The sequence below is a fragment of the Oryzias latipes genome, chromosome 5, assembly GCF_053564925.1.
Source record: "Oryzias latipes strain Hd-rR chromosome 5, Olatipes_Hd-rR_3.1".
Taxonomy (NCBI): domain Eukaryota; kingdom Metazoa; phylum Chordata; class Actinopteri; order Beloniformes; family Adrianichthyidae; genus Oryzias; species Oryzias latipes.
The window spans coordinates 22,789,328-22,931,339 of NC_136241.1; the positions used below are offsets into that span (position 1 = coordinate 22,789,328).

The 142,012-nt window shown below is 40.8% G+C and overlaps 8 protein-coding genes and 2 long non-coding RNA genes across 18 annotated transcripts; 6 read left to right on the forward strand and 4 right to left on the reverse strand.

The window, feature by feature from the left end:
- Positions 1 to 1,614: 1,614 nt before the first annotated feature.
- Positions 1,615 to 40,682, forward strand: plekha6 (pleckstrin homology domain containing, family A member 6). 6 transcript variants are annotated; one of them, XM_020703365.3, is made up of 27 exons: positions 1,621 to 1,888; positions 6,200 to 6,286; positions 7,280 to 7,388; positions 8,086 to 8,130; positions 9,531 to 9,635; positions 14,868 to 14,940; positions 16,026 to 16,126; positions 25,244 to 25,428; positions 26,552 to 27,055; positions 27,403 to 27,862; positions 28,166 to 28,252; positions 28,381 to 28,434; positions 28,611 to 28,682; positions 29,043 to 29,123; positions 30,057 to 30,206; positions 30,675 to 30,770; positions 30,907 to 31,018; positions 31,119 to 31,258; positions 32,448 to 32,615; positions 33,731 to 33,803; positions 33,992 to 34,074; positions 34,244 to 34,402; positions 34,492 to 34,632; positions 34,774 to 34,907; positions 36,187 to 36,335; positions 36,678 to 36,783; positions 37,725 to 40,682. In XM_020703365.3, exons 1-26 carry the CDS (start codon positions 1,713 to 1,715, stop codon positions 36,764 to 36,766), a joined length of 3,633 nt encoding a protein of 1,210 aa, XP_020559024.1. In that variant the 5' UTR covers positions 1,621 to 1,712; the 3' UTR covers positions 36,767 to 36,783; positions 37,725 to 40,682. The 6 variants fall into 6 exon arrangements, with proteins under 6 accessions (XP_020559025.2, XP_020559024.1, XP_020559026.1 ...); XM_020703367.3 differs by having other exon boundaries at positions 25,313 to 25,428; XM_020703366.3 differs by lacking the exon at positions 36,678 to 36,783 and having other exon boundaries at positions 1,615 to 1,888; positions 37,725 to 39,411.
- Positions 40,683 to 42,667: 1,985 nt separating this feature from the next.
- On the forward strand, positions 42,668 to 45,853 carry golt1a (golgi transport 1A). The gene is made up of 5 exons (XM_004068922.4): positions 42,668 to 42,803; positions 43,782 to 43,873; positions 44,949 to 45,127; positions 45,233 to 45,296; positions 45,370 to 45,853. The coding sequence occupies exons 1-5, from the start codon at positions 42,779 to 42,781 to the stop codon at positions 45,397 to 45,399; spliced, it is 390 nt and encodes a 129-aa protein (XP_004068970.1). The 5' UTR covers positions 42,668 to 42,778; the 3' UTR covers positions 45,400 to 45,853.
- A 264-nt stretch (positions 45,854 to 46,117) lies between these two features.
- Positions 46,118 to 53,983, reverse strand: kiss1 (KiSS-1 metastasis suppressor). 2 transcript variants are annotated; one of them, XM_078946697.1, is made up of 3 exons: positions 47,196 to 47,433; positions 46,873 to 46,975; positions 46,118 to 46,389 (listed from the first exon to the last, which is right to left on the reverse strand). In XM_078946697.1, the coding sequence occupies exons 1-3, from the start codon at positions 47,292 to 47,294 to the stop codon at positions 46,184 to 46,186; spliced, it is 408 nt and encodes a 135-aa protein (XP_078802823.1). In that variant the 5' UTR covers positions 47,295 to 47,433; the 3' UTR covers positions 46,118 to 46,183.
- A 1,218-nt stretch (positions 53,984 to 55,201) lies between these two features.
- On the reverse strand, positions 55,202 to 118,610 carry LOC101160313 (dihydropyridine-sensitive L-type skeletal muscle calcium channel subunit alpha-1-like). 2 transcript variants are annotated; one of them, XM_011475232.3, is made up of 42 exons: positions 118,250 to 118,610; positions 117,993 to 118,098; positions 84,515 to 84,654; positions 83,364 to 83,506; positions 81,380 to 81,532; positions 80,116 to 80,321; positions 79,458 to 79,561; positions 79,032 to 79,177; positions 78,040 to 78,121; positions 77,652 to 77,812; positions 76,454 to 76,679; positions 76,027 to 76,234; positions 75,689 to 75,809; positions 75,480 to 75,594; positions 75,128 to 75,230; positions 74,988 to 75,057; positions 74,778 to 74,910; positions 74,464 to 74,593; positions 74,319 to 74,378; positions 73,735 to 73,841; positions 72,746 to 72,833; positions 72,568 to 72,675; positions 72,445 to 72,497; positions 71,802 to 71,948; positions 71,480 to 71,681; positions 70,912 to 71,070; positions 70,709 to 70,819; positions 69,797 to 69,880; positions 69,608 to 69,655; positions 69,162 to 69,188; positions 68,926 to 69,051; positions 68,023 to 68,088; positions 67,155 to 67,246; positions 66,179 to 66,338; positions 65,874 to 66,001; positions 62,028 to 62,124; positions 61,070 to 61,172; positions 60,775 to 60,876; positions 60,271 to 60,401; positions 58,595 to 58,705; positions 57,542 to 57,666; positions 55,202 to 56,980 (listed from the first exon to the last, which is right to left on the reverse strand). In XM_011475232.3, exons 1-42 carry the CDS (start codon positions 118,435 to 118,437, stop codon positions 56,971 to 56,973), a joined length of 4,980 nt encoding a protein of 1,659 aa, XP_011473534.2. In that variant the 5' UTR covers positions 118,438 to 118,610; the 3' UTR covers positions 55,202 to 56,970. The 2 variants fall into 2 exon arrangements, with proteins under 2 accessions (XP_011473534.2, XP_078803639.1); XM_078947513.1 differs by lacking the exons at positions 80,116 to 80,321; positions 81,380 to 81,532; positions 83,364 to 83,506; ... (1 more) ...; positions 117,993 to 118,098; positions 118,250 to 118,610 and having other exon boundaries at positions 79,505 to 79,535.
- Positions 89,385 to 93,536, forward strand: LOC105354121 (uncharacterized). Its single transcript, XM_011475285.4, has one exon. It carries the CDS (start codon positions 90,219 to 90,221, stop codon positions 92,481 to 92,483), a length of 2,265 nt encoding a protein of 754 aa, XP_011473587.2. The 5' UTR covers positions 89,385 to 90,218; the 3' UTR covers positions 92,484 to 93,536.
- LOC144992190 (uncharacterized) lies at positions 97,903 to 98,678 on the reverse strand. The gene is made up of 3 exons (XR_013656062.1): positions 98,543 to 98,678; positions 98,330 to 98,463; positions 97,903 to 98,154 (listed from the first exon to the last, which is right to left on the reverse strand). It is a non-coding gene; the product is annotated as an uncharacterized LOC144992190 (long non-coding RNA).
- LOC110015144 (uncharacterized) lies at positions 101,403 to 104,876 on the forward strand. Its single transcript, XM_020703373.3, has one exon. The coding sequence runs from the start codon at positions 101,552 to 101,554 to the stop codon at positions 103,814 to 103,816; it is 2,265 nt and encodes a 754-aa protein (XP_020559032.2). The 5' UTR covers positions 101,403 to 101,551; the 3' UTR covers positions 103,817 to 104,876.
- Positions 108,807 to 110,021, reverse strand: LOC144992189 (uncharacterized). Its single transcript, XR_013656061.1, has 3 exons — positions 109,886 to 110,021; positions 109,673 to 109,806; positions 108,807 to 109,497 (listed from the first exon to the last, which is right to left on the reverse strand). It is a non-coding gene; the product is annotated as an uncharacterized LOC144992189 (long non-coding RNA).
- LOC111947454 (uncharacterized) lies at positions 112,503 to 116,057 on the forward strand. Its single transcript, XM_023955089.2, has one exon. It carries the CDS (start codon positions 112,917 to 112,919, stop codon positions 115,158 to 115,160), a length of 2,244 nt encoding a protein of 747 aa, XP_023810857.1. The 5' UTR covers positions 112,503 to 112,916; the 3' UTR covers positions 115,161 to 116,057.
- Positions 118,611 to 121,818: 3,208 nt separating the features above from the next.
- apobec2a (apolipoprotein B mRNA editing enzyme, catalytic polypeptide-like 2a) lies at positions 121,819 to 126,327 on the forward strand. Of its 2 annotated transcripts, XR_908816.4 has the most exons (5): positions 121,819 to 122,269; positions 123,236 to 123,460; positions 123,917 to 124,225; positions 124,298 to 124,460; positions 125,794 to 126,327. XR_908816.4 is itself a non-coding variant. In XM_004068924.5 (4 exons), exons 1-3 carry the CDS (start codon positions 122,085 to 122,087, stop codon positions 124,218 to 124,220), a joined length of 714 nt encoding a protein of 237 aa, XP_004068972.1. In that variant the 5' UTR covers positions 121,819 to 122,084; the 3' UTR covers positions 124,221 to 124,225; positions 125,794 to 126,327. The 2 variants fall into 2 exon arrangements, 1 of the variants encoding a protein (XP_004068972.1); XM_004068924.5 differs by lacking the exon at positions 124,298 to 124,460.
- Positions 126,328 to 142,012: the final 15,685 nt, after the last annotated feature.

The window sequence follows — 142,012 nt, forward strand, 5'->3', positions numbered from 1 at the left end:
AGTACTGGATAGATTTACTGAAAGGATTTTTTTTTGACATTGCTTGATACTTAGCACTGTTTTCACTAACATAAGCTGGCTTTATTATCAATTGCTTTAAATTATCACCCAGGCAACAAAGCTCAGAATTTTCAATACAAACGTAAAATCTGTGCTGTTATACGCATGCGAAACATGGCGCACGACCAAATCCGCAATCCATAGACTCCAAACCTTCGTCAATAGATGTCTCAGGACCATCACTAGAATCAGATGGCAAGACAGAGTCACGAACGAATGCCTTTGGAAGTTAACCAAACAGGAGCCAGTGGAGAATCAAATCAAAAGAAGAAAGTGGGGATGGCTCGGACACACGCTCCGAAAACCACAAAACAGTATCACTCGCCAAGCGCTAAAGTGGAACCCACAAGGCAAAAGAAATCCAGGACGGCCCAAAACAACATGGCAGAGAACAACGGCGGCGGAAGCCAAAGCTCTTGGATTATCATGGGGACAGATAGAAACCGCAGCCCAGGACAGGAGAGGCTGGAGAGACCTAGTAGACGCCCTATGCCCCGACAGGGGTGAAGAGGATTAATGTAATGCTTTAAATTATGACATGAGCAACCAAAAACACAAAAGTTATTTGGGTAAAAGAGTAATTGTATCTCTACTTACTTCTCTTACTAATGGAAATGTATTTTATTATTTAAACCGACTTATGAGTTGCTTTAATAACAGGAAATATTTTGGTTTAATCAAAGCACTTTTTGAACTAGTGAGAATTTGGACATTGTTTTTAATGCTAAGCATAACAAAATTGTGTTTTATCTCCCAAAACTGACGACAAAACACCAAAACCTGATTTTCAACACACATTTGGTCCAAATATTCAGATAATGTTCAGAAAATAGACTTTCTTAAAAATATCCAGCACATACACAATCTTCAAGAACTCAACAGGGTTTAAAAGATTGCACTTGCAGGAATTTTATTATTATATTCATTATTATTTTATTTTAGGTTTGTGCTTTAATCCAAACACTTTGCTGTATAGCTGACGAATGGATGATGGTGAATGGGGGTTGGCCTACTCCACACCAGCAGACCTGCCCACAACTCAGAGGTTAATTTTTTTTAATAAACTCTTGCTGTTCTGCACAGACTATGATCTAGAAAACGTCACAGGTTTTTGGATTTTGGCCAAGACTGCACAATCTTAATTAAAAGACCACTGGGAACATTTTTAAATTGATCAAAAGATGATTGGAGAAGTCCTAATTTTAATCCTGGCTGGGTGGTTCGGTTTGGTCCAATGTTTTGTCCTGCAGGCTCAGGTGAATTATGTTGTATCTTTCTACTGTGGTTCTAAATGAGAGAACTGTATCAAATCAAGCACATTTCTAGATGTTTGTGTTGATAATGCAGCTTCTTTTTCACCTCCTTTCATGTCTCCGGTTTCTCTGCTGTTTGTGAAAAGGGTTGTGATAAAGATTGATGAGCTCCTCTTGTCTTTCCTCTCCAGGGAGGGAAGTCTCTGGCTTTCCCTGGTCCGCAGCAGCAGAAAGCTTCAAACTCATTGGTTCAGCATGCTGTCAGTCGTCGCTGTAACGTCACTCTCCTCCTCCTCCTCTGTGATGGCCTTTCCCTGCCTCCTCATCTCCTTGGTTCCATCTCTGAGCTCTCCCACCGCGACAGGCGGTGGAGGGGCGGGGGGGTCATGTGACGTGTTAATGCCCAGAGATTTTCTGCCAGGCTACGTCTGCTCCCTCCCACCTCCCTCCCTGCTGTTGTGCTCTCTGCTTCCTCAGGATCTATTGTTAGTGGGTTGTGCTGAGAGCGGACTGTTGAGGGGTTTGTTTTGGTGGGGGGGGGGCTCTGTCAGCAGACATGGCTGCATCTCTGCCTGGTGAGTGGACTCTGTATCTGCACGTTTTTATCTGTCTGTGGGGATGGAGAATGAACAGAGCGTGTGCGCGTGTGTGAAGAAGGGATTGATGAACTGGCTTCACCTGCTGCCTGGCTGTCAGCTCGCTGCAGCTGCTCTGCCGTCGTCGTTGTGTTCCTGTTGTGGTGGTCTGTCTTGTTTTGTTCAGCAGAACCTCAAGGCAGACAGGTGTTTGTCTGACACAGGTGACCTGACCTCTCCCTCCTTCTCTGAGTTGGTTTGTCTGCCTGTTTTCTTTTTGTCTGATTTTTTTCAGGTAATATTTCAAAAATTTCCCCTCTTGTAACAAACCAGCTAAAAAGGAGATAGATGCATGTGAAACCACAGTAATGGCCTCTGTTCTAAGTCCCCCCCCACACACAAACGTTGGACAGGTATGTAGAGGGGGGTTATCTTTATTTTTGACGTTAAAATAAAACTATCAGTCATGCACACCCCGACTTGTACCACAATAACTTGAGGAAAAAGGTAAATTACATAGTGATGAGGAGTTTCCATGGAAACGGTGCTGAAGCGGCTTGACCCTCTTTCCCCCTTGCTACAAAAATATAAAACCCAGGTCCAAATTACTCCCCCCCCCAAAAAACTATGCCTTTAGATCTAAACCGACACCAATCCACAGATCAAATGGGGGTGGGGGTTCTTATCCTGCTCAGGTTGCTTGGTTGAATTCTTCTTATATTCATTTCTCAAGCAGGGTGAACTGCGCACTTGCGTAAGATACCCTAGCGGAGCAGCAAGACTCTAATCTAGCAGCACACATTGATGAAGTTGAAGGGAGCTGCACCGCCCCCAAACAGGTAGGGGGTTTCTCGGCAAACCCTCCCTGGCACCATAAGTTTGTCAGCAATATTTTGAATCATGTGAATTTTGCTTCAAACTGAGATTTTTCTTTTTTTTTTGTCCTGCTTGATTTACCACAGCCAGGTAAATCCTTCTGATTGCACCCCACCCCCCCTTCCCTCAGGTGAGTCTGCATGGTCAGACTTGCAGCTAAAGGCCACGTGGCTGCAGCTGAGATAATCCCTGTCAGTTTCCCTGCAATCCTCCTAGCAGAGCTCATCAGTGCAAAGTGGGATGAGGAGCCTCAACCACAGCCCTAAGTGTGATCTGCAACACATGACTCCCTTCTTCCCCACCACACACACACACACACACACACAGCTCAGCATTGGAGAAACTGTATGCAAACTGAACAAAAACACTGTTGTCACTATTACCAGCAGTTTACTTGCAACAGTCAAAGGAAGAGCTGAATGAAAAAATTGAAGGAAGAGTATAATAAAAGAGCAAAAAAATAATAAAATCCCCTCAAAAACTGAAGTATGATTTCCTAATCAGCACCATGCTATGACCTAATCATGTCTTTGTGACACCGGCGGAAGACCAGCCAGACCAAACTAGAGCGGAAAGTCAAGTAAACTGGACTGAGATTGAAAGCCGGATTAAATCACTCCAACTGGGACTGAGGAAACATGATAAGAGCTTCAGCCCCTGCTCTGCAAGTGCACAACCGTGCATGCACGCGTGTGCCCGTGCATGAGTGTGTCCATGTGAGGAAAGGGGGAGGGGCAAGGAAAGAGAGAAAGGAGAAGAGATGAGGGAGGGCTTCCCGCAGCTGCCTCCTCCTCTCCCTCTGTCCAACTTGTCATCCATCTCTCTTCCCTCCATCCAGCCACCTTCTCTTCGTCCTTCAGTGTCTCCTCCTCCAATGCTGCTTCATGAGCGGTCTGGAGGAGGATGCTAAAGTTCCGGGTGGACAGAAGAGTCAGGTAGGTGATGGAGGATGGACGCTGAGTGGTAGTTATCGAGAGGCAAGAGGGGAAGAGTACAGACTTATGGCCAGGAGCTTGGAGGTCATCGATGACTGCATTGCAGAGGCAGCAGGAGGCCAGGAGCCCTGCTGCAGGCGGAGGAGTGGGGCAGCTGCGTGTGTGCAGTCAGGCTGGGGTAGATGTTTGTGTTGCTACAGGAAGTTCATGCGATCTGACATGCTGTCCTTCTGAGTGATGGGTGTGTGTGTGTGGGTGAGTGTGTGTAACTGTATTAAACTTAGCATTGCTGTGTTGATTTGTTTTCATAGTAGCAGGTCTACGTATCTGGTCAAGCCATGTCACAGTGTGCTCCAAATAACTCTAAATAATCATAATTTCCTATTTTTCTAAATGGTCTATGTTGTTTGAAGTCAGTGTGTTTTAGGTCATCTACCATCAAAACCTAATTCAATTTTCATTGAACAAACTGTACATATTTCTACAAAAATTCCTTAAAATTGAATCAGATTGAAAACAACAAAAAATGGTCTTTTATTGACATTAGCAGATCGTGTTTACCAAAGTCAACACCGAGTTCATTTACAAACATCTTAACAGGTCAGGTTACATAGTAACACGGCTTCCCTTCCTCTAAACACTACCAGCAACATGCTTGACCACATTGAAAATCTTTACTAATGTATTGCTACATTCACACCAAGCATGTGACGCACATTCAAGAACATGCTAAACACACGCGTTTAACCAGTGGTGCTCACACTAGACCGTCTCTACTCGATACTGGTGCGTGTTTGCCATCAAACTTCAATTATAAATTTTTCCTTTTTTGTGATCAGTTTTCAAACGTCTGACACTTCTGGGAATTAAAAGAGACGACATCCATACGTCACTACCAAAAACGAGTCCCAGATTGGTCAAAGTTTGACAACATTTGACATTCAACATGCATTCAATGGAAGCGCGTTTTGTACATTGAGCCTGAAAACGGCCATAGAAATGTGTGTAGTGGTGTGGGAACACGAGAGTGTTCAACACAGAAGCCCAAAACGAGCAAAAACCTTGAACGCCCGTTTCCGAAGTTTCCTGCGCAGTGTCGGCATGCTAAGTTTACGGAAAATGTCTTCTAAAGTATGTTTAGGATTTCAGATAAGACATCCACAGCTGCTGTTTTATGTGAAATGGCTTTTACCATCAGAACAGTTGGTTGATGATGCTTAAAAAAGGTTGTTATTTGGGTTGAGGTCAGAGACAGAGGGGCCACATTGGAATTTTCTCTGGTTTAACATAGCTGCCAAAAACAGAGATAGTCCTTGCATCATGAGACGATGTGCTATAATCATAGCCATATATAGCAGGAAGGATAGTCGCTGCACAATTAGACCCACTAGAAAACAAGCAAAACATCTGCTATTTGGATGAGAAAATGGTCTTTCAAGAATTATTTTTTAGTCACTAAGACATGCTTTCTCAAACTAAGATTATTTTGTCGTTAAAAGAATTTCTTTATAAGATTATTTATTCTTGCAGGACAGAAAAAACGTTTTTTTTTTCTTGAAACACTTTACTTTCTAAAAATTCGGATTTTGCAGTGTCCTGTAATCCCTAGCATTCTGTATGATGATATTGCTTTTTTGTTGCTTTTTCTGAATTCTCTCTGTATTCTGTGTTTTACTGTGTTTTATTGTGTTTTACCGTGTTTTACTGTGAAGCACTTTGTGATTTTTATCTTGAATGGTGCTATACAAATAAAATGTATTATTATTAATTTTATTACTGAAGCTTTGAGTGGGACATGCACATTGACACATGTACTTCACCCAACTTGAGCTGTCCCAAAGATATCTAGGTTGGACAGAGTAAAAGTTTAGTACCACCTGGTCCAATTTTGTGTTCATCCAGTTGCCAATTAATAACCTTGCCAGTAAAAATTTACGTTCCAATAAGACCAAAATGTCTGTTTCACCGACTGGAACAGCAGAACACAGAAAATACATTTTAAGCCAAGCGGTAAAGATGTTGATTTTGGTCTACTTTTCTTTTAAGATATGAGGTTATGGAATACTGCTCTCCTCTGTACTACCATTCCTTTTTAGTGCTCTTGTGACATGCTAATTCAGTCACAGGAGGCATTTGTGATACCTTCATCTAAAGACTTTACAGCTAGCCTTGGTGCCACGGACCCGAGAGCTGATTGGCTAATGCAGCTCTCTATTATTACATGGGAGCCTGCTCTGTGGATTCTAAAAGCCTGTGACATATTTCATTGAATCTGAAAACACGATTTAGCAGAAAGGCAACTTAATAAAAACTCTGCATAATGTGCAATGCTGTCAGCTACTGAACCAAACATCTGTATGACAATAAGAGAACAGACCACAACAAATAACTTTTTTATCATCATAATCTAAGAAATATTATCTTTAAAAACCTGAGAATTTTTTAAATTATGGATTTCTGCTCTTTCTTAATGAAACATTTTCTCTGTTTTGGTTTACAGCCAGCATGAGCCCGGTGGAACTGCTGGACAAGAACTGAGCCCCATTCAGCTGCAGAAGCTTTCAGCAGCAGCACATCCCGACCTGCAGTAAGTCACACAAGAGGTTCTGCACATGAAGATGCCGCCGTTGGTTTAGTTTACCAAAAGTCTTACATGAAAAATTGCATATTTCAGTAAACCTAAGTACTACTTGCTGGTTGAATTTCCTCAGACTATTGAGATGTTCTAAGAATTATTTTGGTTTAGATTTTAGAAGGACATTGCCACAACTTTGTTTATAGTTATAATTTTTTGGGGGTCGGGGATCAAATGGTTGACTCATCCCCTCCCCTTGCTGAGTTTGTCTAAGTTGGAACTACAACTTTAACTTTGGTTTCAGCATCCATGCAACCCAGATTTTCTATAACGAGCCCAAAAAACAGGTTCTGAGATGGCCTGGCTCACAACAGCTTAGTCTACAGCTTCCAAACAGTCTGGTTCTGATCATTGACTGCATATTAGAACTGGACTGAGTGACCCCTTCCCCCCTTGCGTTTTAAATAGGAAGCACTCATTAGCTCCAAGAAGCCAAAATCTCATGGACTTCTATTCAGTCATTCTATTTGTCAGATTATCTTACTTTAAGGATAAACTGTTTCAAAGTTTCAACTTTTCTGGTTCCTAGACTGCTTTAGTCTACCTTACAGTAAATGTTGAAATCCGAACTTTGTTTTTAGGTGTTGGAGGAAACATGGCAGCTTCTTGAACACTGTAGGAATTCATCGATAAGTAGTGAGACAGACAAATGATGAAAGACGGACCAAATGGACCTCCTCTGCTAATTCAGTATTTTATTTTTTTGATTTGATTTGATTTGAAATGGTTTATTTCAAGCAATCAAATAGGAATAATACACAAAAACAATACAATCATCAGTTATACATTCGTGCAATAACTAATCAAACTTTGGATAATTAGACATATTAATAAATATTGCTTCAAAGGGAGTGGAAGGAAGCAAACTTATATAATCCCACCCCTGTTCTTCTATTTGTGACAAAGTTCTGCTTGGGTTGGCTCATACAAGCCTGATTTCTGTAGGGACGTCCGCTTGGACATGAACGGAAAAGTCATCACTGCTGCCGCCAGGATCAGTCACTCTAAAAGTGCCAGTATGGTATCAGAGGACTCTGCAGGTTCCCAGTCTTGGGTAGGTGCAAGAGCCCACTTACGCACGCACATACCCAAATGGATAGATATATATACACAGACAAAAAAAAAAGAACCTTAGGAGGAACACACACACAGTTGCAGAGGTGCATGCATGCACATTTGACAATCATCACCATTAGGTAACATTTTGATGGCAGCGATCTGAAAGTGAGGGAACATCTAAAGCAGGTGTGATGGGTCTTAGGTGTTTGTTGCTGCAGGTATTTTCTGGATCTAACATCAGGTTCTTGAACCATTCAAGGATTTATTTATCTTTGCGGGGGGGGGTCAGGTTGGAAAGATGATGAAAAAAAGTTATTCACAAAGACGAGAGAGTTTTGTTGCAAAATTCAGCAACAGAGTTCTGGTTTAAGATCACGCCCAGAGCTGTAACCAGAGTTCTGTTCTGAACAAATTGGATTCTCAGACAAAAAATACCCCCCAATGCTCTCAGCCCGCTTCTTTAAATCAGATCAACACAAAGTGTCCCAGGACAGCTTGGCTTTGTGCACGTGCGCGCACACACTGTGACAACCAGAGTTGAAATCCAAGAATGTGGGAGGTTCAGACCCCCTCAAAAACACAAAACCCAGCAACCCTTGTTCCGTCTCACAGAATCCATCCTTACATGGCTTCTGTACAGTTCTTGCGCAGTAGGAAACCAGTTTTTAGCCCTTTTGCTTTTGGCTTCACAGATCTGTTTACCCAGCACATCCGATGTGGAACCTCCATCTATGAAGGTTAGTTCATTTTTAGGGTTCAGGTCCAAAGAGGGCTTCTGAGTGCAGCATCACAGACAGTTGTTCCAGACTCTTGTTCATAGTCTAAGGCAAGTCTCTGTACGGCTACAACAGGAGTTTGGTTCATGTCCTGCAGTAAATTGACCCTGCCATGCTCTTGGTTCATGTGGTACTCTGGCAGGGATGTTCTTTCTGACCAGTTCTGTTCACAATTCTTATAGACATTTCTAGGCTCCACAAGAAGCCTGATGGGAACTGGAGTATCTGGTCCTTCTGGTTTTTGTAGAGAAGGAAGTTTTGGAATTTTGTTAAATTTTTACTTGCAACCTGGCTGAAGTTAAGCAATAGAGGATGAATGGATGTCAAACTTTTTCAGTAGTTTTTCAGTAGTTGTTCAAGTGTTTGAACAACTACTGCTGATCAAAGTGCTTTCAAGGAAACTCATAAAAATTGACACTTTTTATAGTTAAACACTTAAAGATGAAATGACAAATTAAAGCTATTTAAACATGACATATCTATGAAGAAACAACACAGAAGGCCAAGATTTTGAAAACTTTGGACAGGTCACTGAAAAATAAAACCTCCCCCACTTAAAATCTTGGGCAAAGGACCTCCAGCAGTGTTTTGTTAGCAGGGTTGACCATTAACTGCCTTAAAATGATGTGGCTTTTTTTTTTTGTATTAGTTAACATTCAAGCATCTGCATTTTGTGATATGTTGTAAAAGGGTTATGTCTGTTTTGTTTTACAACATCTGCCAGTACATGCACAAAAATACATGAATTATAGTTGTCAATAACTGAATGTGTACACAGCCTTTTTTAAGGTCACTTAAAGTAAAACCTGGAAACAGTCTAGCTTGTTGTCGATCATCATTTAGCCGTCAAATCTTAATGCTTAATTAGTTATCACAGGTTTATGGTTTTTAACAAGTTGACCAACAACACATACAGTGTCAGAGAGCAGTTTGGGAGCATATACTTGTACTATTAGTTAATACAGCTCAATGGTCCTCACACAGTCGAAAATGGAGGAAGGGGTTCAAGTGTCATTTGGAAGCAGAGCCATGCAAAAAAACTTGCAGATGCACACCCCGGGGGGCACACACCGACCACAAAACCAGACACGATCACAAACATCGACTCACAGAAATACACTCTGGTACAAAACAGCCACAGTTGGGCACCCATGTACACACAGAAACACACAAACATTGATGGATGCAGACTTTGGCACAAGTGCACAGTCAGAACAGACACCACAAGTGTTCACACTCTCACAGACACAGCAGCATGAAAAGTGGTAAAAGCAGGTGTAAGCTTGTATAGGCAGTAAACTTTATGTTTGGTGAAAGTTACTGGAGGCTTCATTTCATAACCCCCACCACCTGTTTTGCAGATGTCTCGTACTCCCAAAAAGACAGCTACTTTTGGAAAACGCTCCAACTCTCTGCGCAGGAATCCCGCCGCAGTGGTCACCAAACAGGGCTGGCTGTTCAAGCAGGTACAAAAACATCTCCACAAATTTAACTACAGACTTTCAGAAATCAAGGTTTTTCCTTAAGTGTGTTATGGCCCCAACAGGCAAACCTGTCTCAAGTCTAGAGGAAAACACAAAAAGGGCACCATAACATCTAATAAATAAATAAATAAATAAATAAATAAATAAGGAAGGAAGGAAGGAAGTTGAGGTAAAAAGAAAGAACTTGTTTCCTATTAAGCAAAAACAAGTAAGTACTGTGCTGGCACAAACAAAAAGACCAAACGGAGGGAATGGAACCGTGGCCAAACACAAAAAAAAGTCAGGGAGACAACTGACCCAACCACATTGACCATTGGAGTCAGCAGTTCCCTGCTAAGGCTGACCAACAAGGTCTAAGTGTTCAAAAGAAAACAACAACGCCCGCAAATAAAGACCACCAAGGTCCAACCCCAAACTAAAATAACAAAACCCTGCAGTATAAGACCTGCTGAGGACCAAGAGGGGAAAAAGGGAAAACAAACCAGCACAACACAGCACCAACTCAAACCCAACTGCCCCTCAGCCTCCTGATCTGCTCTCTCTGCATGCCTCCCTGATTGAGGCCTCCTCTGACTTTAGTACCTGGCAAGTGCTGATCAAGATCATTGGCCAGGTGAGCAGAATGATTGAAGGATTCAGCACAGCAGCAGCACAGCAGCAGCAAGTCATGACAAGTGAAACATAGCTTTTGTCAAAAATGAACAAAAAAGTGCTGTGGAGCCGGATGTTCCCCTTTTAATTTCATCTGCTGATTCTGTTTTAAGAATAAAGCCCGCATTTCAGTGACCTTGGTGCTGAGGTAGAGCGGTTGATCTCTGATTGGAGGATCGCAGGTTCGGTTCCGGCCCTGCCTGCCGGTGTGTTGAGGTATCCTTGGACAAGAAACTGAATTCCACATTGCTCCTGGTGGTTATTTATTTCATCGTATATTTTGCACCAGTTGGGACAGTGAGAATGTGCGAGTGTGCATGAGTGATTAGGACTGCTGTAAAGCACTTTGGGCTTCTAAAAAGAAAGTGGAGCGGATACTAACTTGTAGAGTGTATACTTAAATACCCTCTAGAAGAGGCCTGTCCCAATATTGAGTAAATATTTCCTTTAATTTAGATTATTTACTATAAACATGGTTTGAAGGTTGAAAACCTAGTTTCAGAATACCAACCCTTTGCTTCCCTAATCTAGCCACAGGGGTTGCAAGCCAGTAACTTCTGTGCCGGTCCCAAGCCCGGATAAATAGAGAGGGTTGCGTCAGGAAGGGCATCCGGCGTAAAAAATTGCCAAAATAACCATGCGAATCATCCACAACACTTTAGACATACCGGATCGGTCGAGGCCCGGGTTAACAACGACCGCCACCGATGCTGTTAACCTACAGGGTGTCGGTGGAAATTTGACTACTGTTGGTGGAAGAAAGAGGGGAGGCAGAAGGGTCCGTGGCCAGAGAGAGAAGGGAAAAGGCAGGAACATAGGTTTGAGAATAGGGACTCTTAACGTTGGCACAATGACAGGGAAAGGCAGAGAGCTGGCAGACATGATGGAGAGAAGGAAGGTAGATGTACTGTGTGTGCAGGAGACAAGGTGGAAGGGCAGCAAGGCACGTAGTATTGGAGGAGGATACAAACTGTTCTATCATGGTGTTGATAGGAAGAGAAACGGGGTAGGAGTGATTCTGAAGGGGGAGTTTGTAAACAGTGTTCTAGAGGTGAAAAGAGTCTCAGACAGGATGATGAGCCTAAAGTTAGAAATTGAAGGGGTGATGGTGAATGTAGTCAGTGGGTATGCGCCACAGGTTGGCTGTGAGTTAGAAGTGAAGGAGAGATTCTGGAGTGAGTTAGATGAGGTCATAGAGAGTTTTCCCAGAGGAGAGAGAGTTGTTATTGGAGCAGACTTTAATGGGCATGTTGGTGAGGGCAACAGAGGTGATGAGGAGGTGATGGGCAGGTTTGGTGTGAAGGAAAGGAATCTGGAGGGACAGATGGTGGTGGACTTTGCGAAGAGGATGGAAATGGCTGTAGTCAACACTTACTTCCAGAAGAGAGAGGAACATAGAGTGACATACAGAAGTGGAGGTAGGAGTACTCAGGTGGACTACATCCTATGTAGACGAGGTCATTTGAGAGAGGTTAATGACTGCAAAGTGGTGGTAGGAGAGAGTGTAGCCAGACAGCACCGCATGGTGGTGTGTAAGATGACTCTGGAGGTCAGGAAGAAGAAGATAGGGAAAACAGAAAAGAAGACCAAGTGGTGGAAGCTCCAGAATGAAGAAACTTGTGAGGAATTTAGGCAGAAGTTGAGGCAGGTCCTGGGTGGTCAGGATGAGCTTCCAGAGGACTGGGAAACTACAGCAGAGATTATCAGGGAAACAGGTAGGAAGGTGCTAGGTGTGTCATCTGGAAAGAGGAAAGACGGTAAAGAGACTTGGTGGTGGAATGAGGAAGTACAGGAATGCGTCCAGAGGAAGAGGTTGGCTAAAAGGAAGTGGGATGTAGAAAGGACTGAGGAAGGTAGACAGGAGTACAAGGAAGCGCAGCGTAAAGTGAAGAGAGAGGTGGCAAAGGCCAAACAGAAAGCTTACGATGAGCTATATGACAGGTTAGACACAAAGGAAGGAGAGAAGGACTTGTACAGGCTAGCCAGACAGAGAGACAGAGATGGGAAGGACGTGCAACAGATAAGGGTGATTAAGGACAGAGATGGAAAGGTGCCAACAACCCAAGAGAGTGTACAGAAAAGATGGAAGGAGTATTTTGAGGAGCTGATGAACGAGGAAAATGACAGGGAAAGAAGGGAGGAAGATGTGGTTGTTGTGGAGCAGGAAGTAGCAGAGATTGGAAAGGATGAGGTTAGGAAGGCTCTGAAAAGGATGAAGAGCGGAAAGGCCGTTGGTCCTGATGACGTACCTGTGGAGGTATGGAAGTGCTTAGGAGAGACAGCAGTGGAATTTCTAACAAGGTTGTTCAATAGGATTTTAGAGAGTGAGAAGATGCCTGAGGAATGGAGGAGAAGCGTTCTGGTCCCGATCTTTAAGAACAAGGGTGACACGCAGAACTGCAGCAACTATAGAGGAATAAAGTTGATGAGCCACACAATGAAGCTGTGGGAAAGAGTAGTGGAAGCCAGGCTTAGGAAGAAGGTGGAGATTTGTGAGCAGCAGTATGGTTTCATGCCCCGTAAGAGCACCACTGATGCCATTTTTGCTTTGAGAATGTTGATGGAAAAGTACAGAGAAGGTCAGAAGGAGCTGCATTGTGTGTTCGTAGATTTAGAGAAGGCGTATGACAGGGTGCCGAGGGAGGAGCTGTGGTACTGTATGAGGTCGTCTGGAGTGGCAGAGAAGTATGTCAGAGTAGTTCAGGACATGTATGAGAGAAGTATGACGGTGGTGAGATGTGCTGTAGGTCAGACAGAGGAGTTCAAGGTGGAGGTGGGACTACACCAAGGATCAGCTTTGAGTCCTTTTTTGTTTGCTATGCTGATGGACAGGCTGACAGACGAGGTAAGACAGGAATCTCCCTGGACAATGATGTTTGCGGATGACATTGTAATTTGCAGTGAGAGTAGAGAGCAGGTGGAGGAACAGCTAGAGAGGTGGAGGTTTGCTCTGGAAAGAAGAGGTATGAAGGTCAGTCGTAGTAAGACAGAATACATGTGTCTGAACGAGAGGGATCAAGGTAGAAGCGTTAGGTTACAGGGGGCTGAGGTGAAGAAGGTGCAGGAGTTTAAGTACTTGGGGTCAACAGTTCAGTGTGATGGGGATTGTGGAAAAGAGGTGAAGAGGCGAGTGCAGGCAGGTTGGAGCGGTTGGAGGAAAGTGTCAGGAGTGTTGTGTGACAGAAGAGTGCCAGCAAGACTCAAAGGAAAGGTGTACAAGACAGTGGTGAGACCAGCTCTGCTCTATGGGTTAGAGACGGTAGCAGTGAGACAGAGACAAGAGGCTGAGATGGAGGTAGCGGAGATGAAGATGTTGAGGTTCTCCTTAGGAGTGACCAGGTTAGACAGGATAAGGAACGAGTACATCAGAGGGACGGCTCATGTTGCCTGTGTCAGCGACAAAGTCAGAGAAGCCAGACTGAGATGGTTTGGACATGTTCAGAGGAGGGATAGTGGATATATTGGTAGAAGGATGTTGGAGATGGAGCTGCCTGGCAGGAGGGCAAGAGGACGGCCAAAGAGGAGATACATGGATGTCTTAACAGAGGACATGAAGTTGGCTAATGTTAGGGTAGAAGATGTCCATGATAGAGTGAGGTGGAAAAAGATGATTCGCTGTGGCGACCCCTGATGGGAAAAGCCGAAAGAGAAAGAAGAACCCTTTGCTTCCCTATTATTTTCACTGGAAAATGGTCAGTTTCTATAAAGTCCTGGTTTCTGGACTGACATAATATAATCAGGCAGCAGCAGGAGGACTGGTTGTTCTGGATGGGAAAATGAATATGTGTTGGTGCTGCTGCTAAAACAGCTGAGGAAGAAAAAACTAAATCTGTATTAATGAAAAATGCTGATGAAGTTTTTTAATGTTTCCAGAATCGCAAAGTTGTTTTTGTTTTCAAAGTTTTTTTTATTTTTTATAAACGTTTAAAATTTAATAGACATGTTGACTCAGACCAATCACTGCTTACCAATGTTGTCTGGTTCCAACACTGCATCATCCATAATGTAAAAATATAGAGAAAGAATTGTCTTTATTTCATTGGAACCAAAACTAAGTCATTAGCTTTAGGTGACGTCACTCTCACTCGGTTCAGTTCTGATGTACAGTATATGGACAAGACAATAAACCCCTCATTGCTTCTGGTGGTGTGGTTGGCACATTGCACGGCAGCTTTGCTACCATCTGAATCTTTATGGGTGGATGTGAATTGTCACTGTAAAGTACTTTGGGCCTTAATGAAAGCCCATTGAGTATGCACCATTATACATTTACTATCTAATGAAGGGGGATACACAGATAATAGAGGATCCAAAGCTGATGAAGGATGATCTAGCTGTTGAACTATGATCTGCAACCTACTAAATAATAAAAATGACAGGTTGCTGAAGGTGGATCCACAGTGTGTGTAAAGATCTACATCAGCTACTGGAATATTAGTAAAGTGGTATAATTTCCTTGATGGACTTTGTTTTACTGATGACATCATATCTCTGTTGTCAATTATTGTTAGTGTTGTCTGGTCAGATGTTGACTCATGGATATTTTTTTGTGTGTTCCTGCAGGCCAGCAGTGGAGTGAAAGGGTGGAACAAACGCTGGTTTGTTCTCACTGACAGATGTCTCTTCTACTATAAAGGTATGTGTATCACTGTCTTCAGGTTTCACTGCATAGCTCCAAAGAGCTCAGTGGTTGTGTGGTGTCAGCCAGAGGGTGGATAAGTTCTGGATCTAGTTACATTATTCTGCCTTTTTAACATGACACCCAGAGATTCTTTACACAAACCTGGTTTAGGCCTCAAACCATGGCATTCAGTTATTTCTAAATGCTCAGAAACACTTGACGCTTTTCTGAATTTAAGCAATTTTTTAAAACTTTTTTATTGACTATAATGTCGTGCTAAAAAAGAATATCACGCTACAAAAATAGGAGCTAAAACAAAAATATATAATTGAAAACAATTGAAAATTCAACTGAATATAATTAATTAAAAAAACTTTTAAAGTGCAGAGCAAAAGAAAAAACAAAAAAACTTGTGTTGCCCTCTAGAGTTTGTTGAGGCTGTGTTAAGGCTGCGTAATGCATGCCAGGTTTCTGTCTCACTTTGCCCAAACCTACTATCCTTAAAACCTAAAGCTCTTTGGGCGGGAGTGGACAAATAACTCCTTTAGACTAATGGTCGAGGTGGTCAGAGTTCAAGCAATTAGTAAAGCTGGGGAAACTTGTTTACCTGCATGTGTGTGAGTGTGTGTTTTGCCTGTGTTTGATGTATGCACGCTTTTTTGTGCGTGTGCTGGCGTCCGATTGGTGCAGTCTGGCAGCAGGTACAGTGGGAGTGGAACCAAACTTCCTGAGCTCTGAGTCACATGGCTTGATCATTATCTTTTACACACTGAGGGAGGGGGGCAGACTCTGTCTCGGCAGGTCTGTCTGTAACACGCAGCCAGTGTTCAGATCTGTTCAGGTAGGTTCGTTCCCGCTGGTCTGTCAGGGCTTTTTTTTTCACGTTTGGCTTCAATCAATATATTCCAAGCTTCTCTTATATGACGCCAGTCTTCTGCAGTTTGAGGTGTGTGTGTGAAATGTGTGTAACGTGTGTGTGTTGGTATAATCTGACACCCTCACAAACAATAGTTTCTCAACTTTCTTCTGTTCAAGTTCAGGGCTGAGCATGTTCCCGATTCCTCTGCCTCAGAGTTTTATTTCACGTTTCCCCCTTACAGATGACAAAGAGGACACGGTGTTGGGCAGTTTGCCTCTGTTAAGTTTTCGGATCAGACGAGTGGAGTCTTCGGACAACATCACCCGCAAGTTTGCTTTTAAGGTCAGTAAACTGCTTGTTGAGAAATAGGTAGGGGGAGAGGTGATTGTCGACAACTGGAGTGTGTACTGGACCATAAGGATTAACAGATTTTAAAGTTTCCTTTACTCGAGCATGGTGCTGTAGAGCTGCTATGTTATATTCAACACCATCCATCCAGCAGCTGTCTGGATAACTCAAAAACTCTGTTCAGAAAATGTGTCACAATGGTCCTGACTGGTTCCATGTGTCAGCACAGGGTTCAAACAACTCTGAGCTGAACAGATTTGATTCTGCGATGACAGGATTGTCATTGTTAGCAGTTCAAGCAGAAGCTAAACCAGCTGAGAACAAATAATACAACTGAACTCGTCTGGCTCTACCTCACTCATGTAACCAACATTGTTAAAGTGAAACATGCAAAACAATCAGCGGAGGGCAGCAAAACACAGCTACTATATATAGAACATGCGTGCAAGTACAGCAGTCCCGCCCATTTTGAATTGATCACACTCATTCATCATTCATTCATCTTCTAAACGGTTTGTTCCCTTTTGTAGCCACGTGGCTACCGGAGTCTATCCCAGCGACTTGTGGGACATCCTGGACAGGTTGCCAGTCTGTCGTGGGGCCACAATCACACACCCATGCACACTCACATTCACACCTATGGGCAAAACTTGTAGAGTGTATACTTATATACCCTCTAGAAGAGGCCTGTCCTAATATTGAGTAAATATTTCCTTTGATTTAGATTATTTGAAGGTTGAAAACCAAGTGTCAGAATATCAACCCTTTGCTTCCCTATTATTTTCACTGGCAAATGGTCAGTATCTATAAAGTCCTGGTTTCTGGACTGACATAATATTATAAGGCAGCAATGGGTAGGGGCAGCAGCAGGAGGACTGGCTGTTCTGGATGGGAAAATGAATATAGGTTGGTTCTGCTGCTGAAACAGCTGAGAGCTGAAAAAACGAAATCTTTAATAATGAAAAATGCTGAGGAAGTTTTTTAATATTTCCAGAATCGCAAAGTTGTTTTTGGTTTTCAAAGTTTTTTTTTTTTAAAAATGTTTAAAATTTGTGTGGACTTGCTATAGACATGTTGACTCAGACCAATCACTGCTTTCTAATGTTGTCTGGTTCCAACACTGCATCATCCATAATGTAAAAATATAGAGAAAGAATTGTCTTTATTTCGTTGGAACCAGAAGTAAGTCATTAGATTTAGGTGACGTCACTCTCAATCGGTTCAGTTCTGACATAGAGTATATGGGCAAGACAATGAACCCCTCATTGCTTCTGGTGGTGTGGTTGGCACATTGCACGGCAGCTTTGCTACCATCACTGTGTGAATCTTTATGGGTGAGTGTGAATTGTCACTGTAAAGTACTTAGGGCCTTAATGAAGGTAGAAAAGCCCATAGAGCAGGGGTGTCCAAAGTTTTTTTGGTGAGGGCCAAATACAGAAAAATGAGCAAAGGTCCGGGCTGCACACAAGAGGAGACATATTGACACATGATTACTGTGTATTTCTAACTCACCTATAATGTGAAGAACATTGCTTTCAGTGGGAGCAGTGATGCTGATCTGTGCCACATAAAACAAGCGCACGTCAAAATGAAACTTTCACTTAGACAACCTCATTCCAACCAGGCAGTTCAGAACGGGTTTATTGAGCAGCTGAAGCCATCAGATCTTTACATACTTAGCCGTTAGTGTGGTTGACTGGCAGAGTGTACGATTTTGTACATTATAAACAGTTGACTGTTTTCTCAGAAAAGTAGACCAAAAAAAAGGGCTTATGGGTGACCAACGAGGACAATTTTAACATTAAACGCACACAATTTAAAAAGCTTCATTTTACAATTTCACTCTGTGACAAAATATGCAGCTATTAAACAATTTAGAGTAACCAATTAACCTATCAAGCATGTTCTTGGACGGTGGGAGGAAAAGGGAGTCCCCCAAGAAAACCCACGCATGCACAGGGAGAACATGCAAACTCGACACAGAAAGGTCCCCCATTGATGTTCTGTTTCAGGTCCCCCAGCCGGGACTTGAACAGTCTTGCTGTGAGGCAAGAGCGTTAACCACTGTTCCACCGTGCAGCCACGTGAATTGATCACATCTGTGTTAAAATGACTGACCTGCACTGCAAAACAATCAAATGTATGTGCGACAGCACACGCATTTAAGCTAACACTTGGAAAGGAATGGTATGGTGTCTGAGAGGTTAGGAGAGCTTTCATGGTAACTTTTAGAAACCCAGGTGTGTTGCTCTCTAATAGGCTCTCTACCGACAGGTGGACAGCAGATACCTTAGAACAATAACAGGATCAAACTCTGACTTTTATAAGAGACGTGAAATTACTTGGATCAAAAGTGGCCCAAACTCTGAAGGAGAATATTAATCATATTTCATGTCTAATAGTAGTTTTAGCTAATATAGAGTGTAGCTGAGTTAAAGTGAAAGTGTAGTTGAGTTAAGGCTGATGAGCAGTTGAGTTGACTCCAAGTAGTTGAGTTAAAGTGAAAGAAATATTTTGTTTGTTTTTTTGGGCTAAATGATGTTGGTCTAATCTCTTAATTTTTTTTTTGTTTTGTTTTCCTTGTTATCTCTATTTTTTTCCTGTTTTGGTTACTGAATACATTTGCGTGTTGTTTTCATTTTGTTTGTTATTTTGTAATTGTTATGGTTTGTTATGGTCACTGTGATTGCTGCTGCTAAGCAGAGGGCTATTGCACAAAGCCTATGGGAAGTATCTGGTAGAATCTGTTTAAATCAATCAATACAATGGTCTGAACAGGAGAGATTCTATAATTAATAAAAACAAAGTTACTGTTTTTTGGACCAATTGGCATTGGCTTTTAAATAAAGTTAAAAAAAAGTTTTCGTTTTGTTTTAAAAATGAGTCAAATAAATGATAGCATCTCCAAAAGCACATGTATATGTCTTTAGATGATCTCTTATAATAAAAAAAAGAAATGTTTTAACACACAAAAGCAGAAAAAATGCAAAAAATTACATTTTGCCCATTTCTACGTTCTTTGAACATATTTTTTTGACTTTTTCTTTTTTAAAGGGTAAATGCTTAACTTGCTTCTTTGTTTTACGTTTTAACTGAGGGAATATAATGAAATACCTTGCCAGTGGAATTAAGGTGCAGAAGTAGTACTTTTCTAACAGCAAACTAAATCAATAGCATTATCAGTCCTGGATGCTTTCCTACTCTGGGCGAGGTTAATGTCAGCATGAAAGCTGGCTTCCTACAGCTGAGTCTGTGCTAAAATAAGCAGAGATCACTGTAGCCAGTTAAGTGCAGGACTGGCACACGGAAATCAGGGTTCAGTTTCCAGGTGGTGCAATAAGCTTTATCTAGTGTGGGTCCTTGGGCTAGACCCTTTATGCCAGGGGTGTCCAAAGTTTTTTTGGTGAGGGCCAAATACAGAAAAATGAGCAAAGGTCCGGGCCGCACACAAGAGGAGACATATTGACACATGATTACTGTGTATTTTTAACTCACCCATAATGTGAAGAACATTGCTCTCAGTGGGAGCAGTGATGCTGATCTGTGCCACATAAAACAAGCGCACGTCAAAATGAAACTTTCACTCTGACAATGAAACCTCATTCCAACCAGGCAGTTCAGAACGGGTTTATTGAGCAGCTGAAGCCATCAGATCTTTACATACGTAGCCGTTAGTGTGGTTGACTGGCAGAGTGTACGATTTTTTACATTATAAAGAGTCGAAGTCCTGTTTTCTCAGAAAAGTTGACCAAAAAAAGGGCCAATGGGTGACCTTTTCTACATAAAGGAAATACTTTTTCACAGTTCAGAATGCTATTTATTAAAATGCTCCGTCCTCCGAACACACACTATATCGACCCCCCACACCTCCGCTCCGTGCTCACACACCCATCTCCACCTGCAGGCGTTCCTCCCCCCCTCTCTCGTGCTATTGGGTCCTCCAAAAAAGGACAAGCCATTCTTGTCACTTGTCTCTGTGTGACGGAAATTTGGGCAAAGAAGGTTAAAGCGAAAAATGCCACTTCGTCTTTAAAAAGGGGAGGGGACCGGCAGAAACCTTGAGTTTAGAGAATAAAACCTGCTCCCGACCAGGTTGGGTTCACAGCGTAAGTAACCATGGACACTGACTCCGAGTATAAGTTACCTCTCTTTCAGAAACGGCTTTGACTTACTCTGCTTTCTCTGGTTTAACAAACCTCCCATTCTGAAACGGAAAACCCAGGGTTTCCCTGATTTCAGGGTTAACGCACTCAGAGTTTACACTTAACCTCCTTTCTGAAACAGGCCCCTGATGTTCCAGCTGCCATTATTACTGATTTCAACATGACCTACGCCTAAGTGAAAAGACTCCATGACTGCTTTGATCATTCAGCAATTTTCATTGATGTGTCCCACAGCTTTCGTCATTCCTGGGGAAATTATTGATCCCCAATGAATTCAGAATGTTGGCCTTTTAGTCTGATTTTGGTCCTGTTGCTACCCAACGCTGAGAAAAGTGTTATTTTGAGCTTTTGCTTGCTAGCTTCTGTTTTTTTAGTTGAACTGTTGCCCAGTTTTTAGAGGGAGGCCTTGAGCTGCAGAGTAAACACACATCAGCAGCAGTCAACTAATGACTGATGAATGGAGCTCTATCTCAGAGCTGGGTCATGACAATGTCACTGAACCAGCTACAGTTCATGGGCATGTCCTCACTGCCAAATCTAAATAGACAGAAGACGCACCAAAGGCACTCCTCTGGTCATGTAACACAGCTGAGATTGGTTTGATTCTGTCTTATGGCTTGCCTGACAAAGTGGAAGTCAGTTAAAAACGATGGATCTCTGAGGAGGACGCACAGCGACGGCTCACTGGGACTGTGTGGATCAGTCAGTATCAGCGAGTCCTTTCAAAGAACAAACAGTCCTCTCTGTGCAAACTGGGGGCCAAAGTCCAGGTCATTCACTCAGGAGGATGCACACACATCATGAGTGCATGTACACAAACTCAAGTCAGAACCAAACGTTCCAAAACTGGACGGATTTGTTAAAAACAGCAGCAATTTCAAACAGTCTAAAGTACTCATCGACCGGTTCTCTTCCTACTAATCCGGACTGTCTTTAATCTTCTAGAAGGAATTTCTCCTTGAAAATCATTAACTAACAATTGAGAAATTAGGCGCACTCACAGATGAGTAAAACAGAAACAGATTGTGGTGTTATTTGGAATTTTTGAGTGATGAACCAGGAAATAATTGACACCTGGTGGAAACTGTAATATTAATTTAAATATTCCACATTTGTCAAAACCCTTGAAAAAACAAACAAAACAAGGAAGTTCACAGTGGGGAAGTTCACAAAAGCAAAAGGAAATCCAACATGAGAAAAAAAGTGGAAAAGTTGAGTAAATTTTTGGAGCTCCAAACCCCAAATAAGACTAATATTCAGGTATAGTTACAAAAAATGACAAAGCAGGAGAAAAATCATATGACTTTAAGAGGAAAATGCCGTTACAATAAATCTGACATATAAGGCAAGTGGGTGGGCTGGAAGAAGAGATGCCATACCCAATATTGAGCAACAGGAGCAGCTCATAAACAGCAAGGATAACCGGAGCGCAGCGGCGCTACAGAAACAGGTGAAACGGACTGCAATCCTTAAAGAACCACTCCAATGAAAATTGTGTTTTAGGTGTTTTTAACATGTTCTTGTAGCTCTGATATTGCTCACCATTTTAGTTGGACCACTAATGTTAGCTTGGGGGTGTGAGGGACTGTAAGCTAGACAGAGAGTGGGAAATGAGAGCAGGCTTACTCTGCGCCAACGGTCCAGCCTACACAGGCAAATTCCTGATGAACTCCTTTACTACTGCAGAAACTATGTCAGAGAAAAGTGCGTTTTTTAAATTTTGGCTAAAACAGTATAATCAAATTAAAAGACAACCAGGAATGCTTTTAAAATAGATCAAAAAATGAATGCAGTGGGACTTTAAAGATGATCTGGAAATATGAAATAACGAGTGATACACTGTTTTTGTGACATCACTGATAGGGTACTCACTCCGTTGCGCCCCACTGCCAGAAATGGCAAACAAGCTTAACTGATTGTATTATTTTACTGTTTTAAAGGCTCACCGGTTAATAATCAAGCTCAATATGTTTTTGGTGATCCAATGTCAACACATTTTTACGAAGGCAAACCTCTGGAAAATCAAACCCCAAGAGTTGAAAGTGTTTGGGTTCTGTAGTCTCCACAGATTCTGTGGTTCTAAGCTGGCTTTCAGCACATTCTGTTGTTTTCCGGTCAGACTTGGCTATATGGTGGGTGGCATATGTTCATGTAGTTGTCAGGTATTATGTTAAAGCCTCTTAGATCGATACGCAGAAATATCTGGAAAGGGTTGTGGTAGTTAGCACCAAGTCTAAATGTGGAACATACTGATAGCCCCATCAGTGTGTGGCAGGAAACCCTGGGAAATGTTAGCCTGCACATAAAACAATGGGTAGTGAAATTAAATCTGGATCTTATTCAGACTGAAAGTCCTTCTGGCTCTGTTGTTTGACTACTATGAAGAAACTCGGTCAACGGCTCATTGTTGTAAAAAAGGAGGCGTGGCTCCTCAGAGGAGGCGTGGCTCTATTGAAGGGTCACTCTAGATTCTGCTCACCAGCTTCGCAGGGTTTTTCCGCCTGGATGTTTTCATTCCTTGCATCTGCAGCGTGTCCGTGCATGCTTCAGATCCACACACCTGAAACTACAGGAACCCATCCAGCTGACTGCAGTTTTTGTGTGAGTCATGGTGTGTTTGGATTTTGTTACCGCGCACCAGGCCACAGCCCCTCCCTCTGTGACAGCAAGTGTCAAGAGTCTTCATTTTTCTTTCTTAATCAGCGTTTGTGTGGGTTCCTGTTTTTCCTCTTTATGTCTCATCAGTTCACAGCTCCTCCTTCCTAAGCAAAGAAATATTCAACGTTTAAATAAACTGAAAATACCTGAGAGTTGAAGACATTCAGTTTTACTCTCACAACTGCATTATGAAAGGAAAAAGAGCTGTATCCACTCCTTTTACCAGAGCAGATATGTTCCCTTATTGTAACAGCCTTTATAGACCAACTCCTATGAAAATAATTTAATAAAGTTCATTGTGTCTATAAATTATAATGAGTACTTAAATTATTTTTTCTATCAGACACTGGTTTGTTTTTGTTAAACATACCAACATGTTGCCGCTCTGCAGGAACTATGTCCTAGAAAATAACTTTTTTTTTTAAATTCTGGCTGAAAGCTGCATAATCCTAGTTTTAAGACCACTGGGGTTGCTTGCACAATAGATGAAAAGATGATCAGAGTGGAACTTTAACCTAAAGCCCTACTGCAAACCAGCTTCCGACACATAAATCTAAAACTCATCTTAAAACTTACATCTGTGTAGAAACAGAATACTTGTTTTGAAGCTGCAGTTTCTCTTACAGACCAAGCAGGTAAATCATGAATGTTGAATAGCCGCTTGCTAAGATCAAAAACATGATATGTAACTGTAGAAGACCCTGTTGTGTGAACAACAAAAGAGCTAAAGCTTTACTTGAAGACTGCGCAAAAACACAATAACGTCAGTGCTCTTTAAATGCTCCGTAAACCAGTTTAACTTCCCAAAAAACAATACTACAGGATGATCTGGATGTGGTTAAGATTAGAGAAGTGTTCATGAGTCTGTCATCATAACAGATTAATATTTTTGTTTTGCATCATGTGTCCAAATGCAAAGGAAAACAACAATGTGACTGCAGATTGACAAAATCCGTTCCCCTTTACCCCAGCTAACTCTAAACCTAACTAAAATGAAAAAAGATACATAAATCTAGGTAGTCTGATTTAAAACAAAACAAAAAAATTTGGAAATTTTGAAATTTAAGCAGAAGAAAATGTCTAAACATATTGAAAGAAGGAAATGTTTAATACAATCTTTTTTTTAAAGAAATCCTCAGATTTGTTTCAGATTGTTGATGTTGTTAAATTCTTTTCACTGAAAGAAGTGATAAATATGTTGAGCCCTTCCCCCTCCCCCCTATATGTGTGAGCAATCTGAGCAAGGATGGAGACAAGCCACACCTCAGTTGCTAGGTAACTGCTGCCTTTTTCAATCCAGCCTGTCAGCCAATTGCAGGGTCTTGTGTCCGGCAGAGGCGGAGCTTCCCAGTGTTCCACCGTGGAAGGAAGTGATGTCTGTTTTTCACTCACCTCTTTTTCCTCTGTTTGACTCCTCCTCCTCTTCCTCTCTGCCTCCTTCTCTTCCTCCTGCACACAAACATCCTCTCATCTCCTCACACTGTTTGTGCTACTTTGTGGAAGGACATCTGCTCCTTGATGGGGGGGAGATGAGAAGGATGGGGGTGTGTGTAACCTCTGAGGACAGCTAAAGTCTTCTTGGACCTGACAGGTCTACGATGTCATGTGGGGGGGGGGGGGGGGGGTGTTCCTAAATATAACCCTCATGAAGAATTTAAGCTTTGACCTTTAACCTGTCTCCCCTCCCTGTCCTGTGGCTTCCCCATCTGTGAGGCGTGGCCTCTTCGTCACCGTACGTACTGTTTGTGCTCATGTTTGTGATGCTGTGTGTGTGTGCTGCATGTTAGCTGCATGCTCTGATGTAACCCCCCCCCCCCCCCCCATCCTGCTCATCACACACATGGGAGAAGAGGGAGGGGGGCTCAAGATTGATGCAAAGTTCTCCTGCATGATGCCTGCAGAGCTGAGTGCAGCAGACCTTTGAGTCTATAAACCTCATAAGTCTGCATCTGCAGTGGGGTGGGGAGTGGCAAATAGTGGAAGCAGGGTGGGAGGGGGGGGGGGGGGGGTCTGTCCTCATGACTGAACAGAATCATGAACCTTTATGTTTGTCTCCATGGTGATGTTCATCGATGCTGCTAAAGGCCTTACTTAACACTCTGGATGCCCCCTCCCAACTGCGTCAGATGAGAAAGAAAGCAGGCGGTGTGACGCTGCTAAAAAGCCCCATCCTGTCATTCCTCGATGTTTTCCTTGTTCTGCATGAACCAACCAAGGCCTAAGCTTATTTCTGCTGCTGGTGAGGATGAAGATGAACGTTCTTGTTCTTTGATTGTTTGATTTCTGGCAGGTCTGGTCAGAGAAAGAGGAGGAGGGTGACGATGGGGAGCTGAATGCAGCTGCTGTGTCTTGCATGCAGGCAAAGCACGCTGGCACCAGGACATACTTTTTCAGCGCGGACAGCCATGAGGATCAGGAGGCTTGGATCCGAGCCATGAGTGAAGCTGCAGACGTCAGCGACCCCCCCACTCAGAGGTTTGCTTTATCTAAACAGAATCCTCACTGTTCACTTGGGTATTTATCTCATGCTGCCATCTAGTGGTGCTATGCAGCACCACCTGAATGATCAAAAGTGAAAGTAGGCCTCTAGTTTTGATTTGACTCCACAACACATTCCCCAAATTGCTCAAGGAGCAGCCTCAGGAAAAACACCATCGTCATTATGCTTAGTCAGAGTTTATTATCGGATAGAAACGGCATTTTTTTAGGTAATCAACGCAATAACTTGTGTTAGTGTGCCAAAAGAAGAACAAAATTCTTTTGAAAACAAACCTTTTTAAACTGCATGAGGAAACACCAAACTTTTCTTTTTGAACTCAATCTTCACATTTTTTAACTTTTTTTTTTTGCATCAGCATTCTTCATAAACCTTTTTTCTTCTAGAAAAAGGGCGAGACAGAAAAAGTTTTAGATGCACTGCTCCTACTGGAAGAATCAATAGCAGATCCAGACTTTGCAAAAGGGTGTAGAACAAACACAAATAATATTGAAACATGTCAGGAAAAATGACACCTACTTTGATGGATGGGAGAGAGTACTGACAAAGGAAAGGTGACAAAAGTGAGGAAAACACCCAGTTCATCCTAAAATCAACCCTCCACATTCAGAGTCACTTGTATTATCATTAACTATCAGCTTGATCTAAAAGTAACATTTAAAAACATTTGTGCCAGTGACTGAAAATTACCCCTAGGGGTACATGTGACTGTTTGGCCCTGCGAGACCTGGTGACCTGTTCAAGGTGTACCCCGCCAGCATTAACTGGGTCAGCTCCAGCAACCCTGTGGCCCTGAAAGGGATTCAGTGGGTTCTGAAAATGAACGGAAGGGTATGTGTCTGCCATTTGTGACTATAACACTGATGCCTAAAAGTAGAAAGGAAATAAACAGTGATCTCATGGCTGCAGAAAGTTAATTTGCTTTTCTACTTGTTCTTTTAGAACTCAGTGCTAAAGGCACAAATGGCAGACACACATCTACATAACTCAAGTGATTTAAATTCTGAGACTCTTCAGTGATCATTTCTGTCTCATGAAGTTGAATTAAAACAGCACCCCAACCTTTTTTTTTTAAAATCCTGGTTCCTTTCATGCCCACAGAACAAAGCCAGAACCCACAGAAGAGCCAAAGCAGGTTTTGGAGCCACAAATACAGAACTCAGCTGACAGTGAACAGGTCCCCCCTTCTAAGATGAATGGGGTCAGCAGTCCAGAGTCAACGCCAACTAACCAGGAGGAGCCGAGGTGTGACCAAGGAGAAAGACCAGTAACAGAAGCAGGTGGAGATGACGGAGCAGCACCTTCTCAAAGAGCGGTTTCGAATCACAACCCCCAACAAAGGACAAATCCTGCTCCAGTCAGTACAAATAATCAGAGCAGCAGAAACAATCCTACCCCCTCAAGAGCACACAGTGGACAGCAGCGACACCCAGAGGGTGGTCCACCCCATGACCCCAAAAATCAGCAGGAGAATGTGGTACTTCGGAGGGGTTTTTTGACTCGGGCAATACCAGAGCGGGAGGCACAGAGGAAGAGCTCCATGGCGCAGCTGCAGCAGTGGGTAAACCAGCGTCGAAGTGGGACCTCACAGGACGACGTCAGCAGGTACAAGTCCAACTAATCCAAGTTTTTTTTACGTTGGTGAAGCAGTTCTGCGTTTGTGTATTTTGGACTAAGTCTGCCAAAACCAATGTTAAAGTGGTACACAGTCAATCAGAGAAACTAACATGCTAATTCTTAGTTCTAAAGGTCTTAGTATGTAATGCTTACCCAAACTCTGGATCAAGTGCTTTTTAGCAAAAAGTGGATTAAAAATTTGCGTGGAGAACAAATGTTGCCACTGGATGTATGATAGATAGATGGATGGATGGATGAAAATACCAATGAATAGAAATATTCCTGAAGGAAACACAAGATAATGATGAGCCATGTCTTTCTACCCTCCCCCACAGTCCATCCCATTATTACTCAACGAACAGGGGAATCCCAATGGAACATTACAGACACTCCATGGGTTCCCAGTTTTTGGATGAGTACCCCCTCTACTCAGCCAGTCTGCGCCCAGAAAGCATCTGCTCTGTCTCTGCTGTGGGAGCCTACGACCGACACTGGACTCTGGAGCGACGGTCACTGAGGGACGGTCCGCCACTCTACAGAGACTCCTGGGGTCCACAGCAGTTCGCTGGAATGGAAAAGTCCATGAGGCGTCTGTCCATTCAGCCACGTTCCCGGTCCGTGCCAAGATCCCCGTCCTTGTCATCGGGTGGTCCTTACTCACCGGTGCCGCCTAACTTTGCCTCTCCGGCCCGATCACCGTCTGTGCATTTTGAGCGTTTTCCAGGCAAGAGGGAGGATGTGATCTACGCCGACCCATTTTCTTACAGCCTGAGAAGGTCCATCAGCTCCCCCAAGGTGAGTCATGGATCAATGCCAAAATGCCTTAAGGCTTAGACAATTTGGACAAGTAGCCTTTTTTTTAGAGGAAGACTGGAAGATAAGCAATACATTCATGACCAAATCGAACCATTTTCACCTCACTGAGCTCTCACAGCGTCTATCCCATCCTTTGTCTCTTTAATTCATTCTTCTTCCTTTCCTTTCTTTCCACCACACACCTTCCTTTCTTACTCCCTCTTCTCTCTTCCATTACCATTTCCCCTTTCTTTTTTTACAATCTTTTCCTTTCTTTCCTCCTTCCTTCCCTTCTCTCATCAGTATGTCTACCCTGGTGAAAGGAGATCCTTCAGTCAAGGGGTATACCACCACAACTACCCTATGTCCCCTTCCCTCCACATGAAAACGGTATGTACTGCTGTTGTCCTCCATGGAAGCGTGCTGTAGTTTCCCTCATCACCTCTTAAAGGCAGATCAAAATGAGATGCTGTTAACCTGTGTGGTCATCACTTCTCTTCTGTCTCTGCTCTACATAGGAGGACATGCTGGACCTCCAGCTCCAGCGCAACCTGGACTACCTGGACCAGCAGGTAGGTGGCTGTTCACCCATAGTCATTTTGTACATTTTCACAACCAGCGATATCTCATGATATTTCAGATCTGTAGGTTAAATGGCTGATAATTCAAAAGAAAGAGAGAAAATATATTTTCTTTTTACTGTTGGTGAGAGAATAAATGTGCTTTTACAAGCAAGTTCCTCTTCCAGGTTCCTCCGTTCCATGACATCTACAGCAGAGAACTTCATCCGACACTGAAGCTTAACGAGATTGAAACCAGTGTAAGAACCCAAATTTATGTTTATGTTTCTGCACTCTGCACTCTGCCCCCCACCCCGACGCCCACCCTCATTACTCATACTGACAAGATCCCCAAACAGACTTGGGTTAAGTAGTAGCCGACCTACAGCAGATCTTGTGGCAAAAAGCTTTACAAAAGACGTTCCTTCATTTTTATTCATAAGAACCCAGGCCGTATTGACAGCAATATTATATTCAAGCTCGGGATAGACTCAGATGTTAACTTTCCTCTGCCTCCTAGCTGCCTGCATTTAGTCAAACGGCTCATTGCTGTTCCTGTCAGGTTTAGCTGAGCTCTCCCTCAAACCTAAAGCTAACCGAGTCCCGTTTTTGTGGAGCAGAAACTTCTAGGCCGACTGTGTGAGCAAAGACGGATGCTGAAAGACCAGGAGGCCTTGGTGCACAGATTACGCATGGATAAGGTGAGTCGCTCTTCACGTACAACCAGCATATTTCTACTCTGTATTTCGTTAGATTTGTCATTCAAGTTTCATCTGGGGTTGTGTGAAAAACAGGGGGATAACTCTTATTCTTTGTCACATGTTAAATGAATAAGACATTTAAGTTTCAAAACATTATTTCACAACTGAAATTATCTCGAGGTGCTACACAAGAATGATAAATATTACTATCTTAATGAAAAACGAATTACTATCACTATAACAAAATTCAGTTTAAAGCAGAAGGGGTCTGTGTGTTTTCATTTCCCCACCCATCAATAATTACCTGTTAGGTGTGTTCTTTCTGTCAAAAGATGGAACCTAAAGAGAAATTCAGCCATCTGTGTGCGCGCCTGGTGAAGATCATTTCAATAAGCCCAGATTGTCTTTATTATATTCTAATAACTGCCCATTTAAGTGATCATCAGAGTACATTGAAGGATTTTGGTGTCCTAAGCAAACAAGGAGCAACTGTTAAAATGCCAGCTCTCAGATGGACAGGTGTGCCCCTCTGCTCTATGGGCTCCACCTCTGCAATATTTGAGCAGGAGGTTTATAAATATTTTTATATTGAACAGTATAATTTAGTTTAGGGATTATCTGTTTGCTGCTCAACATACACAACAGTGTGTGTTGTTTTTTTCTGGCATCAACAAAGTCTTTTATTGTCAAGAATGATGTAAAATAGATTTAAAAAAAAACCTGAAGCTCTTTTTTTTTGCTTCTGAACTTTAAATACAAAATAAATATTGAAATGCCACTAATCATACTCTTACACAATCCTGTTCGTGTGTATATTTTACCAATATGCGCAATAGCAGTTTAGTCTAAGGAGTCAAGAAATAGAAATCCACCGGCATTCAAAACGTTGTTTTTTTTCCTGTTTATGTTGATGTATTCTTATTGACTCTGTAGGACAACCTTGAGGACGAACTAGTGGCGATTCATCAGGAGATGGAGCTCTACCACAACCAACCAATAATTATGGAGAAGCTCCAATTCAAAAAAGAGGCTTGGCAGAACCAACTCATCAACTTGAGAGGAGAACTCTCCCAAGCCTCCAGTGTAAGTCAGAGGTGCAGTCATGTGTCACACAATAAACTCATTCCAAGCAGATTTTGCTGAATGTCACAGAGAAACCCAGTATGGCATCTTGGTATGCTGCTTCCGACATTGAGCACCTTTAATCAATGAACTGGGTCAAGTGGAACTGAAAAATGGGTCCTGTTCTGTTTGTTCAGATTGGGAGGCTGGAATCAGAAGTTTGTTTTGTTTCTCTTGGTTGGTCCCAACAGGCTGTCATGTAAATTCATGGTCAGGGTCCCTTGAGTCATATAAGGTTGTTTTATTTAGTCACGACTGTTTTCTGGATGAGGATGCACTTATGAATATAACTCTTAAGGTCAGAACTGCATGCATCATTACAAATTAGAACATTTGTTTGAAGTCATAACTTAAAAGAATAAAAGTTTAAGCTCCCATGAGACTTTTGTTTTGAAGGGTTTTCTTTGAGCCAGCATTTTCTCTTTTCAGGCTTTGACCACAATGCGCATGGAGTTTGAAGCTTTAGAGGATGAAGCCAACGCCATCCATGGAGACTTATGGGAACAATTGAATGCTGGAGGACAGGTGACTAATGGTTTTTCTAAAACTTTTCTTTTGTCCAGACAGAAGAACAGACTGCAATGTTGTTGTGAGACAAAGTACTACTTATACCCACAAACCTGCCTTTTTCTCATGACTGTTTGTCACCTCACGTTTTCAGAGTGAACTTGTTCGTAGACACATCCAGAAAGAGTTTTGGCGAGTCCAGGATGTCCTAGAGGGACTTCACAAAAACCACTCATCCAGAGGCACTGACACAGCCAAGCACAGAGGTGAGGTGACCCAAGAGCCACACATGAAGACATGAATACCAACGTCCACCTCTGTCATCTGCAACATGCCTCTGAACATGCCTCTCTGTCTCCCCCACAGTGGCCAGCGGTGCATCCGGTTCTTTTAGCACCAATAGTCCTGCCAGTCCCCTGAGCTCAGTAAGCCTTACCAGTCCACTCAGCCCCTTCTCCCCAGTGCAAGGTTGCCAGGCCTCCCCCACCAAACAACTGGGCCCGGAGGTAAGCACCGGACACACCCAGCTGGGGGGCATCACTGGTCAAAAGCCTGACCTAGGGTCATGCTCAGAAAGTAGAAGTAGCCCCGAAGTGTGTAAAAAATTGTCCTTTAAACACCCTAAACCACGCCCTGTTACTCCAAAACAAGCACTTAGACCCAGACCTCACCGTCAGCCTGTCGTTGTACCTCATGTAGAAATTAGGACTAATGAGTATGATGGCGGGTTTGAACTCACCTCTCCTTCCCCTTCAAATTTTCTAAGCCTCAGGGAGTCTACAGGGAGATTGGAGGCTGTGGTAGAAGAAATAGACAAACTGGTGAGCCCAGATGTTGCCCTGGATTTAGGTCCAGACAAGACCAGGCCAAGAGAAAGCATCTTACCCATCCATTTTTCCTGCTCAGAGATCACAGAGTATTCTGACTTTCAGGGGGTGCAATGGTTGACTTCAGCAGACAGCAGTAAAAAAGTCCAGTTTGGCATGAGAGAAGATGACTTCGTCTCTACAGATCACTTGGTGGGCTGCGGAAACTTGTCACAGAAAAAGGTTCTGCAGAAATCACATGGAACTGGTGTGTCACTGCGCTGCAGCCCAGACCTGCAAGCCCAAGATGCTCAGTCCTATAATTCTTCTCCAGGGAGCCAAAGGCCTCTTACCTACCCCAACAACCAGGGGCAGCTTTCTGTGGATCCTCTGATATGCATCCTGACTCAGCCAAACATAGCCAGTAAATTTTCAGGCCGAGTCTTCATGCAGACTCATTTTTGAGCAGCTCTACCACATTTCTACCTTACTTCACTCCTCCTTCCATACCTAAGAACATTCAAACAATCATATCATCATATCTCCAAAGAGTTACTGCTTTAATCAGCTCACGAGGAGCCTGTAGACCGTGTTCTTCTGCAGAGATTTCCGCCGAAATTATATTTTGTTAGTCACTAGTGTAAATCACCAAGACTGAAAGATGTGAGCAAACTTCATGTATGGCACATGAGCGTTCAAAATTTACCACAAATTGCTGGATAGGGTTGATTTACAGCCTTTTATCCTCCAAACAGCAGGTTTTTTGTTAACCTCTGTCTCATAAAAAAACAGCATTATCAATTCATCAGCCTTCTTTTTCTCCTCATGAGCAAGACTCTCTCCCTTCTCTCCCTCTCTTCTTCCTCCTTGCCTCTATTATGTGATGTAGGAAAGTGTTCCCCCAAGGCCTCCTCTGCCCAAGTCCTATTACCCACTGGAGCCCTCCCTTACCTTCCCCCCCTCTGTCCCTCCCCTACCTCTTGACAGCACCGCTTGGCTGCACAGCTTGGGCATGGATGAAAGTTACCTTGACCATGAAGACTCTTGCATCAGACAGGTATACAGGCGCACGTGGCATCCATTCCCTCATCGTTCACTTCTTACTGTTGTCCCAAACATCCCATAATTCCTACCCTCACGCGCCTTCAGAGACCATTCATCTTCTAAGACCTGTTTTCATCTCCTCACAGCCCCACCTGCATCTCTGACAGCTTCAAGCTCCATTCAGTCTGTCTGAATCTAGACTACATTCTTGTCCTTTACTATTGAAACATACTGATTCCAAAACTCTTTATCTGTGTGATTGCTGGAATTCATGAGGCCCAGACAGTTTTGGTCTATTACAATCAGAATTTGGTTTTATGGACTTGAAGTAATTTTGGTATCAGGCAATGTAGGATCATTCTTGCAGAGAATTCTTAAAGAAATCTTATCATAAATGTATTGGTGTGTCTGTAACAAAATTCAGTGTGACTAGGAGTTTTAAATCAACAGGGCCAAGAGGTCCCTGCTCCACTCCATTCCAATGCATCCACTTGCAGACGAATAGATCCATGTGCGTCTTTGTTTTCCTCGTCTGAGCTGGAATTTGGATCAAAACTTTACAGCTGGATAGATGTAATACTGCTCACCACTTTTGTTGCACTGCTAATGTTAAATCGGGGTTGTGAGAAGCTTGAGGTAATGGGAGAGCATGTAAACAAAGGAATGATGGGAATGCTTACGCCAAGTCAACAGTCTCCCCCGCAACTTGGAGGCAAATTTCTTATGAACTCCTGTTGCTGTGCAGAAACTATTTCCTAGAAAATGACACAGGTTTTTTGATTTTGGCGAAAAACTGCATGATAATTAAAAGACAATTGGGAATGCTTTTACAATAGATCAAAATATGATCTGAGTGGGACTTCAATGAACTTTTAATCTTTATGAGTTTAATGAACTTTCAAACAACCTTGCGAGTAAACATACATAGTAGTTATTCGTCATCATCGATCCAACGATGTAAACAGAAGACTTTTGTTTTTCTCAACAAACTAACCTTAGTTGTTCCAATTAGGATTAGTTGCCCGTGATCAAGTTCAACCTAACATTAACTTTTTTTTGTGAAGCAGAAGTTCTAGATGCTCACTGACTCCTTACCTCTGCTTCATCTGTAATGTCTGTTTCATGTAGGCCAGGACAGGAGAACAAAGTAGTCTGAGAGATGTTCAGGACCAGGTTCAGGACAAACAATCCACAAACAAAGGTAAAGACATCTCCACCCTATTTAACTAAAGCAGATTTTTTTCCTGAGGTGTTTCCAAACCTATCTGAGAACAGAGCTCCATTTCCTCAGTGAGATCTGGCAGAAACTGACTAGAACCTCACAGTTTACTCAGTAACACCTGCAGGGCAGTGCTTTCAGATCTTTCACTCTTCTGAACTATTTTTCAGTTGGCATTGTACCTCCAAGAACCAAGTCTCCCGCTGAAGAAACTCACAGAAGCTCTGCTGAAGTGCCCCGGCACATCTCCAAGGTCTGTTACACTCTGCACAGATGCAAACATTCCTAAAAGTGCACAATAGGTCCTTTAAACTTTCAAATTCAAATGTAGAATAATTTAAGTCAATTTAAAGGAGACTCAAAGTCTATCAGTACCACCCATGGAGGAGCCTCATGGATTCTTCTGCCACTTTCATCTGTAGGACCGCCCAAAGAGTGCAGTGTTTCCTGCAGAATTAAGGTCCAAGATGAGCCTAGAGGAGCAGAACGAGCGAATTCGTCGCAACATGAGCAGCTCCATGAGAGACAAGAGGCGGAGCCTAAATCTTTCTGCTGGCCCGCTTCCACCTAACTTCAAAGTGGTACGAATAAGTACCTTCTTACCAACCCAAACCATCCTCAAAAGTATAATTCTGGGTTGAAGTTGGTCCACTGATGTCTGTGTCTGCAGGTTCGAAGGCGAGTAACAGCTCATGAAATTGACATTAAGGACTTGGAGGCAGCAGTTCGTGATGACAACCAAGAGTCACCGTGGGAAGAGATTGCTCGGCTCAGACGGTTGCAGAATGAAGGGATGCATGACAGCAGAGAGGTATGATGGCATTTTGCAGAAAACTAAATTTGAGCAGATATTTAGGATACTCGGTGAGAGGTTTAAGCATCTTAAATTTTCATAATTTTCATAATCTAAGGTCTTTTCTGCTGCTGGACCGATGGTTTCCTTTTGTTGCAGATGTCACCTCAAGACCAACCCATAATCCCAGAGAGCCTCCTGGATCCAGAGAATGAGACTCCTCTGAGCCCAGAGGAGCAGAAAGAGAAGCAGAAGAAGTTGGATCGGATCAAGACTCTTATAGCCAAATCAAAGTAAGGTTGAATCCAAAATCTGGACCACCAGGCCTCTTCTCTTAACTGTTTTTTTTTTCAAAGCTCGGTGAATCCAGCTATTGTCTGTTTGTTGGAAGTTGAAAAACTTTCCCTGGTTAGAGAACACCTTTTGTTTGCATCACGATCCAGATTACTTGTTCACATTAATGATGTCACAATGATATATGGTCAAAGTCCACATCTTTACAGACAAAGTCCATCTTACAATCTCTGTGGTTTCATTGTAGGGTTATTCAAAATTGTGGGTTCTCTGCTTTGAGAGTTACTGGAAAGTGTTGGTGGTGGTGGGGATCTGTATTCTGGGATGTTAAGTGGAGAGCTAGTCTTCAAATGTTGAGAATGGACTCTCCATTTTTCACAGTTATGGTCTTTTATTGTTGTGGCTGGAGAATGTGCACTTTGTAAGTGTGATTTCAATGTTTGTGGTTGAGGTTGCTAAATTTGCATGTTTAATATTTACATTTTTGGGTGAATTTTAACTTTTGGGGGCTGTGGTGCTAAGGTAGAACTGTCAACTTCTGATCAGAGGATCATAGGTTCGGTTCCCTCCCTGCCCGCCCTTGTGTTGAAGTGTCCCTGGGCAAGACACTGAATCCCAAATTGCTCCTGGTGGCGCTAAAAAAGGGAGCAAAGTGTGTGCATGTGTGTGTGCATGGGAGAATTGGACTGTAACTATAAAGTTCTTTGGGCCTTAAGGCAAGGTAGAAAATCTTACCCCATTAATCCCTATTAATGTGGATGAAGTGCTTTAATTTGTGGGTGATGTTCTCCTGTTTCTGTTTGTTTTAGTCTTTACTCTTGTACACAAAGCTTGCATTTGGTTGGCAAATACACCATATATCCACATGTATCTTCTAGTTCATGGTCATTCATCCATTCATTTTCTGTATTGCTGAATCCCTTTTGGGGTCACAGGATGGTAGCCCATCCCTGGTACTGTTGGGCAAAGGCAGGGTACACCCTGGACAAGTCTCCAGTCTTTCAAGACAACACAATCACTAACTCACATTCACATCTAGGGATGATCTGGAACCATCAGTTGATCTAAAAAACGTGTTTTTGGACTTTGGGAGAAAGCTGTAGTGCCTGGATTAAGCCCACTCATGCATAGGGAGAACATGCAAACTCCAAACGACAAGGTCCCAATCAGGATTCAAACCAGGGCCTTCTTGCTGTAAGGCGAGAGTGCTAGCTACCTCTCACTTTGGTGCGTTGAAGGTCATTGTTTGATTTTTGTGTTTCCTTCGCCCTTTGTCAGCCTGCAGAACGTGGTTCCAGTTTTGGATGGCCCAGTGGAGGGTGGAGCTTCAGCCAGCTCACAGCACCAGCTGCTGGAACAAGAGAAGCGGATTGAGATTACGTGCGCTCTGGCAGCTGAGGCTTCTCGTCGTAGCCGTTTTCTGTCCGGTGAGTTACAGAACCAGAGTGCCCCTTAAGCCCAAACACAATCAAGTCCAAATCTGACCAAAGAATAAAACTTGCGATAACAGCAGAGGTAAAACTGCTGGTCCAAAAACCAACTGTGGCTTTAATCAAGTTACATTTACAGCTCTACGTGATGGTGCTTTCCCAGGTTTAGATTTCAGGGCTGAGGGTTTGGAGTTTAGGGTCCAGCATTTGGGAAGAACAACACCCTTCTCCAGACCTTTCACGTGATCCACTGTTTTTACCTCACTGTCCCTTTTTATTTTTGCCGTTTTTCCCCTTTTATTCTTTCTCACCTGATGCATCCACCCCACCTCACCTCAGCCCAGTGTGCCTCCAGCCCCCCTATGTCACCGAGCAGCCTGGTTCCTCCCCATCCTCCAGTGACTTCTTTAACCCTGCACACATCCTGAAAGTGTAAGACGCACAGGTGAGTGTCTGTCCTTAGTAGCACCCCCATTCCAAGCTCCCAATGTTCCCGCCCTCCTTTAACCCTTGTGCTATCTTGGATGACCCCACCCTTACATTGACGTGTTCTCCCTACCATGACAAAGGTGAATAAAGGTGGAAAGATTTCATGTAATCCATGGACACCAGTGAAGAGCACAAATCATTGAAGAAAAAAGGTTTAACGTCTAGGTCTAGATGACCCAACTCCCAAAGATAGCACAAGGGTTACAGCAGATTAGTTTAGTCCCATCAAACACAGCAGCAATCACCAAACTTGGAGATTGAAATGAAGCAGGACAGAAGACAACAATATTTTTCCTCATGGATTGTCGGTGCAAATACACCTTAAAGAACAAAATATCAGTGTCAGAATTGAGATGGGCTCAAGAGCTGACTGTTGAGCTACGTTCACACCGCCCTCAGGCTCAATTGACCACTTTCAATGAAGTCTATGTAAACGCATGTATATCCCCATTTCAGGTTTTCGCCAATCAGGCACAGGGATTTGGTAGAGGCATAGGGATGGCGTCCTTTTTCATTCACAAAAGTGCCAACTGTTTGAAAATTGATCATTGAGGAGAATTTAACGTTTGCAGTTTGCACCCGGCCAGAATTCTATGACACCAAGTCTATCATATATCGGAATAGAGCAGTGAAAGCAAAAGCCTGGAACAAATTTTATGAGATTTATACTGATACTACATTTCGCACCAACCATCTTCCATCTGTAGATGGCAGACATATGCTAGTTTCAGGTAGCGACAGGCCAGTGTGAACACCATATTCTAAACGCACCTTCAAGAACATGCGTCACATGCCTGGTGTGAACGTAGCTTTAGTTGAACACGGTGGAGGTTTTATCATGCTGTTGCCCCGATGTGTACTGCATTTAACTATTTTCTTTGCTTCTCGTCTTTTAAGCTCTGGCAGCGGTGAAGTTTGATGGAGCATCTTTCTGAGGATTCACAGGAACATTTTAATGGGAGGGAGCATTCAAAGTGATTGGAGGCAAGAGAATGCGCCCCCTCAGCTTGAGGATCTAACCCATGTAGCACAAAGGCATCAGACCTCTTCCTGCCAAGTTGTGTCATCATCTTTAGTTTAGCTCAGGACAAATTCTTCTGAACCTGCTGGCGCTATAATGTTTTACAATGACATCGTCAAACTGTGAGCTTACTGTCAACTGCTTTTGGCATGTTCTGAAACAATGGAGGGTGTGACTCCAAAGGCAGTGGAGGTGGGGGGGGGGGGCAGGCATCTGCTCCAGAGTCTCTGCTTCTGCGTTTGGGTCTGAGAGAACATTTCTGCTTCAAAGTCCGCGTGCCTGAAATTGTGGAGAAGGAAACCTCTACAAAGAACCTGCTCATCTTCATCTGAACTATGTGACATAGTGGGGCAGATCACTGCCTCGGTTATTGTCTTTGACACAACACGCCCCATAACAAAATCACACTGGACTAAGCAGGAGCCTTCCTAACATCTGTGGATTTCACTGGAGTTTTGGGTCTCAGATCTTCTGCAGGGCTGGTCCAGCAGCTGACTCAGATCATGCAGTTTCTGCCAGAGTCACAGAAGTGGTATAATCTCTTTACAAACTTTGCTATGTTGAAATTTCGGGTTTGAAAATCATTGTTGTATGACATTTTGATAAGCCATAGTTAAACACTGGTCATCTCTCATTTAAAGTCATTTTAAAAGGAAGTATGTCTTTTTTTTATGATCCGTTGATTTTGTGAGAAACAACCAGACAAACAGCAATCCCTTAAAACAAAGTTTCCTACATTCTTCCATGTAACTGCTATTTTTCACCATGACAGAAGGACAAGTTATGAAGCTTTTCCAATGCGCAGCAAGTCAAGTGTTGGTTACCACAACAACGTCCCCTGCTTTTGTCTGTCTCTATACAGACCCTACATTTAAACCTGTCCCCTGTCTTATATATTTGCTTATATGAAAAGTTGCTCTTCAAGCTTTCAACTTTTTGGGGGTTTGGTAAAGGTGAATTCAATCACTACAGACAGAGGCTTTTTCCTCAGTTATTACAGAAAAAAGATCAGTAGCCCCTGTAGCCCCTCTGCAGCAGGTAAATAAAGCCTCAAATATAGCTCCAGTGTGACGTTTCAGTCCCATTGCAGGATGAGCACATTCATGTCATTTGGGGTGTCACACAGTGCCTGTTCCAGATGCTTCCAAGTGTAAATGCTTGTCACACATCCAAACATAACGGTAGCTGAACCTGAAGGCGCGGGATTAAGGCAGGCTCTCAGCTGCATCTGCTTGAGGAGTAAACCTCCCGTTCAGCAAAAGCTGTTTTTTCCACTTAATGCTTCATTTTTTCTGATCTCCAGCCAATTACTTAAAACAGAAGCTCACAGCCCTTCATATCAACTTAAATTGCCCTTGTGAGACACAACTGAAACTACACACAGCTGTAGCTCATAAGCCACAAAGAAATTAGGCACAGATGGAGTTTTACCAGTTGCTTTTTGTAAAAGTCAGGGTTGTACCAAGTAAACTGTGCTGACACAAAGATTTATCAAAACCCTATTCTGAGTTAACCATTTAAGAAAATGTATCACCTGCACAAAATAATCCTAAAATGCAAAAAGGAAATGAGGATTTGTGGGAATATTTTTTGGTTTTCCTATTTTAAAGCACTTTTTTTTAAAAGAAGGTAATACTTTAAAAGGAATCAATCTGCTATTTGTTATGTGATTGATAATGATGTTAATGTTCTTGAATATTTTTAAAAAGTAAAAACATATTTGTCTTTTTAATTGTTCTTAAATAGCTTTGGTAGCAGTAAAAATACACCCATTGGACGGATGTTTGGATGAATGGTTAGATAGACAAATGGATTGATGGAAGTATATATTGATAGATAGATAAATTGTAGGGTGATGGGTGAATGACGGATGGAAGACAGAGATTTCATTTGATTAAGGCAGCCTTCTGGTGTTCAGGATCTGACTTTAGACGTAGCTTTTGTACATGATGAAAGAAGATTCCTCTTCATTAGCTTTAGTGTTTGTCTATAAGTTTTGCCTTTACTCACTCTGTTATCCGTTGGGTTTAATGTTAGACTATGCAAGATTTGCTTGCTGTCAGAAAACTGCAATAAATTGAATGTATGAAATTAAGATGTTCCATAGATGTGAATGAGTCAGGTCTGTGTTTTTGAGTCAGTCTGAAGGATTCTGTACCACTGACCCTTTCAAGTTTGCTCATGATTGAGTTCCTTGCTGGACGTGCAGCTGCGAATTACAGAAAATCCACCAGCTTTGATGCTCTCCATTTTTTCTTTTATTTAAAAATGTGTAAACCGTTAAAGTAAAAAGACACAGTGAACGCTACCTCGTCAAAAGTTGAAATAAACATGGTACCATCAATATCCTCATCATTTTACCTCCAACGCCTCTCTACATGCAGTAATAAACAGTGCAGGTCAGCAATGTCACCCAGAGTAATTAATAAGGAAACTTGCTGTTTTTAAAGCAAGCAGGTTTCTTAATTATGAATTTCTTTTGTTTTGTTTTTTAACGTGAAAACACTGTTAATGCATTTCTGCATGCAAATTGGTTTAGAAAGGTTAAATGACAAAAAGAAAAAGAAACATGCACACCCTGTGGTTTTAGGGGCCAAAAAGGGGTTATTGTACATTTGAATATGACTCTTGTTATGCAGGCTCAAAGCCCTTCAGTAAAAACAGTTTACTGCACGATAATTTTAGTGACTAAAATTCCAGTCTATTGTTTGTCCAGTTTGAGTCAAGTTATAGGCTTTTTGTATGTGATCTCCAGAGTTTTGCAAACTCTGCTTAAACGCTATCTGTTTTTAATACCATAATTTTCAATGAATTAAAGCCTTGATGCTGCTGCACCCATGCTGTGTGTCTTTCTTTTTTGTTAACAGTTGTTTTTTTTGTCAATGTTGTGCGAGTTTAAAATCCTAAATAAATCATCTTTTGCTCTATTGTAAAAGCGTTCCCAGTGGTCTTTTAATTATAATTACTCCATTTACTTAAATAAACTTAAATAAATAAATAAATCAAATCAAAAAAATATTTACCCATGTGCTATCCTATGACCCCACCCTTACATTGATGTGTTATCCCTACCATGACAAACATGGACACAAGTGAAGATCACAAGTCATTCAAGTAAAAAAGGTTCTAGATGACCCAACTCCCAATTTTAAAGTGCCTAGGATAGCACAAGGGTTAAGCAAAATAAAAATAAAAAAATGTGTCATTTTCTATGGTAAATGGCGTATACTTATATATTGCTTTTCTACCTACAAGGACAAAGTGCTTTACAGTCACAGACCCATTCACTATTTCACACACTGGTGGCTACTCTGCTGCCAAACACAGGTGCCCGCCTACCACCAGAGGCAAGGTGGGGTTCAGTGTCTTGCCCAAGGACACTTTGACTCATAGGTGTGCAGGGCGGGAATTGAACCTGCAACCTTACGATCATGGGTTGGCCTGCCGCTGCTCCACGGCCGCCCCCTATATACACATACATTGTTTCTGCAGTGCAGCAATAGTTTATTTGAAATTTGCCTCTAAGTTGTGGGTGGAAATGTCGGCGTGAAGTAAGCCTGCACTCATTTCCCATCGTCCCTCCCACTAGCTTACAGCCTCTCACACCCCCAACCTAACATTACTGGTGCAACAAAATGGTGAGCAATGTTAGAAATATCCGGCCATACAGTTAAGATTCAGATGCCAGCTCAGGTTTTTTAGTTACCGGTGTTGAGTGGACCATTGTTGAGCTGGAACCATCAAGTCAGGCCTGACACCAGAAAGCATGCCAGTCAGTAGTTGGACTAAACCATCAACCGGGGGAGAAGGAACTCTGCAATTTTGTGTTAAATATTGCTTTACTTTAGCTTTTATTTGATGTTTATTATATTCCTTATGTTTGTATGATAATTTATCATAGGGGGGACATTCATTTTGTTTGTTTGCTGTGCTATGAAATCCGTCTTAGTTTTTTCAGTTCCCACTTGTGTTTCTCTTTGGCCTGATCAGCCACTATATATGTTCCCTTGTGTTTCTAATTAGTTAGATCAGTTTAACCCTTGTGCTATCCTATGACTCCACCCTTACATTGACGTGTTATCCCTACCATGACAAAGGTGGATAAAGGTGAAGAGGATTTCATGTAATCCATGGACACCAGTGAAGATCACAAATCATTGAAGAAAAAAAGTTCAGCGCACTGTCTTGTGGGTCTAGATGACCCAACTCCCAATGTTAAAGTGACTAGGATAGCACAAGGGTTAAGTAATTTTGTTTGTCTGTTCAGTTGCCCTCCTGTTAAATTTAAAGCTTACATTGACCTCTTTTCAGTGCCTATTTTTGTCCATCTAGATGTTTTGAAAAATAATTTAAATATTTTTTATATACATTTTTGCTGTCCTTGCCTAATACTGCTCGTCCACCACGAATGCACCCACACTCTCTCTCCGTGGGGCCCCCAAACTGGCAGGGCACTGCCAGGATTCACCTTATTTATTTATTTTTTTACAAATTTTTGAAGATAGATTGTAACTGCTACATTTATGCTATTACTTTGTTAACACAAAAGTACTTGAAAAATATAGCACGTTTTTTTTTCTATTGGGATTGCTACTTTAAAAATTTTTTTTTGGCTGAAAAAAGTTCATATGAAATTACAAAAGGTCCAGGGTCCAGTTAGGTGCATTAAAACTGAAAATGTGTTCTGGATTATCGGGTTAAATGAACTATGGTTCACTTTAAGCGAACCAAATGTGTACACCTTCTGAGACTTAAACAGAGGCGAACTCAAAGTACACAAATTTCCTCTCGTGCTGACATCAGAGTAGTTTCAGCACTTACCCAAGTCTGGGGTTAATGTTCACCTCACACTCTGACAACGTCACCGCACAAAGGTCACCAAGAGGAGACGTCCAGCGCTGACAAAGGAGGGACAGCACAGAGACACAGCATGGCCACCATCACAGAGCTTCAGAGTAAGTGTTCAGAAGGGCTGCTGATCTTTTCAATCAGGACAGTAAAGCCTCTTTATCTGGATCTGAACCAGTAATTGACTTCTACGATTTTTTTAAAGTCCGATAGTGATTATTAGTTCCAAGGAAGTCAATATTTGTGGCCAAAACTCATTGTCAGTAAAGTAAAAAGACTGGCATCAAAATTTTGAATTAAAAACATTCCACTGTTTTGGTTTTATGCAGTAAGAATGTTCTATTCGAGAGAAAAATGAATGATAAAAAATAATAGTACACAGAAGCTTATCTTCTATGTTGAATTAAAAAACGTAAAATGCTCCCTGAAATGCTCTTAAGAAAAAAAGGTAAAACCTAAAAAACACCAAATGACTAATCTTTGTTTCAAGTTCAAACAGAAGCTAGAATTACATTGAGGTCCTATAGACTCAACTTGGATCCATCCATTTGCTGTAAAAAAAAAAAAAGTTGCATGCTGACCTGTTTTCAAATCATCATGCATAATCAATTGATAGCAGGATTTGGTCTAAAAATGCTCCTGCCCCTCTCTACATGAAACCTTCACAGACACCTTCACTACTCACTTAACTTAAAAATGTGTACTTCCCTGACTGTACTTCACACAAGGTAGCCTGATGGTGTGTTAAAGGTGTGGTAAACTTAGCAGACGTAGCCATTGAAATGGTACAGAGAACAGAACAGAGCATTAAAACAAGGCAGTTTGACAAAAAAACAAAAAATGTCCTTCTTTTACATTAACCACATAAACAAACATAAACTGTGTAGATGTGTGTGATCTATTTTGCAATAGATAAAAAAAAATTGGAGTGGAGCTTTAAAATGTCATTCTTCTTTACTTGATTGATGGTTAGATTTACTTCTTCTGTAAAATGTGCAACAAGAACCATCTATGGCAGCAAATTTTTGTACAACAATGCAGTAATAGGATTGTCTTTGAATCCCCCCCCCCCTTCACTTTTGCAGAGATTGGTGTTGGACTGATGGGATTCGGTTTGTTCTTCCTGCTCTTTGGGGTTCTGCTGTACTTTGACTCCGTCTTGCTGGCCTTTGGAAATGTGAGTTTTTCTTTTTGACATGTTGCATCCATCTGGTTGCAACTCCCCATCCCATAACCGTGCTAATTGCTGGATGGTACGGCTAACCAAGGATCAATGAGCAGGGGAGCCAGCTGTCCTTTATTGGTTAAGCAGTGCCATCAAAGAAAACAGAGTTGCTAACATCATATCTTACTCTAAAAGAACATCTATACAGACATTTTTTAATCAATTTATTCTTGTTCAAGGTCACAGGGTTGCCAGAGCCTATACTCAGCTGCAAAGGAAAGTTAGACCCTGGACATGTGAAGATTAAATAACTGTACCAGAACATAGTCCTGTGGTACGCCATCACTGACCTGGCATAGTGAAGCTCTTTCACGCTCAGCTTCCTGATAAAATCTCATTTACTGAAACTGCAACTATACTGCAAAAAAGAGAATCTCAGCATCTGTTGTGCACACAGGTGACTCTATGCAAACTTACTTTCTTGACAAGTTACAAGTTAGCACAGCATCTCATGTTCAGCAACATGAGATGCTCACTTCCTGTAAATAAACCCATAAATAGATAAAAGACCACCTGTCCAATTGCCAACCTCTTATTGTCTGGTTTAAGTCAAATGCAGAATAAACTTTTGATTATGTTTTTTAAACTGAGTAAGGGAGGAATATGTGAACACATGTCTCGAACTTTACACACCTAACTAGGTGATCTTTTCATGTAGCTACTACTATTGCTACTTAAACAACCATAGTTACTTTTATGTTTGTTTTCATTCAAAGCTAAGATATTGTTCTTCTTTTGTTAATGAAGTGGTGAGACATTAATGCAAAATAATAAGTGCTGTATTGTGTAGAAGTCACAGTTATGTTTTGGTTCGGTCTCTTTGTTTTTCTGGTTTTCAGGTATTCAAAAAAAAAACCTCAGTTAAGAGAAGTTAGTAAATAAATACAGTAATTATATATTTTTAAGAGTGTTGCATGGAATATGGAATTCCATGCAAACAGGAAGAGAGCCTCATGCTGAACCCGTCTGCCTCAATAGGGCCCACCCAAAAGGAGAGGTGCAGATATTCATGGCACTCTCTTTGTAGATCCTGTTCCTTGCTGGTTTGTGCTTCATAATTGGCATCAGGAGGACAGCACATTTCTTCTTCCAAAGAAACAAGTTCCGAGGAACACTTTTTTTTCTTGGCGGAGTGACCTTGGTGCTGTTTCGCTGGCCAGTGATTGGAATGCTGGTGGAGAGTTATGGTTTTGTTCTTCTGTTCAGGTAGGTGCAGATGTTCCTCACGATAAGCTCTAAGGCTGACTGTTTCTCTTTGCTAACTAGGAGGCATCTCAAACACAATACATGAAAATGGTGTTTCCTCTGCAGGTCCTTCTTTCCTGTGGCCATTGGGTTTGTGCTTTCAATCGTTAACTTACCTTTCCTCAGTGCGGTAGGTTGCGTTCTTTTCTTGTTTCCCTCAAATCAAGTATTGTGTATGTCACAGGCTGTTGCAATCCCCACAGTTCCTCCCCAACAGTCAATCCATGGTGTGAACACAGCTACACAACAGTGTGGTAAAGGGGATGCCTGGCTGGTCAGCCATTCAGACCAGCAAGCGGAGAACCAGAGAAGAAGCAGAGTTTTGTTGAAGGGATGTTTCTGGTCTTTGTGTTTTGGCAGTGTAAGATCCATCCATTTCTCAGACTTCTGCAGACATTTGCTTATAAAAACAGGTTAAAGATTTTTGTTTTTGAAAATAATGCCATCAAAGCCCTCTGTTTTCGAATTTCATAATATTCCTCACATCCCAAATTTACCTTTTGGGGATGGTTTTTCATTTAAATTTTAACTTTACACATAATGTAACATTTTGTATTCAAAGGTCTGGTTCATAAAATAGGTTTTTATTGTAATAGCCATGTTATGTCATAAAAAACTGTACAGGAAGAACTTTTTAATTGTGAATGTTCTGTTTTAATTCTAATAAATTATTAAATTAGGCAGAAAGGTTGTATTGTCATTTGATTGACAGATGTCTCTACCAACCTGAAATGCCTCAGCAATACAATACTACAGGACTTTGGAGTATCTAAGAGAAAACATTCATTGGAATTTTAGTTCTAAGAATTTTATTTCAAAGACTCCTAATTTATAATCATGATTTCTGAGTGTAAACAAGACAAAATGTTAAGAAACTGCAGAGGAAGAACAGCAAGTTGAAGAAAGGAGACTCTGGCCCAACTGTGACCTGCAGATCAACATTTTTCCTTCTTTCTTCTTTTTGAATATTTTATTTTACAGAAACAAACAAACCAGGAGAAAACAAGCAGACACCTGTCATTTTCCATAACGGAGACCAAAAGAGTTTAGGTTGTATGAGGACAAGTCCTGGCGTTTCTTTATAGCCACAGGGTGGAGCGCCTTCACCATCCAGCATCCCACCATTGGAGTCCCTCCATCAGATGAACGATCACTCTTTGGCCACTCCTTCATGGAGGAAGAGAGGTAGTTGAAATTCCTCAGCATCTTGAGCAGAGCATTATCTGCAGGAGAAACACATGATTTCTTTTAAACATATAAGCTGACAGAAAATAACTAAAACTCCAAAGAGAAAAATCCTCTTTTTAGGTAAATGTTGTTGGAATTTAAGCTCTAAATTTGCTCAACTCTTTTCTTTGTGGAGTCCAAAACCCTGTGCTGCTGACACTGAATATTGTGGGATAATGCAGATTTATTAAGAGAATTTCTTCACAAAGAAATGTTTAACACAACTAGTCCTACTTTGGAAATCTTGTGTTTTTTTATCAATCTGTGGAAAACCGTGAAACTTTTCTTTTTTGCTTTGTCTTCAAAACACTTTGAGTGTTGTAAAGGTGCTTACAAATAAAGACGAATGCAGTCAATGTGAACACAGTACAAACAGAACAGGTGGACATCCTGACGCCATTTTGCCCAAATGTTTTGTGCTTCCTGCTGGTACTCTCAGCCTGTGTGAAGAAAACAGAGACAATGCAGAGGAACTGTACCTTCAGTGTGGATGGTGGACTGATGGCGGTGGTGGGCGGTCCACACCTGTGCCAACACAGCCCCCATTATCACAGCAACTATTAGTGGAGCCGCCATGAAACTCTAAAGGAAAAAGAAAACGTACTGTAGCATTGCCACATAAATATATGTTTGGGATTGTCTATTTACTGAAAAAAAGAGAAAACTCAGTATTGACTTTCCTTTATTAACCCTGGTTAATATGGTCCTGTCTATATGTTTATTTCTATGAGGTTTATGTTAAATGGATAGCAGGGTACTTAAACTACATTATCAGGAGACACTGGACTACAAATATGGCTACCTGGGGACTTCCTGTGGCCCAGGTGAAAGATTGATTGATACGATGAAAAGGGGGTGAAGCGGGGAGACACTGGAGTTGACAGCCGCAGGACACGTACATGCCGAGGATTACCGTGACGTCGGAGAGAAGCCCAACCGCGTCAGTGGAATACTCTGGGATTTATTTCTGCAATCGGGTGTGACCTCCACATGTATGGGATGACTGAAAACCCCATCAACCGAGGACAGACAGAGCAGGTAAGCCGCGTACGTTCTTCCCACGGACGGAACTTTGACGTCCCGTGAGTCACTTGGATCTCTGATTTTATATGGAGGGGGGAGGACGCCAGGAAGAGAGGCGGTGACTTTTGTAAATAACGAACTAATATAAAAAAATCTTTGTTGTATTGGGTGAAAGACTGGGGAAGAGTGGGGGAATACCTGAGACTGATTAAAAAATCTTGAGTCATATTGTTTTTGTGTGTGTGTGTAATACTTTTAGAAATTGAAGAGTGTTACAATACAAAATTGGGGCTTAATCGTTTCTAAATCAGAATCAACTCTGTGATGGATGCACATTGTAGGCTGTAGACAGTCGTGGCCCTTACACATAGGCCCGTCCAACTACAGAGGAGCTAGTTTTGGTTTGGTCTATGTATTCTTCTTCACCTTTATTTAACCAGGATAAAAAAAACTCATTGAGATTAAAAATCTCTTTTGCAAGAGCGTCCTGGCCAAGAGGCAGCAGCACAACAATAACACAAAACCCTTATATACACTCACACTCAATCATAAAAGACAGTTTTAAATAAATACAGTTTGAAAGCTTTGTCTCACGTTCATTTAAAAGTTTTTTAAAAGAGCCCAGGGAGATCAAATCTTTCAATTTAAACTCTTTCTGGAGTTCATTCCAAAACTGTGCCGCAGCAAATCTAAAAGCCTTTTTTTCCCCATCTCTGTGCGCACTCTGGGCACAGAGAGCAGGAGCATGTCCTGAGACCGCAGGCTGGAGCTGCTGCTGCTCTTCAGTTCTATGAGCTGCCGGAGATAAGACGGTAACAACCTAAGAATGCATTTATAAATTAAAAGGTATCAATGTTTCAGTCTGCGCTGGGATAAGGAGGGCCAACCTACTCGAGCATACAGAACAGTGATGGGTTAGTGACCTCATGTTTGTTATAAAACGCAGTGCACCATGAAAAACAGTGTCCAAAGCATGCAAAGCATCAGCAGAAGCATTCATATAAATCACATCACCAAAATCAAGGACAGACATAAAAGTGGCAGTGACAAGTTTCTTACAGGCTTTAAATGATAAACATGACTTGATTCTGAAATAAAAGCGTAATTTTAGTTTCAGCCTGTGAGCTAGTTTCTGAATATGTGGTTTAAAAGCTAGACAGTCATCAATTAAAGTACCAAGGTATTTGTATTCTGTGACCAGTTCAATTAAATGTCCTTCTTTTGTAGTAATTGGGAGCAGGTTTTGGAGTTTGGCTTTGCTTTTAGAGAATAGCATGTATTTAGTCTTATCTTCTTTCTCTTTCGGCTTTTCCCATCAGGGGTCGCCACAGCAAATCATCCTTTTCCACCTCACTCTATCATGAACATCTTCTACCCTAACATTAGCCAACTTCATGTCCTCTGTTAAGACATCCATATATCTCCTCTTTGGCTGTCCTCTTGCCCTCCGGCCAGGCAGCTCCATCTCCAACATCCTTCTACCAATATATCCACTATCCCTCCTCTGAACATGTCCAAACCATCTCAGTCTGGCTTCTCTGACTTTGTCGCTAACACAGGCAACATGAGCCGTCCCTCTGATGTACTCGTTCCTTATCCTGTCTAACCTGGTCACTCCTAAGGAGAACCTCAACATCTTCATCTCTGCTACCTCCATCTCAGCCTCTTGTCTCTGTCTCACTGCTACCGTCTCTAACCCATAGAGCAGAGCTGGTCTCACCACTGTCTTGTACACCTTTCCTTTGAGTCTTGCTGGCACTCTTCTGTCACACAACACTCCTGACACTTTCCTCCAACCGCTCCAACCTGCCTGCACTCGCCTCTTCACCTCTTTTCCACAATCCCCATCACACTGAACTGTTGACCCCAAGTACTTAAACTCCTGCACCTTCTTCACCTCAGCCCCCTGTAACCTAACGCTTCTACCTTGATCCCTCTCGTTCAGACACATGTATTCTGTCTTACTACGACTGACCTTCATACCTCTTCTTTCCAGAGCAAACCTCCACCTCTCTAGCTGTTCCTCCACCTGCTCTCTACTCTCACTGCAAATTACAATGTCATCCGCAAACATCATTGTCCAGGGAGATTCCTGTCTTACCTCGTCTGTCAGCCTGTCCATCAGCATAGCAAACAAAAAAGGACTCAAAGCTGATCCTTGGTGTAGTCCCACCTCCACCTTGAACTCCTCTGTCTGACCTACAGCACATCTCACCACCGTCATACTTCTCTCATACATGTCCTGAACTACTCTGACATACTTCTCTGCCACTCCAGACGACCTCATACAGTACCACAGCTCCTCCCTCGGCACCCTGTCATACGCCTTCTCTAAATCTACGAACACACAATGCAGCTCCTTCTGACCTTCTCTGTACTTTTCCATCAACATTCTCAAAGCAAAAATGGCATCAGTGGTGCTCTTACGGGGCATGAAACCATACTGCTGCTCACAAATCTCCACCTTCTTCCTAAGCCTGGCTTCCACTACTCTTTCCCACAGCTTCATTGTGTGGCTCATCAACTTTATTCCTCTATAGTTGCTGCAGTTCTGCGTGTCACCCTTGTTCTTAAAGATCGGGACCAGAACGCTTCTCCTCCATTCCTCAGGCATCTTCTCACTCTCTAAAATCCTATTGAACAACCTTGTTAGAAATTCCACTGCTGTCTCTCCTAGGCACTTCCATACCTCCACAGGTACGTCATCAGGACCAACGGCCTTTCCGCTCTTCATCCTTTTCAGAGCCTTCCTAACCTCATCCTTTCCAATCTCTGCTACTTCCTGCTCCACAACAACCACATCTTCCTCCCTTCTTTCCCTGTCATTTTCCTCGTTCATCAGCTCCTCAAAATACTCCTTCCATCTTTTCTGTACACTCTCTTGGGTTGTTAGCACCTTTCCATCTCTGTCCTTAATCACCCTTATCTGTTGCACGTCCTTCCCATCTCTGTCTCTCTGTCTGGCTAGCCTGTACAAGTCCTTCTCTCCTTCCTTTGTGTCTAACCTGTCATAAAGCTCATCGTAAGCTTTCTGTTTGGCCTTTGCCACCTCTCTCTTCACTCTACGCTGCGCTTCCTTGTACTCCTGTCTACCTTCCTCAGTCCTTTCTACATCCCACTTCCTTTTAGCCAACCTCTTCCTCTGGACGCATTCCTGTACTTCCTCATTCCACCACCAAGTCTCTTTACCGTCTTTCCTCTTTCCAGATGACACACCTAGCACCTTCCAACCTGTTTCCCTGATAATCTCTGCTGTAGTTTCCCAGTCCTCTGGAAGCTCATCCTGACCACCCAGGACCTGCCTCAACTTCTGCCTAAATTCCTCACAAGTTTCTTCATTCTGTAGCTTCCACCACTTGGTCTTCTTTTCTGTTTTCCCTATCTTCTTCTTCCTGACCTCCAGAGTCATCTTACACACCACCATGCGGTGCTGTCTGGCTACACTCTCTCCTACCACCACTTTGCAGTCATTAACCTCTCTCAAATGACCTCGTCTACATAGGATGTAGTCCACCTGAGTACTCCTACCTCCACTTCTGTATGTCACTCTATGTTCCTCTCTCTTCTGGAAGTAAGTGTTGACTACAGCCATTTCCATCCTCTTCGCAAAGTCCACCACCATCTGTCCCTCCAGATTCCTTTCCTTCACACCAAACCTGCCCATCACCTCCTCATCACCTCTGTTGCCCTCACCAACATGCCCATTAAAGTCTGCTCCAATAACAACTCTCTCTCCTCTGGGAAAACTCTCTATGACCTCATCCAACTCACTCCAGAATCTCTCCTTCACTTCTAACTCACAGCCAACCTGTGGCGCATACCCACTGACTACATTCACCATCACCCCTTCAATTTCTAACTTTAGGCTCATCATCCTGTCTGAGACTCTTTTCACCTCTAGAACACTGTTTACAAACTCCCCCTTCAGAATCACTCCTACCCCGTTTCTCTTCCTATCAACACCATGATAGAAAAGTTTGTATCCTCCTCCAATACTACGTGCCTTGCTGCCCTTCCACCTTGTCTCCTGCACACACAGTACATCTACCTTCCTTCTCTCCATCATGTCTGCCAGCTCTCTGCCTTTCCCTGTCATTGTGCCAACGTTAAGAGTCCCTATTCTCAAACCTATGTTCCTGCCTTTTCCCTTCTCTCTCTGGCCACGGACCCTTCTGCCTCCCCTCTTTCTTCGACCAACAGTAGTCAAATTTCCACCGACACCCTGTAGGTTAACAGCATCGGTGGCGGTCGTTGTTAACCCGGGCCTCGACCGATCCGGTATGTCTAAAGTGTTGTGGATGATTCGCATGGTTATTTTGGCAATTTTTACGCCGGATGCCCTTCCTGACGCAACCCTCTCTATTTATCCGGGCTTGGGACCGGCACAGAAGTTACTGACTTGCAACCCCTGTGGCTTTAGTCTTATAAGAGTTTAAAACCAGTTTTAAATGATAAAAGGTGTTCTGTAAAAGCTGATTGGAGCTTTGATATGGCAAGCTCAACTGAAAGTCCTGAAGTGTACAAGATGGTATCATCAGCATATAAGTGCAGGTTATCGATGATACCTTTATCAAGGTCGTTTATATAAATGGTAATTATATGAACGACTTACGGTATGGTATTAACCAAAGTCTTTGACTGGTTCCTTATATGCTAAAGAACCCCTGAGTGTTTGATCAGAGTCAAGCTTATGAAGTCTTTTTGTCATCAAATCTGCAACCTCACCAGTGGAATCAAATGTCTAATGATTTATCATTTGGCTTTCTAGTATTTGTTAACTTCCAACTTCTGAGCCAGGTAACCCTTTGGACAAAACGCTCTTTCTGTAAAGGCCAGTAAACTCTGGAACAGTCTTCCACTGTACATAAGGGAGTGTCAAACATTACAGACCTTCAAAACACAGCCCAAGCAGTGGCTGAAAGCAAACCAGTCCTGTAACCACTGACTTTTAACTCTCGTAATGTACCACTTTCTTGTGTTCTTATTGTATCTGTGACTGTCTTTTGTTTTGTCCTGTTTTATGTTTCCTGCCTAGGGACTATGGATGCATATTAGTATCATTGCTATAATCCAGCATGTTTACGCCTATCATTGTTTGGTAGATGTTCATTAATGTGCACTGTCCCTATTAAATAAAGCTTAAATAAATAAATAAATAAACCCCACCTCTAGCCTTGTACACTACATTGAGCAGTTCTTTGCGCTAGCCTAGAAAGGAGTTGAGTTAATTTAAAGTCCCACTCCAATCATCTTTTGATCTATTACAAAATCACTCCCAGTGGTCTTTTCATTATTATTGTGTGATTTTTACACAAAATAAAAAAACCTGTCATTTTCTTGGACATAGTTTTTTCTGCAGAGCGACAGGAGATCATTAGAAAGTCATCTCAGAGATGTGGGCGGTATTGTTAGCGTGGAGTAAGCCCACCCCTTTCCCCATCATCCATCTGTTTACGTGCTCTCTCGGTAGCTCACAGCCCCTCACACCCCTAACCTAACATTACAAGTGAAAAAAAATGTCGAGCAATATTGGAGCTATCCATCCGTACAGTTTTAAGCCAGATGGCACCTAAAAACAAGGACAACAAAATACCTACACAGATCTATTTGTCTGTAAGTGGATGCATCAGACTAGAGAAATAACACTGACACCCACCACCATAACCACCACCACCCTACCCATTCACGCACATTTATGAAAGCTGTCAAACATAGGCTGATGATGACGATGCACACCTTTCCTGAATCAGAATATGTTCATGTTCTACAGATGTCAGAAGCTCATGATTTGATAGTAACTGCAAACTCAGCAATGTATAACAATAAAGTTATATCTTTAGATAATTTGTAAACCAGAAATACTTTTTTTTACTAAGAAACAACAATTGCAACTCTCTGAGCAGGTTTTCACCAGCTTGAAGCAAGTTCAGGAAAGCCTCTATTTTGCACTGTGCCACATCAGTGGACGTTTTATGTGAAAGAGCTTTACAAAAAACTCCCACATTAAACAATCATATTCACACCGTGTTTTTACTGTTTTTTTAATGTAAAACAATTTCCCATTAAGGTTTTATCTGAAAAACCGGTTTTATGACAGCTTTAAGCACCACTTTATTCTCCAGATCTAAGTTCTAACTATAACATTTTTGTGAAGTGATCCTCAGTGGCAGCAAAGACAAAGTGCATTTCTCCTCAGTGGACCAGAACCAGTTGAGACCAGCAGAATAACCAAATCCAGCTAAGGGCACAGCACCTCATGCTCCCTCTCCACAAGATCAAAGTTGTCTGCCAGAAAATAGAGAATGAGATCCTGCAGATTTTGTGAAGACTGGATCTGCTCACTAGTCAATTGGATTTCTGTACAGCTCCAAGTGCATCAAATCAGATTCCGATGTAAATATGGACAGAAGGAAACAACAGCGTTGATGGAGGCATAAAAACCTTCAGTGGATGCAGACTTCCACTCGGACCTTCAGCTCCCATCTGCTTAGACCTACCTCCAAATCAGCGTCACACACAGACAGCACGCACTACCTTACCTTTCTGTCGAAGGTGAGTTGACTGATCAGAGCCCTTCCCCTGTGCTCAGGCCTTTTAGAGGTGGCCAACCTACGTCATCAAAGGCATGCTCCCCCTCCACATCCATGATGCTCCTCAAACTTTTGTTTGTTCTCCTGCCGGGGGTCAGTGCGTTGGTCAAGATGATTGCCTGCGTGTCATGGCGGTCTGCAGGCAGATCCTGAAGTGGGTCTAATAATTAAAACTAAAAATAAACCCATGAAAACAGAAAAAAGTGCTGGTATGACATGCTGGAGCAGGGATGGATGAGAGAATGGCTCCGGGTTCCACTCTGGATGTTTGTGGATGTGGGTGCTCCTGCTGTGTGGATGGGTAGAAGTATCCAAGCCATTATTAATCAACCACTATTGCCCCAGTCATATCAGTACTCGCTTCATTCTATTTCTCCACCTCATTAGTTCATGCCCCTCCCTCTGGCTTATTCATTTGGACCCTCTTGGCTGTGACTGGTTGTCATAGAGTCACATGACTTAGCAACACAAAACTTGTGTTTAACCTCTCCTCCCATGATTCCATCAGAAAAAGGAGGGAGTGTTGATGAATGCAGCTGCAATATGAAGAAGTCAGAAGAAGTGTTTCTTTTTAGACAATGCAACTGTTGTTACTGTGAACCTAACAAACCTTGCAGTCAATTTGGAACTTTTTGTCCAAGCACAGACATTTGTCAGATTTTCCAGCTCATTAAAGAGACGCAGACCAAGAAAGCAGTTTTTTATTTTCTGAGTCAGAAGAAGACCTCCAGTCATTAGTTCTCTGCTGTTGCTTCTGTTGCTCCTCTCTGTGAGCCATCTGTAAGAGAACAAAGAACCTTCTGTGGCTTAATCCACCATGTCTCTTTTCGTCATTTCCACTTGAGTTGTGGTTCAAAAGTTTTCTGCAGGACACAGACAACATGCTCTCATCTCCTGTTACCTGAGACCCAATAAAACCTTCGATATATCTGACTCAGTCCCGTAGGGATGTCAAACTTGCAGTGATCATGATTAGACACTTACTCTGCATGATTGTCTTTCCTGCTAAACCAAAGCAACATTTTCACTAACATGTAAAATGTTACAGCACAAATAAATACATTTAACATTTGGTTCCTGTTCAGGGAAACTACCTCATGTTGATTTTCTACCCATTTCACTATTTTATTTATCTGACTTTTAAAAAGTAAAATAAAAAGAACTTTTATCAAAAGGTTACAGTCCAGAAGCAAAACAGATTAGATCAATTTTAATTGATTACATTTTCCAGTTGTTTTAATCAAATGAATCAAATAAATAAGTAAATGTCACAAGTAAAAATATACACAGGAAAAAAACAAAGTGGTGGTTGGAGAGTTGCTGCAGTCAGGGACAGTCCCAATCTCCATGTTTTTAAGAAATCACAACTTCAGAAATAACTGTTAACCAAAATTTCTTTAAGTATTTATGTTCCATTTGGCCTTTCTGAGATCACATCAACAATATTCTTTATTTTGTCTCATTCCTAAAATTCTTGAGAAAACTGTTGCAAATCAACACAGTGGCATTGAAATTCCTATTCACAGTTACAAAGATCTTCTTTCGGCAGCAGGCAGTGCACTCATCTCTTTATTTGTTCTTTCATATCTTAATGCTACATTAGACACAATGCATTATAAAAAAATTTCAGTAACTAGAGCGTGTAAATAAAACCGTTTTTTGTCATGCATTCCAGTTTGTTCATGTAAATGATGAGTTTTCCTCACACAGCAACATCAGTCATGGAGTGCCACAGAGCACTGGGCTTGGCCTAGTCCTGTTTAGTTCAAACATGTCTTTGTGATGCTTTAGAATAATTAATAAATAATAAAAAGGAAAACTTTGGACAATAAAAAGGAATACTAATTACTCCCTGGTCCATCCAATTTTTAATTAAACACTTGTTGATTATTGTTGTCATCTCTTGTTTGCTCTTATCTATGTTTTTGCGAGCAGCGTGCCTTTGCTAGTAGCGTGCCCTTAAAGTTCTTTAAAAAGTTTTTAGCTCGTTCAGAATGCAGCAGCAAGATTGTTAGCAGGACCTAGAAGAAGAGAACACATCACTCCTGTGGTTCCCAGTTGATAGAATCAAGTTTAAAATCCTCTCGTCCTATATTATAGATCTCATAGTGCCTTACGATCCAATCAGAACACTTTGCTGACAAAATGCAGGACTGCTTGTGGTTCCCAGAATTTCCAAAAGTACAGTTGAAGGTAGAGTCTTTTGCCACCAAGCCCCTGTCTTACGGAATAGGCTCCCAGTTCATGTGAGGCCGTGAACCTCGTCTCTGGCTCGTCTTTCGCCCACAGTTCCATCTGGATGAAGCCCATCTGGTACACTTTTCAAACATGTAGGTAGATAAGCTAGAGTTAAGCTAACTCATCTCTAAGAGTTGTGGCACATCGCCTGTCCGTCCTGGGAGAGGATCCCTCCTTCATTTAGAAATCCCTGATTTCCCCAGGATTAGTTTTTTTTTAGGAGTTTTACCTTACCGAGAAGGAGGGTCTAAGGGCAGGGATGCCCAGTTTAGTTGAGTCTGTTTAGTTTGGTTTAGCCATCAGGTATTGTATTTTATAAACAGATTTTATGTTTTGTACAATTACCGGTATGGAGCCTATTCTAAAAAACTGTGTAGTAATATTGGGCTACATAAATAAAACTGAATTGAATTGAATTGAATCTGTTTTTGTTGTTGAGCTGAAATGTCTAATGGCAACCATTTGCACCAAGAGGCTCTTTAAAGAAACTGGAGGTCCACTTAGAATGTTTGGTTGAAATATGTTTTTTCTGTTGAGTTAGAATTTACAAGAGAATGAGGCTAAAAAAACTACCAACAGCAAGTTGTCATGAATGGAGATTCAGCTCTAAATGACGTCAGTCAGTGAAGAGAGAACATCCAGCAGGAAGGGTTGACCTTCACTGCCTTTCATCAGAGTCCATCGTTTGAAGTCAAGGCTCAGATCTTTGGATCCTCAGAACAGGGGTCAGAATTGACTGGAAAAAGCGAAGAAAAACAAAGACAGGATTTAAAAAAAGGTTTGTGGTTCCAATAGTCCAGTTTTGTTCTGGTGAGATGGCTAACACGTGCCTTCTCACACCTGCTTGTGTTTCGAGTGTTGAGAAGTTTAAGAGGTGAGCATGAGCAAGGAAGTTCTGTGAATTTTTAAAAACAGACATGAATCCTGCAGATATTCCATAAGGTTGAATTTAGAAAAGCAGATTAGCATCCTTATGTCTAACATGAACCCTGCAGCATCATGTTAACATGACGGTTAATGCTGCGAAAAAAAAAAAAAAACTTGTAATATTGTGTTGCAGACACAACTTGAGTGGAGGGACAGACATGATATTGCCATAATGAGAGCAGAAGGAAAAGCCGTTATTATTTCTGTTGAACACAGTGTTGGTATTGTTATGATTTGGGCTCCATCATGGACACCTTGCGTGGTGCATCAAGGACACACCTCTTTTAACGCCTTTTAACACCTTTTAACCATTTACTGTGTGAAAATGAGAGCGAACCACAGACCCAACCATGCAGATGGTGTGACAGACCTTTGACTCATGCTGATGTTGTTAGTGAAGCCTTCGTCCATCTGCAGGGGGCGCTGGCTGGTGTAGGCTGGGTCGGTCTCTACAGCAAACGGGTCTGAATGGTTTCCAAACAGACTGGCTTGTCTCTGAGGAAACGGCGTTTTATGGACACATCACATCACTGAAACATCTCAGAGGCATCAAGACAAAAGTGAAATCTCCACAAAAAGATGGTGGTAAGAAGTATTAAATGCAGAAACCTCTGTAAAAATGGCTGGAGCTCTTAAATTTTTTTACCATGGCAACAATAATGTGCTACTAATTGACACTGTTGGTTATTTCTGCTCGGTTCCTCCGTTGCTTTATTCTGATCAAAACTGAAAGCTGTCCAAAGCGGAAAAAAAACTGGATCAGGGTCACAGAGGACTCTTAAATCTGACGTTCTGGCTCACTTTAGCCAGGACGGGGGGGCTAAACAAAGGTGGACTTCGAAATCATGAACTCATGCTGTCATATATATGAGATCCTAACTTAACAAAAGATTCCCCTGCAGACAGGGTAAAACGATAGGTTCCTCAGCAGAGCTAAATACATGTGTTACCTCCAAGATCTTGATATAGATATTTATATAGTAGAAAGTGCATTTCTTGGCAAAAATCATTGGAGGGTCAATCAAAACGTATTCACCTCCTCTCATTTCAATGATTTTGGGTTCAGAAGTGGGATATCTCGATCCACAGAAATGCAAACAGGGGTTTGGAGGTTCAGTTAAAGCTATTCCAGTTTTGTGAACCCTGCAAAGATATTTATTCAAAACTGTTGCCTTGTTGCAAAACCTAAAGTTAAAGGTAAAAGCTGCTGCCTCCACTACTTCTTTGTTGAAGAATGGTGAGAAACTCCAGAAAAACTCTGCAGAACTTCAGCTCCTGTTCCACATGATTGCGAAGTTATCTGTGATTAACTTTAATCTAAAGTAAGGGTTGTAATACTTATCCTCAACCATTATTATTCTCACACATCTCTGGATTGGAATGAAAAAATAAATCTTGCCCCAGCACAGGCGATGACTGTTACCCTGAATATCTCCTCCACTCCGTGGTCAGAGTCCTCCTCAGCCAGCAGGTCTCCAGAAATGGACCTGTGCAGCTCTGCAGGCGCCTCCTCTGCTATGTTCCTCAGTCCAGCCTGACAGACACAGAGTTCAGGTTACAGCATCAAAGCTGTAGATTCAAAACCAAAAACCTGAGGTCCAGGCTACTTGATCAGAAAAGACACGAAGTACAAGGTCTGGTACAATGGTACAATGACGCATGCAATGTACCGCTATGTTCATCAGCTGACAATAAGATTAAAAACCCAGAAGGAGGGTCTAAGAGCAGGGATGTCCAGGCTCTGTCTAGCTTTAGTTTAGTAACCAGCTATTGTTTTTATTTTATGACTGATTCTATATTTTTGTACAATTATTGGTGTGAAGCGCGTTGAGACAACTGTGTTGCGATATTTGGCAATATAAACAAAATTGAATTGAATTGAAAAAGGAAGGTCATGGTGGGGAAAATGAGGGAACTGTGAACTTTTCTGTCACAAATATCTAAATACATTTATGTTTAAAAAAACTTCACATCTTTGGATGAAACGCATCTAGTAAAAGAAACGGTCCTTTTGTGGTGGAGGATGGTTGAAGATGGATGATGTTAATAGATAATAGATAAGTAGACATAGATAATATAGATAAACGATGTACTTCAAAATTTTAACTATTTATTATTTACTAAGCTCTTGCACAGGGGTGATAAAACTTTAAAAATAAGCACTGCCGGAGGTTTATCATAGAAATTCAGCGTTCACTTTTGTTGTATTACTGGACCAGAAGCCTCCACACTTCGACAGAGTACCCTTTGCAGAGGGGTTCTCAGTCTGGCTGTTTCCTGGTGGTGTTTGGACCAGCTTAACACCTGATTTAAGAAAATTTGACAGTCATTTCTTTGAGAAAAATAAAGATCCATCAGCCTTCAGTGGATGTTTGTAAAAGATGTTTAAAATCTACTTTTAACAGAGAAGCAAACGTGAAGTAATGTGTCCTTCTACCAACTGTTGTCACAACTCTGTAGTGTTTTTGATCAGCTGCAGATTTTTCAGAGAAGTTCAGAACAACCTGATATGCAGGACTTTCACCATAAAAACCCTACAGTAAAAAATTCTCTAACCATTGTTTGCTGAAAGAAAGTCTTTTTTAAAGAGGATTTGGATTGAGGTTGAGATGATGATGCTCTCCATTCACCTGATTTATATCCAGAGTCACCCTCTGGTTGCATGCTGTAGAAGTAATCACTAAATTGTTTTTTGTAAAAATAAACTGAGTGTTTGTTTTAAAGGGCTTCGATTTGGCTTTCTTTAAAGAGCAGTAAAGTTCCTGCACCCTCAATTCGCTGTGTAGGAGACTCGAGGCATGTTTTTAAAATAAAACCAGGGCTAAATGTTTGAAGCTGACTTGGCCGTCCTGCTTAAGGCAAAAGACACTCTTTGCTGGAGGGGACACTTGAACCTGTTCATCTGATCAGTTGGGCTTTACCCCCTGGGGCAAAGCCAGACAGAATGGCTTTGATTGTCAGAAATGAGGTCAAGAAAGAGGAAAACAGAAATGGTGGGTTTGAGAGGTGAGGACATGCAGCTGGGGGAAGACTATGGAGATAGAGGCTCAGACATGGAGGAACCAGCAGACAGAAGAAGATGAGTGACTTGAGCAGAACCTGTATTTCATGGGTGGCACTCTTCTTTGTGGGATGATAGCCGTAGTATTCCTCCTGCCTCTTCTTCAGTTTCCTGTAATAATCCTGGATGAGGAAGGTGGCGTAGAACTTCCCCACAGTCACCTCATCATCTGAGGATAAACCAGAGTGAGTGGGCCGCCACTTCTTAAACAGCATATCTGTCCTATTTTCTGTCATCGCAGTAGATCGACTATCTCTGTATGTGTGCCTGCTTCTGACCAAATTGGACGTATATGAAGCTCTGATAAAGAAAACAGCCTCTGAAAAAGCAGCTCAGCTGCTGTTACTCTGCTGATTGGCAGTTGTCCTTACTGTTTTGGGGATTTTTGTGCTTTACCTTTAACACTTTTAAAACGTCAGTTATTGAAACCAAGTGATCTGTGAACCTCATCCTTCATATTTATGTTTCTTTTAAATCAGCAATGATATTTATTGAGATCCAGATCAAGCAGAACTTGTATCTGCCAGCTCATTGTGACTGACCTCCAATGGGGGGAATGACTTGATCCAGCAGTTTCATGCTGGTGCGCTTCCAGATCTTCTTGATGATTCCTCTCAGCTCCTCGTTTGCTTGTTCAAAGTTACCTAAAAACAACACAAAAAAGACATGGTCAATCTGTACTTTTACTCACAATCACAGCCTTTTGCAAGTTCATCTACTGCACACTCATTTAAAAAATTAACCTATTATGACAAATTAGGGTAATTTTCCTGCAGAAAATGGATCTTTGTGTTTTACTCTAACCCTATCCTAACTCACAAAAAGATGAACACAAACCTTCTGTCTTTATTTTCAATGCCGTTCTGACCAATGCAAACAAAGTGGCATTGAAGGTGACCGTCCCATCACTGTTGAGAGGCATGTTCATGGAGACCAACCTCTGCACACAAAATAAATGAGAAATGACCTAAAGGCTTTATAGTTACATTGTTGTCACAGTCTAGCACAGATGGAAAATGATAGTGGCAGTGATAAGCAGAAGCAATTCGCCTTTTAGCCAAAAAGGAAGACAGGATTAAATTCTAAAATTAAAACCAAGTTTAAAGCTTTTTTATTTTATAAAAATAAAGGGGAAAAGAAAATCTATGAAAATGTAAGGTATGTTTTTAACCGTATGATCTATGTCAAGATCTGGCAGCCTACTTAATTATTGATTGTTGTCATTCAATTTAGTTAGCACCATGTGGATTAGAGGTTCAGATAGTTTGGTAATCTAGGTGTAACCCTCATTACTAACAATCATTTTGTTTTTACAGTTGTCAATGGTGTCCCTCTGAATTCGCTAAATAAAAGGATTTCTTTATTAAGTTTTTTTGAGCAAATTTTGGAATTCATGATATAAAACAGACAGTAAATGAAGGCGGGTAATTCTAAACTGGAAAAAAACCTTTCACAGACTGGCTGACCCTTCAGGCCCATCTTTAATCACAGGAGGTGTGGAAGAAACAAGACTTTTGGTTTGCAAAGGTTACATCATTGCATGAAGGAAAGCCTGTTGTTTATTTTTTCTGAACTCGTTGGGGGAGTCATGAAAAAGTCTGCAGAAATGCATGCAATGTTCTTTCTGATACGAGCTGGTCTGTCAACCATGGGAGGAAGAGAAAAATACAAATCTTGCCAGGCCAGTTATGAAAACATCAATATTTTCCTCAAGATCGCGTGTCACAGAAGCCCTGACTTTTAACTGAAATGACAGAATTTTTCCAAAATCTTTCATCTTAACAAGCCATCTTACCTTGCAAGCGATGCGATGAGGGCAGAACTTCCCAAATCCCAGAGGAGGAGGAATCCTCCGCAGGAGAGTGACCACATCCAGGTGCTTGATGCGCCCCCTTTAGGGAAGAATACTACTATTACTGAATTGAATTTATAAAGTCAGTTTATCTACACCAGTGTTCCACAGAGTCCGGTGTCAGACCGTGGAACAAGTGAACAAAACAATGAAGCTCAGAGACGCGAGTCTTTCTGCCCATTTTCGACAGTTTTCACACTATATCTCCCATGATGCATTGGCTTAAAGGGACAGTGTCTGAGCGCACAATGAGTCGTCCTTGTTAAACGTCTTGAAACCACAACAAACAAGCAAACAGTTTCTAAATTTTCTAACTTAACTTTTATTTCATCTCTTAGAAAAAACAGCTGAAACTTCGTGCTTTTTCTGCCACAGTTATCACAAAAATGCACGTGAGATTGCCGGGGGAGGGGGGTCTGTCGATCAATACAGACCATGAATTTCTGCTTTTTTTCTTTTTTTTTTGGATGCTGGTGTGCCGCGGGATTTTTGTCAAGGTTAAGATGTGCCGTGGCTCAAAAAAGGTTGAAAAACACTGATTTACACTATAAATAACATTTGAGACAACAGTCAGCACTGTGTTGAAACAAACCATACACTACACCAAATGGAACAGAAGAGGAATTCCCACACTCTGCACCCTAATGGAAACTTCATGCAGCAATGCATGCTGGGAAAAAAGCAATGCACTGAATGGACAGCTTCTATGATCTCTTGTCTCGCTGCTATGTTTTACAAACTTGCCTGAAATTGGATAGAATCAGATTTGACCTAATGTGGTCCAGACATGGTGGATGGCATCCCTTCTAAGTCCTCTGAAAGTGTTCTTACACAAATCTTTCTGTTTTTCTGTCTTTAAAAATGTGAATAATAAGCATTAAAATATTTACATTTCTAAAACTCCTCTGCTCACACTATTCATTAATTCTTCTCTTTAAAAACAGCAATCTTTGTGTAAAGGGCCATGTATTGTTCTGTTCTGACACAATAAGTGCATGGTAATGAGAAATGAATGCGAACATTCTCCAGAAGCTTTGATCAACTTATCTGGAAACTAGTAAGTAAACGGTGGAGCTAACAGGAAGGGAGAAATGTGTATAGAAACCTAAATTCAAGGATAAAAAGAAAGACACAACAACAACTAGCAATGCTGGGACCAGTTGCAAGTATAAAAAAATGGTAAGAACTTGAGTAGATTCCCTGCACAATCCAGGAGTTTTCAATTACTTTATAAGGAAGAATGATGAAATCTGACTTTCATTATTCTTTTACCCTGGTGAAGCAACAGGGTCAAATTTGGCCCTCGTTTTTTTTTCTTTTTTAATGTGATTTTTTTGTACTATTTTTTATTAATATGATTTTATTCTACATTTTTTGGCTGCTGTCAATTACGACTTCCAAAAATGAGCAGACAAAAACCAAACTTGTTTAACTTTAAAAGCCCTGAATAAAATTGCTACTGAGTTTTCCATAGAAGCCTGGGCTAAGACAGATGTTGGCATGTCATAAGTAAGGGTTAATGGCCTTCGAAGTGTGCATTAATAGATTTTAACGCACTTCACAAAAGCTTCAACCATCTAACATGAAGGCCATTACTTTGCTTGTACCATGGCCACTGATAAAAGAAATAAATATTCAACCAGTTTTGGGACTTTAGTGTTAATTTTTCAGTTTGGATTGCTTTTTTTTGACAAAAAGCGGACTATTTGTTACATTGTGCACCTCTCCAACCTTGAAAGCAGCAGCAAAGGAAATCACTATATTTGCTAATCATCACGATTATCTAGATCAGGGGTGTCAAACTCATTTTGGTTCGGGGGCCACATTCAACCCGTCTGATCTCAAGTGGGCCGGACCAGTAGCGTGAAGGCAAAATAAAGCTTTATTCTTGTTTTTTTACCCAATTGGAAAACATGCCTCAACCAATATGGTAGCCTAATCATTTCTTATTACACATTCATTCACAGAGGCCAATGGATCTTAAATAAAATTAATTTTACTTTAAAAAATATTGGTTTGTTCAATTTTATATAGACGGAATATTTTTAATCTGAAGCAATCCTGATAATAAATTTAAGAGGGGCTACAGAAAAAAATGAAACGTCTTCCTAAAATGTAAACGTCCAAATGATGACAAAATTACACTAAATTAAACTTGCAAACATTTGTGAACATAAGAGTTTGGAGTTAACCTCCTTTCTCTCTTGAAACTTCACCGGATTTGCACAGGATTCAAATCCTGTGCAGAAACACATTTACTGTCATTCAAGTGTGCAAAACACAATGAAATGTCCATTATTATTATCATTCATTATTATAAGAATCTTTTCCTGGTTTCTGCCTGAATTTTGTGGCAACACCTGCCTTCTTCCTGACCTTTGATGGAGCGCCATCAGTGACCAAAATTTCTTCATGTGACCAGTTCACTCCAACATTGTCCAGCACAGTAACTAAAGAGCTGACTATGTCATCGGTTGTTGTTGTGTCCATCAACTCCAGAAACTCCACTGTGACAGTCTCTTCATCACCTCTAATAAATATGCACAGCTGTACCTATCTGTGATGTTGGTGCTTTCATCAATAGTGACTGAAAATACAATAAATGACTGGATTCCTTCAAATGGCTGCCCATGTTTCCTCAGAGATGTTGGATCTGGAGTCGTAATTCTTGACAGACTCATGTTTTAGGTCGACTTCTTTTTGGGAACAAGACTTCTGCAGCCTTCAGCATTTTTCAATAAGTTCACCATCAGAAAATGATTTGGATGTTTGCTCCAACTTGTTTGCAATAAGGTAGCTAACTTTTACTGCTCCATCATTGACGTCACGGCTGCAGTAAATCCAGATGGTTATTTATTGGTCCAGCTAATAGTTGCTAAATCTTTTTTTTCTTAACTGCAAATGGTGAAACTTTTCTTTGTGGAGAGTCTCATAGTGGAGCTGAATGTTAGATTCTTGGAGAACCTGTTGATGACATACCAAGCATGCAGGTTAGCATTCAGCTCCGTGAACAAATAAAACGCTTGCCATTTTCCTGGAAAGCTCAGGACTTCACTTCAACCTTTTTTTTTTTGACAACACTTTGGTCATTAGGGTGTCACTACTGATCATCCTTCAGTGATGAAGCTAACAGGGAACCAAACTACTGCCTACCCAGACACAGAGCTGTTAGGTTTCGTTTTTGGTACATTGCAGAGTTATGTTGTTTCACCTGTTAAGCTTTTCCTTTGCTCTCCCTAGTGGCGAAATTGCACATTTCAGTTATTTCTTCAAAAAATCATAACTCGCCACAGGAATGGACTAGAAACTTGCTTTCTTTTTTAAACATCCTTATGATTTTTACTCTTCATGTGTGGACCGGAGTAAACCACCTGGTGGGCCAGAAACGGCCCGCGGGCCGTAAGTTTGACACCCCTGATCTAGATTATGATGATCTTGTCTAGATAATGAAGCTAAATTTTGTTTTAAAGAAGCCAGCGCAGCAATATACAACATTTAAGCTATGTGACCGAAGCTTTTTTTTTAGGCTTGCATTTTCACTGCGCGTTATCACTTTTTAATGCACCCCCAGCTGCCAATCACAATCGAGAATTCACCCGAACCATGGTATAATAGGAAGAGAAACAATTGATAATTATTCTCTTTGATCATTAATTTTTTCAATACCCATTTTTCTAGATGAGAACCAAAGTTTTTGCTAAGATTTCTACCTGGTCCCACCCAGTACTTGCCTGTGCATAGGTTTTTTAAAGAGCACAACCCTGTTCCTGTACTATCAGTAGCACTCACGTTGCCTCTGGATCATACTCTGCCCAGATCTTTTTGAACTCGTCCAGGTGCTGCGGGCCAAGGATGGACCAATCACGTGTCAGGTAGTCAAAGTTGTCCATAATGACGGCCACAAACAAGTTTATAATCTGTAATGAAAACAGAAGTAGAATGGGCAATTATCTTTGCTAAAAAAAAACAAAAAACTGTAAATGTAGATCTAACAAACCACCTCTGCTGCCCCCTGGAGCACCTCCTGTTCCCTGCTATCATGAGATTTAAAGACAGTGTCTACTCTGAGTGAGCTCACGGAGGAAGAAGCTTACCAGAAAAGCACAGAGCATGTAAAAGCTCATGAAGTAGATGATGGCAAAGTTAGACCCACAGGTGTTCTCTTCTCCAGGCAGGAAGTCAGATTTTGGGTCACATTTCTTCCCATACATGCAGGCTAGCATCACTTCATGCCACGCCTCCCCTGTAGCACACCTGCAGGTACGAAGACATCACACTCAGCCTCGGAATACTGACGGAATATGAATAAAACCCATTTCTGTAAACCTTAAGAACATTTTTGTGGGGTCAATGCTACACACCTGTAGAGCTACTTCCCCTAAACACTCCTGCAATGTATCCTTAACCCTTGTGCTATCCTAGGCACTTTGACATTGGGAGTGAGGTTATCTTGACCCCACCAGACAGTGCGCTGAACCTTTTTTCTTCAATGATTTGTGATCTTCACTGGTTTCCATGGATTACATGAAATCCTCTCCACCTTTATCCACCTTTGTCATGGTAGGGAGAACACGTCAATGGTCATCTTGAACCCATAGGATAGCACAAGGGTTAACTGAGCACAGCTGCAAAGCAACTTCTCTTAAATACACACGCAGCATAGCTGCACTTGAACACACTTGCAAAGCACCTTCAGCTGAACATACCTGCAACATAGCTTCACCTAAACAAAAACACAAGCAGAGCAACTTCCCCTGGACACACAAGCACATGCACCTGAACAGACCTGCAAAGCACCTTCACTTGCACTCACCTAAAGAGCACCTTCACTTGAACACACCTGCAGAGCAACTTCACCTGCACAACTTTAAGTTCATACTTGTGGTTGTGAATACAAACTATTAGGATAACTAATAGATGCATGAGTTCTATTCCATATGACTCAGTTGAACAAAATTCTAAATACTTCAACAGGGCCGTGTAACAGTGACTTTTCGTTAAACAGTAAAGGTATAAATGACAGATTTTGATCAACACCATATGGAGTAAACATCACCAACTTAAACACACCTGAATAGCAGCAGCACCGCCTGGGGAAACGTCTGGAAGTTGTTGTTTCTGTTGATGAATGTGCCGTCCATCAGAGCTATCTTCCCGAACACCTGCAAAACAGAAACGGAAAGAAGTTCAACACCAAAGACAACACCAAAAACATGATAGATATTTTTAGGTTTCTTTGGGGAAAAAATAACAAAGAACAATTTTTATCTTCCCCAAAAAACAAAAAAAAAAAACATCCACACTCTAAAGACTGTGAAAAAATCTAATCTGAACATTGACCATCTGAGAAACTGTAGAACATTATGTGCAAAAGCTTTCAATGTGAAAGGGTGTGTGTGCTGTATGTCTGAATGTGATTTGTGTGTTATTTTGTATCATTCTGTGATTTGTTTACATGCTCTTTTGCATGTCTTCTTAGGAGATATTATCACAGCTGCAGGTAAAACAGTATGTTCTGCTGCAAGGTCTGTGGTTCAATTCCTTGCTCCTCTAGGGAAATGTCAAAATCTTCCTGAGGAGTTTCCTAAAGTTTTAGTTTCCTTGGAAGAGCTGCTTTGCAGTGGAGTTGCTCCCCAATGATTTTTTTTTTTTGCAATTGCATGTGTGTGACTTTGTGTTGATGTTTGTATGGCATGTAGGCATGTATTTGTGTCTGTTTGTAGATGTATTTTTTTGTGTTTGTTTGCATGTATATTTGTGCATTTTATGTCCATTTGAATGTGTTACGTTATGTTTTTTTGCGTTTGCACATTGGTGTCAGTTTGAATGTGTGTACATTTGTGTCTTTTTGTATTTGGGTGTTTATGGTGGCAGGTGAGGACCAAAAAGTGATTCTCAGGTGTGGAGCATCTTTGTGCATGTGCATGTGTCATTTTACCTGCATCCCGACTACTGCATATATGAAGAACAGCATGAGGATGAGGAGGGCCACATACGGAAGCGCCTGGGATGAAGCACGTGCAGAATGTCATTTGTTAAAAACATGCAAACAGACAACAACGTAAAGTATTAATGCAAAGATTTTGAACAAAGACATCAGATGATTGGAAAAGAACAACCTTGTAGTTGTTCAAAAATAGGATTTTACTCGCCAACCTGATATGTTATGAAGTATTGCAAATACAGACATTCACAAACACTAATATAAAAATGTTTTTAGTTTATACATCAAATAAAAAAATAGGATTTCTTTGATATCAATGTGACTAATCAAATTATTTATCAGCTTGCATGGAGGATCCATGAACCAAATTTATCAATGAAAAAATGAAAGGCTAAAATTATGTGTAACATACAAACACAGTTTAAACTGAATTGCAATAACAAATTTACAATTTTACTGTCAAATATCCAATTTTGGATTTAAAAGAAAGAGTGCTCTTTTTGTGAAAATCCTATGATTACTTAAAGATAGATTTCTTGGTGATTCATTGAGGTTTGACATCTGCATTCAGTGGGGATTGCTAAACTTTGTTTTTTCTTAATAACGTTAAATAATCATAATAATTTAAAACCTGGTTACAACAACCAAAACAACAGTAATAGTGATAAATAATCAAAAACCTTATTTACTAAGTGGAAGAGGATGGTTGTATGAATGGATGGATGGATGGATGAACGAACAGATGGATAACTACATGGGCTTTGAAAGATTTGGCCCCAAAAGTTACAGAAAATAAAAAGGCACCTTTCCTTTAATAATAACCACTTTAATGCAGTTTCTCGAAGCCATCATCAACACAGAGAATCAGACAGCTGGGGACAATGAGACTTCTCTGACCTGTAGGGACTTGATGAAGGTCCACAGCAGGTTTCGTATTCCTTCTGACCTATTCAGAAGCTTCACCAGACGCATGACACGGAACAGTCTGAAGAAGGTGATCGACACACTCATGTTTTCAGATGCCTTTTCAGACAAAAGACAGATGAAACCCAACAATTAGTCACAGTTAAACCACTCAGTTAGATCAAACAGATCCAATGGGCAGAAGTTATAAAAAAAAATGAAGAACTCACTGCGATTGCCTGCATGGGGTCCACTTCCTGCAGAAATAAGACATCACTCTGAGATTCTTTAACACTTGCACCTCTGCATAGTTTGAATTAGTCATTTAGGGTTAGTCTAGGACTCTCCAGGTCAGTAAGCTCTGGTCAGTCTGGATTAGTCCTTATAAAAGTGAAATCAGTCTGAACACATTGCACTTTCAACATTGTGTTAAATTAAAAGGAATTGAGTTTCTGAGAAGAAAGGTAAAAGGAGAAACACTGCAAGGAAGTATGATCCACTGAGGTTATCTAATCAGAGATTTGACCTGCTCTTTTAATTGGTACCGCTTTGAGCAGATGAGCAGAAGAGGAAAACCCGATCTTTACGCAGTGGTGGACATAATTATTCATGTAGCAGTAAAAGCTACTCCCTAACCCAGTCATTCTGCACACCAAATTCAGTAGGATGTAATTACAGAGCAGCCGTGGAGACAGTAGAGTCCCCCAGAGGAAGCCAGAGCACCCTGCAGAGAAAGCAGAAGAACAGAGATGAGCGAAAAATAGAATGTTCAGTATTCAGTAGAAGCAGATGGGAAGAGTGTGTCCTCCACACTAAAACAGGCAGAGTCCTGTGTGTGAGCTGTGATCATCAACACAGTACTTACATCAATTTCACTCAGCATCACGTCCACAACACTCCCAATGACGATGACGAAGTCAAAGACGTTCCAGGGATCTCCAAAGTAGCCCTTCAATCAAAGCGCGTGCACTGTAATCTGCAAGTTCTAGTGTTTTCTAGGTAAGGTTTGGTCAGAATCTTTCAAAACATAACTTCTTCCCCTATGGAAACCATCAGACACCAAAGCAGTGATAAATTCCACTGCATAGATTGTGTTTAAAACTTAAACTGAGGCCTTTTGACAGACATATTTTTGACTTCATTAAATTTCAAATCAGAGACACTTTTCACCAAATTAGTCTTAAGTTTTCCCCCACATCCCTAAAACAGTTTAAAGGACTTTTTTTTCCAAATACTGGAACTAAAAAACTTCACATGAACTGTAAAACATCTTGTTGATCAACTTATAAAGTCAAGTTAATTTACAGAAGCCAGGAAAACGCCCCCAAAGTACTAAAGTGTTGATGTAACACCTTTCAATTAAAAAGAAATGTATTTTTATAGAACTTTTTACTGGTAAAATACCCCAAAGTGCTTTACAAATAATCATAGAAAGGCAATACGAATTTAATCAAATAATAAAACATATTAGGTAATGAACAATAAAAGTCCAGTGATTGACTGACAAACTTTATTTACATAGCTACACCTGTAAATTGAATAAAGAAAGAATTTTTATTTATAACAATGTGAATTCATAAATTTAAAAGCTGACAAATACCTGTTGTTTTTGCCTGAAGAATTAGCTTCAAGGAAATATAAATCCATAGATCTTTTAAAATAATCATGTATTCCCAAGTGAAGATCAATTTATTAATGAAGTGTTTTAAACCCAGTCATGTCACACACACCCCCACCCTATCAGAGGGACCTGATTAACACAAATTGTGGGACTGACCTTGGCTTTGAATGCCATGAGTTTCAGGATCATCTCCACTGTGAAGAGCACGGTGAAGATCACGTTCAGCATGTCGGACAGGTGCGTCACATGGTCTGACTGGTTGCAGTGCTGTCATGTTCACCAATAGAAACAAGTCTTAGTGCTACAGCCCCAAATCCCCCTAGATCCATCATGGTTTTCAAGTGTGTGTGATTATGCACCTGCATTCCCAGACACATGGTGTTAAGCATGATGAGGAGGAACATCAGGTACTCAAAGTAGCAGGAGGTGACAATGTACCACACCTGGTACTGGTACGGGTTCTTAGGGATGTAGCAGCGCAGCGGACGGGCCTTTAGCGCATACTGAACACACTGACGCTGAGGCAGAAGAAGGAAAAAGGGATTTTCACTATGTACACAACAGTCTGGCACGTCACAACACTCCCCCTTAGCTTGAGAATGTAAACCTAGAAATTCTGGTGCTAAGGCCTATGGAAGACCGGATTGACTTTTCCAATAACATCAGCGTTATATCAGTATGCAGATTTGTCCTCTATAGCATCAACAGACAACTCTGTTCTGGGTTTAGTCTAAAATATGTTATATAAATTATAAATTTGCAATTTGAATTTCATAGTCAAATATCTGAAATGTTGATAGTTTTGTGTTTTTAAGACATGAAAGTAATTATAAAATAGGCCCCAGAACTGAAAGCTACAGGAAATCTGAACAGAAATTGCCACGATTCAGACTTTTTAATTGGAAGTTGAATCTTCATTGAGCTGACCTGATTTTTGTCCAGCTCACAGTCCTTGTACTCTTGCTCTCCCTGCTCTTGAAAAGTGACGATGACGAAGCCCACAAATATATTCATCATAAAGAAAGCAATAAGAATGAGGTAGATGATGAAGAAGATTGAGATGGCCACTCTATTGTTGTATATCGGCCCTTTATCCTCCATATTGGAATCGATGGCTTTATAGAGAATCCTATCAAACCGGGCATAAACACAATGAATCAGAAAATATCAGAAACCTGTAAAGACATGAATAAAAACAAATGAAATCAGAATCTCTTAAAAGAAACCCTCTAAAGAAAGCAGAACTCACTTTGGCCATCCTTCAAATGTAGAAATGGTGAATAGAGACAACATTCCATTGAAGATGTTATCAAAATTTAACTGTGCATTGGTCCATTCTCGTTTACGGACCTCCATCTCATGAAGTGCTCCTTCCTGGTACCGTATGTACCAACCTCTAAACAAAAAAGTAAGGGGAACAGGTCAACCCAAAATAAAAACACCCAAAACACAATTTTTATCTAAGTGGGTCTTTAAGCGCGTAGAGTAGTGGGATTGCAGTGAAGATCGTGAACTGGGCCAATGCCTTCATGAAATCTTTTGTGTTCCTGTCTGATTTTTTTTTTTAATTATTTTGGGAGTAAAGTTAGACCCCGTTTTTCCTTAGTTATCATCCTCTGGTATGAATAGAAACCAAAGGGCAAGACTTGTCTAAAGCATCAATCTAATGCCAACATTTCAATCGTGGGATAGAAGTTAACAGTAAAAAAATCCAAATCAAACCCTCAATAAAGACAAAAAGCAGAAAGAAAATTGCAGGGTAACACAAAAGCAATTAAGCCAATAGGGAAAAGAAAAACAGTAACAGTGGGGCTGCAATAACCAAAACAGTTATCAAACATTTTATGATCAAAAAACATGAAAACATTCTTGAAAAAAGAGAGAAACCTTACTTGCAAGTTTCCTCTGTCATCTGGTCAGGGTCAGTGCAGGAGTAGAACTTGCCCTGAAGGCAAAGCAAAGAAATAAATACCCCTGTAGATGGCAAACTTCCAATGCTTGATGTTTTTACTTACTCTAAAAAGTTGGACTCCAATGCAAGCAAACATGAAGTCCAGCAGCATTGTGACGAGTACAATGTTCCCAATGGTTTTCACAGCAACAAAGACACACTGAACCACATGCTGAAACCACAAGGACAACAGTAAGATTGAGCATGGACACATTTTAAGGGCTGTTGGTGAAAGCTCAAACCTTCAGTCCTTTTGCTCTGTTGATGGCCCTCAGGGGCCGGAGGACTCTCAACACCCTGAGGATTTTCACAACTGAGATGGCACTCGATCTACACATCAAAAACACACAAGATGTCACGGTGTGTCGCCCATAGTTTTGTCATTAACCCCACTCAATACAAAGAACAAATACTCTTTGACGTGTGGGATGACTGTACTCGTGGATTCCTGTCTGGGAAGGATCTACGCCTTTTGATATGCTGTCCATCCTCATTACATCTGTAAGTTGCAGCAGCATCATTAAAACTTAAAAAATGTCTCTTGTTCAGGACCTCCTCCGACTTTAGGCTATATCTTTTGTTCGTTTTTTTTTTTATGGGAATGGTGAGTCATGGTGGACCACATGGCTGTCTGCTGGTTTCTTATTTATTTGACCTTTTCCAATACAGCACAGAAACACCCTTGTCTCCAATCATAACCCGAGAAACGTTTGAATCATCATGATGAGTAAATTAATTAGGCCTTTCATATTAACAAATGTTCTAGAATGCCCTTTCAGTCAGAAGCATTGTTGTTGTACTTAGGTATACTATGAGTGATTGCAAATGAGAGTCAGTTGTCTGGCGTCCAGAAACTATGCTCAGGGGTTGCTGGGAGATGAAGTGCACTCAGACCTCTGCAGACGGTTCCCGCTGGTGATCAGAGGTGACAGAGCTCTGACTTCTGACACCATCTGTTTATTTGTCAGTGCTAAAACTATGTTTTTTCAGAGCCAAAATGTCCAAAGTGGTCCAAACTTTCCTGTTGCTGTTCTGAGAATAGTCTAATTCTTTGTAAATGAAGTGTTTTTTACATAATCACTTTCAGCACTTAACACAGAAGAACAAACAAAAGTCTAAATTTTAATCAATTCAATGATTTGTAGGTGTATTCTGCCCCTCATAAAGGAAAATTAAAACCCAAGCTTTAACATAATCAGAGACTGGGAAGTTCACTAATGACTCCACTTACTCCATGCCCATGGACAACAGTGACACACTGACCACCAGCAGATCCAAAATATTAAAGGAGTTCCGGCAGAAAGATCCTTTGTGAAGAATGGCTCCATAAGTTGTCATCTAAAAGTAAAAAAATAAAAATATAAAAAAGAAATAATTAAAAATAGCATTTAAAATGTATTTGAAATTAACACTGTTAAAAGCAGAATCACATCACATACCGGTAATTCTTAAATCTGGTTAAAAAGATCTTTTTATTTGATAGTTTTTAAAAGGTAGTTCAATTGTCTTTTTTATAAGCTGGTTTTCTCAAATGGTTTATCTGGTTCATTTAGATTTTGAGTGATAAAATGGGTTAGGAAAATTGGAAAAAATGATTCACTCATATATATGGTGCGGATGTGGGGCAGAGGTTGATCAGTCAACCTTTGATTAGAAGATTGCAGGTTTGGTTTCCTGCCCTGCCTGTCCATGCTCCTGGTGGTTATAGGTCACACATCTTCAGTGTGTGAATGTGTCGGTGAATGGGTCTGACTGAAAAGCGCTTTAGACCTTCTAAAAAGGTAGTAACGTGTTATATAAGCATACAACCTTTACCTTCAGCACTATTTCTGCTGTGAACACTGATGTGAAGACGATGTCAGCATAGGCCAGCACCTAAAACATCAGGTTATTACTACCATCATTTCCGGTACATCCCAAAGGTATGAAGATTTAAAAGACTCAACATGCACATTCTAACCTGGTTCCTGGGAGACACAGGGTCAATAGGATCCTCAGCTGCTAAAGAAATAGATGAGAGCAGGATGAAGAGGAGGATAATGTTGGTGAAGGTGGTTGCATTGATGATTCGATGGCAGAGCTTCCTAAACCTGGAACAGCCAGGAGAAAAAAAAGGCAGACCTGTTTTAAATCTACGTTTTTTGAAGAAATTCTGGCATCAATGGAGCAAAGCTTCACAGATCCGCCATGGAGACATAACTGCAAACATCAGTGTCTCTTTTTTTAAAGTTACATTAATTTCAAGCCACCTAGCCCTTAAAAGCAGCTTCTTACTTGTTCTGAGGTCCAAAGATGAAGAAAGAGCTGGCCTCTGGCATAGGGACGGCTTCCTCTTTCAGCTGCAGATCAGCCATTGGGCGAGGTCTGGGACTTTCTGGGATCGCAGGGTCCTCCTCCTCATCATCACCTGGTGACCAGAGAGGCAGCCGGTAGACCCCATCTGAGCTGTGGCTCACAGACCAAGGATGGAGGGGGGGTACTTACCTGGGAAGTCTGCGGGAGGAAACGGGTCTTTGATCTCATTGACATTGGATTCAAACTCATCAATCTTGAGCTGCAGATGAAAAACAGAAGAAGATGTCAAGTTGGGGATATGGACTTGTGTCCTTTCCTCACATCTATACCTTAGCAGTTGTTGGAATGCCCTCGACCCCTTTGGCTCGTTGCTCTGCCAGCTTCTTTGCCAGAAGAGCTTTCTCTTCTGTGGCCTTGTCAGAAATGTTTGGCCTGCAGGAACAAAGAGGTTCCCTTAGATGATTTTGGCTTCATCTTTTCATCTTATTGTGCTGTCTGTGGAGCTTATATTTTTATGGTATTTTAATGTTTGTTTTTTTCCATAGGTGATTTCCTGTTGTATGCAGTAGAGTTCTGCTCAATAATCAATACTTATGAATAATACTGCTTTTTGAGTATTCCTGTTAGGGAGATTTTTCTGACATAAAAATGTTTTTGATGTGTTTTGCTCTGAAAACTGACCTCAATGCTTTCTTGCGTTTTTTCTCCTCTGCTTTCTCTTTTTGAGCTAAAGTCAGAGACTCCGCTTCTGCCAGGTTGTCGACAGCAATGGCAAGAAAAACATTCAGAAGGATAACTAAAGACAACAGGTTAAAGATTTGAACTGCTTTGAACCGGACATCAATGTTGAGATTATACAGCCGCGCATCCAAATCTTTCAAAAAGGATACAGTTTCCGCAGACGAAGAGTATAATGAAGTAGAGGCTGACGAGGATGCCAGGCATGGTCGGACCCCCATGAGCCAAAATACCATCATACATTACTGTATTCCAGTCCTCACCTGTCAGAATCTGATGCACATTATTTAGACTTCAATGTATGCGGCATGATCAAGCAATACTAAAAATATGAACAAATGGGTGGACTAATATAAAAGATTAATTGACAATAAAAAAACAGCATTATTATAATTGATAAACTTTTGAGTATAGTTTTGTCTTGATGGCTTATAGGGATGAAAATCTTTATTCTGTTGGTAAATCAACTGATGACAAAAAAGTTTTGTACCTGGAACACAGTGATGAGAGCCTGAGGAAAGCTGTCGAAGGTACTGCGAGGCTGGGGTTGATTGGGAAAGTTAAACTTTCCTCCAAAGACCTGCATGCCCAACAGGGAGAAGATGACAATAAAGAGGAAGAGGAGGAGGAGCAAGCAGGCGATAGAGCGCACGGAGTTCAGGAGAGAAGCCACCAGATTACTGAGCGATGTCCAGTATCTGGAAAACACAACATTTTTACATTTTTAACCAGTCACTAAGCTTTATTTGGTCCAAAAACATGTCAACATTACAAATCTGTTTTTGTCCACTTTTTCCCCCCCTTTTTTCAGATGTATATACTTTAAAAAAGGTGTGTTAATCTTAAAATAACTGTTTGTACCACACTGACAAAAGAAAATGAAAAAAAAGAAGTTTTCAGATATTGTTTAGTCTTACCTGGTGACCTTGAGCAGGCGCAGCAGCCTTATACAGCGGAGCACTGAGATGCCCATGACTGACATGACGCCCATGTGGACGAGGATGAGCTCCAGGATGCCAATGGACACAACAAAGCAGTCAAAGCGGTTGAAGAGAGACATGAAATAGGGGGGTAAACCCAGAGCATACATCTTCATGAACATCTCCAGGGCAAACATGGACAGAAGAAGCTTGTTGGTGGTCTCTTGGTATGATCGAAGGGTTTAGGGCCAGCAGATGACATCAGAGCAGGAACAAATCAGATGAAAAGGAATGTCATTCATTTTTTTTTGGAGAACTGGTTGTTAACATTCAATAACAATCAAATGTTTCAGAAGTGGTCTGTTTTATGCCATGTTCTGGGTGAAAACTCCATTTTGATTGGCTGCAGGATGTGGATTAAAAACTGATAATCCACACTTAAAAAAAGAAGTTCCGGTCACACAGCCCGAGAGTTTTATATCATTGCGTCACCCTAAATGCCAGAAACTTGGAACATCAGTGGGCATACCTTGTTAAACAGTTTGTTACAACAGAAAAACAGTAAAAAAATAATAATAAAAAAAGTAACTTTACAGTTTCCTTCAACCCGTTGGTGAAATTAATATTTCTGAAGACTGAGATGCAGCAGAAGAGAAAAGGTGAAGAGAATTTAGGAAGAAAATGAGACCCTAGGAGGTGACTACAGAAGAATTGAAAAATTTAGACTTTGGACTTGGACAAAAACTGGGCCTTAAGAAAGTGAAAAGATTCTTGATTTAAAAAAAACTGATTTTTTTTTTTCTGGCTTGAAAGAAAGAAAATCTTGTAAAGAAAGTTTTTCTGTAGCAAAATTATTTTAGTTCAAGCAAACATGTCTTAGTGATGAAAATTTCTTTCTGAAAATAAGATTTTTTTGGCAAAACAGACTTTCTTACCTCACTGCCAGAATTGTTTGCTTATCTAGAGAAAGAATTTCAAATTTTAAGAATTTTTGACTTATTTAGGGAGCCTGTTTTTACAGTGGAGAATCATAAAAGCCATTTTTGTGATGGGACTTTATACCTATAAAGACCCTTTTCTTGGGCCAAATATCTATCATAACAGCTGTATGACATTTTCTTTTTCAAGCCAATCTTTTTTATAAAAATCAGAAAAAATAAATGTTAACGTTTAAACGGACTGTGAAATGTCTGACCTTGCCAGTTGGTCAGTCTCTGGGACTGCTTGTGGTGTTCTGTTGCTATTGCCAGTGTGTTGAGCAAGACGAGAATGATGACCCACCAGTGGAACAACTTGGACTTCACATACACTCTGCATTTCCGCCGCAACCAGCGATTCCACTTACGAGCAAGCTTACTGCAAAAAGCAGAAAGAGTCTTTATTGGTTCTTTATTCCAGTATGCATCAGACACAGACTTGTGTTATGAGAGGAGAACCAGAAAAGTAAACCTGAAACTGCTCCAATGGTCACCTATGGGACACCTGACAATATTACCCGGAGTATTTGTCTTCATGTGCCTCCAGCAGGCTTGCCCAAAAGTTAGAAACAGATCATAGAAAATCTTTATTTATGGAAAACTGACTAGTAGAAGATGATCAGCTGCATGGTGTCCATCTGACCAACACTCCCAGCTTCTGAATTCCCATTTTCCAAAGGCAGCAGACCTGAAAAAACACATGTATGAATGTGACTCATCCTGTTGTAATTTATTGGTTGTGATGAATAAGTTTGAAAGTGAATGCAGGCATCTTTAGTGGTCAGCTTTAGTAAAGGTCCTGATGAGCAGTAACTTCAGATGAGATAAAACAAAGTCAGATCTGTCTTTTGAATTGTTAATCTTGCAGTCCAATTGTACATCCTACAATTGTGGCCATTTGGAAACAGTTATGGCATTCTGAGACAAATCTATTAAACTTGAGAGTCAGTTACCGTGGTTACCTCATCTGAGAAGCCTATGGGTTCTTTGTCTCCCTACAAAAAGTCTGCAGATGTTATCAGAACCACTAGTACTGCATTTATGTTTCTTGTTTGAGACTTTTTATTATCAAAGCTGTTGGTTCTTTTCAGTAACAACAAAATCCATGTGGTTAGAATCACCATCTGCATCTGATGGAGTTGTGTGTGAATAATGCAAACTGTTTCCTTCACGGTGTGGGATTGATGTTCCTCTCTGCACGTGTCCTCATCAAAAAAAATGCAGCAATTCCTTCCTTTTCAGTTTGGATTAGAAAAGTTCCTAAAGGTTTTCTGACATTTTAATCCACAAAATTGATGATCATTAAAAACAAGTTCTATAAAACAATTTTTATAAAAAATGACGATAAAAAGATTTATGGTCATTGGTTTTAAATGGATTTAATTAGTTGACCCCTTTTCGTACACAGCTTTATCACAGAATGTTCTGTTGGTGATGGAGACCATATCCAGACTCATAGAGACTCATGAAGGTATTGGGCCGCTTCTTTTAACAAAGTGCAGCAGGCAACAACAGTCACAGCATTTAGGGATTCTGACTTTGTCTGAAAAGACTGAAATGACTTCATGATCCACCACATGAAACAGGGCCGGTCTTACCCTGTCTGTCGTTATCGTTATCAATGACTTCCGCCTGCGTGATCCAGTCCATATAGCCCTTCAGGTCCTCATCCAGCTGTTGGGTTTCTCTCAGTTTCTGAAACTCTCCTCTGGATTTGGCCTTTTCACGTTCTTTAGTGAATTCCCTGAATAAAAAAAAAAATAATGTTGCTGTCTGATTTGTAATCAAAAAGAAAGTTCCTTTCTATAGCTGACTTTTCTTCATATTGTTTTAATGTTCACTTATCAAAACTGGTCATATTAGAGAATAGATTTTGTCATTAACTCTAATCCTAACAAAATCCTGCCATGATGGGAGACATGTCAGCGTTCAAAGGGTAACTGTGGTGTTCAGAGATAATACGTATAGCCTCATGTTAGACTGGGAAGATTTTTTGTTTTTTTTCGACATCAAGCTCCTCTTACCCACTGAGAACACCAAGAACCAGATTGAGCACAAAAAATGAGCCCACCAGGATGAGAGTGGTGAAAAAGATCCACGGCCATTCCATTCCTATGGCATCATTTACCTGTTAGCGACAAAACACAATGTTTAGACACACAGAGGCCACAGATAAAGGCAGTTCATTCCTACAGAAGCTTTCACACAAATTTAAGGATTACTTAAATGCAGAAAACAAGGATTAAGACTTTTGTCCATTGATTCTTCAGTCAGGCTTGTATCAGTCCTGACTAAAGAATCACTGGAAAAAAATCTTCATTTTTTAAAGTGTCACAAAAGACACTTTCTTTTATTTTGTTTTAGCACAAACCACTTACTCTTTCTTATCCATTTTGAAATTTGGGGACTGGGAAGTTCACGAATGGCAACAAGTGCAAAAAGGGAAGGTATTACGTTTGCCTGATGTTTCTGTTAACCCCTAGGTCCCCACGCTTAACAGAGCTAGGACCCCGGGGCCCTGCACCTTAGGGGACCCATGTACATTTGTGCAGACATAACAACTAACAATTGAGTGTCTGTCTGCAGTGTAGGGTAAAAAAATACCATGTCACACTTGCACACAAATAAAAAATTTAATTGAATTTACTTGCAATAAAAGTCCCTGAAAACAAAGCAACTTACCCAGTACAGGACATCGGTCCACCCTTGTGTGGTGATGCACTGATAGACTGTTAACATGGAAAATCCAAGGTTGTCAAAGTGCGTAATTCCATTGTTGGGCCCTGGCCATCCAGCTCGGCACTCTGTCCCATTAATGAGGCATTTTCGACCGTTCCCTGCCTGAGCACAAGGAGCTGGCTTCTCATTGTCCACTGATGCAATGATGTCTGTGGGCCAGAGAGTCCTGATTTCATGAGATCCGCAGCTGCTGTACCCTTCATTCCTCAAGGTCCAGTCATGTCTTTTATGCTTTCATCCTCCTTTCTGAACTTGGACCCTACATTTTCATGTGGACTGTTTTTTCTACATTGTGAAAAATCTCATAATGCGTAGAAGACAGATTTGGACACACCCTTAGACTAGCGCTACTTTCTGTAGACAGCCTCTTCTGCTCTCAACAGCTATTGGGATAAAGTTTCACCCAATTAAACTTAGGCAGCTATTCAATTCAATTCAATTTTATTTATATAGCCCAAATTCACAACAACAGTCGTCTCGATGGGCTTCGTATCGGTAGTTGAAAAAGTAAAACATTAAATCAAAAGGTTCATGAATACATAGAGTTCAATAGGAAAATACTAAATGGAAATAACAAACAGACTAAACTAAACTGGACATCCCTGCCCTTAGACCCCCCTTCGCAGTAAGGAAAAACTCCTAAAAAACGGATTCCGGAAAAAACCAAGAAACCTCAGGGGTGCCCACATGAAAGAGGGATCCTCCCCCCGGATGGACAGGCGATTTACCAGAACTCCTAGAGAATAATTAACTTATCTAAATCTACAACTACACATTTAAAGTTCAGCAGACGAGCTTTATCAAGATTAGTTGGGGGGACGGCCGGGAGTGCGAGTCGAGCCGGAGACAGTATCCACAGCCAGGTGAAGAAGCAGTAGTAGAGGCGAGCCAGAGACGAGGTACACGGTCAGGTAAAGGAGCACGGATGAGCCAACTGGAATCTGCTGCACGTGTTTTATCTCATTGAAGTCATTATTAATCACACGTTCCTCTAATATACTAAAAATTAGTCAAAAAATTTTTATTTTAAAAATCCGACAGTTCTCTTGAAGCAGGTCAGTTTTGCGGCTGCGGTGAATTCAGGTCAGGCCAAACCTTTTTAGAACTATAAATCGAACTCTGAGGGGATTAGCCTGTAAGGAAAATGGCTAAAAAACACAGTGGTTGTGATAAGATTTCCCCTTTCCCCAATTTTCATATTGTGTACCTGTGCCAACATAGTAACAGGTCTTGTGCATTTTACACTTGAAGAGTTCCAGTCCCATGATGGAGTAAATGGTCACCATGAAGAATACCAGTAAGGTGATGTGAAACAAAGGGAGCATGGATTTCAGGATGGAGTTCATCACAACCTGTAGACCTAAGAGCAAAAGCAGGATCAAATCATAATTCCTGGAAATCCTGTATCAAAGTTTGTTTGTTTGTTTATTCAGCTGCAAAATACAGTTTTTAGTGTTGTAAAAGTATTGTGTCCAAAAACCAGAGCAGGGCCACATTGTTATTTTAAGCCTGTGTGGAGTCGAGTTGATTCAAGTGTAGAGACAGAAACTTCTCAGGTCATATCAAATTAAACCAATAGGCTTTTTCCTATAAACAGGTGTTCCTTAAGTTGGAAAACAACATGTGGAAGTATCTCACATCACAGCAAAAGCAAACTCTAAGATCTTTAACCTTAATTCCAATAGAAAACATTGCAAATGTGAACAGATTTCAGTCACAGAGAAAGTGAAAAAACTGCAGGGTTAGTAAAGAGTTACATTTATCTAAATCAGGGGTCTGCAACCTTTAACAGTAAAAGAGCCAATTGTGTCTGTACCTTATTGATGAAAGTAGGAGCCGCAAAGTCTTATTTTGCCCTTAAGGAAAAATTAATGCTGCTTTGTAACTTTTATATTAAATTTGAACTATATTTTTTGCGATAACAAAAGCAGAAATATGAAGAGAAAATAGCATTTCTCAAAGTGTAAGATTGATTTTTACTCTTCACAAAAGCTTGCATACTTCCTTTCAAAATAAGACTTCCTGTACCAAACAGGATGTTTTTTCCAATGTACTACTGTTGTTAACCTAAACATAAGCATAACTTCATTGGTTCATGATCTGGTAGAAAAAGTAAAGGTTATATATTTTAGCAACTCCCCTCTGGGCAGCTACTTGCCATTGTTGTGCAGCATGAGATAAAATGTACTTCCAACTCGTAAATAAAACGAGCGATCAGAAGTTATACTTAGTAATTTAAATCAAAAGGGTAAAGTAGAGCGAACAAGACTGAACAAGACCTTGTTATGTTGAAACCTTTGCATAGCTTATCTTACAGTACTGTGCATCTCACCCAGAAATGCATAATTGTAACTAATCTGAAATGTACAGAGCCCTCCAAGGTCCAGTGGTTAAAAAAATAAACCTGATACCTAATAAACCGTGCGCGGTTTATCAGATTTTTTATTTTTTTTATCTACTGGCCCCTGGAGGCCTCAGTAAAAATGAATCAGTGCTAATTAAGTAACCCTTACTTAACAGTCCATTTGGACTTTTTGACTCCATGCCTATTCTCCGCCTCTCCATTTTGGATTCTACCTTCTGGACCTCTGGATTTGGACATGCCTCTGATCACAGAAAAATAATTTGGGATATCTGATCCCTTTTTTTTTATTTTCACCCATCCCTGCTCTCATCCACTAGTGTGCGCAACCCCCCAGAACCTGTCAATTTGCCCGCTTCTTGTCTTCTTAGAGCACCCTGATGATTGTTTCCAGCTACCTGAAGCCTATCCAAAGTTATTCAGAGAATTGGGTCTTACCATTTATTTTGTGAGCTTCTTTTCACTCATACATTTACAGCCCTGAGCGTCTTAGGTAAGTGATTGCAATGCAACTGTAACTGATTAGTTCTTATTCATTGAAGGAAGAGCTAAAAGACAGCTTCCTTTCAAAGGTTCCCATCAACTAGATATAGTGGATGAAAACTTTGTGTAGATCAGAAACACTACCTCTCCGTCCGCATAACTGGATGTGTGGCAGAGGGTTTTAGACATTTTCAAGTTAGGAGACTCAAGTAAAACTTCTTTCATTTACAAGTCACCTGAGCATAAGTGAGTTGGAAACCTTTAAAAAAAAAAAATTCAATTTATCATGGAGTCAAGCCCCATGCTCTAGTTCAAACAGCAGTTCAGTGGTGCACCAATAACTTACTGGGGACTCCAGAGACCAGTCTGAGGGGCCGGAGGACTCTAAAAGCCCTCAAAGCTTTCATGTCAAAGCCACCACCTTTTTCTCCAACCGGAGCCTCCACTCCACTAATGTGGTTGATTGCATCCATAGCTACGGTAAACAACCTGAAATGAAACGGAGAACATCTGATTTGTTTGAACAAAGCAGCAATGGGTTTTGATTTCTGAGAACATGCAGCGGGAAAGAAGAGCCTCTCTCCTCAGTATGATGACCTACTGGAGGAGGCAGCTCCAGCACAGAATTGATCCCAATTAGAGATGTAAAGTCTTTGTACAAAAGCCTGAAACCCATGAAGCCCTATCGTTTCTTTTAAAAATAGTGATAGTTTTAAGTCATGTGACATGCATGCTCACAGAGTAGGTAAAACGATCCAATATGACAGCCAAGTCTAACTTTTCTGTTATAGAGCAAAAAAATCTGGTTAGTTTTCTGACAAATTAAACAAGAATTTTAAAAAGTTTTCAACATAAAGATATGAAAAGAAACTTTAGGATGCTTTAAACACAATTTCAATAACTGCAAAACTATATTAATTCTAGTCTCTTTAAATGGTGAAGTCTTGACCTGGACTTTTATGATATTTACATATCATCTAGTAGAAAAACCCACCCCTTACACAGCCCATAAAACTAAATCAGTTTTTTTTGTACTTTTGGTTAGAATGAGTCAGTAATTTTGATCAAAACTTAGGCTAAACCATTTTAGTAAGGAAAATAGCTCCAAGTCGGAGTAGTTTGCTGCTGTAATCTAGGTTGTGAATGTAACCTCCCACTTGAGAATGCGCAAGATGCCAGTGATGGCCTAGAAAAATCTATTTAGACATGTTTTATATTTTAAAAAATCATTATGATAAAGATGTTTTTTTAATAAGTAGGAAAATATGAAATTATTCTATATTTATTAATCAGATGTGGGACTCTGTTTTTTCCCTATAATGAATTAAATGATGGTATTAAAAAAATGTCCACAAATGTTTTATGCACATCACAGAAGCGCCCTTTAACATGTTCTGAATGTGCATTTTTGATTGTGTTTATTTAAACGAGCTTAACTTGAAACTCATCTTTCAACTTTCCACCAGCCTGTCAAAGCACACCAACAGGTCTACTCACCCAACAGAAACACAGACAAAGTCCAGAATGTTCCAGCAGTTTCGTAAGTATGCGTCTGCGTGGAATAAGAATCCATAAGCTATGATCTTCAGGAAGCACTCTATGGAGAAGATGATGAGGAAGATGTACTCTAGGCTTTCCTGCAGGACAGAAGTTTGAATAAAAAAGTCACTTTTTCACCAAAATGTATAAATGTTTTTTATGATTATAAGCAAAGTGTCACCACCAGACACTAGATTTTCTTTTTGTCTTATTGACAGAATAGAATAGAATAGAATAGAAAAGAATAGAATAGAATAGGTCTTTAATAATCCCTGAGGAAAGCTAAAAATGGCTATCTGCTCACACTCATAAAACACATACACATATTAAAAGCAATAACGAGGAACAAAAGATTTCTTCAGTCTTTCTGTGGAGCAGCGCTGGGACGGCAGTCTGTTGCTGAATGTACTCCCAGGGCTCCAGACTAACTTTTTTCACTAGGAGCACAGTGGCCCCTAACTGAAAATTTTAGGGGCACAACCAGAAAATTTAGGGGCGCACACCGTAAATCAACATGCTAACCAAATCTACTCATTTCCACTGTATTACTAATAAATACTTTAATAATAGACGCAGAAATTACAATGTGCTGTTTCAAATTCAGTGTCACATTTTATTCTGCACTTTTGAAGATGCAACAAGAAGGTAAACTGACAGCACCATCGCTGTCATGACAGTACAAATAGTAAAGAAAACGGATGGAAATTTATCTTTGTGACACCAAATAGGTGCAGCCAAGATGCACAATAAGCGTGTTTGAGATCACAAAAATATCGCGAGAAAGGGGTGGGAGCAAGGGGCAAACCTACCCGGACACAGCTGGAAACTGAACTGACTGAAAGCTGCCCTACAGACTACAAAACAATGCATTATGGGACATGTGTCCTGATGGTTTTTGTAGTGGAGTGATTAATTAAAATAATTTAAAATACCAATTTATTAAAAAAGGCAACATCCATCACAAAACCTTAAAATAATCATAAAATATATAATAACACAGATCATACTAAGGGGGAGAAGAATATTAAAACTAAATTGAATGTTAAGGACAACTCAAATTTCCTGTTCTCTTTCAGTCTTGCTGCAGATTCGCTTTCATCTCACAGCCCCCCCGCCTGGTCTCCCCAATGATCCACGCGAGGTGCCGGTTCATCTCAAACATGTCTATCGTTGCATTTTCCCCACGTATTTTCAGTGAGTCTAAAACTAATGTTGTTTTTGCTCGAGCGTGTTAAAAGTTCAAGCCCCGTTAGCTGTCACGCATGTACGCGTGGGACATTTATTCTCCTCAGCTGACCCGACTCCCGCGGGAGCGGTGTGCTGCCGTAACGGCCGTGCATAAACCCTTTGATGCGCCGCCGTAACCGTAACCAAAACCTAAACCTTCCTCCGGGTCTGTGCGGCCCAGAGAAAAGTTCAGCACGGACTGCATGTATTTAAAAAAATTACGAGCGAATAAATACGTTCTAAAGCAGGGGTCGGGAACCTTTTTGGCCAAGAGAGCCATAAATGCCACATATTTTGAAATGTAATTTCGAAAGAGCCATACAATAATGTAGTGTCCCTTCCCCACACTGAGGCACGGAGACTTAACCTCTTTTAAAGTTCTTTATTCCGATTACTGCAGACCGCAACAAACAACGTTCAATTAATTCAGCAGCTCCTGAATCTCTCCCGCCGACACGAGACGAGAGCGCTTCTCCCAACTTTATTTTCCCCTGCTCCCGCTGCAGCCCTCCCATTTCCCTTATTCGGCCCATAGCTGAACCCCATTGGTCCAAACTACCTAACAACAGGCTGAGCGACAGAACTGAGAGCCAATCAGATCTCTGCTTGACGCGTTCAATGAACTCCAGAACTTTTAACGCGGCCCAACAGCCATCCAACTCAGTCCGCGACAATATGTTTAAAACTAAATATATAAATGAATGTGTGCATTTGATGTAATTTCAACATTTTTAAAGTACAATAAGTCTGTGGATTCTTTTTTAGTAACATTGTTATGCTGTTGCTAATAAATGATGAGTATTTCTCGTGGTAGTTCTGATGGTCTAGTCTGGTTGATACGTGGTGAGTTTCTGCTTCGTTCAGGCGTTGAGACTTTAAACGTCATCATAGGTATGAATGTTCTGTAGATGTGAGAAAGACTGCTCACATGCAGACATGGAGCCAAACACACACTCACACGCTGCAGTGAGTGACGGGCAGCGGGTTCTACGTTTTTACAATCCCTGTGCGATATACCTGCTGCCTGTCCCCACAACACCCCCCCCCCCCCCCCCCCCTCTGCTTTCTCCCTCACACATCCCGTCCCCGCATCTGCGCGCTCCCGTCTCTGAGAAAGAGCACGGCAATTCACAGGTTTCCAGCTGGTACAAACTCTGTGAAATAATAGATAATAGTAACTGATAGCACTGGCGCAGATTTCTCTCTCTAAGCACTGCTACTACTGCGCGCCTCTGGCATCGCATCGCGCCCGAGAAGGACTGGTCTAATGAAATAAAAGTATAATTAAAGAGTTGTCTGCGAGCCACATGTGACCATCAAAAGAGCCATATATGGCTCGCGAGCCATAGGTACCCCTGTTCTAAAGGAAAGTAAGGAACTCCTTAATGTGGTCCGGGGAGGGGGCTGTCAGGTGTCCTGCTTTCAAGCCCGGTCATTGCCACGCCCCCAAGAGTCATATACCCCACTGTGATTGGTTGCTTTGTCAGCTCAGCGCACGACAATGAAAAAGTGTCATTCATACAAACTGGCGGGCTGCAGTAACATTAAACCTTCATATTAAGGCGGGGAACGCAAAATATCATCTTGGGGGCCGCAAATAGCCCGCGGGCCGCGAGTTTGAGACCCCTGCTGTACACTCTGGCACTGGTACACTAGCCGCAGGTCAGAAGAACGAATCAATAGTTCACTTGCTCATAGCTCAGACGCGCATATCAGGTTGTGATACTTGTCTCAGTTTCCTTCCCACAGATGTTAACGCGCACTCGATTATCTCTAGGCCCCTCCCCCTCCACGCATTTTAGCCACTTACAGTGGCTTTCCCTATTCTTCTCACACGCAGTGGCCGCCTCACAGACAGGTATCACGCGAGAGTGTACGTGCTCGCGTTTCATGAGTATGTGCGCGAGTGTGTGTGTCTGCCTGCGTCCGTGTGGACTTGCGTCTCATTGATTATTTCATTGATCATTGACGTGCCCCTTCCACGTTTAATGTATAAAAAATACGAAGGGTGGGGGAGGCAAATTTACTGGTCGCGCATGTGCGACTGGATGTAAAATTCAGTCGCACACTCTCAAATTTTGGTCGCAAAATGCGACCAATTGCTCGCAGTCTGGAGCCCTGACTCCTCCTGTTGGTGAAGGCCTCATGTAGGGGATGTGAGGGATTCCTCATGATGGCCCCTAACCTGCTCAGAGTTTTCTGTTCTGCCACCTCCTCCATAAGATCCAGCTTCAGTCCCACCACAGAGCTCGCCCTCTTGATGATCTTGTTGAGCCTGCAGATGTTCTTCTTGCTGGTATTGCACCAGCACTCAGCAGCATAGAGGAAAGCACTTTCCACCACTGTTTGATAAAACATGTGGAGCAATTTTGTGCAGATGCTAAAGGAGCGCAGCCTCCGGAAAAAGTACAGCCTGGACTGGGTCTTCTTGTAAAGCTGGTCCGTGTTGGTAGTCCAATCCAGCTTGTGGTCCACCACAACCCCAGGTACTTGTGAGTCTGTACCATCTCCAAACTTTTTCCCTCTATGTGCACGGGCTGAGGTGTTTGGGTTTTCCTTCTGAAATCCAGAACCATCTCCTTGGTCTTCTGGATGTTCAGCTGCAGCTGATTCTCCCCGCACCAGGCCACAAAATCTTCCACCAGCTGCCTGTACTCCCTCTCCTCTTCTCCTTTGATGTATGCCACAATAGCTGTATCGTCCGAGAACTTCTGCATGTGGCAGGCTGTGGTGCCCCTACACTGCAGCTGAGGTTACTGGAGACAGATCTGCCCATGTGGACATATTGATGCATCTTTTTGTTTATTTGCCAAACTACCTTCTTTTTTCAGCTTTGTATTCCCCAAATCAGGGCTTTCAAACTCATTTTGGTTCAGGGGCCACATTCAACCCATCTGATCTCATGTGGGCCGGTGTAGGTACCACAACCATTTTCGGCCTGAAATAACCATTTGGGGTCCTTTCGACTGAGGATGACGTCGTGATAGAATGTCCGTTGGTACAATGAAGTTTCAGATAGTGATTGATCTGGACAAATTACAATACTACCATGGAAGAAGATATTATGTGGTCCATTGTAAACAAACAGAGCTCCGACACAGAGCGAGATCATCTTCTAAACGTGCTTTTATCATTGTTATGATTATTAAGTGCATTTGTAGCCAAACGGACTGCCTTCCGGACCCTTCTCTGGACCGAACACTATAACAAACCATCTTCCCTGCCTGCGAACACGAAGCTACGAGACTCCTGTTGCTCTGATCAGAGACACGGTTCGCTTGTGTGGAGCAGCAGGTTCATTAAAAAAGCCACAGATCTGTTTACAAAGTGGGTTGTGGCAAAATCTCTTCATTAACATTACAAAGAATAATGTCAGACACAACTTCTGAGAGAAAATAATTTTATATTACAAAAGGAAATGTGAAATGAAAATATGTAGAGCCCGAGCAGATCTGGACGCTATGTAGTTTTTCCAAGTGGGGCTACCGAAGTGTGACATCATCCTCAGTCGAAAAGACCCTGAACGGTTATTGCATTACGGGAATAGTCATGGTACCTACACCGGACCAGTAACATAATAGCAAAATAAATCAGCTTTGTTTTTTTTTTGGTTTTTTACTCAGTTGAAAAAAATGCCTCAGCCAACATGGTAGACTAATCACTTATGATTCATTCATTCGTTCACAGAAGCCAATGAATCTCAAATAAAATCCTTTTCACTTTTAAACAAAATCGTTGGTTTGTTCAATTTTATGCAGGCTGAATATTTTACATCTGACACTGAAGCAGTCCCGATAGTAAACTCAAGAAGAGGCTACACAAAAAAAAAATGAAACACCTGCCTAAAATGTAAATATGCAAATCAATGAAAAATTGAACTAAATCAAACTTGAAACATTTGTGAACATAAGAAGAATTTGGAGTTAACCTCCATTTCTCTCCTGAAACTTCACCCGGCTGTCACTATCCGGATTCAGATCCATTCTAGGTTGATTGAGTTTGTATTTTGAAAATGTGTGCTTGCGTGTGCTTCTTTACCCTAAAAATAGATCTTTGTTAAAAAAAAAAAAAAAACTAACGAACCCCCCCCCTCAATAAAAAAAAACACTCCCCCATTTCAGAGCTGATTGCATCACTAAGCATCACACCACCAATGACGTAATTGATACATCAGTTTAAAAATGTTGATGTCGTATGATGTCATATGACTTCAAATGAAAACATTTCATGTCAAATGATGTCATATGATGTAACATAATCTGTCATGATGTAGTGTTAAAAGTTTATAAATAGGAGCAAAAACTTTAGATTGTGATCCATTGTTGCACGCAGGTTTGGTCTATCGCAAAGAACAGAGTTTAAGTTTAAGAAGTGCCTTCGTTTACAAAGAACATTTGCTGTCAAACTGTTGTTAGAAACCTCAATAAATCATACCATGGAAACATCAAGACGCCGTCCTGTCCGAAAAACCCAAAAGAATTTTCAACTCAGCAATTTGGAATTGGTTGTGGAGAATGAGTCCACTTTTGAATTTTGGTTTGATTCTACCAGTCCTAAAAAACTAGCCACTTTCATGGACTGGGATGACATTGACGAAGACAATGATTACTCTCCCCCTTCTGATGATGAGGAGGAATTTCCTGAGACTCCAGAAACTCCTCACTATGATTATTCTCCCCTTTATAAAAGTGAGGATGAAGAATTTCCCGAGACGCTAGAAACTCCAGAACCAAAAAGACAGCAGGATTGGGAAAACGCCAAGCCTAAAACCTGCCCGCAAAACCAAACTTTAGGGTTAAAACCCTTAAGTTTTGCTCCACCCGTCTCCTTTCGCCCAGCTGCATTCTTTCCTGTGAAGCGGGTGTCTGTCCCTGAAAAAACTCAGCCTAAAGAAATCAAACCTTTGGGAAAGGGAAAACAAAGCGCAACTGCTTTGGATGAGCCGACTTCAACCTCTGAGTCGACCTCAGTGGAGAACGCAGAAGAACTTCAAGTAGAGAACACTATGAAAAGTGAAGTAGAGCGTCTGAAGGAGCTTCTCCAGCAGAAAGATCAGAAGCTGGCGGACGCTGCACTGAAAGCTGATCACTTTAAAGAACAGATGAGCCACAAGACAGAACTTTTAGCAAAAGCTGAAACCTCTTTGAGCCACCTGACAGAAACACAAAAACAGCTGGCTAAAGAAAGAGAAGAAAACACCTCCCTCAAGCAAGAAATGGCTGAACTAAGAAAAGCTCATGAGGAGGATAAGGCCGCAACTGAAAAGAAAATTTTGGAATCGCTCTCCAATAATGAGAAGCCCATGGAACAGTTAAGAGAAACCATCACAGAGAAAGAGACCATCATGAGCAAATTTGAAAAGGTCTCCAGGACAAGGATTGTAAAACTACTAGGTCAGATTGACGACCTAAAAATGGAGCAACGGAAGAAAGATTACATGCTGGCGGAAGCTGCTGGGAAAGCTGAACACCTTGAAGAACAGAAGAACCAAGAAAGACAGCAATGGCAGGAAGAAAAGTCCTCTGTCTTACAAGAAATCACTCAGCTAAAGACAGCTCTGAAGGACAAGGAGACTGAGGTGACCAAATCTAAAAAAGTCTACAAGAAAAAGAATGTCCAACTACTCCGTCAGATGCACGACCTAAAAGTGCAGCATGAGCAGGAACAGTTGGACTTCACCAGCAAATTGGAAATGGAGAAAAAGCATCTTGTAAAGGACCATCAGCTGGCATTAACAAAAGTACAAAATCAGCTGGCTGAAGAAAGAGAACGCTGGCTGGGTGAATACGTCTCCCTCAAGCAAGAAATGTTTGAATTAAGAATAACTCATGAGGAGGAAAAGGCCGCAATAAAAAAATCGAATGCGGACTCAAGCGGTGAGATCTTCAAGCTACAATATCACATTGAGGACCTAAAACGGAGGCACGAGGAGAAATTTAAGATCATTATGGACAATTTTGAAAAGGAGAGAATGCATCTTAAAGAAGACCATAATATGAGGATGAATTCACAAATGGAGATGACGAATGAAGAAATACAAAGATGTGAGGACGAAAAAGACTCCCTGCTGAAAGAAATGGATAAATTGGAAAGAAATTGTGAGAAGCATAAGGCAGCATGTTACCGAGCTCAAAAGAAAATTTCGGAATTGCTTTCCACTGGCGAAATGGAAAAATTAAAAAGAACCATCAGAGAAAAAGATGCGATCACAGACATTTTGAAGAAAAAGCTGGAGAAAAGTGACCAACGGCTTGAGACAATAACGGAGGCCGCTTTCAGGATTGAAACCAACCTCAACAGGGAAATACAGCTGTTGAAAGAAAAGATTGAACAAGAGAGGATCAAAACCAATCAAGCCAAACTCAGCTTTGACCTGGAGGTAAAGGAGTCAACCAAGTTAAGAGCTGCTTTGGTCCAGAAAGAACTGGAAGGCCAGCAGCAGCTGGAAGAAGAAAGACAACAGCTGGAAGAAGAAAGACAACAGCTGGAAGAAGAAAAGTCCACCCTTTCACAACAAATCGCTCACCTAAAGAAAGTTGTCAAGAAGAAAAAGACCATCATCAGAAAAACTCAGGAGGATTTCCAGGTCCAAATTCATCAACTACAGCAGCAGGTGGATGAGCTGAAAGAGAAGACTCCAAAGAAAAGTGTTGGTCGGAGGTTCCTGAACCTGTTTAGAAGGTCTAGAAAAAAAGACTAAGTGGAACCCCGACCACAGTCCTGCACCCCCCCCCCCCCCCAACACAACAACCCTGGGGCGGCCGTGGTGCAGGGGGAGGGCGGTCGAACCCTAATCGTAAAATTGCAGGTTCAATTCCCGCCCTGAATGCCCTTGTGTCAAAGTGTCCTTGGGCAAGACACTGAACTCCACCTTGCCTCTGGTGGAAGGTTGGCACCAGTGTTCAGCAGTGGAGCTGCCACCAGTGTGTGAATGTGTGTGTGTGTATGTGTGTGTGAAAGGGTCAGTGACTGTAAAGCGCTTTGGGCCTTCGAAAAGGTACAAAAGCGCTTTATACGTATACGCCATTGACCTCACACACACCAAGCCCTCACACACACCAAGCCCCCACATGCCAAGCCACCCCCTCCCCCCACACCCACACATTTAGGCTTTAATTCTTTAACAGATTAGATGGAGTTATGACCGTCCAAGAACGGCCAAACTGTAGGAAAAGCTCCAGTGTTAAAGAGTTAAAAATTTATGTATTATTGTGTGGGTAAAAACTACTGTGGCTTTTTCTCTTTTTAATTCTAAATGTGTATCTTGTAAATGTGTATCTTCTCGTCTATTTTTTATTTTATTGTTTTAAAAGTAACTTCCCACGACACCCATTTTACGTCTTAGCTAGGTTTTCTTTAACTACTTCGGTTTTATTTTACTTTTTATCTGAGTTTTTTATTTTGTTTGATTATAAAAAAATATTTTATTTTAGTGACAGCACAGTTATATTTTTCTCGTAGGTTAGGCAATTGTGTTGTTCCCCCCCTGCCCCCCTTTTATTTTAAACAGGGTTTTCTCCAGGTGCTCTGGTTTTTCCCTCTGCCAAAAAAAAAACTCAACACACTAGTCCCCTTATATTTAGAATAAAGCAATAAATAAAATGGAATAAAATAAATAAATAGCAAATAAAAGCCTTTTTTAACTACAGGGTTTTCTCCAGGTGCTCTGGTTTCTCCCTCTGTCCAAAAAAAACCCAAATTCTAGTCCCGTAATACTTAGAATAAAAAAATAAATAAAATGAAATTAAAAAAATAGCAAAAGTATTATGTATCTTAAAAGTAAAATTAGAAAGTAATAAAACAAACCAAAAAAATTCCCCCTCCTTGAATTGCCACCTTATCGCGGTGGAGGGGTTTGCGTGCCCCAGAAAATCCCCATTTGATAGCCCCTGCCTGGGCCTATTGATGCCAGGGGATGGGCCAGACGAAGAGCAATTCACACAAAGAACAATGAAGTGAGACATTATCAAGGTTGAAGTTTACTCTGTCTAAAGAGTTCCCAAAGCCTTACTCTAAAACAGGAGTGGGCAATTCTGGTCCTCAAGGGCCACTGTCCTGCAGGCTTTAGAAATGTTTCAACACACCTGATTTTAATTAATAATCATCATCCCCACATCAACTAGGTCTGCATAACTCTGTTGATGGCAGTCGTGTTTGTCATGGTTGTGTTAAAACAAGGAAACACCAAAAACCTGCAGGGACACTGGCCCTTGAGGACTGGAATTGCCCACCCCTGCTCTAAAACAAAGCCCCAATGAGCCTCATTCACAGTTGTCCTTACAGGTGGAAACATTCTGTCTGCAGGTAAAAATGGGCAAATCTGTCAAATAAGTCCTGGCCTGAAACTGCAAACAGAACCCATAGTAAAAACACTTCCAAAGCAAACGGTCAGGAATGAGATTTGTCACTTTTGTCGATGGTTGCTTCACTTTGAAATTTTCTAAAGAAATGAGTCAGAGTTAGAACAGTTTTATCACTAAATGTGCCAAAGAAGTAAAACTCTTTGCTGTGCGTTTCCTAAACACATACGTGCGGTGGCCCAGAAGGGTCACAACACTACACAAAATAACATACTACAATTCGTCACAACACCAAACAATTAACTCACAACACGAAACAATAACTCACCACATAAGAACTCAAAACACAACACAATACCTCAAAACACAAGAACTCACAACACTAAACAATTAACTCACGACACGAATCCATAACTCACAACACAACACAATAATTCACAACACAACAAATCATCTTTTACTTGTTCTTTTTTTCTCAGTGTTTGTCTGGTCTTCCACCCATCCTCAACATTTTTTGTTTTTTGTGTGCCTCAGTAATATCATTTAATCCATAAGCTATGATCTTCAGGAAGCACTCTATGGAGAAGATGATGAGGAAGATGTACTCTAGGCTTTCCTGCAGGACAGAAGTTTGAATTAAAAAAGTTGCTTTTTCACAAAAATGTATAAATGATTTCTATGATTATTAGCAAAGTGTCACCACCAGACACTAGATTTTCTTTTTATCTTATTGACAGAATAGAATAGAACAGAATAGGTTTTTAATAATCCCTGAGGAAAGTTAAAAATGGCTATCTGCTCACACTCATAAAACACATACACATATTAAAAACAATAAAAATTATAAAAAAATAGATAGAGACTAAAAAGATTAATAGATAAAAAGATTAATAATTTAAAATTAGTGGGTAAGAAAATGAAATAAAAATAAATAAATAAAAACAAGAATTTGCTTCTAAGGTTCCCTGCCAGAGACTTGTATTGCCTGATGGCACGAGGAACAGAAGATTTCTTCAGTCTTTCTGTGGAGCAGCGCTGGGACAGCAGTCTGTTGCTGAATGTACTCCTCCTGTTGGTGAAGGTCTCATGTAGGGGATGTGAGGGATTCCTCATGGTGGCCCCTAACCTGCTCAGAGTTTTCTGTTCTGCCACCTCCTCCACAAGATCCAGCTTCAGTCCCACCACAAATCTCGCCCTCTTGATGATCTTGTTGAGCCTGCAGATGTTCTTCTTGCTGGTATTGCACCAGCACTCAGCAGCATAGAGGAAAGCACTTTCCACCACTGTTTGATAAAACATGTGGAGCAGTTTTGTGCAGATGTTAAAGGAGCGCAGCCTCCGGAAAAAGTACAGCCTGGACTGGGTCTTCTTGTAAAGCTGGTCCGTGTTGGTAGTCCAATCCAGCTTGTGGTCCACCACAACCCCAGCTACTTTTAAGTCTGTACCATCTCCAAACTTTTTCCCTCTATGTCCACGGGCTGAGGTGTTCAGGCTTTCCTTCTGAAATCCAGAACCATCTCCTTGGTCTTCTGGATGTTCAGCTGCAGCTGAGTCTCCCCGCACCAGGCCACAAAGTCCTCCACCAGCCGCCTGTACTCCCTCTCCTCTTCTCCTTTGATGTATGCCACAATAGCTGTATCGTCCGAGAACTTCTGCATGTGGCAGGCTGTGGTGCCCCTACACTGCAGCTGAGGGTACTGGAGACAGATCCGCCCATGAGGACATATTGATGCATCTTTTTGTTTATTTGCCAAACTACCTTCTTTTTTCAGCTTTGTATTCCCCAAATTAGGGCTTTCAAACTCATTTTGGTTCAGGGGCCACATTCAACCCATCTGATCTCATGTGGGCCGGTGTAGGTACCACAACCATTTTCGGCCTGAAATAACCGTTCGGGGTCCTTTCGACTGAGGATGACGTCAATCATGTGATAGAATGTATGAGGTGCCGTGTAGGACATTATTCAGAATTAGCATTCATAAACACATGTGAAATCTCTCACACACACTAGTGAAATGCTTGTATACATACAACTGAAAATGTATTCATTCACATACACATGTGAAATCTCTCACATACACATGTGAAATGCTCTGACACACACTACGGAAAATGCTCTCACACACACTACTGAAAATGCTCTCACACACACTACTGAAAATGGTCTCACACACACTACTGAAAATGCTCTCACACACACTACTGAAAATGTTCTCACATACACATGTCAAATGCTCTCACACACACTACTGAAAATGCTCTCACACACACTACTGAAAATGCTCTCACACACACTACTGAAAATGCTCTCACACACACTACTGAAAATGCTCTCACACACACTACTGAAAATGCTCTCACATACACATGTGAAAATGCTCTCACATACACATGTGAAAATCCTCTCACATACACATGTGAAAATGCTCTCACACACACTATCCAAAATGCTCTCACATACACATGTGAAAATTTCAATAGAAACGGAAGGCATTTCAGTAGAAACAACGTTTTTTTTTTTACTTTATTGTTAGAAACGAAGTTGGTCGACTGAATGCATTTCAGTGGAAATGAACCTGTGTCCGAATTCCTGCCCTGATCCCTAACTACTAAAACCCTATATAGTGCAGAACTATATATAGTTCTCTGAATTTAAAAGCAATTCAGACACCCGTGCTCAGTACTTTTTTCTTTTGGGTGTTGTTCATAACGCGCTTGACACGGAAACAAAGTGGCGCATTACCGCCACCACCTGGTCTGGAGGCGAACTACTCCTATTTAACGCGGAGAATGACACTTATTTGTCAGAGTAAAAACATAATAAATATGAACATTTTACAAAGACTATTTATGAATCTGCTGTGTTCTGATCATGGAAAACTTGACTGATTTATAAATAATTAAATTACAAACACTTTGGTGTTGATTTAATGTATTTGTTCATAAATAAACCCCCAAGTTATTTTTTCATGCCAATATTTATTTTGTTTTTGTGCCGCTGAACGATTAACGGGCTCTTGCAAGAAGGCATTTTTTTCTGTAGTTTTCTTACACCTTACTGAAAATGGCTTTGAAAATGAATCTGTCCGTGTTCCTGGCAATAATTCAACCGTTTTTCGTGAGATCAAACTGAAAACGAGCAGATATGCAGCATCACAGGACGGCAAGGACAAGCAGACATCTCAGAAGATTTCCTCTGGATGCCCTGACCAGACAGAATAACTTGTGAGTTAAACTTAAAGCTTTTTTTTTAGTTAAACCTAAACTTTAACTTAAACTTTGTTACTAATCATGCTCAAGGTTACACAGTCTGCTGGGTAAGAGTTTAACATTCTTTTTCAAGTGAGTTGTGTAGTCCAATTACATGAAACACTTGTGAGTTCAAAGTTTAGAATTTTTTATTCAGAGTCAAACCATATCACTTGTTTTAAACAAAAACAAAACAAAAACTTTCATTTTTAAAAGTTTAAATGAAAATCCAAAAACCCAGCCAAATAAAAACCACGAGATTTTCCAGAATTAATAAATACTTCATAATCTAAAATGTAAGACATCAAAATAAATAGAAACATTAAAAAAATGTGATTTAATTTCCTCAATGAAATAATTAATGTTGCATTTTCCAGGGTCTTCCACGTCTCTACTGCTTTACCAACACAAAGGTGTCTGTCCTGGCCCTTTACGCTGACGGTCAGTCCGACAAAAGACTGGATTTTCGGTTGACCCGCAGGACCATCGAGCATCTGGGTCGATGGTCTTGAAGCATCAGCTTCGGGTTCCTCACACTCTGGGGGGTCACAGGAGACTGACGTCCTGGTGTTTCTTTTCTGGCTGGCGTGTGGCACATCTTACAGTGTGGTAGCCAGAGTCTTTGACATGACACGGTCCACCGTGAGCGATGTTGTCCACAGGACGGCAGACCGCATCCTCCAGCTGATGAGCAGGGTCACCCAGCTTCCCAGTGGGAATGAACTACCATAAGTCGCCTCTGGATTTTAGCAGCTCGCTTGGTCTTTCTCCTTCCAAAGGGTCACAAGGAGCATTGATGGCTGCCACATAAGAATAAAGGCCCTAAAAGAAAATGCAGCTTGTTATTTTAACAGGAAGCTTTTTTATTCCATTAAAATGCATGCTGTATGTGACTCTAATGCCAAATTTATAGATATTTTTGTTGGGAATCCAGGATCAATCCATGATTCACGGGTTCTACGTAAAAGCCCAATTTATGTAAATCAAACAAACCCACCTGAAGGATCCTTTTGGGTGATGGTGGGTATCCCTGCATTGCACATCCCATCATGCTGCTGACACCCTACAGGGAACCCATGAGGAATGAATGCCATTGAGGCAGTTACAACCAGAACCACTCCAGAACACGCTCTGTTGTGAAGAGAGCATTTGGCATGATAAAGATGAGGAGGAGAGCAATATTTCTGGGGGCACTGGAAGTAAAACCAACCTTTGCAATGAAAATCATTGCCTGCAGTTTAATTCTGCACATTCTGTGCATCAGCAAAGGCGACTGCTTAGCCACAGATGTTGAGCCACAGCAGGACAACACCAGGAACATGCAGGACGAGCAGAGTCACGTCTGTCTGCAAGGACAAATCTTTGCTTTCCTTTCAGCTCCAACTGTGACACACATGACTCTAGAAGACCAGGATTATTGTTAACATGTATAAAAATAAATATTAACATATAAAACGAAATTCTAAATATGTACATCTGATATTTATATGAAAATCCTTTTAAGATTGTTAAAAATAACTCAGATTTAAATAATACATGTAAATTATTCATTTTTGTTCATACATTTATTAAACAAATTGGAAAAACAATGGCTGCATTACATTTTAGAACAATAATTTCAACTCAAGTAAACTTAACAGACACTCCTGTCGCTGTTCCTCCCTTCTAGCCCTTTCCTCCTCTCTCTTCTGGGTCTTTAACATAAACCTTTAACCCAGTACGACAACGATTAACCGTTTATTAAAATGAAGTCAAATCTGATCATATGTCTCTACCCATCTGGCACGAGCTAGCTTGAAAACAAACAGGCTATCTTTCTCTATCCGCAAATGGATCGGATTTTCCTCATCCTCGTCTGTCCCTACATATATGAACACATTTAAAACATGTGTTAATAACTTGTGACTACGGTTAGAAGTCACTGCTTTTTGATGTAATATCTAGCGTTTGTTTTTAGCCTTCGGCGCTAATTCGCGTTAGCGTTAGCTTTAGCATTACTGATATTGATGAGCTTCAAAACAATCTAGGTTGTTGATTGATGAATATAACATATTAAACACATCATCTTAAGTATTTACAAATATATTTTACAACAGATACTGGATATTTTTTAATATACTTACACGTTTCGGTGGTTTTCCTTGCGCAACCGGCTGCCATTTTCGAATGATTCAGACGAATGATTATCTCGCGATAATCAGCCAACTTCCGTTTCTACTGAAATGCCTTCCGTTTCTGTCGAAAATTTCAGTAGTGTATGTGAGAGCATTTTGGATAGTGTATGTGAGAGCATTTTCACATGTGTATGTGAGAGGATTTTCACATGTGTATGTGAGAGGATTTTCACATGTGTATGTGAGAGCATTTTCACATGTGTATGTGAGAGCATTTTCAGTAGTGTGTGTGAGAGCATTTTCAGTAGTGTGTGTGAGAGCATTTTCAGTAGTGTATGTGAGAGGATTTTCACATGTGTATGTGAGAGCATTTTCACATGTGTATGTGAGAGCATTTTCAGTAGTGTGTGTGAGAGCATTTTCAGTAGTGTATGTGAGAAGATTTTCAGTAGTGTATGTGAGAGGATTTTCACATGTGTATGTGAGAGCATTTTCACATGTGTATGTGAGAGCATTTTCAGTAGTGTGTGTAAGAGCATTTTCACATGTGTATGTGAGAGCATTTTCACATGTGTATGTGAGAGCATTTTCAGTAGTGTGTGTAAGAGCATTTTCACATGTGTATGTGAGAGCATTTTCACATGTGTATGTGAGAAATTTCACATGTGTATGTGAGAGATTTCACATGTGTATGTGAGAGATTTCACATGTGTATGTGAATGAATACATTTTCAGTTGTATGTATACAAGCATTTCACTAGTGTGTGTGAGAGATTTCATATGTGTTTGTGAATGCTAATTCTGAATTATGTCCTACACGGCACCTCATAAGAATGTCCGTTGGTACAATGAAGTTTCAGATAGTGATTGATCTGGACAAATTACAATACTACCATGGAAGAATATATTATATGTTGCTCTGATCAGAGACACGGTTCGCTTGTGTGGAGCAGCAGGTTCATTAAAAAAGCCACAGATCTGTTTACAAAGTGGGTTGTGGCAAAATCTCTTCATTAACATTACAAAGAATAATGTCAGACACAACTTCTGAGAGAAAATAACTTTATATTACAAAAGGAAATGTGAAATGAAAATATGTAGAGCCCGAGCAGATCTGGACGCTATGTAGTTTGTCCAAGTGGGGCTACCGAAGTCTGACATCATCCTCAGTCGAAAAGACCCTGAACAGTTATTGCATTACGGGAATAGTCATGGTACCTACACCGGACCAGTAACATAATAGCAAAATAAATCAGCTTTGTTTTTTTTTTGGTCTGTTACTCAGTTGAAAAAAATGCCTCAGCCAACATGGTAGACTAATCACTTATGATTCATTCATTCGTTCACAGAGGCCAATGAATCTCAAATACAATGCATTTCACTTTTAAACAAAATCGTTGGTTTGTTCAATTTTATGCAGGCTGAATATTTTACATCTGACACTGAAGCAGTCCCGATAGTAAACTCAAGAAGAGGCTACACAAAAAAAAAATGAAACACCTGCCTAAAATATAAATATGCAAATCAATGAAAAATTGAACTAAATCAAACTTGAAACATTTGTGAACATAAGAAGAATTTGGAGTTAACCTCCATTTCGCTCCTGAAACTTCCCCCAGCCGTCACTATCCGGATTCAGATCCATTTTAGGTTGATTGATTGTGTATTTTGAAAAGGTGTGCTTGCGTGTGGTACTTTACCCTAAAAATAGATCTTTGTTAAAAAAAAAAAAAAAAAAAAAAACTAACGAACCCCCCCCCCCCTCCAATAAAAAACACTCCCCCATTTCAGAGCTGATTGCATCACTAAGCATCACACCACCAATGACGTAATTGATACATCAGTTTAAAAATGTTGATGTCGTATGATGTCATATGACTTCAAATGAAAACATTTCATGTCAAATGATGTCATATGATGTAACATAATCTGTCATGATGTAGTGTTAAAAGTTTATAAATAGGAGCAAAAACTTTAGATTGTGATCCATTGTTGCACGCAGGTTTGGTCTATCGCAAAGAACAGAGTTTAAGTTTAAGAAGTGCCTTCGTTTACAAAGAACATTTGCTGTCAAACTGTTGTTAGAAACCTCAATAAATCATACCATGGAAACATCAAGACGCCGTCCTGTCCGAAAAACCCAAAAGAATTTTCAACTCAGCAATTTGGAATTGGTTGTGGAGAATGAGTCCACTTTTGAATTTTGGTTTGATTCTACCAGTCCTAAAAAACTAGCCACTTTCATGGACTGGGATGACATTGACGAAGACAATGATTACTCTCCCCCTTCTGATGATGAGGAGGAATTTCCTGAGACTCCAGAAACTCCTCACTATGATTATTCTCCCCTTTATAAAAGTGAGGATGAAGAATTTCCCGAGACGCTAGAAACTCCAGAACCAAAAAGACAGCAGGATTGGGAAAACGCCAAGCCTAAAACCTGCCCGCAAAACCAAACTTTAGGGTTAAAACCCTTAAGTTTTGCTCCACCCGTCTCCTTTCGCCCAGCTGCATTCTTTCCTGTGAAGCGGGTGTCTGTCCCTGAAAAAACTCAGCCTAAAGAAATCAAACCTTTGGGAAAGGGAAAACAAAGCGCAACTGCTTTGGATGAGCCGACTTCAACCTCTGAGTCGACCTCAGTGGAGAACGCAGAAGAACTTCAAGTAGAGAACACTATGAAAAGTGAAGTAGAGCGTCTGAAGGAGCTTCTCCAGCAGAAAGATCAGAAGCTGGCGGACGCTGCACTGAAAGCTGATCACTTTAAAGAACAGATGAGCCACAAGACAGAACTTTTAGCAAAAGCTGAAACCTCTTTGAGCCACCTGACAGAAACACAAAAACAGCTGGCTAAAGAAAGAGAAGAAAACACCTCCCTCAAGCAAGAAATGGCTGAACTAAGAAAAGCTCATGAGGAGGATAAGGCCGCAACTGAAAAGAAAATTTTGGAATCGCTCTCCAATAATGAGAAGCCCATGGAACAGTTAAGAGAAACCATCACAGAGAAAGAGACCATCATGAGCAAATTTGAAAAGGTCTCCAGGACAAGGATTGTAAAACTACTAGGTCAGATTGACGACCTAAAAATGGAGCAACGGAAGAAAGATTACATGCTGGCGGAAGCTGCTGGGAAAGCTGAACACCTTGAAGAACAGAAGAACCAAGAAAGACAGCAATGGCAGGAAGAAAAGTCCTCTGTCTTACAAGAAATCACTCAGCTAAAGACAGCTCTGAAGGACAAGGAGACTGAGGTGACCAAATCTAAAAAAGTCTCCAAGAAAAAGAATGTCCAACTACTCCGTCAGATGCACGACCTAAAAGTGCAGCATGAGCAGGAACAGTTGGACTTCACCAGTAAATTGGAAATGGAGAAAAAGCATCTTCTAAAGGACCATCAGCTGGCATTAACAAAAGTACAAAATCAGCTGGCTGAAGAAAGAGAACGCTGGCTGGGTGAATACGTCTCCCTCAAGCAAGAAATGTTTGAATTAAGAATAGCTCATGAGGAGGAAAAGGCCGCAATAAAAAAATCGAATGCGGACTCAAGCGGTGAGATCTTCAAGCTACAATATCACATTGAGGACCTAAAACGGAGGCACGAGGAGAAATTTAAGATCATTATGGACAATTTTGAAAAGGAGAGAATGCATCTTAAAGAAGACCATAATATGAGGATGAATTCACAAATGGAGATGACGAATGAAGAAATACAAAGATGTGAGGACGAAAAAGACTCCCTGCTGAAAGAAATGGATAAATTGGAAAGAAATTGTGAGAAGCATAAGGCAGCATGTTACCGAGCTCAAAAGAAAATTTCGGAATTGCTTTCCACTGGCGAAATGGAAAAATTAAAAAGAACCATCAGAGAAAAAGATGCGATCACAGACATTTTGAAGAAAAAGCTGGAGAAAAGTGACCAACGGCTTGAGACAATAACGGAGGCCGCTTTCAGGATTGAAACCAACCTCAACAGGGAAATACAGCTGTTGAAAGAAAAGATTGAACAAGAGAGGATCAAAACCAATCAAGCCAAACTCAGCTTTGACCTGGAGGTAAAGGAGTCAACCAAGTTAAGAGCTGCTTTGGTCCAGAAAAAACTGGAAGGCCAGCAGCAGCTGGAAGAAGAAAGACAACAGCTGGAAGAAGAAAGACAACAGCTGGAAGAAGAAAAGTCCACCCTTTCACAACAAATCGCTCACCTAAAGAAAGTTGTCAAGAAGAAAAAGACCATCATCAGAAAAACTCAGGAGGATTTCCAGGTCCAAATTCATCAACTACAGCAGCAGGTGGATGAGCTGAAAGAGAAGACTCCAAAGAAAAGTGTTGGTCGGAGGTTCCTGAACCTGTTTAGAAGGTCTAGAAAAAAAGACTAAGTGGAACCCCGACCACAGTCCTGCACCCCCCCCCCCCCCCCCCCCTAACACAACAACCCTGGGGCGGCCGTGGTGCAGGGGGAGGGCGGTCGAACCCTGATCGTAAAATTGCAGGTTCAATTCCCGCCCTGAATGCCCTTGTGTCAAAGTGTCCTTGGGCAAGACACTGAACTCCACCTTGCCTCTGGTGGAAGGTTGGCACCAGTGTTCGGCAGTGGAGCTGCCACCAGTGTGTGAATGTGTGTGTGTGTATGTGTGTGTGAAAGGGTCAGTGACTGTAAAGCGCTTTGGGCCTTCGAAAAGGTACAAAAGCGCTTTATACGTATACGCCATTGACCTCACACACACCAAGCCCTCACACACACCAAGCCCCCACATGCCAAGCCACCCCCTCCCCCCACACCCACACATTTAGGCTTTAATTCTTTAACAGATTAGATGGAGTTATGACCGTCCAAGAACGGCCAAACTGTAGGAAAAGCTCCAGTGTTAAAGAGTTAAAAATTTATGTATTATTGTGTGGGTAAAAACTACTGTGGCTTTTTCTCTTTTTAATTCTAAATGTGTATCTTGTAAATGTGTATCTTCTCGTCTATTTTTTATTTTATTGTTTTAAAAGTAACTTCCCACGACACCCATTTTACGTCTTAGCTAGGTTTTTCTTTAACTACTTCGGTTTTATTTTACTTTTTATCTGAGTTTTTTATTTTGTTTGATTATAAAAAAATATTTTATTTTAGTGACAGCACAGTTATATTTTTCTCGTAGGTTAGGCAATTGTGTTGTTCCCCCCCTGCCCCCCTTTTATTTTAAACAGGGTTTTCTCCAGGTGCTCTGGTTTTTCCCTCTGCCAAAAAAAAAACTCAACACACTAGTCCCCTTATATTTAGAATAAAGCAATAAATAAAATGGAATAAAATAAATAAATAGCAAATAAAAGCCTTTTTTAACTACAGGGTTTTCTCCAGGTGCTCTGGTTTCTCCCTCTGTCCAAAAAAAACCCAAATTCTAGTCCCGTAATACTTAGAATAAAAAAATAAATAAAATGAAATTAAAAAAATAGCAAAAGTACTATGTATCTTAAAAGTAAATTTAGAAAGTAATAAAACAAACCAAAAAAATTCCCCCTCCTTGAATTGCCACCTTATCGCGGTGGAGGGGTTTGCGTGCCCCAGAAAATCCCCATTTGATAGCCCCTGCCTGGGCCTATTGATGCCAGGGGATGGGCCAGACGAAGAGCAATTCACACAAAGAAAGAACAATGAAGTGAGACATTATCAAAGTTGAAGTTTACTCTGTCTAAAGAGTTCCCAAAGCCTTACTCTAAACCAGGGGTGGGCAATTCTGGTTCTCAAGGGCTGCTGTCTTGCAGGTTTTAGAAATGTTTCAACATACCTGATTTTAATTAATATTCATCATCCCCACATCAACTAGGTCTGCATAACTCTGTTGATGACAGTCGTGTTTGTCATGGTTGTGTTAAAGCAAGGAAACACCAAAAACCTGCAGGGACACTGGCCCTTGAGGACTGGAATTGCCCACCCCTGCTCTAAAACAAAGCCCCAATGAGCCTCAGTCACAGTTGTCCTTACAGGTGGAAACATTCTGTCTGCAGGTAAAAATGGGCAAATCTGTCAAATAAGTCCTGGCCTGAAACTGCAAACAGAACCCATAGTAAAAATACTTCCAAAGCAAACGGTCAGGAATGAGATTTGTCACTTTTGTCGATGGTTGCTTCACTTTGAAATTTTCTAAAGAAATGAGTCAGAGTTAGAACAGTTTCATCACTAAATGTGCCAAAGAAGTAAAACTCTTTGCTGTGCGTTTCCTAAACACATACGTGCGGTGGCCCAGAAGGGTCACAACACTACACAAAATAACATACTACAATTCGTCACAACACCAAACAATTAACTCACAACACGAAACAATAACTCACCACATAAGAACTCAAAACACAACACAATACCTCAAAACACAAGAACTCACAACACTAAACAATTAACTCACGACACGAATCCATAACTCACAACACAACACAATAATTCACAACACAACAAATCATCTTTTACTTCTTCTTTTTTTCTCAGTGTTTGTCTGGTCTTCCACCCATCCTCAACATTTTTTGTTTTTTGTGTGCCTCAGTAATATCATTTAATCCATAAGCTATGATCTTCAGGAAGCACTCTATGGAGAAGATGATGAGGAAGATGTACTCTAGGCTTTCCTGCAGGACAGAAGTTTGAATTAAAAAGTTGCTTTTTCACAAAAATGTATAAATGATTTCTATGATTATTAGCAAAGTGTCACCACCAGACACTAGATTTTCTTTTTATCTTATTGACAGAATAGAATAGAATAGAATAGGTTTTTAATAATCCCTGAGGAAAGTTAAAAATGGCTATCTGCTCACACTCATAAAACACATACACATATTAAAAACAATAAAAATTATAAAAAAATAGATAGAGACTAAAAAGATTAATAGATAAAAAGATTAATAATTTAAAATTAGTGGGTAAGAAAATGAAATAAAAATAAATAAATAAAAACAAGAATTTGCTTCTAAGGTTCCCTGCCAGAGACTTGTATTGCCTGATGGCACGAGGAACAAAAGATTTCTTCAGTCTTTCTGTGGAGCAGCGCTGGGACAGCAGTCTGTTGCTGAATGTACTCCTCCTGTTGGTGAAGGTCTCATGTAGGGGATGTGAGGGATTCCTCATGGTGGCCCCTAACCTGCTCAGAGTTTTCTGTTCTGCCACCTCCTCCACAAGATCCAGCTTCAGTCCCACCACAAATCTCGCCCTCTTGATGATCTTGTTGAGCCTGCAGATGTTCTTCTTGCTGGTATTGCACCAGCACGCAGCAGCATAGAGGAGAACACTTTCCACCACTGTTTGATAAAACATGTGGAGCAGTTTTGTGCAGATGTTAAAGGAGCGCAGCCTCCGGAAAAAGTACAGCCTGGACTGGGTCTTCTTGTAAAGCTGGTCCGTGTTGGTAGTCCAGTCCAGCTTGTGGTCCACCACAACCCCAGCTACTTTTAAGTCTGTACCATCTCCAAACTTTTTCCCTCTATGTCCACGGGCTGAGGTGTTCAGGCTTTCCTTCTGAAATCCAGAACCATCTCCTTGGTCTTCTGGATGTTCAGCTGCAGCTGAGTCTCCCCGCACCAGGCCACAAAGTCCTCCACCAGCCGCCTGTACTCCCTCTCCTCTTCTCCTTTGATGTATGCCACAATAGCTGTATCGTCCGAGAACTTCTGCATGTGGCAGGCTGTGGTGCCCCTACACTGCAGCTGAGGGTACTGGAGACAGATCCGCCCATGAGGACATATCGATGCATCTTTTTGTTTATTTGCCAAACTACCTTCTTTTTTCAGCTTTGTATTCCCCAAATTAGGGCTTTCAAACTCATTTTGGTTCAGGGGCCACATTCAAACCATCTGATCTCATGTGGGCCGGTGTAGGTACCACAACCATTTTCGGCCTGAAATAACCGTTCGGGGTCCTTTCGACTGAGGATGACGTCAATCATGTGATAGAATGTATGAGGTGCCGTGTAGGACATTATTCAGAATTAGCATTCATAAACACATGTGAAATCTCTCACACACACTAGTGAAATGCTTGTATACATACAACTGAAAATGTATTCATTCACATACACATGTGAAATCTCTCACATACACATGTGAAATGCTCTGACACACACTACGGAAAATGCTCTCACACACACTACTGAAAATGCTCTCACACACACTACTGAAAATGGTCTCACACACACTACTGAAAATGCTCTCACACACACTACTGAAAATGTTCTCACATACACATGTCAAATGCTCTCACACACACTACTGAAAATGCTCTCACACACACTACTGAAAATGCTCTCACACACACTACTGAAAATGCTCTCACACACACTACTGAAAATGTTCTCACACACACTACTGAAAATGCTCTCACATACACATGTGAAAATGCTCTCACATACACATGTGAAAATCCTCTCACATACACATGTGAAAATGCTCTCACACACACTATCCAAAATGCTCTCACATACACATGTGAAAATTTCAATAGAAACGGAAGGCATTTCAGTAGAAACAACGTTTTTTTTTTTACTTTATTGTTAGAAACGAAGTTGGTCGACTGAATGCATTTCAGTGGAAATGAACCTGTGTCCGAATTCCTGCCCTGATCCCTAACTACTAAAACCCTATATAGTGCAGAACTATATATAGTTCTCTGAATTTAAAAGCAATTCAGACACCCGTGCTCAGTACTTTTTTCTTTTGGGTGTTGTTCATAACGCGCTTGACACGGAAACAAAGTGGCGCATTACCGCCACCACCTGGTCTGGAGGCGAACTACTCCTATTTAACGCGGAGAATGACACTTATTTGTCAGAGTAAAAACATAATAAATATGAACATTTTACAAAGACTATTTATGAATCTGCTGTGTTCTGATCATGGAAAACGTGACTGATTTATAAATAATTAAATTACAAACACTTTGGTGTTGATTTAATGTATTTGTTCATAAATAAACCCCCAAGTTATTTTTTCATGCCAATATTTATTTTGTTTTTGTGCCGCTGAACGATTAACGGGCTCTTGCAAGGAGGCATTTTTTTCTGTAGTTTTCTTACACCTTACTGAAAATGGCTTTGAAAATGAATCTGTCCGTGTTCCTGGCAATAATTCAACCGTTTTTCGTGAGATCAAACTGAAAACGAGCAGATATGCAGCATCACAGGACGGCAAGGACAAGCAGACATCTCAGAAGATTTCCTCTGGATGCCCTGACCAGACAGAATAACTTGTGAGTTAAACTTAAAGCTTTTTTTTTAGTTAAACTTAAACTTTAACTTAAACTTTGTTACTAATCATGCTCAAGGTTACACAGTCTGCTGGGTAAGAGTTTAACATTCTTTTTCAAGTGAGTTGTGTAGTCCAATTACATGAAACACTTGTGAGTTCAAAGTTTAGAATTTTTTATTCAGAGTCAAACCATATCACTTGTTTTAAACAAAAACAAAACAAAAACTTTCATTTTTAAAAGTTTAAATGAAAATCCAAAAACCCAGCCAAATAAAAACCACGAGATTTTCCAGAATTAATAAATACTTCATAATCTAAAATGTAAGACATCAAAATAAATAGAAACATTAAAAAAATGTGATTTAATTTCCTCAATGAAATAATTAATGTTGCATTTTCCAGGGTCTTCCACGTCTCTACTGCTTTACCAACACAAAGGTGTCTGTCCTGGCCCTTTACGCTGACGGTCAGTCCGACACAAGACTGGATTTTCGGTTGACCCGCAGGACCATCGAGCATCTGGGTCGATGGTCTTGAAGCATCAGCTTCGGGTTCCTCACACTCTGGGGGGTCACAGGAGACTGACGTCCTGGTGTTTCTTTTCTGGCTGGCGTGTGGCACATCTTACAGTGTGGTAGCCAGAGTCTTTGACATGACACGGTCCACCGTGAGCGATGTTGTCCACAGGACGGCAGACCGCATCCTCCAGCTGATGAGCAGGGTCACCCAGCTTCCCAGTGGGAATGAACTACCATAAGTCGCCTCTGGATTTTAGCAGCTCGCTTGGTCTTTCTCCTTCCAAAGGGTCACAAGGAGCATTGATGGCTGCCACATAAGAATAAAGGCCCTAAAAGAAAATGCAGCTTGTTATTTTAACAGGAAGCTTTTTTATTCCATTAAAATGCATGCTGTATGTGACTCTAATGCCAAATTTATAGATATTTTTGTTGGGAATCCAGGATCAATCCATGATTCACGGGTTCTACGTAAAAGCCCAATTTATGTAAATCAAACAAACCCACCTGAAGGATCCTTTTGGGTGATGGTGGGTATCCCTGCATTGCACATCCCATCATGCTGCTGACACCCTACAGGGAACCCATGAGGAATGAATGCCATTGAGGCAGTTACAACCAGAACCACTCCAGAACACGCTCTGTTGTGAAGAGAGCATTTGGCATGATAAAGATGAGGAGGAGAGCAATATTTCTGGGGGCACTGGAAGTAAAACCAACCTTTGCAATGAAAATCATTGCCTGCAGTTTAATTCTGCACATTCTGTGCATCAGCAAAGGCGACTGCTTAGCCACAGATGTTGAGCCACAGCAGGACAACACCAGGAACATGCAGGACGAGCAGAGTCACGTCTGTCTGCAAGGACAAATCTTTGCTTTCCTTTCAGCTCCAACTGTGACACACATGACTCTAGAAGACCAGGATTATTGTTAACATGTATAAAAATAAATATTAACATATAAAACGAAATTCTAAATATGTACATCTGATATTTATATGAAAATCCTTTTAAGATTGTTAAAAATAACTCAGATTTAAATAATACATGTAAATTATTCATTTTTGTTCATACATTTATTAAACAAATTGGAAAAACAATGGCTGCATTACATTTTAGAACAATAATTTCAACTCAAGTAAACTTAACAGACTCTCCTGTCGCTGTTCCTCCCTTCTAGCCCTTTCCTCCTCTCTCTTCTGGGTCTTTAACATAAACCTTTAACCCAGTACGACAACGATTAACCGTTTATTAAAATGAAGTCAAATCTGATCATATGTCTCTACCCATCTGGCACGAGCTAGCTTGAAAACAAACAGGCTATCTTTCTCTATCCGCAAATGGATCGGATTTTCCTCATCCTCGTCTGTCCCTACATATATGAACACATTTAAAACATGTGTTAATAACTTGTGACTACGGTTAGAAGTCACTGCTTTTTGATGTAATATCTAGCGTTTGTTTTTAGCCTTCGGCGCTAATTCGCGTTAGCGTTAGCTTTAGCATTACTGATATTGATGAGCTTCAAAACAATCTAGGTTGTTGATTGATGAATATAACATATTAAACACATCATCTTAAGTATTTACAAATATATTTTACAACAGATACTGGATATTTTTTAATATACTTACACGTTTCGGTGGTTTTCCTTGCGCAACCGGCTGCCATTTTCGAATGATTCAGACGAATGATTATCTCGCGATAATCAGCCAACTTCCGTTTCTACTGAAATGCCTTCCGTTTCTGTCGAAAATTTCAGTAGTGTATGTGAGAGCATTTTGGATAGTGTATGTGAGAGCATTTTCACATGTGTATGTGAGAGGATTTTCACATGTGTATGTGAGAGGATTTTCACATGTGTATGTGAGAGCATTTTCACATGTGTATGTGAGAGCATTTTCAGTAGTGTGTGTGAGAGCATTTTCAGTAGTGTGTGTGAGAGCATTTTCAGTAGTGTATGTGAGAGGATTTTCACATGTGTATGTGAGAGCATTTTCACATGTGTATGTGAGAGCATTTTCAGTAGTGTGTGTGAGAGCATTTTCAGTAGTGTATGTGAGAAGATTTTCAGTAGTGTATGTGAGAGGATTTTCACATGTGTATGTGAGAGCATTTTCACATGTGTATGTGAGAGCATTTTCACATGTGTATGTGAGAGCATTTTCAGTAGTGTGTGTAAGAGCATTTTCACATGTGTATGTGAGAGCATTTTCACATGTGTATGTGAGAGCATTTTCAGTAGTGTGTGTAAGAGCATTTTCACATGTGTATGTGAGAGCATTTTCACATGTGTATGTGAGAAATTTCACATGTGTATGTGAGAGATTTCACATGTGTATGTGAGAGATTTCACATGTGTATGTGAATGAATACATTTTCAGTTGTATGTATACAAGCATTTCACTAGTGTGTGTGAGAGATTTCATATGTGTTTGTGAATGCTAATTCTGAATTATGTCCTACACGGCACCTCATAAGAATGTCCGTTGGTACAATGAAGTTTCAGATAGTGATTGATCTGGACAAATTACAATACTACCATGGAAGAATATATTATATGTTGCTCTGATCAGAGACACGGTTCGCTTGTGTGGAGCAGCAGGTTCATTAAAAAAGCCACAGATCTGTTTACAAAGTGGGTTGTGGCAAAATCTCTTCATTAACATTACAAAGAATAATGTCAGACACAACTTCTGAGAGAAAATAACTTTATATTACAAAAGGAAATGTGAAATGAAAATATGTAGAGCCCGAGCAGATCTGGACGCTATGTAGTTTGTCCAAGTGGGGCTACCGAAGTCTGACATCATCCTCAGTCGAAAAGACCCTGAACAGTTATTGCATTACGGGAATAGTCATGGTACCTACACCGGACCAGTAACATAATAGCAAAATAAATCAGCTTTGTTTTTTTTTTGGTCTGTTACTCAGTTGAAAAAAATGCCTCAGCCAACATGGTAGACTAATCACTTATGATTCATTCATTCGTTCACAGAGGCCAATGAATCTCAAATACAATGCATTTCACTTTTAAACAAAATCGTTGGTTTGTTCAATTTTATGCAGGCTGAATATTTTACATCTGACACTGAAGCAGTCCCGATAGTAAACTCAAGAAGAGGCTACACAAAAAAAAAATGAAACACCTGCCTAAAATATAAATATGCAAATCAATGAAAAATTGAACTAAATCAAACTTGAAACATTTGTGAACATAAGAAGAATTTGGAGTTAACCTCCATTTCGCTCCTGAAACTTCCCCCAGCCGTCACTATCCGGATTCAGATCCATTTTAGGTTGATTGATTGTGTATTTTGAAAAGGTGTGCTTGCGTGTGGTACTTTACCCTAAAAATAGATCTTTGTTAAAAAAAAAAAAAAAAAAAAAAACTAACGAACCCCCCCCCCTCCAATAAAAAACACTCCCCCATTTCAGAGCTGATTGCATCACTAAGCATCACACCACCAATGACGTAATTGATACATCAGTTTAAAAATGTTGATGTCGTATGATGTCATATGACTTCAAATGAAAACATTTCATGTCAAATGATGTCATATGATGTAACATAATCTGTCATGATGTAGTGTTAAAAGTTTATAAATAGGAGCAAAAACTTTAGATTGTGATCCATTGTTGCACGCAGGTTTGGTCTATCGCAAAGAACAGAGTTTAAGTTTAAGAAGTGCCTTCGTTTACAAAGAACATTTGCTGTCAAACTGTTGTTAGAAACCTCAATAAATCATACCATGGAAACATCAAGACGCCGTCCTGTCCGAAAAACCCAAAAGAATTTTCAACTCAGCAATTTGGAATTGGTTGTGGAGAATGAGTCCACTTTTGAATTTTGGTTTGATTCTACCAGTCCTAAAAAACTAGCCACTTTCATGGACTGGGATGACATTGACGAAGACAATGATTACTCTCCCCCTTCTGATGATGAGGAGGAATTTCCTGAGACTCCAGAAACTCCTCACTATGATTATTCTCCCCTTTATAAAAGTGAGGATGAAGAATTTCCCGAGACGCTAGAAACTCCAGAACCAAAAAGACAGCAGGATTGGGAAAACGCCAAGCCTAAAACCTGCCCGCAAAACCAAACTTTAGGGTTAAAACCCTTAAGTTTTGCTCCACCCGTCTCCTTTCGCCCAGCTGCATTCTTTCCTGTGAAGCGGGTGTCTGTCCCTGAAAAAACTCAGCCTAAAGAAATCAAACCTTTGGGAAAGGGAAAACAAAGCGCAACTGCTTTGGATGAGCCGACTTCAACCTCTGAGTCGACCTCAGTGGAGAACGCAGAAGAACTTCAAGTAGAGAACACTATGAAAAGTGAAGTAGAGCGTCTGAAGGAGCTTCTCCAGCAGAAAGATCAGAAGCTGGCGGACGCTGCACTGAAAGCTGATCACTTCAAAGAACAGATGAGCCACAAGACAGAACTTTTAGCAAAAGCTGAAACCTCTTTGAGCCACCTGACAGAAACACAAAAACAGCTGGCTAAAGAAAGAGAAGAAAACACCTCCCTCAAGCAAGAAATGGCTGAACTAAGAAAAGCTCATGAGGAGGATAAGGCCGCAACTGAAAAGAAAATTTTGGAATCGCTCTCCAATAATGAGAAGCCCATGGAACAGTTAAGAGAAACCATCACAGAGAAAGAGACCATCATGAGCAAATTTGAAAAGGTCTCCAGGACAAGGATTGTAAAACTACTAGGTCAGATTGACGACCTAAAAATGGAGCAACGGAAGAAAGATTACATGCTGGCGGAAGCTGCTGGGAAAGCTGAACACCTTGAAGAACAGAAGAACCAAGAAAGACAGCAATGGCAGGAAGAAAAGTCCTCTGTCTTACAAGAAATCACTCAGCTAAAGACAGCTCTGAAGGACAAGGAGACTGAGGTGACCAAATCTAAAAAAGTCTCCAAGAAAAAGAATGTCCAACTACTCCGTCAGATGCACGACCTAAAAGTGCAGCATGAGCAGGAACAGTTGGACTTCACCAGTAAATTGGAAATGGAGAAAAAGCATCTTGTAAAGGACCATCAGCTGGCATTAACAAAAGTACAAAATCAGCTGGCTGAAGAAAGAGAACGCTGGCTGGGTGAATACGTCTCCCTCAAGCAAGAAATGTTTGAATTAAGAATAGCTCATGAGGAGGAAAAGGCCGCAATAAAAAAATCGAATGCGGACTCAAGCGGTGAGATCTTCAAGCTACAATATCACATTGAGGACCTAAAACGGAGGCACGAGGAGAAATTTAAGATCATTATGGACAATTTTGAAAAGGAGAGAATGCATCTTAAAGAAGACCATAATATGAGGATGAATTCACAAATGGAGATGACGAATGAAGAAATACAAAGATGTGAGGACGAAAAAGACTCCCTGCTGAAAGAAATGGATAAATTGGAAAGAAATTGTGAGAAGCATAAGGCAGCATGTTACCGAGCTCAAAAGAAAATTTCGGAATTGCTTTCCACTGGCGAAATGGAAAAATTAAAAAGAACCATCAGAGAAAAAGATGCGATCACAGACATTTTGAAGAAAAAGCTGGAGAAAAGTGACCAACGGCTTGAGACAATAACGGAGGCCGCTTTCAGGATTGAAACCAACCTCAACAGGGAAATACAGCTGTTGAAAGAAAAGATTGAACAAGAGAGGATCAAAACCAATCAAGCCAAACTCAGCTTTGACCTGGAGGTAAAGGAGTCAACCAAGTTAAGAGCTGCTTTGGTCCAGAAAAAACTGGAAGGCCAGCAGCAGCTGGAAGAAGAAAGACAACAGCTGGAAGAAGAAAAGTCCACCCTTTCACAACAAATCGCTCACCTAAAGAAAGTTGTCAAGAAGAAAAAGACCATCATCAGAAAAACTCAGGAGGATTTCCAGGTCCAAATTCATCAACTACAGCAGCAGGTGGATGAGCTGAAAGAGAAGACTCCAAAGAAAAGTGTTGGTCGGAGGTTCCTGAACCTGTTTAGAAGGTCTAGAAAAAAAGACTAAGTGGACCCCCGACCACAGTCCTGCACCCCCCCCCCCCCCAACACAACAACCCTGGGGCGGCCGTGGTGCAGGGGGAGGGCGGTCGAACCCTGATCGTAAAATTGCAGGTTCAATTCCCGCCCTGAATGCCCTTTGTCAAAGTGTCCTTGGGCAAGACACTGAACTCCACCTTGCCTCTGGTGGAAGGTTGGCGCCAGTGTTCAGCAGTGGAGCTGCCACCAGTGTGTGAATGTGTGTGTGTGGATGTGTGTGTGTGAATGGGTCAGTGACTGTAAAGCGCTTTGGGCCTTCGAAAAGGTACAAAAGCGCTTTATACGTATACGCCATTGACCTCACACACGCCAAGCCCTCACACACACCAAGTCCCCCCCACATGCCAAGCCACCCCCCAACACCCACACACATTTAGGCTTTAATTCTTTAACAGATTAGATGGAGTTATGACCGTCCAAGAACGGCCAAACTGTAGGAAAAGCTCCAGTGTTAAAGAGTTAAACATTTAAGTAATATTGTGTGGGTAAAAACTACTGTGGCTTTTTCTCTTTTTCTATTCTAAATGTGTATCTTGTAAATGTGTATCTTCTCGTCTATTTTTTATTTTATTATTTTAAAAGTAACTTCCCACGACACCCATTTTACGTCTTAGCTAGGTTTTTCTTTAACTACTTCGGTTTTGTTTTACTTTTTATCTGAGTTTTTTATTTTGTTTGATTATAAAAAAAATATTTTATTTTAGTGACAGCACAGTTATATTTTTCTCGTAGGTTAGGCAATTGTGTTGTTCCCCCCTGTCCCCCTTAAATCTAAACAGGGTTTTCTCCAGGTGCTCTGGTTTTTCCCTCTTTCCAAAAAAACCCCAACACTATAGTCCCCTTATATTTAGAATAAATAAATAAATAAAATGGAATAAAATAAATAAATAGCAAATAAAAGCCTTTTTTAACTACAGGGTTTTCTCCAGGTGCTCTGGTTTCTCCCTCTGTCCAAAAAACCCCCAAACTCTAGTCCCCTAATACTTAGAATAAAAAAATAAATAAAAATAAATAAGAAAAATAGCAAAAGTATTATGTATCTTAAAAGTAAAATTAGAAAGTAATAAAACAAACCAAAAAAATCCCCCCTCCTTGAATTGCCACCTTATCGCGGTGGAGGGGTTTGCGTGCCCCAGAAAATCCCCATTTGATAGCCCCTGCCTGGGCCTATTGATGCCAGGGGATGGGCCAGACGAAGAGCAATTCACACAAAGAAAGAACAATGAAGTGAGACATTATCAAAGTTGAAGTTTACTCTGTCTAAAGAGTTCCCAAAGCCTTACTCTAAACCAGGGGTGGGCAATTCTGGTTCTCAAGGGCTGCTGTCTTGCAGGTTTTAGAAATGTTTCAACATACCTGATTTTAATTAATATTCATCATCCCCACATCAACTAGGTCTGCATAACTCTGTTGATTACAGTCGTGTTTGTCATGGTTGTGTTAAAGCAAGGAAACACCAAAAACCTGCAGGGACACTGGCCCTTGAGGACTGGAATTGCCCACCCCTGCTCTAAAACAAAGCCCCAATGAGCCTCATTCACAGTTGTCCTTACAGGTGGAAACATTCTGTCTGCAGGTAAAAATGGGCAAATCTGTCAAATCAGTCCTGGCCTGAAACTGCAAACAGAACCCAAAATAAAAATACTTCCAAAGCAAACGGTCAGGAATGAGATTTGTCACCTTTGTTGATGGTTGCTTCACTTTGAGATTTTCTAAAGAAATGAGTCAGAGTTAAAACAGTTTCATCACTAAATGTGCCAAAGAAGAAGTAAAACTCTCTGCTGTGCGTTTCCTAAACACATACGTGCGGTGGCCCAGAAGGGTCACAACACTACACAAAATAACATACTACAATTCGTCACAACACCAAACAATTAACTCACAACACGAAACAATAACTCACCACATAAGAACTCAAAACACAACACAAGAACTCACAACACAAGAACTCACAAAGCTAAACAATTAACTCACGACACAAATCCATAACTCACAACACAACACAATAATTCACAACACAACAAATCATCTTTTATTTTTTTTCTCAGTGTTTGTCTGGTCTTTCACCCATCCTCAACGTTTTTTGTTTTTTGTGTGCCTCAGTAACATCAGACATTTTCTTTGGTTTTATTAAAGGTATGCCCAGAGTGTCTATTTAAAATCACATCATGACTGCTGCGCCTTTTAGTGGCTTCAAACTGATACATGAACCCAAGGCCGTCCTTCCGAACTTTCAGAAGGACACCCCCCCACACCACCACCACCACCACCCTGTGTCTACAAAGAGGAGTATTTTCTGCGGCCACTGATCCACACAGATGTCTGACAGCCAGGGCAGATGTCCAAGAGGATAACTGGGGAATTCACACATGTCATAGTGGAATATCAGTGATTGATAATAATTTATTTTAGCCTTGCATGGTTGAAGTAATCATAGTTTTTCATTAACCCATAAGAACACATGGTAACTTCAGTGTATAAGAAAATTATCAGAAATGGATTCTGGAATCACAATAGTGATGGTCCATACCTACTGGTTAAACAATGTGTGCCTTAATGACTTGTTAAAGACCAAAACAGTATGTTTTTTCAAAGAGTATGTGTGAGTTGTTTGGACTTCTGGCTAAAAACAGCAGCATTTAAATGATGACTGGTTTGTTAGTTGGTTTGCCTTTTTTAAGACCTCAAACCTTAGAAAATCAGGTTGTCTGAGAGTCATCAGTTTTAAAGTAGAGGTGGTCCTAACATTCACTTTAAGTTGAGTACTTCAAACCCTGCACGAACAGGCGCAAACACCTACCAGGTTGCTGTTGGTGTTGTTGCTGTCCTCTTCGGGCATGGGCAGGTACACAGCCAGGGCCACACAGTTTGCAAAGATGGAGAGCAAGATAATGATTTCAAAAGGTCTGAGCGGGCAAATAGGAAGGTTCCACACAAATATTTTAGTCATTTGATACATATATATTTATGTATCTTGCAAACCAGAGGCTTGATTCTGAGCCTCAAGAACATCATCTGAAATACAACCCCCCCCTCCCTCTTTCTAAAGCAGGATACTTCCACTCCACGATGCTGATGCACGCCCTGCGGAAGGGATTCCTCAGAGTGAAGAAGAGAAGGGAGCGTGCAGGCCGGGGGTTTCCTCCTGTGGCCATCAGCTTCTTCAGCTTCTCCTTCTGTTTTCTCTTCAGTGTTTCCTCATCCATGATGTAGGATGACAAGGGGGGGTTACTGCCTTCCGCCATGATGGTTTTCAGAGAGTACTTAGTTCAGTTGTATCTGTACTTGAAGGCGTAATGGCAGGATATTTGTTGAATTTTTAGATGTCTTTTTGCATGTCCCTGAGCCCCGTCTGCTTTGGAGACAGGAGAGCCTCTGAGCGACCGTCCAGCTCGACCCTCTGTCTCTGTGTGGAATGGCAGCTGTCCTCACTGTAAGATTGGTTTACTGAGCAGCTGTTTGGCCCAGAGAATAAATATAGATGATGAGTCTGATTATGACAATGGGAGGCATTACAACACTGTTGAGTGGTTGACGCGTTTCATATGTAAGTGGGAAGGTCACAGGTGCCTGTCAGGAGCTGCTTGGAAGCAGGTAAAACAGCTTAAAGTCCCACTCAGATCATGTTTTGATCTATTTTTAATGTCTTCCCAGTGTTTCTAATTATAATTATGCCAGTTTTAGCTCAAATAAAAAAGAAATCGGTTTTGTTTTCTACAACAAAGTTTATGCAGAGCAGTAGTTATTGGAAATTAGCCTCTCAGTTGTAGGCAGGACCGGTGGATGTATCAGAATGGTAAATGGCGTATACTTATATAGCGCTTTTCTACCTACAAGGACAAAGCGCTTTACAGTCACAGACCCATTCAGCCAGTCACACACACATTCACACACCGGTGGCCGCTCCAGTGGCGAGGAGCAAGGAGCTTGGGGTCCGCTTAACGTATTTTCTACGTTACAAAAATATTTTTTGTCTGATTCTGATTCTATTCAAAAAAAGAAATACTCAACAATGCAGTTTTATGCTTAATTTTCTTCATATATGACCATCATTATAAAAATACAAAGAACATATTAAAAATACCAAAAAATACTATTTTTTATCAGAGTGCATCTTTTAAACAAAAAGAAGTTCCTCAGAGTGACAAGAAAGCGTCCAGTTCAGCCACAAACTATAATTTTCTCTTTTATCCTCGTCTCCTTCTCTGCTTTAATTTCACCAGGTTTTTAAAATGTGAATGGCCTGTGACTGACCAATCGTGGCACTCCTTTTCTGGTAAACACATACCATAATTGTCTGTGTTAATGTGCATTTTTATGGCTTGTTTTTGCCTCATCATGTGTTTCTTTTATTGACTTTTTCACATGTTTTTATTTTAACCTCTTCACGCCTGACTTTATTTCCAGTTAAAAAAAATATACCTCAGTGTGTTTTCCTTTTAAGGTAAGGGGTTAATGAACAAAATTAATTATTTTTCAAAAACCACCTCTTTCCCATACTCGCCATTGCTTTGGACTGTTGGCCCAAAGTGCTTGAAATCCTCCACCTTCCTCCCCTCTGCTCTCCATAACCTCAATGTTCCACTTCAGTCCCTTTCATTTTCACAAAGATGAAAAATCTGACTGACTAACTGAATGAAGTTAAAGTGATTTAAGTCCAGTCCACACTTCAGGTAAAAGCTAATGACAATTAAGTTAAGGGTAAAATTTTGTGACCCTGGTTAGTTTTCTTCCACATTCTGCTAAAGAATTTGTTTGTTTGTTTTTTTTTTGTTTTTTTTTTAACTTGTCCTGTCCAACAGCTAGGCAGACAGATGAGAGCTGAGGGCCTCTTGTGTTGGACATATTTTACTTTAACAAGAGGGGTTATTAATCTTCAGACAAACCAAAGGTATGTCTGAATAAACCTCTTTTGTAATTGAGGCCAAACTTTATTAATTTCAATCATGTCTGAAAATCTTTGGTGTTGGACCGGACGGAAAAGGAAAGAGGGGAAGAAGAGAGAGGGACGTTAGAGAGAGGGGGGGTAGGGGGTGATAATAGGAGGGAAGGGGGATAAGACCATGAAGCAGCATAAAGCAACAAGTTTACTGGTTGTTAATCATTATGGTAAGGTTCAAATGTAGAAAAAGAAAAGAAAAGAAAAAAAGGGGCGGAGCCTGTCGAGTTGTTTGTTTACAAGCAGCAACACTTTAACTTTCAGGGCAGGGGTCCAAGGGGGGCAAAGTAATAGCATAAATAAATATTTGGAAAATATGCAGACCCTATGGCCACAAGTTCCCAACCCCTGCTCCACAATAATGAGGGTTGTTTTAAAGCAGAACTACCTGGAGTGAGATTCACCAGGAAACCAGAGGGTGGCAGCAGAGCAACTATGTAAGGTGCAAATCCGCAACCATGATGGTTTTAGATTTTGTGTAAGGACACCTTCACACATGGGTGGGTATGGGGCTGGGTGATACAATCAATATGAGTGTTATATCAAAGTGTCAATTTTACATGTTCAAATTAAATTCTACTCCCACCATTTTTTGCATAGTTTTGGTTTATAAAAACAAAAGTAACTTTGCTTGAATAGCAATTCCTTTGCTGAACAACTGCAGAAAAGATAATGAATCTTTCCGGATCAAAACTAGTCCTTGCAATCCAACTTTGAACTTTAATTAAACTCTCTTTGTGAAAACGCAGAGAGGCTTAGCTGAAAAAACAGACATTTTTTGCATTTACCTCATATTGGCTCATTAGAAATAATCATAAAAGGCAGGTGCGGACATACATCTAAGCACTCTATATTGGCCAACTAATCCATCTGGCCCATTTATTGGGCGACTCTTTGTTGTTGTTTTTAAACAAATAATTGAACTTTTCAAATTGCCTGTTCCCCTCTTTTCCACAATCTCCATCACTCTGGCCTATTGAGTGGACAGTCGTTTTGTTGTGCATGCAGCATTCAAGTGTGTAGTAATTACTGGTATGTGCAGTAGTTGTGTTAAGTAATATGGTTGTGTGTGCAGTGCTTTTTGTTATGTGTTCAGCAGCTGAGTGTGTAATTATTTTGCTGTGTGTGCAGCAGTTATGTGTAGTAATTTTGTTGTGTGCAGCAGTTGTGTGTACAGTGGTTTTGTTTTGTGAGTGAAGCAGTTAAGTGTGTAGTAATTTTCATGTGTGTGCAACCGTTGTGTTTAGGAGTTGTTTCGTTGAGTGTGCAGCCGTTGAGTGTTTAGTGATTTTGTTGTGGGGTCAGTAATGTTGCTTTGTGTGCACTATTCTTTGTGTGCAGCATTTGTCTGTGTGTGTGGCAATTTTGTGTGCAGTATTTTAGTTGTTTCTACAGCAGTTGTGTTGTGTCTGTGGCATTGGTGTTGAGTTCATAGTAGTATTGTGTGCAGCTGGTTTGTAGTGTGTGTGTTTAAGTGTGCACACTGGGTTAAATTAAGAGTCTCAGTTTTCAGCACACTCAGGTCTGAGTTCACATGAGCGTGCATGTTGGGTCTAACTGCAGTGGCCGTCACGTGCACACGCCGTCCTGTAAATAGCGCCGCAGCTGCTGCAGCCTGAAGATCCTTTAAAGGTTTCTTCATATTTTTAGAATCAGCTGCAGATTTTTTCTGATTTCTGATCTTTTTGTTTGAGTCAAAGTCTCTCCGATTCCAATGCAGAGCAGCCTCTGAATTTTTCTCTGTTCCTGAACTCTTTGAATAAAACCCAAATTTGTGTTCCCCCCACCAATCCCAGTCTCTGCTGCTCTCCCTTTGCCCCCCACCCCCTCTCTGTCTGACTCCATTTCTTCTGCAGGCTGGTCTGCTTTCAGTTCTCCTCTGTCTTCTCTCTATTCCCACCTCAGATCTTCTTTTGGTGTCTTCTGATCTTCTGTCTGCACTATAATTTTCTAATGGCTGACAAAAAGCGCGCCCTGCCAAAGAGGAAAGAACGGACTGAGGAGGTCAGAGATGACGGACAGAAGCCTGAGGAGAACGGAGAGGTCTCCTCAGGATCTGCTGCTGCAGTGGAAAACAGTGAGAATGGCACACTTCAGTTTGAGCCCATGGAGCTACCCCCTTTTGAAGTCATCACTGGGTAGGTCAGTGCTGACTCAGCACTCTGTTTAGGTACTTTGGAGTAAAGCAATGACCCACTAACTCTGATGGTCCTTTCAGGTCTGCATGTTGGCTTCTGTGTATAAACGTTTTTATCCAAGTGCTTTACAGCACGTGATCAGTCACAGTGTTTATGGAAAACAGGAGCAAAGAATTAATGTTGATGGAAAGAGTCTCGAACAAGTTGAAGTGTTTTTTTTTTGAGTAAACCAGAAAAAGGTGTAGCAAATGTTTTTTTTTTTTTTTTTTTTAAGCAGACCAGTGCTAAACCTTCAGTTTAACATCTGCATTTTAAACCATGATGTCCCACATCTGACCCCCTAAGCAGAAAGTAGACAGGTTTAAGTCATCCACATCAGAAACGATCCAGACAGTTCAAAGTTCAGCTCAGGTTCCTCACACATCCAAGCTGTCTGGCACAAAGTTGGAGGGGGAAGTCTGCTCAGCAGAACTGTAAGAGAGCCTGGTGATAAATTCTGGGTCATTGAATTATAGTGAAAACAGATTTGTGTTGGAGTCAGGGTCTGGTTCAGGTTTTATTTTCTACCCCCTCATCATCTATTGTTCCATCCATCCATTTTCCGAACTTGATTTACCCGTTTGGGGTCACAGGGTTGCTGGAGCCTGTCACAGCAGTTGGGTGAAGGCGGAATACACCCTGGGAAGGTGCCAAGTCCATTGCTAAGCCACACACACATATTCACACAAAGGGAAATTTTAGAATGATCAGTCCAAGAGTCATGTTCTTGGACTGTAGGAGGAAGCGAGAGAAAATGAACGCAGAAATCTTCCAGCAGGGATTTGAATCAGGATTTAGTTGTTGTGAGGTGAGAGTGCTAACCACTGCTCCACCATGCAGCCTGTGTCATCTACTGCTCTGATGTAAAGACCAATGAAAACAAAAAAAAGCAATTAACAATTTTTCTCTGGTTTGTTGTTCATTCAGAGACCGGATCGACCCATTTGTCTTCAAGTTCCAGTTCAAAAATGTGGAGTACTCGTCCGGGCGCAACAAGACGCTGCTGTGTTACCTGGTTGATACTGGGGGTGCTGGGGATGGGCTGCTAAGGGGCTACCTGGAGGATGAACACGCTGGGATCCACGCTGAGGAGGCATTCTTCACACACTGTCTGCCGAACATTGACCCCAATGTTCAGTATACAATAACCTGGTATGGTCCTCCAGAACGGGCGTGTGCAGAGGGGTGGGGAGGTTTATAGGATCCAAACAATAATTCAATTAAAGTTTGACTCCAGAGAGTGAAAGAAAGTACGGTATGTTAGTGATGCTAAGAAGGCAGTCACAGCCCAGAATCTTGATGGTTCACTCATCACTGGTTCCAGACTCTGACAAGTACGTCTTAAGAGGTGCCTGCCATGATCCTGATGTTCAACAACCTTCTGAAAGCTTGTAAAAGTGGGCATGCAAGCAGTTTTTACAAAGAAAGGAGTCAGAATTGTTAGGAATCAGCACCAGTTTTCTGAACGTTAAACAGCTAAACCTCATCTAACAGTCAACACTGATGTTATCAATCACCATGTGACGGACATTTTTAATGGGATGTAGACTGTTCCCCTCAACATCATGCAGCCCCTGGTGGTTGCCTCATCGGTCCCTCTCTTCTCAGGTACGTGTCGTCCAGCCCTTGCCACGCTTGTTCCTTAAAGCTAGCAGAGGTGCTGAAGGCCAGGAAAAATGTCAAGCTCAGCATCTTTTCTGCTCGCCTGTTCGAGTGGGAGGCAGAGGAGGTCCAGGCTGGTCTGAAGGCCCTGCACAGCGCCGGCTGCAAGCTTAGAGTGATGAAGCCTCTGGACTTCTCTTACACCTGGGACACCTTTGTGGAAACTGAAGAGCAACCGCTGAACCTGTGGGAGGACTGCAAAGATAACTATGAGTACTACCACGAGAAGCTGGACCAGATTCTGCACTGACTGCAGTAAGTGTCTTTATAAATATAAAAGCTCCATGCTTATGAAACCCATTCATCCATAAATAAATGCATTTACAGCGTGAGGGTTCAGTGTTCTGCCCAAGGAGCCATTGACATGTGACTGCAGCAGCCAGCAATTGAACCACCAAGGTTTCAACTACCTCTGACAAACAGACGTTATACTTAAATTCACCACTGAAGTTGTCTACACAAAAACCAGGGAATATCAAATCAAGTTAAGGTAATTATGATTGTTGTACCCCACTTCAGTTCATAAAACTCTAGCCAATGTTTTCATTAGTCTACAAGTGACTAAAATGTTAAATTAAAATGTTAAAGTCATTTCTGTGATGGCCAAGCAATGGGCGACAGTAGAGAAAAATAGTTCTAAATAAATAGGAAGAACTTTTTCAGGTGACGAAAAATGGAGATTCAAGTAAAGTTGGAATGTTTAAAATAAGTTTATTAATAGAAAAAATATTTTACTACAATTGAATATGTGTTTATTCCAACAAAACTCGTTAAATAATTTTACTGTGTTTTTTTTTAAACAATGATTTGTATTTTATTAAGTCATCTCCGAAGCATAACATTTGGAGCCACTAGACTCAACAGCTTTTTACCACAAGCTATTAAAATACCAAACGAGGATCAACAGTTGTATTTTTGTTTCCATGTGCATTGGTCATTTTACGTAACGGACATGTTGATTGATTGGATGAATAACACCACTGTGCAGTAATTTTTATCTTTTTAACCTTTTTTGGGCACATATAGATATGTTTAGGTGGATTTAAAAGTGAGGGTGGGATGTAGTTGGGGGTCAGGATAGCTGAGTGTGAGCGTGGATCCTTTTTATTATTTTTCAGTGTTTATTAATTTGTTTGTTGCTGCCTATTAATATTTTATTCTATTGTTTTTACCTTTACTCTTATGATCCCAGGAAATGCTATTTCTGTCTGTCTGTCATGCTGTTGTATGAAGGGCAAGTGACATGAAAAGCTTTGATAGATTGATCTGCTAATTTTCATGCAGATATCTAGGGTTGCCAGATTTGGCATAAAAATCCACACAGCAAGAGAAAACCTTAGCTTCATGAAGTGAACACATCCACAGAAGCATATAATTGAACTTTTGAAAATTGTCTGTTCATCTCTTTTCCACACTCTCCATCACTCTGGCCTATTGAGTGGACAGTGGTTTTGTTGTGCATGCAGCAGTCAAGTGTGTCTACAAATGTTCTATTAGTATCTCAAAAATGAGTGATACATCACTATATCATTTACTTTGCTACAGTACAGCTTTATTAATTTGTTTTAAATTCTTGTTAATTGTGAGTTTCACAGGTGACAGAAATATTTCAGTGTTTGTCCAAATTAAAATGGATTAATCTGAAGGACGCTTCCTTTCAGACAGGTTTTTAGACATGATGCTGCTGCTTTTCTTATGTGCAGAAGCCATCATTGGCTAAACCTAAGCATTTTTTTTTGTTGAATACTACTGATTCATTGATTTTCGTCTTCATTTTCATCTTAGAAAACCTCACTGATGGCCCATATCTGTCTGTTTTCCAGCTTTTTTCCATGACTGCAGTGTACCACTCCGAGCACAGATGCCAGGCAATCCCTCAGCTGGGCACAAACATTTCCTGGACTAGCTGAACGTTCTGGAACCTGGAGTGGTATGGAAGCACCTGCACTGGGGGATCTGGATTCTGCATTTTTGGTTAAAAAATCTTTAAGGACTTGGAAAAACTTGTGATAAAACCAACTCTGTATTCCAAAGATCAAACTATTATTCTGGCTGAACTCTGTCAAAAAGGTCTAAACACTTGTCGTCAAGAATTTTTGTATCTTACCGACTTTCCTCTCTTTCTTACCTTCATCCGTCCCACCTTCTGGATCTTTTGTCCCCTGCTGATCTCTGATAACAGAGGAGATTGTAGTTCAGTACAGTTCTTGCAGAGCAAGCCCACATCATCAGCCCTCCGCCACTATGCCTGACACACATCTCGACTTCTCTTGTTTCTGAACCAGTCTTTCTGTAGATGTACTTCACAGTTTATGTGCAAACTTGACAAGAACCAAAATAAATCTGTTTTTGAAGGATATGTTTTTCTGTTGAAGCTTTTAGCTATCTCACATGACACATTTAACCATCTGGAGTTTCCTCCAGTACAGGTTAGAATTCTGTACGGGTTTGAATTCTGAATGAACCATGTCTGAGGTCTGTCTGCAGCCATCAAAAAAGCATGAGAAAGAACTTCCTTTTCTCCATTTGTTTGCAGAAACTCTGATGGAAAGGAGTGCAAAAGGATCTTATTCTGATGAGAATTTCTTTTTTTGCTCTGGGTTCTGTCTATTTAATGCTCCAGATTCCTCCAGAGTAACAGCAAACACAGAGTTTCTCTGTCAGAAAAAAACCTCTGATCCTTTCAGCCAGACGTGCACACGTTCCATCAGACACAGAGGTTTAGTCCTTATGCCGTAGTCACAGATGCCTTCTTACAGGTGGATAAGGGCTGTCTGCGGAGACAAAAATGGGCAAACAGGACCTGCAGGTGGCTTGCACGGAATTTTAAGATCGTTTACCACTCGTTGAGCCCGTACAGAAAAAATGTTAATGCACATTTTTCTGCAGGCACGCTGTGGGTGACAGGTCGTCGGTGAAACGTCGGCACATTTTTTCAACCCTTCACAAACCTGCGCTCTGCGCAAAAGGCCCTTAAGAGATGTTCAACTATTACGTGCAACTTACATTATCCTTCAAATACTTCAAAATACTGTGCGTTTACGATATGCACAACAGTCCATTTTCATTACCTACCATAATGCAAGGGCACCACAAACCACATCACACACCTCTGTTCCCTTTAAGAAATGATGGCGCCTGTCTACTACCCTCCACAGGTTCGGAAAACCTGAAAAACGCCGCCCGTACAGGTGCTTGTGACTAAGGCCTTAATTTAACCTGTAAGATCCTAACAGTGTTCTATCATCTCTGTCAAGCAGACATAGATGGGTTTCTTTTTTTTCTGACCCTGAGAATTATTTTCACAAAAGCAGAAATCTCTTTTTTTCTCTGATTAACAGGTTAAATGTAACATTACCAATAGGAGGCAGCATCAGAGCAGTGTATGTTGCACATCTTGGGGTGGACTCTGAACAAAAGCACTTCGCCTCCTTCTGTATCCTCTTTCAGACAAGCATATTTTTGCTGCATGTACCATGAGCACCAACATTTCAATTTATTTTCTATGGAAAAAAATAGAAACTATTGCATCATCTATTTTCAATCTCGTATCAGTAAAAAAAGCAATACAGTTACGTCCTAAATGACAGACAGCAGTTTAACCTAAGAAAAGTGTCAAGTATATAAACATTGCACAGCTTGAGAATTTCAGACGCCTACATACATTCAACCACACAGCTTGTCCAACAGCTCAGTGATCTTTAATGCAGCCCCATTGTGCACATGTGGTTGACAGACACTACCTTCATCCTATGCAGCTGAAATCATTTTATTGTAGATCTGCTGTACATCTTCTAGAGTTATGACATCCAACTAAAAAATCAAAAGTTAAGAGGCAACCTCGTTTTCATGAAGATCTGAATTTCCTGTTTAACATTTTTACAGGGCAGTCCCACAGGAAGTGAGAAGGATTCCATGTTTAACCACAACACCAGAGAGAAAGATGTTTAGCAAAAGTTAATGAGTGAAAGAAGAGTGGAAAAAAAATCAAACTTTTTATTTATAATTCTGTTTCATTGCTGATTCTGATTACATTAATGGCTACGATAAAATATTTCTTAATTCATGTTCAATCATAAAGTTTAAATCTAATTTGTCCCCAACTTTTTCTGAAATAATGAGCAACACTGCTTATAAAAGTTGGATCACATGTCTTTTGTTGGACTGGATTTATTAAGCTGTTGCAATAAAGTACATTTCTATGACATTCTCTTGGAATCTCTCCCCTTGCAGTGACTCATCATGGACAGTCTTACTTGAGGTTGTTAAAACACTTGATGGGAGGTCAAACAGTTCTTCAATTTGCATCTTAAAATGTTTCTTGAAACAGTTGACTTATTGACCAACCATGATCCCATATGGATGGAAGACAATCCCAGATTTGCCCACTGCCAGATTTGGTGCTTGTACCACAAAATGCACCATTTGTCTGAAAATTTCAACCTATCCAGCTTCGCTACTGGGAAGCAGTGAGCTGCAGATACAGCCAAGCTCTGGAACCATTTGGCGATTAGCCCCAATCCACTCCTTTAGTGGTGAGTTTCAAGCAGGGAGGCATTTTTAGAGTCTTTGGTATGACTCAACCACGGATTTAAAGTCACACACCTTCCAATCTCAGGACAAACACTCTAACGCAAGGCCACTGAGTTGGTATTTCTTTGAAGGTTTGTGAGCTGACTTGGAGGACCAAACGCTTCTGCTGATCTGTGAACAGAACCAGGGCAAAAACAGGTCCTTTAAAAAAGTTGAAAAAGAAATGACCTGCTTTACTGACCTTGGTTATCTGATAAACTAACATGCCTGCAACCTGATGTCAAAGGTTGACTTCCTTAGTTTAAACAATCTTTCTAACTCTACTTTACAATGATTATCTGCTAGTTGTAAAATGCATCAAAATCAAAGGGCGATAATCATAAATCAATAATCATAAATCATAAACAAAATTTACTTTTTAGCAGTAAATGTTGGCAGTTGTGTTTGTTTTTTCATCTTCTTCTCTGTAAAAAAATCTTTCCTGTGCAGGCATGTGCACATTACTAATATATTATCCGCACTATAAGGCGAACTTTATGTATACGCCATACACCAACTTAAAAGCCTTCATTGTTTTCAAAAAACAACAGTGCAACTTATAATCCTTACATATGACAAAAGTTCAAAAATATTCCATTCATTAATCTGGTGAGCCATACAGTGCAGAAAATACTGTACTTTCTTGTTCTGGCAAACACCAAGTTAGCTGAAATAGGGGGTGGGGTTAAGGCAGAGGTATTTTTAATGCACTTGTGTTGCCTTTAAAATGTTTCATGATGTAGATACTGTGTTAATTTAGCAGGACTTTCATGTTGATGTATAACAATTGCACTAAAAATGCATTTTTGTTAAGGACACCCCTATAGTGCAGGGTGCCTCTATAGGGGTGTACCTCTAATGCCTGGGACAGCATGACTAACTGAGCCAGTTCAAACTCTCGTGAGAGAGGCTCTTTTCTGGATCACTGATCTGTCATAATCTCCAGGTTCAAATTCCTCTCTGGCTGTCAGCTCCCCTTTTTCATGACACAGTCTGACAGACTTATTCTGGCTGAACGCAAGAAAGAATAATGACTCCACTATAAAACATTTCTGCAGAGACTGTCCTTGATATCTTTCTTTGAGTCAGATTTAGTTGTTAGTGTATAAGTAAAAACTGATTGGAGAGGCTTGGAGAACATAAAGCTTCTCGACGTTAAGGTGCTGTTTTGATCAGACACCCTGAGACGGTTGTTCAAATGCCTTCTGCTGTAAGCTTAAAATAAACCTAGGGTGTCACACAGTTCACTACAGGAAGGAAAATCAGGGGCTTTCCCAACTTACTTCCTGGTTGCGGCTGTGTGTAAGATGTTGTGAGTTTACCTGCTCGTGTCAGACTGTAACTAATGTGGATTTATGATGATGTGTTTTCAAATCAGTCATTTTTAGCTCAAAGATATCCAGTGTGATGAGTGTCTGGTGTGTGTGTGTGTCAGGAGTGCGCCTGTTTTTATGATTGGTGAGCATCTTTGTGTGTGTGAGACTGCTATGTGAGTATGTAGCCTGACAACTACTGTTGCCTGTGAATGCTGTGCAATAACATTTTTGGCACGAGAAGTGTTCCTAAACCCTCCAGGGTGTTGCTTGAAACCAATTTACTTATTTTTCTTCGGTTGATGGGAATCGTTTATATTATTGAACATTTTTTAGAAGAAGAATTCATTTAAATATGTAGGATAAGAGCAATAAAAGGCATTCACAGTGCCAGAACACTAGTACATAAAGGTAGGAAAAAACAGAACAAATATATTAAAAAACAGTCATATACAAAGAGATAAGGAAGTCTTTTTATGTCAAAATGTTAAAAGTTCTGAAAATGTTGAAAGCCTGAATAATTATCCATTTTCTAAATCTGCTTAAATGTGAAGTTGTTAGAGCCTTCCCACCCATTGAAGAGCAAAGAAAGGGGTACACCTGCACAGCCCAGTGTAGGGCAACACTGACAGACAACCACACACCGACATTCACACCTGCGGACCATTTAAAGTCACCGACTGACCTATAAAGCATGTCTTTGAATTGTGAGAGGAAGCCGGAGTCACATTAGAAAACACACACTCGCACAAGAAAAACATGCAAACTTCACACAGAAAGGACTTGAACCAACGGTTGACCACTGCGCCACTATACAGCGGCTAGGCGATAACGCCTTTTAGAATAGCTAGAACATAAAATGGATTCTGATAGAAAAAGGTTTATTATGTTTTTAATAATATTAAGATTTTGCATTTAATAACTCATTCAGTTTGCAATTTTTGTGTCAGGTTTTTACAGAAACCAAACTACATCAAATGGGTACAGGAAAGAGGACTTTTCTGAGCTTTTATTAATGATTTTTGCTGCCCACCTGTCAACAACTTTTATGGAAAACATCTGAATTCCGACATGGATGTTTCTGTGCTCCTACATGCAGGCATTCCTTAGCAAAAAGGAGGAGGACAGGCCTTGGTTTGAATCCGTCTTTTAGTGGACACATTGTTTGATTCCCTGGTACAAAAGTATGAAGTCACCCAAAACCTGACACCTGTTTTGCAGTCGGTGCTCAGAGTGGAGGAACCAATGGATTTCCTGACAGCACATGGATTATTTTTGATGCTGTGTGCACGCTGATGCTGACCGGGGGAGGAGGGGTTTCTTACAGTGCACTGGGTGCTCCCTGGTTGTTAAGACGCCCTGTTATTACCCAGAGTTCCACCCTGGGGGTTGTGCATGCAGCAACACTTGGGCTGCATGTCAGTGACACAAAAAAGGGATAGCAAAAAAATATTTACAGACAAAACCCCAATCGCATTTGTAAAACAAAAAGGAAGTAATAAACACAATAATTGTACACCATGGTTTGCAAAGAAAGTAAGTCGAAAGAATTTCTCACCGGATATTTTTCCTCTGGATCTATACTTTTGGGTTTATTCCCACCCTGATTTCCAAGACGGACTTGGACTGTCCGTCAGAAATCTACAATAAGAATCAAACTCCTGGTCGGAACATTGATATTCATTTAAGATTAAACTTTTCTCCATTGTTTGGTTTAAATGCAGGATGGGAAACTGACTCCCTTACAAAACATTCTAGATAGTCACCTGAGATTTCCATGATGTGGCAGGAAGCCATCCTTTCAAGAGAATGTTATATAATCCTGTTAGCTATGAGCAACCAGCAGACAAACATTCTTTGCTGTCATTGAAGAGACTGACTCTTTCTCCCCAGGGTAAACGTTTCTAAAGGGTCCACGGCAGAATGGACCCAATTGCAGCTAATTCAAAACCTGGATTAATAATAAAAAAAAGCATGTTTAACTACAGAGCTTTACTAACATCTGGTGAAGCGCTCGTGTCTCAGTTCAAACTTCATCGAACTCCGTCGTAAGGAAGCAAATTGTGTCAATTTCCCTGTTGATCCTTCGAGTGCAGACTGACAGTAAAATTGGTTGCAATGACACTTCATGCACATGCAGGAAATTCCATTGTAAACAGTGAAGGAACTGGAGAACCTCAGAGAGTTTGAAAAATTCATTTTACCTGAGCAGATCAGATAAAACCTTGTTCTGTTAAAATCAACATTGGTGGAGGAGAAAATATCCAGTGAGGAAGACCGCGGTCTTCAAATCGCGGTCTTCAAATCCCTATACTGCACAAACTCATAAATACAGACATCCTGACTGCAGACCAGAACTGCAAATATCAATACCGCAGACATCTGACCTCTGACCTCCTGAATCCATCTCTAACGACTGCAGACCTCTACACTGCAAATCTTCTGAATGCAACGTAGCTCAACTAAAAATTAACTGCAAATAAAGTTAACCCAAGTTAAATCCAGTGATAAATGTTGCATATGATGCTGCCATCAAAGCGCTCTCGTCAAAGTGTAATTTGTTTATGGGAGCTCAGCTAGCTGTTTTTTCTTTTCTTTTTTTCCCCTTTTTTGTGCCAAAAGCTTCTACTTTTGCTTTTACAGGACAGCTATGCAAGAATTACATCTTTTCTTCTTTTTATTACCAGAGTTAGAAATAAACACCTGTTATTCATTTATTAACTAATTAACTAATTTATTTATTTATCAAAACACAGGTAAAACCTATAAACAAGATAACTCTAGAAAAGCCACCAATTACAGTGTAACTTTTTTGAAAATGTGAGAACACTTTCTTTTGCTGTTATCCGGTTTGAAAGTAGAACTGTTTAAAATTCTATTTGTGCTCAAATATATTCAGACTTCCAACAGTTACACTACTGTACAAGGTTTGTTGCATAATTTTACTTCATGCAAATTGTGGATAACCTTTCTCTATTGACAACGGCCTATATTTACTGTAATTAGTAACAAAGTATTTCAACAACTTTTTGTAGTAATAAAGTAATAAAAACCACTTGCTATTGAAGTTAACAATAGTCTGGCACCAGGCATAGCAAGGTAATCAGTGAATAAATCAAACAGTCCAAAACTTACTTTTTGAGGCTAAACCCCAGTTCTGTAGTTCAACAGCATATACATTTACACACACTGGAGAGTCAATAGTACAAATTGTGTTTTTAAAAATGTTTTAAATGTTTCCCATTAATAATACTGAGGCTCTTTGCCCATGCTTTCTGAAAGAGCTTTCTGACAGCCCCCTCACTTCCCTTACTCCTGCCATGTTGATTTCCGAAACCTGTTCTTTATTGTAACCAGGGATGGGGGCGCATCAAGTGTTTGGTAGTTGCATAGCAACAGACAGCATTTTGTTAGAGTAAGAACTCTGTGAAGAAGAGCCTTGAGCCCGCTTTCAGAAAGCATGGGCAGAAGTCTCAGTATTTTTAGTGGGAAACATTTAAATTGTCTTAAGACCCTTGGCGCTACTGCCTAACTATTTAGCAACAAGGGAGTCCAAGTCTGGCTCTCCCTGTCCCGAACCCGGATCATAAACAAGGTTGGTTCAGCAAGGGCATTTGGCCGAAAAATCTCTGCCAAATCACCTGTGCGAATCAGTGAAAGTCGCTTCACTGTGGTAACCCCTGAAGGGATATGCTGAAAGGTGAACAACAGCAAAATTGTTCCATCATGGCTTGCATCCTTAAAGGAAGGTACAGTTTTAGATGGGCAAAGATCAGATCAAAGATTAAATCGGCCCCAAATATTATTTCATTACATTTAGTGAACATATAAAGTACAAAAGATTTTAGCCAATAGGTTAGATAAGAATTAACTGCAATGACATAAGAAGTACTTTATATAAGATCACGTTTTCCTTGTTTGCCAACCAGCAATGAGGAAAAAAATTCCTTTTGTGACTTAATCAAAAACAAGCTCTGTGCCTTTGGATAGACACAACCCTGTGTCCCTTTCGGGGTCACGGGGTTGCTGGAGCCTATACCAGCCACTGATATTGCTCTTAATTTACAGTGTTCCCTCGCTCCATCACAGTTTACCTATTGCAGCCTTGCTGATTTAGCTGATTTTTATTTTTTATTTTTTTTACAGTGCATTGTGTCCTCCGTACTGATTCAAAGTGTAGACCTTGTCAATAAATCTCCTCTGTGTCATGTCTACAGTACAGAATGTGCGCAAGTTGTGATATTTACATAAATCTTCATCACGAGGAGATCTTTGTCATCATTTTTTAATACTGGACTTATTTTTCTATGTAGGTTTGAACTATGAGAGAATAGTGTGAAAATGTTCATAGCTGACAAAACTGTATAAAGTGTGTAGTGAAGAGTTTTACTGCCATAAATCATCTATAATCTTACTTCGCAGATTTCCCCTATAGTGAGTTATTTTTAAAATGGAACTCCACCGTGAAACAAGGGAACACTGTATTTAATTTCACCCACAGCTGCTATTTTAGCCTGGGACCATTTGGAAAACTGTGATGAAATTGACAAATTAGCAGCACTGGTGCAACAGGAAATGCATGTGCATTATTTTTCATTTTCTATTTTGTGGAGTTTTTGTCCAGAGCATAACAGGCTTCCTTTTTCTCCTTTTCATTTCAATCATATAAGAGCTGAATCCTTGGACACACGAGGTGTACATCTGTAAGGCTAAACATTATTTATATTAACTATGTTTGTATACATTTCCTGTTGGACTGGACGAAAAAGAGAAGAGAAAATGGGAAAAAATAGGAGGGATTAAAATTACAAAAATAGGTTAAAAGTTGCTCGAGGTTTATCACTATTACTGTCAGTTGTAGATGTTAGTCCAAAGGGCAGGACCTTTCCACAGACACACTCAAATATTACAAACATACCTGTTGGCTCCAAAACTATCACACACATACAGTAAAGCAACACACTTACAATACAGGTTTAGAACGGCTCACACGCACATACGTATGCATTCAAATAAGCATATGTCAAGCGTGTACTGCATCATTCCCTCACGTACTATACTATAGTCCAAAGGTCAAGCTGTCACCAGTGCTCAGGTTTGTGTCTGTGTTCTACTGTGGTGGATGACGGCATGTCAAAAGTGAGGGAAAAAAAGGGGGGAGCACCCAGTCACCGTAGACAAAAACCCCTTTGCCGAAGGTGAGGCAACAGTGGTAGATCAAGCGAAACCATCCCACCAGGTGACCCAATGTCAGCCACTTAGACCAGGGCTTGAAGGACCGTCACAGGGACCCCCAGCGCTACTGAGTAGATCATCAACATGGGAGCACAAAGAGCGCAACCCATCCAGAAAACAGTCCCTTCATCACGCATGGGGTCCAGCACAAGGCCCTCTCCTGACAGCCTCCCAGAAAGCCCCAACCACAGGAACAACCTATCACTGAGAACCACCCCACCCCAACTCTAGGCACAGACCAGGGCCCCCCAATTTGTGCTCACAAAATTAGCATTTTTTCCTACTACTAATCTGTGCCAACAATATACTAATAAAATGATCATTTGTAGCCACGAAACACTAAATCGTTGCCACAAAGTGCTAATTCAAGCACACAAAATACTCATTTGTGACCACAAATTTTTTGTCAAATGTTTACTTTAATCCATGCGCAGGGCTCCATTCAGAAGAAATTGTCAGGCACAGAAACTGACAACAACTTTTGCTAGAGGTAGAGCTTCTCAGTCACACTTCACTGAGTGTGTTGCAAGAATCTGACTGAAGGTCTTGTTCAACAAGAAAAATATGTTTTTATCCCTTGTGCTATCCTAGGCACTTTAACATTGGGAGTTGGGTCATCTAGACCCACTAGACAGTGCGCTGAACCTTTTTTCTTCAATGATTTGTGATCTTCACTGGTGTCCATGGATTACATGAAATCTTTCCACCTTTATCCACCTTTGTCATGGTAGGAATAACACGTCAATGCAAGAGTGGGGTCATCTAAGATAGCACAAGGGTTAAACAGTGTAAAACAGTTCATTTTAAACACCAACCTAATTGTGTACTTTTATTTTCTTCCACAGACGTCTCTTTTACAACATGTGACACTTTTAGCTTGTCATGTTATGTGACAACATTTCAGTAACAGGAATTGCATAGCCATGCAAAGTTTGTTTTTGTTAACTAAGATGTACAAGTTAGTTCCTTTTTGGATGTGCCGCCAATAAAGTCGAGCTTTCAAGATATTGTTTTGTTACACTATTTCTTAAGCGTAGAAATAGTTCTTTTTTATCTTCATGTCTGTTACAGATGTGAATTTGTTTTTAATCAGCACAACTTTTCTGCTAATGTCTTTTAAGTTTTGGTTGATTAAGCCTACTCACGGTGATGCAGTGCCTAACAGCAAAAAGGCCTCCAGTTCAAGTGCCGCCTGGGGGACCTGAAACAGAACACCAATGGGGACACACCTGTGTGGAGCTTGCATGTTCTCTCTGTGCATGCGTGGGTTTTCTCTGGGCTTCCTCCCACCATCCAAAAGCATGTCTTATAGTTTAATTGGTTACTCTAGATTGTCCCTAGGTGTGAATGAGAGTGTGCATGGGTTTGTGATTTGTGGCCTTGCAACAGGCAACCTGTCCAGGATGTCCCCTGCCTGCGCCCATGACTGTCTGAGATAGGCTCCGACAGCCCCGTGACCCCAAAAGGGACAAAACGGGTTTAGAAGATGAATGAATAAATTAAATTCTATAGCCTCCTCTTGCTCAACCAAGCAATCTTGTCCTTGCTGTGGTTCAATGTTATGTTCGTTCTTGTTCATCTTGTTGTGCTTCTTGACTCACTCACAGGTGAATAGTTGGTTGACATGACTATTGTGCACGTTTTGTTTCTTAGCTATTACGTGTGACGTCACACACTATGCTCCTGCCTGGAAATGCGCCCTGACTTCATCTGATAAATTTTACTGCTGACAGTAATTGTCGAGCCCTTTTATGGCTAAGATCTATGTAAATAGTTTCAGATGGCATCTATTTATGATCAGGCACAGACTAACAAAGACAAATCACCAGGTCAAGGTCCAGCCAGCACACGGGAAGACTCAGAAAACCTCTCACCGGAATCTCTACCGGAATCACAGTACAGATTTGATAAAATGTCTGCAGAAGATAGACGGCTGTAATATTTTACATGCATTTATCCGCTCACCAGGTTGTTGTTGTTCACCTTTTAGCTTATCCTGTCTCTGCAAACGTTTGGTTTGACAGAGATTAATAAGATGGATGCACTTCCTGACTCAACCCTCTATTTTATATATGCTTGTTTCTGGCACAGGGAGACCCAAACCCAGGACCCTCTTGTGGCTGCATAGTTAGGCAGTGGCGTGAACGGTCTTGCTTAGGGACCCACACTGGAATAAGATAATCATGCCTAATAGAAACGAACCCTGGTTTACCATGCACCAGTCCTACATGCAGCAAACTGAGCATTTCAGCCACTCCCTAAGTAATAAATAAATAAACAAAAAACTCCAGTCCAGTAGCTACTTTGACTGTCAGTTGTCAATAGTTCTAATGTTCATTAGTTAGTGTGATTGAGGTGCTTTAACATCTCTACTGTTGTCATCTTTTTTCCACCCAAATATGCAGTGTGAGATGATGACAGCATCCAGAAACCCAGAACAATAAAGAAAACAAAGCACAGAAAACCCACTATTGAACTTCTTGTGTTGTTATTTTTGAATTGCTATCAGAGCCTTAAGAATGATGGCATAATCCCGATGGCAGGTTCATAGATGGTCATGCCTGCATCTGTTATAGAAGAGCCTGAAAGCTAATTTAGTCTTTTCTACGGCATATATTTTATCTTCCATACCATAAATACTGTATGTGTTGACAATCGCTTAAAAGAGTTTACTGTAAGATGCCTAACTTTTAATAAATAAATAAAAAAACTCATTGTAACAGTTTGACAGGGTAACAGTTAGCAACCAAGGTTTTCTCAAAGTGCAACACAAAAGGCAAAGTACATCAAACCACTGTTTTCTTTTAATCCAATATACTTTTAAAAAACTAAGAGTAGTTGTTTAGGGAATTGTAAAATTTCTGCTGATGTCTTTTGAACTCAGATTATAATTCTTTTATATTTTACAAAACTTTACTGTTAAATAGTTTTTTGTGTTCTGGTGCCACTAGATGTACTGACATTATGAACTAATTTGCCAGAAATACTGGAAAGTCTGTTGATCTCATTAATCAATATGAATGTAGTCTTAAAAAAATGTCTTGCTTTTCATTTTAGCCTCCATATTTTGGTTGTTAACTTTGCTGAACGCTGACCTGGGTTCAGATGAGAGGAAATCAGGTGTGTAACGATTAATCAGCTTATTTGATAAATCAATATATTTTTTGATCCAACTAGATCGATCTGTCTGAAGCAAGTTATGAATCGAATCAAATCTATCCATACCCAACCTATAACATTATAAAATTGTTTCAAAATGAAATATGTTGATTAAATCAATCTTATAAAATACCATTTGAATTGAGACATGGTAAATTTATTTCACAATAATGTAAAAACGACCAAGTACCACCACAGCAGACAACACACATTCTATGGCAGCAAAAAGGATTCAAGCCATCATTGTAGTCCAATACGTGTCCAATATACTGAATTTTGCAAAGACGTAACCATATAGTGTGGTAGAATGTTCTAATGAAGTTCTGTCTAATTTTGTTTGTCTAATTTTGTTTTAATATTTCCATTGTTTTAATTTAAATTCTGTTTTTATTTAAACAGTGTTTTTATTTTGATGTAGAAAAGCAATAGTGGGGTGAACTTCATTAAACTAAAATGTGAATGAATTTGACATTAATTCTTGTTTACTTGTTTGTTTGTACACATCTTTGATTTACAGTTGATTTGCTTGCAAGAATCTTGAAAACTTCCCTTGCACTTTTCAGTACCCAGGTATTTATCTCACACTTTATGTCACACTGGTTGAAGTTTTGGCTTAAAGATGTTCTGGATTCATTTTAGATCAGTAAAATAGGAAATGTAATCATTACATTTAATCATCACAGGAAACACATGTTTCAGTCATTTATCCATCTTCAGTTTGCACTGGGATCACTGAAAAAAGAAAATTGGCACAAACTCATGCCAAAACTCAATGTTATAAAAAGGTAATAAATAAACAATCAAACAAAAAAAATGGCTTATGTAGTATTCTACTGTGGGCAGGATTCCAAATGCCCCTTAGTACTCCCAGTAGTGTCAGGATTCCTGGTTGGAAATTACTGCTGTGCCCTGTTAGTATTTGAACATATATTAATTTATTCCTTGCCACTGTCTTGATAAGGAAAGCTGATAAAGGGACTTTGAATGAACACCATTATGCCTGTCTTTAAATGTGCTAGCTGTAGGAGAAACAAAGAGCAGTTGCAAGGATTTACTATATTAACTATGTCAACAATGCATCCAACTCTCATTTAGGCTTTCAGCCATACCAGTATCTGTCAGAGCTAGAGTTTCACATGATCTGAAAGTGGAAGATGTCACTTAGAAAGACTTTAAAGTCCAATAAGTATTCATTTTCTAAACTCGCACAAAACCTCTTAGACAGCCAAAGCTGTGCGATAATACACCAGTGCTGCTCAGTTCACTAAAAGCCCTTCATTTTTGTAGGGTATTTGTCAAACTACTGTTGTAACTCTCTTCCCTTATAGGATTTAAACAAAATGATTTGGGCTTAATGGAAGTATGAGCATCTTCAAATACAGCAGCTTGGTGGCATGCTGGACATCTGAAAATAATAAAACCCATCTGTCTGACATTTTGTCATTCAGATGACGGACCTGTTCATTTAACCCTTGTGCTATCTTAGATGACCCCACCCTTACATTGACGTGTTCTCCCTACCATGACAAAGGTGGATAAAGGTGGAAAGATTTCACGTAATCCATGGACACCAGTGAAGATCACAAATCATTGAAGAAAAAAGGTTCAGAGCACTGTCTGGTGGGTCTAGATGACCTCACTCCCAATGTTAAAGTGCCTAGGATAGCATAAGGGTTACCAAGGTAAAAGTGCAAGACAGACCTACTTGAGCTATCGCCTGTAACCCTGGAAACCCTTAGCTAAAATGAACAAAAAATCATCACATCATAGCCTGGGGGTGTCCGTGTCCCTGTGGTGTGGGTTCTGGTCCTTGTTCTTGGGCGCTGGCCTGTTCCAAATTCCATCTATGGGTGAGCCTGGACGGGCCATGGTAACAACACTTCTTGTGAACCCCACCGCTCTGGGGCGTCTTCCTCCTGGGCAGGGATGGCTGGCCCCTGCCTTGCTCTCACTTGGGCCAAACGAGGACTGGGTGGGTGGTTGTCTGGGGCGTAGGCTCCTCCACAGGCCAGGGAGACCCTGGCCCGTGCCTGGGGTCGAGGTGGGGGGATGCCCAGAACACCTGGCTGGCAGTGGGTTGCTTGTCTGGGGCTGGGGGTTCTCTCCTGGGGCGGGGCCCCACACTGGGTCCTACCGGCGCGGTGGGGGGCTGCTCTCCTGGTTGGGCTGGGGCTTGCACTCTCTGTCACCCGGTGCCTCCCCGCTCTCTGGCTTTTAGGGCCCCCGTGGCGGTCCTGCTGGTCCTGGCCAACCTGGTCGGTTTTTCCGCCCCGGTGTTGGGGGGGTCCTGGTTGCTGCTGCTGCCGCGGCAGGGGTCTTGGTGTGGGGATGGCTTGGTACTCTCCCTCCTTCTGTTTACATTCCATTATCCACTTTAGAAGAGCATAAAACTCGACTTGAGCACAGGTGCTGTCTCACCTTTGCACAAATAGTATGAGTGACTAATTGAAATATATCACATGGGTCGGTCCGAATGCAAAAGGGGTTTATTTAAAATATACACCTAGTGTGTCAAATGTTTCATAACACCTATTGTAACAGTAAAATATGTCCAACACAAGAGGCTTTCAGCTCTCATCTGTCTGCTGTTGCACAGGACAAGTATAAAAAGTAAATAAATAAATGAATATAAAAATAAAATGACCAAAAAAAAGTGTCCCAATAGGATTCCAAAGTTATACAGCAATAACCCATATACTCTAATCAGAAGGGAGATTTTGACCCTGATAGTGTTTGTTTTGAATGCTGGTCCATTGACAGCCATCCACATGATGAAACTGAAAAGCTGAATGTCTGTAATGATGACAATGTTGCTCACAATTGTTTTCAAGATTGTTTTATCAGTGTTGTTGATCATGAAAGTGATGATGATGGTGAAAAGGATGGCAGTGATGTTGACAATGATAATAAAGAGGGTGACAAAAAAATGCTGTTGCCTTGTTTTCAATGCTTATAGATGTGTTGAACATGCATTTGCAGATTGACTATTAGACTGCTCATGGAGTCTTTGAGGAAACTGAAAGAATACTAAGTAGGATGCAAGAAAACAAGCAAACTAACAAAGAGAGAAATCAGCTGGAATTTACTCCAACAACCTTCTATTGGGAGAAAAATCAGGATAGTGTTACAGGTCTTCATTCTAAGCTTTTCTTGAATCTTTCCCTTTGAGATGTAACACTTGTGAAGAGTATGGAAAGTGTTAACGCAGAGTGTATCCTCTAAGGAAATTACTGGTCAAAAAGTGTGGGCTTAGGTAACATTTGAATCTTTTGTTCAAGTTACGTAATGTTTAACACATCCGTGTATTTATCTTTTTTGAGCCTCATGTGCAGCGGTGGTTAGAGGTTTCCAATAAATCGAAACTTCATTAATGTGTGCTTCATTCACCTTAGATAATCTGTGCTTGTGTGCTTAAAAAATGATGACATAACTGACTATTTGTCTTGTAGTTGTGGTCATCCTTGCAACCACACTTGAAAATTAAGAATTTTTTCTCTATAATTCTCTTACATCTGACCAGAATCTGATATCTGTCAATTCATGTTTGCATGCAGCAGTTAATAGAAAATCTGGACGAAATAAAGTCTATCTAGAAAATCTTCTTAACCTACTTTTTTTTGTATTTGCTTTGCTTTATCTGATTAAAATTCAAACAATAGGCAATAGGTTCCAGAGAAATGTTCATGCAATGGCTAAATGTTTTTTCTGCAAAGTGTGGCAAAACAGATGTGCGTGTAAGATGGTTTTGTGATAGACAACATCA

Coding starts and splice junctions, on each gene's coding strand:
- plekha6 (XM_020703366.3), top strand. CDS start 1,617: ATGGCCTTTCCCTGCCTCCTCATCTCCTTGGTTCCATCTCTGAGCTCT. Junction 27,863..28,165: donor GGTCCATCAGCTCCCCCAAG/GTGAGTCATGGA, acceptor TTCTCTCATCAG/TATGTCTACCCTGGTGAAAG. Junction 30,771..30,906: donor AATTGAATGCTGGAGGACAG/GTGACTAATGGT, acceptor TCACGTTTTCAG/AGTGAACTTGTTCGTAGACA.
- golt1a (XM_004068922.4), top strand. CDS start 42,779: ATGGCCACCATCACAGAGCTTCAGA. Junction 45,128..45,232: donor GGTTTTGTTCTTCTGTTCAG/GTAGGTGCAGAT, acceptor TTTCCTCTGCAG/GTCCTTCTTTCCTGTGGCCA. Junction 45,297..45,369: donor ACTTACCTTTCCTCAGTGCG/GTAGGTTGCGTT, acceptor CAATCCCCACAG/TTCCTCCCCAACAGTCAATC.
- kiss1 (XM_078946697.1), bottom strand. CDS start 47,294: ATGTACGTGTCCTGCGGCTGTCAACTCCAGTGTCTCCCCGCTTCACCC. Junction 46,976..47,195: donor GGGCCACAGGAAGTCCCCAG/GTAGCCATATTT, acceptor TTTTTCCTTTAG/AGTTTCATGGCGGCTCCACT. Junction 46,390..46,872: donor GTCCACCATCCACACTGAAG/GTACAGTTCCTC, acceptor TTTCTCCTGCAG/ATAATGCTCTGCTCAAGATG.
- LOC105354121 (XM_011475285.4), top strand. CDS start 90,219: ATGGAAACATCAAGACGCCGTCCTGTCCGAAAAACCCAAAAGAATTTT.
- LOC110015144 (XM_020703373.3), top strand. CDS start 101,552: ATGGAAACATCAAGACGCCGTCCTGTCCGAAAAACCCAAAAGAATTTT.
- LOC111947454 (XM_023955089.2), top strand. CDS start 112,917: ATGGAAACATCAAGACGCCGTCCTGTCCGAAAAACCCAAAAGAATTTT.
- LOC101160313 (XM_011475232.3), bottom strand. CDS start 118,437: ATGGCGGAAGGCAGTAACCCCCCCTTGTCATCCTACATCATGGATGAG. Junction 76,680..77,651: donor GAGACTGACCAACTGGCAAG/GTCAGACATTTC, acceptor GATCATACCAAG/AGACCACCAACAAGCTTCTT. Junction 57,667..58,594: donor GAGTGGAGGAGATATTCAGG/GTAACAGTCATC, acceptor CCGTTTCCTCAG/AGACAAGCCAGTCTGTTTGG.
- apobec2a (XM_004068924.5), top strand. CDS start 122,085: ATGGCTGACAAAAAGCGCGCCCTGCCAAAGAGGAAAGAACGGACTGAG. Junction 122,270..123,235: donor CCTTTTGAAGTCATCACTGG/GTAGGTCAGTGC, acceptor TTGTTCATTCAG/AGACCGGATCGACCCATTTG. Junction 123,461..123,916: donor GTTCAGTATACAATAACCTG/GTATGGTCCTCC, acceptor CTCTCTTCTCAG/GTACGTGTCGTCCAGCCCTT.